The sequence below is a fragment of the Loxodonta africana genome, chromosome 21 (assembly GCF_030014295.1).
Source record: "Loxodonta africana isolate mLoxAfr1 chromosome 21, mLoxAfr1.hap2, whole genome shotgun sequence".
In the NCBI taxonomy this organism is placed as follows: domain Eukaryota; kingdom Metazoa; phylum Chordata; class Mammalia; order Proboscidea; family Elephantidae; genus Loxodonta; species Loxodonta africana.
In genome coordinates, this window is record NC_087362.1 from 76,493,322 (window position 1) to 76,637,500 (window position 144,179).

General features: G+C 44.8%; 1 protein-coding gene across 4 annotated transcripts; it reads right to left on the reverse strand.

Moving 5' to 3' along the window:
* Window positions 1–6,883: 6,883 nt before the first annotated feature.
* N4BP1 (NEDD4 binding protein 1) lies at window positions 6,884–76,198 on the reverse strand. 4 transcript variants are annotated; one of them, XM_064274140.1, is made up of 7 exons: window positions 75,986–76,198; window positions 25,007–26,676; window positions 16,956–17,086; window positions 15,108–15,204; window positions 12,456–12,563; window positions 9,723–9,830; window positions 6,885–7,948 (listed from the first exon to the last, which is right to left on the reverse strand). In XM_064274140.1, exons 1-7 carry the CDS (start codon window positions 76,181–76,183, stop codon window positions 7,600–7,602), a joined length of 2,661 nt encoding a protein of 886 aa, XP_064130210.1. In that variant the 5' UTR covers window positions 76,184–76,198; the 3' UTR covers window positions 6,885–7,599. The 4 variants fall into 4 exon arrangements, with proteins under 4 accessions (XP_064130211.1, XP_064130210.1, XP_064130212.1 ...); XM_064274142.1 differs by lacking the exon at window positions 75,986–76,198 and adding an exon at window positions 28,016–28,033 and having other exon boundaries at window positions 6,886–7,948; XM_064274143.1 differs by lacking the exon at window positions 6,885–7,948 and adding an exon at window positions 7,955–8,138.
* Window positions 76,199–144,179: the final 67,981 nt, after the last annotated feature.

Here is a 144,179-nt window from a genome sequence, read left to right on the forward strand (position 1 = left end):
GCCATGTGCAGCCAAAGGTGCTAGCAGGCCCTCAGGGTTCCAAGGCCACCCTCCTGAAGCCGGGACTTCAGCATGGGAGGACTCTCCCAGAGGCCAGCCCCTTTCTTTGGATTTAATCCTAGTTGCAACAAGCCCTTAGCAGGGCAGTGCTTCTCAAGCCTGAGGGTACCCTGGAATCACCTGGGAGGCCGGGGACCCTGACCTCACTGGTCTAGGCTGTGGCCAGGGCAGAAGTGTTTTAGAATCTCTCCCTCCAGGTGATGCTAACACACAGCCAGGGTGCAAAACCACTGGCTTTAAGGGTAGGACCATCACTCCATGGACAGACAAGGTCTGGAGAGCATCAAAGCAAGTCCAGGCTCTCCTTGCTAGGGCCGCTGGGTGAGAGGGCCATCTGGCCCTGTCCTCCCTCCCCCAGCACTGTCCCCACACACAGTAGCACTGTCCTGCACAATGTCCCCTGGAGAACTGCAGGCAGAGGGGACCCGGAATCACAGACTGGCTGGGAAAGGCCAACAAAGAGGAGGAGGGCGCTGGGGGCTCCAGTCCCACCTCCACTTACCAGCCGGGCCTCAGGCTCCTTAGCTGTAACACAGAGTCAGAAAAGGTGCCCTGTGCTCCTCAGAGGGGAGGTGTGAGGTGCTGTGGCCCCCTGAAAGGAGTGCTGGCATCAAGATGCTGGACTGGGGACGTCATGAACAGAGTCTGCAGCTCCTTGAGGCCCTCTCCTTCCTGTTGCCTTTTTTGGTGGCTGAAACCTTAGACTGATTCCAAGACCCAGACGGGGGGGTGGACTGTGCATCCTTCCCCAGGGGAAGGGGAGGTGGAGGGCCTGCCCCCAGGCTGAGTTTTGGGCTCTGGGGCCACGGCAGGGCTCCTGAGGGGTAAGGAAACCCCAAAGGTCTCTGAGTAAAGCCAACAGGTGGGAGCAGGTGGGAGGCAGCTGATTCCAGAAGCTCCAAGCTCCCCAGGCTTCCAGCTCCAGCACTGGCAGTGGGTACTCCTGCCCTGTTTCTGGGCAAATCCCAGCCCTGCCGAGCCTCAGTTTCCCCAATGCCTGCCACCAGTCCTGGCAACATGACTGTTCAGTGGATTGGAAGTTGAGCTGGGAAAAAGGCTGCTTTTTGTTTTCAGACATCAAGGGCCCCTCTGCAGATCTGCGTCCCCCTCAGTGGACGGCAGGCCTGACACTTGCTGACCAGCTCTCTCCGGAACTGAGTGCTCTTGACACCCTCCCAGGGCTGGACGTGGGCCCAACACCCCGGAAGTGGGAGGGAATGGAGGCAGCTTCGTCCACAGCATCCCCGCCCAGCAGGTAGACGACTTGGGCCCAGCTCTGTCCTGGGCCCTCAATTCCTTCTGCTGGGGGGACCCATCTTGGGCACCGTCCTGGCTGCTGAGTCACTTCTGGGCAGCTTTGCTTTTGGGGGTGGTGGAATGGCCCTGTGTAGCTCAAATCCTGAAGCCTGGACACATCTGCTTGGAGACCTGCATGTCTCTGTGCCTCAGTTTCCTCCTCTGTAAAACAGGGATCCTAGCAGTACTTACCTTGCAAGGTTGCTGCGTGGATGACATGAACCATGCCTGGCACGCACGTTAGCTGTCGGCATCAGGTTTCCCGGGCACCCTGCTGGCGGCAGCGTCTCTGCCAGCTTCCCTCTGGTTCCCTCTCTACAGATGACACCTGAGGGGCTCTCGGGTCACCAGCTTGTAAAAGAGCAACGCCCTCCCAGATAATGGAGGCTCTGCGGAAGGGGAAAGAACTCACTAAGCATCCCCCCACCCCCGCCATCCACTCTTTGGGTCAGTGGGAGGACAGAGGAGAGACTGCAGGATGAGACCTCTGAGCCACTGGTCAGTAGATGTGTGAGGTCCGTCAGGGAGGTGGCCAGTCCCTAAGTGTCCACAGGCTGCTGCTTAGAGCCACAGTCAGGAGTAGAGCACTGAATGGGCTCTGTGCCAGGGACTGTTCTGGGCACTTCATGGCGTTAATGCATTCCTTCCTCACAGCAAGCCCCAAGTAGGAACTACTGTTAGACCTTTATTGTTGTTATACCATATCATACCTACTCATACAGGTGAGGAAACGGGGATGAATGGAAAGGAAGGTCAAGCTCTAAATGAACAGAGCTGCTCTCTGCCCAGCTAGGAACTGAGCAAAGAATTTAAGCCCCAACCTTGAGAGGACGACGCTGAGAAGGAAAACCAGCAGCAGGAAACTGCGGATGGAGGGGGTGGGGTGGGCGGGCGTTCTGAGGGGAAGGGAAGGGGAAAGGCTCCAGTTACTCAGAAACTGTCTGGCTCTTACGCTATTTTCTGGCTGAGATGAACGCTTCTAAAGCTTTGTCCGCACGAGTCTTTGGGGCCTTTCTAAAGATTAGATGGATGGGACACATTCAATCTTCAAGTCCTTGCTAAGGACTGTGTGACGGTCAACTTGGCTGGGCTGTGTTTCTCAGGGTTTTGACAACTGTATAATGTGATCACCCTCATGATGTATCTGCTGTGAGCAGCCAATCAGTCAAAAGGGAGTTTCCTTGGGCGTGGGCCTGCACTGAATATAAACTGGACGTTCTGGCAAGGCTTGCGGGCTTTTTGCTCCTGGATCCTGCAGATGGCTCATATTCGCCTACCTCTGGTTCCTGGGACTTGGGCTAGCAGCTTACCTGTGATCTTGGGATTCACGGATGTTCGCAGCCTCTAAGCAAGAGCCCTGCTCTCTGACTTGCTGATCTTGGGTTCACCAGCCCCTGCAGTTATGTGAATCAGGAGAAGCCTCTTTCCTGACCCACAGACTTGGGACAGTCAAGCCTCTACAACCACGTAAGCCATTTCCTTGATATAAATCTTTCCATATTTATACACTTTATTAGTTTTTGCTTCTCTAAGAGAACCCAGCCTAAGACAGGTAGTAATACACTTCTACTCAAGACTTGATTTCAAGTGACGTAAACCCAAATGGAACTACACCCACTACTGTGCAGTCGATTCTGACTCATAGCGACCCAGAGTAGAACTGTCCATAGCGTTTCCAAGGCTGTAAATCTTTATGGAAGCAGGCGGCCACATCTTCCTCCCACAGAGCGCCTGGTGGGTTCAAACTACTGAGCTGTTGCTTAGCAGCTGAGTGCTGAATCCCTGCACCACCAGGGCTCCTCTCAGCTAGAACTAGCTGAAGCAAAAGGGGTGTGTTAGAACGCTGGGCATCTTGACATCTGAGGAAGGGCATGGGCGCCATGAGGTTCCACACTGGAACCTGGAACTCAAATGCACCAGAAATCCTTCTCTTAGGCTCCTGCTCCTCTCTTATCACAGACCAGCCTCCCCTCAAGGCAGGAAACAGCCCCCAACTCCCACCACCAGAGGGGAAAAAATCCCAAGGAATAACTCTGATTGGCCTCGCTTGGGCCCGGTGTCCACCCCTGACCAACTTGGGGCCAGGAAGTCCAAGTGCAATGGTTGGCTCCACCTGCAGCCGGGGCCCATCTCTGACCCGCCCGCCTAGACGGTGTGTGTTGAAGCCTTTCAGAGAAGGGAGAATGGAGAGCTAGCTGGACACCCCACCTGAGGTCTACCACCCCAGAGTTAAGGGCTACCTGGCTCGGAGGCAGAAAACCTGATTGCTGATGGTCTCACTGGGTGGAGCTGACGGATGCCGCAGTCAAGGAAGCACCATCCTCGAGTGTGACTAAACAGACATTTATTGAGCACCTACTAAGTGCAAGACATTGTGCTGGGTGCCACGGGAAATGCAAAGAGCAATCACAGACGGTCCCTGCCCATGAGGAGCTCACAGTCTAGAAGGCGAGTAAGACACAGCACAGTCAGCTGCAGTGTGCCAGCCTTGGCAGCCAGTGCTGAAAGCAGGACACAAAGCGGTGTGGGTCACGGAAAAGTGTGGACAGCTGCGAGTCAGAAGCCCTGGGCAAGGATGCAGAGGACTCAGGACTGGGCCTCCGCAGGGAAGGTGTTTCTAGCTGAGGTCAGGCAAAGAGATCTATGTGGCCGCAATGTAGCGGGGCGGGGGGGCGGGGGGGGGCGGGGTAGGGGGCTGTACGAGGTGGATGGCCATGGACATGGAACTCAGGGGAGCCTGAACGTGATGCGGTGGCTAACAGAGTCAGAGAGATGTTTCTGGAAGGTAGAGCTGGCAGCAGCCTGGAGTCTGGCATGGAGACAGAAGAGCTGGGGCCCAGGTGGGCTGATGGGTCAAGACTGGTGCTCAGAGGGGGGACAAAGGAGGCTTCACAGGGTGGGATGGGAGAGGAGAGGGAGGTGAGGCTGGGGTCTGGAGAGGGGGTCTGAGGATCCAGAGAGCCCCCAGGCTGAGCTGGAAATGCATTCCTGGAGGGCAGGGCTGGGCTTGGGCTCAGAAGTCACTGCAAAGGGGGACAGGGCAGTTAAGGAACAGAGAGAGAGGCAAAATGGGGCCCATGGACCACCCGTGTGGGAATCACCTACCCCCAGCCCCCAAGCTGCTGAAGCCGCAGATTCCCAGGTGGGCTGTGAATAAGTATCCCAGGGGAATCTGCATTTTCATCAGGACCTCTCCTCCCCCCGTCCTCCTGGTCTAGTTTGGGAGTCACCTGCTGAGAAGGGAAGGAGCCGAGGACTGGCCTGGAGGTAAGAGAAAAGAAATGAAGAATGTCTAGTACAAAACGAGACCAACGCTGCGGCTGCGGAGGTGGACACCGAGACGAGATGCCCCTGAACCTGGCACTGAGGACCTTCCTAGACTAATTCCACGGGGACACCAGGTTTGCAAACTGGGGCATGACAAGTGGGAAGAGGAGGGGGAAGTGTTAGCCACGAACAGAGGTGATTCTTAAAGGAAATCAGGTTTTCGAAAAATCCAAATGATCTGAAATATATGGAGCACAGTAATGGAGAGGTAGATAATGAAGTGGCAGGGGCCAGCCAGAGGCTATGGGCTGAACATATCATGGTCAGGAGCTGAGAGGACAGACGGGCTCACGGACACGGCAGGGAAGGACGGGGGAGGACAAGAAGTGCTGGGGGAAAGGCGGAGGCTAGGGTCCGAGGAGCGAGGGCACCCGGCCCATCTTCAGCGGGCCCAGTACCTGGAGCTACTTTCTGTAGTTGGTGTGGGGGCGGGGGTACAGTGGGGAGCCGTACTTCTGTGTGTGCATTGTGGCATCCTCCTTCATGGGCCACAAGTCCTATGTGGCAGGACCCTATCCCTCCTCTCCCTCCTATCAGCAGCAACAACAGGCCTGAGTACCTGATGGCACAGCTGAGCCTGCTCAGCAATGCTGACCCACCACCCTGTCCAACGAGTCTCTTTTCTCTCACAGGAGGCAGCCGGCGGCCTGGGAACAGCCCAGCTCCCCCAGCTACTTACGTGGACTGCCTGTCTGAGCATGGTGCCTCGTCCACTGGACGATGATGGCATCTCCGCCCTGCCACCTACTTCACAGGAAGGCCATGAAATCAGGACGCAGAGCGCCCGCGCCATCATTTACAGAACCAGGCAGCATCAGACACCTAGTTAGCATCAACACTGCAGAGGCTGAGGGCAGGTAACAACTTGTTTCTACACGTTTGATACGTGCGCTTTTAAATATTAAATCTGACTACATTTGATCATAGTTGATTATAAAGATGAATAATTCACGTTTTCTGTATTCCTCCCTCCCGGTCTCCTGCGTCCTGCCCTCCCACACCCGAGGATAAGGAAGGGCAGGCTGCTCTCTCAGAGACCATACTAAGAGCCCAAAGGCCACGTAACTTACAGGTCACTGGTCAAGTCACTTCTGGAGCCTACGAAACTCCTGAGCCCCTCAACCTTGCCAGCTAAACCTGGCATTAGTGGCAGCTCAGCTCGCTTCCAGAGACCCACGCCTCAGCCAAGGCGAGTCTCCTGCCCTTTCTCTAAAACAGGAGACATGCTGGACTGGTGGGGCTGCAGGACAAACCTTGAACTGGAAGGTCACAATCACCGCAAGACAGCCTTACACCTCCGCTGTGCTTTTTAAAACATCCGGCTCTGAAGCTGACACGACTGGGGGCCGTGATGGAAGTCACCTCCCTGGCTGCCTCACGTCTTCCACATCCACAGCCTGGAGCTAGGTGACGTGGGCAGCCTACCCCGAAGCGAAAGCTGACCACTAGCTCACACTAAGATGTACCTTCACGGCATCCCACAGAACGCACGACCGAAGCACAGGGTCCTGTGGGGAGCATCCTGGGCCCCCAACCCAGCTCTGCTGGTGGCCAACACAGTCCCTTCACGTGAAGAGCAACCAACACTGACGGCACTGGGTTCTCAGCCACTGTTTCTGGGGGCTGGGAGACATGATCCACGGGACAGATGTGAACCTGGCCGTGAGCATCCTGGGGACAGAATAAGTACAACATACAAAGCCCTTTGAAGGTCCAGGTAACAGTAAAAATGTCAAGAATCACCCAGGAAGAGAGCTTCACCGATGGGAATCTGGGCAATGCTGAAACACAGCCGACACTAAAGGTATGAACTTTGAGGAAACTCACAGAAAGGCTGCTTTGGAGGACACTGAAGAGACAGGTGGGGAAATAAATACGGGGCCTTGGGGTCCCCACGGAAGCTACCAGTGCAGCTTATTGGCTTGGGTCATCCTCGAGAATAAAAAAACAGTTTTTGGCAAAGCGGCACAAACTCAACACCAGGATGGCTTCCGTGGTTGTGGACACCCCATTACCACAACGGTGGGGTTCCTCACAGCACTTCCGTGCACCCATCCTGTCTTCAGAGGCAAAGTCAGGGCTTCTAGAGTCAGGTCAGGGGTGGGGCCTCAGCTGGTGGGTAGTCAGAGCACTGGGCGGGGTCCCCGCAGCTGTGCGCTGCCTCCCGCCCCCCCTCCCCCCCGCCCCACCGTGGGTGAGTCTGGTGAGCAGGCTAAGCTCAGCTCCCTCCTGTGGTGAGTGGAAGGAGAAAAAGGGCTGGCCTTCGTGAGCTCTGGTATTCTGTGAGCCTAACTCTGCCCTGGGCATTAACAACAAACAGGCACAAAGTGCCATCTAGTGGCGCCTCTGGTCCACTCTCACAAATGGGGCCCAAATGAAGGCTCCCCCAACTCCTGCCACCCCCAACTACAGGGCTGAGGGTCAGGGGGCTGGGGGCGAGCACACTGCATGTTAGTGGACGTGACAGACTCAGCTCAGAAAATATACTTTAAGAGGTCTTGCTTTCGTTAAGAAAGCAACTCTGTTTTTTTTTCTTTTTTATTTAGAAAGGCTAATCATATCCATTTGTCAATATCTTTAGCTTTAAGGAAAATAGTTTAAAAAACATAAAAATGTAAATACACTTGAGAGTAAATTGCTATTAAACAATTCTGAACAGGCAGAAAATGTGGACTTTCCTTTTACAGAAAATGGTAACTCTGTAACAGCAGCATAGTTTATATATAGAAAAACGCTGGTTCTGAAACCCCGGGTTTTTATACACAAAACATGGTTTGTTCTATGCGGTCCAACAGCGTGTACACTGGGAAACAGGCATCTTCACATTATGTTATTTCCCATCTGGTACAGACACTGGCTGGGGTTCTATCAGTCAGCCCTGAGCTCTGGCTTCCCGACGCCGCTGCAACACCCCCTTCAATCCAACACCATGGCAGACAGCGCGTTCAGATCTTTCATGTACGGGTGGGCCACCAAAATCTGGTCGATTTTCAGTCTCTGCTCGGAGTCAGGGAAGATCTTCAGGAGGGCTTCCCTCAGCTGGCTGGTTTCCACAGAAGACCTCTGGGCTGGCCCAGGCAGGTTCTGCTGGATGTTCGGAAGGAGGGTGAAGTGGGGCTGCTGAGGAAGCCAGTGGCTTGGAAGGGCTCCCTGAATCCGGGCTGGAGGCTGGTGGCTGGTGCTGGCTGCCTGGATGCCAGGGACTCTGAAGCTGGGGTCAAACACGCCCACACTTGGCAGGGCTTTGAGTAGGGGCTGCATATCTCTGCGAATGGAAGCGAGTGCTGGTGAACCCGGTTATAAGACAAACGAGAAAGCCATGGAAAACACGTGCTCAGCTTGTGGGCGCGGGGGCCTCTCTTGGCATCTGTGACCAGCTACAAGATCACGTAGAGTGGAGGTGGTGAGGTCGGCCGCCCGTGCAGGGGTCTGCGAGGGCTTCACCATCACCGTCTCTAGATGGGTTGTGAGAAGGAATGACAGCTCTTCATGAGCTGGCCCCACCCTGAGGTCTGCCTGGTGTTTTTCTAAATCAATTACCTGGGCAGCTTTCATAAAACATGGGCAACAGGTTCTCACTCTCCTGGAGATGCTGACTCTGTGCGTGGCTCTGGCTGACAGACATTAGAACAAGGGGCTCAATCTGGGCAGGGGGGCATGGACTCACAGGCTGCCCCCACCCCCCGCCAGCTCTGGGTCAGTGACCACAACCTTTCTGAACATGAGTGTGTAAACGTGTGTGCCTGGGCATGCACACTCTTCCAGAGACCCCTTGTTGAATCTGGCTGACAACTGAGCACATTTCCAACCTCAATAGTTTAATACTCTTAAGGTTGGGGGGTGGGGGGATGGGGAATGATGATATGTCACTAACTCCTCAGGCACTTAGTGAACACCTTCAAAAAGAGCCATCAGGTGAATAAAGGAAAGGCAGGTAGAACTGAGGCTGCTCAGGAGGCCACGGAGCCAGAGCTCTTTTCCATCAAGCTGAGCCCCTGGGCTGTGACCTTCCACAAAGGCTGCCAAGTTAAGATGTTTGGAAGAAAAACAAGATATACTGACATCCAGTTGTTGAAAAGGGGCTGTCACTCTCTTGGTGGATAGAGAAGCATGACCTTTGGGAATTAATTCCTGCCTGTGCAATACAACCCAAATGCTCGAAGGAGAAATGAGTCCCAAGACCAGGGAGCAGGACTCATGCTGGTCTCCTCTGTAGAAGACTCTTCTGGGAAGAACCCATCCCTGCCACCACCCACCACTGAATTCACACCCAGAACCCCAAGGGATCCTGTTACAGATAGAAGCCATCAGCTGTCTGGTCTCACCGCCTTAAAAGCTGCAAGCTGAGCATCTTCCTCTCAGTTTAAACCCCCAACATCCCCTGCAAATGTCTGCTGGGAAGTAAACACGGTGCAGCTTGATTTCATTTTAAAAGGGCCTGTCACTAGGTTATATGGTTTGCTAGCCAGGTTATCTAAGATAACCGTGCCCATTACCTGAGAATTCTGAAAACAGAAAAAACTAACAATGTGATTGTACAAAAACAAACAAAAAAACAAACCCTCTAAGCTAAAATAAAAGAAACAAAACCTAAACAATCAAATTCCAGATAAACACGGAATACTGGCTTCTCAACTCAGTGGCAACAGAAGGTAAATGATGGTTCTTGGTATTAATAAATTAATTAACACATTCAAATCAAATGACTCTGGAAAGTGCATATAAGAAGATATTCACATAATAACTAAGTGGCATTTGCCAATAAGTGAGCATCTAGCTTGGAAAGTCCCTCTTTTTAGACCCACAAAATGCTCCGCTCCTCATCCTCTCGTAGGACTGAAAGCACAGGGACCACAGCTGAAAATCTGGTCTTCTGGGGTGCCTGCTTGATTAGCTTCCACATACATCAGTTCTAATTTTAAGGGTTTTTTTCTTTTTTTAAAAACAAAACGCCATTTTTAGTCTTCAAAGACAGCACTTTCAACTAAAACACAAAGAACTGAAGTACACTTTTAAATATAATCAGAAAAAGGAAATACCTAAGGAAGACTTCCTTCCGAAGAAATTCTTCTAACCGAGGTCCAGTTCTTCCCAGGGGATCATCAGGAACCATAAATATGTCCCCGACAAAAGTATACTGAAGCAACCTATAACACAGAGAATGATCACAACACTAAGTCTTTACTGTTACACGAACTGAGAGTATCTCAAAGTACCATCCAATTCAAAAGCGAATGTCTGCCTATGAATTCTGAAATTGCTTAATTTCCTCATGGGTAAAAAACCACTCGTGTTAAACCATTTTAGTTTCTCTCTTTTAGATACAAACACAGTAGAGTAAGGAACTGGATCAGTTGGCCTTCACATTCCTTATACACCCACTCCTCACTTATTGACATGGGTAGGTTCCAAACGCCAGGTTGTTATGTGAAAATGGAGGATGACTATATCAGATCACAAAATGGAAGATGACTACATCATTACATAACTGCCAAATTTCATCATTACTAACTGCCAAACCACTGAGAACCATGCAGCCAAGTGGACACATAACCTTAACCATCACAGCCAGTGTTATCCTTGTCTCACACCTCAGCATTCGTTGCTGCCAGATGTATGTTATTAATGTGCAAAATAATCAGACTGTAGATTTTTCACTACTGTCATAAATGCCAAATGTTGGATAACAAGAGAGTCGATATATAAAGAGTAGGTGTAGTGAGCCTTTCCGATGTTTATCTGGACTTGGCAAACAGTTTCTTCTCATATATCTTTCAATATAATTTTGAAAAATGATTGTCAGCTTAGGACACAAAAGGTGCTCAAAAGGGTTCAATTTTTGGATGAAACGGGTAATTAATGTGTCTGTGAGCAAACTGAGGATGGTCTTTAAAAAAAAAAAAAAAACATGACAGATGAAGAAGGAAAATCTAGGATCAGTAGGGCATTCCATATCAAGTCTGGGGAAAATGCAAAAAAAGAAAAAAGTCCAAGAGGCTGTGTTGTTGCCTAGGCCCCAGATTCTGACTTGCTTTTGTGAACTCTGAACGCAGTGGGTTGGTTTGAGAACTGAGTCTTGACTGCATTTAAACCCTATGTGCATAAAGGTGAATGTTCAATAAATACTGACAACAAGCCCACAGCAAAAACCTGATGGAAACACGTACTGGAAGGTTGTTGCTGTTAGTTGGCGCTGAGGCAGTTCTGACTCACGGCAACCCTGTGTGCAGAGCACAACTACTCCACAGGGTTTTCAAGACTGTGACCTTCCAGAAGCAGATCGTCAGGCCTGTCTTCCAAGGCGCCTCTGGGTGGGCCCGAACCGCCAACCTTTCAGTTAGTCCCACACTTAACCATCTGTGCCACCTGGCTGCCTGGTCCGGGAAGATTAATGACTGGTTAAATGTGTCCAGAAGGTCAAATGCCAATTTTTGGTTCAGCTATCAACATCAGCTTTTTAATAGCATATGGGTCAAAATGTATACAGTAATTAAATCTCACCTGGGTATTTATAGCAGAGAATCATGTTCTAAAGATCTTCTAATGATTTAGCAAAATATAAATACCAGACAAAGAGCAACTGTGAGACCCCAACAGAGGTAAATAATTCGTTTGACTTATACTTGGCCTGAGGTCTATTTGTTTTATGTTTTAAGGTTTGTGGCATTGTATGACTTATACCTGGCACCACCGTAGACCACTGCCTTTTAAGTAACTGGTCAGGTGACGCTTGTTAACAAAAAGCCCTGGAAGCCAGTATTTACTGACCTTAAAACAGTTTTCAACAGCTGGACACATTTGTAGTATCACCACAAATAAAAACTTACAGTGAGAATGCTCAACTCTTTCCTTTGTTATTTCGGATGACATTCAAATGCATTTTCAATATAGATGACTAAACTATGACTACAAACAGCACAAGAAAAGCCAATGGATATTAAAAAGTAGAAATACCACCCCCGCACCCGCGTGAGAAGTGAAAACTCAATCGGCATATTGACTTTGGTCCTATCCTCTTGCTGGAACCTGTTAGTTATCATTAAAGCTAAGGCTCAGTGCAGCAAGGTATGGAGGCCTGACGGCTTGCCACGGTTGTCCGGGCATCAGGCAGGGCCAGGTGAGGAGGAGACTTCTGCTCCGTCACACGCTTTACAGAGTTAACTGGGTCACAACAATGTGCCTCCTGTTCCCAGAGGCTCCGCTGATCCCCTAGGAGATACCACGTGGGCATGACACCCTCACCACACCAGCGGCCGTCCAGTCCGCTCTGACTCATGGCAACCGCATGTGTGTCAGAGAATTGTGCTCCACAGTGCTTTCAAGGGCTGATTTTCCAGAAGTAGATTGCCAGGCCTTTCTTCCAACATGGCTCTGGGTGGACTTGAACCTGCAACCTATCTGTTAGCAGCAGAGTGTGTTAACTGTTTGCACCACCTAGGGACTACCCTATGTGTATAGCTTGGTAAGTTTATACAAACTGAACACAACCCTGTGACTAGCATCCGATTCAAAAAAAAAAAAACAGAACAGGGTCAGCACCCAAGAGTCCATGAATCACTCACTGGCTTTGCTGCTTTGTGCTGCTTTCTCCCACTCACCCAGAGGAGCCGAGTATCCTATGGACTGACTGAGGGCAAATTCTTAAGGCACCTTAAATTCTTATGGTCCCTCATACTGCCTTCTGCAGATCAAGGTGGACAAAATACACGCAAAACGAAAAGAAAAAAATAACAACAAAGCATTTTTGACCAAGACAAAGAAGAAAATATTACCTTTTCGTAATAATTTCTCTCCAAGAGACTGACTCGGTCACAAATTCTCTGAAGTTATCATTTGTTACAATTATGCCACCAGTTTTGTCTGCTAAGTGCAGAAGAAACCTATGGTAAGAGAAAAGAGGTTACGGTGGCTTAGACACACTAGTTCACAGGAAAACAGAAGGATTTCTTCTCCACGGGAAAATCGCCAAGAAACTTAACCAAGGTGGGAAGGCGGAAAAGTTAAGCGCCTGCCAACAGAGGATCCATCAAAAAGCTGAATGCCTCTGAGATGACTAGTGTGATCATCCAAGGGGGCCTGGTATCCCCAAATTCAATGAAGTCCTCATTTTATGATCTCAGCTGTAATTTATATGTTTTTCTAGGAATGTCATATTATTAATAAATAGAGGTAAGAAGACAATGCCTGAGGTCCAGAGCAAAGAATAGAAATACAGCTGACGGCCTATCCAGTTTTTGGTTGCCAGGCTGCAGTACTATGGTGCTAAGATTTGCTGCTGGTGAAGTTAGCCTTTCAGTTCTTTTTTGGCATTTTCTGCTCTGACTTAAGAACAGGTGTGTAGAACTGCCGTTTAGCCTAAGTTATAGGTCCATTTAAATGCACATTATGAAAGGACACACAGTGGTGAAAAAGGGTAAGAACGAAGCATTAAAGAGGAATTCTATTTTATTGCTGGAAATTATTCATATTCAAATCCTCTTAATGAACGAGAGATTTGCGAGGCTAGTGTGGGTTTTAATCCTTTAGGATGACCCCATTTGTCTAAGGCAATGTAGACAAAGATAATGAAACAATAAACTAAGAATCACTGAAATTCAAAGTGTAAACAACTGATTTTATTACTGGTAGCGAATACTTACAGGGGATTTAAAAAAGTACACCTCGTTAGTTTCGGAGACATTAGAAAACCTGGCAAAGTAGTAGGATTTAGCTCCTTGGGTTTACTACTGGGCATTCTACAAATAACTTCTAACTGCACAGGAATCCAGTTCTGCTGCTGTGAGAACAAAGCTGTGGCGGTAGAGGACCTGAAGGTTCCTCGTGAGCCCAGGGGTACCTGCTTTTCTACCTGAGCACTCCTGGGGCCTGTATCAGAGGCCTGGAGCAAGAGGTGCCCTTCCATCCCAGACTCCCAGAACTTTCTCACCCTGGTCCCTGTCCACGCACTGTTCTCCCTCAGCTTCTTCCTGCTGAGCTCTCCTGTCACCTCCCCAACTCTCCCTTATCAGACCTGGTCCCCGCTCTCCCTATCAGACCTGGTCCCCGCTCTCCCTATCAGACCTGGTCCCCGCTCTCCCTACGAGATCTGATCCCCACTCTCCCTATCAGATCTCACCCCCATCCTCCCTATTACATCTGGCCCCCACTCTCCCTATCACATCTGGTCCCGACTCTCCCTGTGAGATCTGGTCCCCACTCTCCCTATGAGATCTGGCCCCCACTCTCCCTATGAGATCTGGCCCCCACTCTCCCTATCACATCTGGTCCTGACTCTCCCTATGAGATCTGGTCCCCACTCTCCCTATTAGATCTGGTCTCATCCCAGCCTGGAGAAGTGCAGGGGCTATGAGGGAGAAGGCCCTGTGGACCTTTTGCTGCATAAATGTCTGCTGTCACCCCAAGTTCCCCTCCGCACCAAGCCCCTCTTCTCGTCTCTGACCTACCTATCATCCACTAGCTGGGCTTACAAGCAAAACTGACTTATCTTTGTGGAGGGAGCTGTGGTGGGGCACGGAGGCAGAAAGGCCAGGGGGGCTGCAAGTGCCACAGGCCAGAAAGCAAACAGAGTAAACGAGGAGAGGACAAGCAGCCACCATGTATGTTCCAGATGCTGGTAGACTGGCTACTAGTGACTTCACACAACTGGAGGAGGGTTAAAAAATGAGTCCTGATGCTTCTCTTCCTCAACCACAGCAATGCTCCCTCCATGACATATCTGTGTGTTTGCCTTCTCCCCCAGTGCACAATTCCTTAGGGAAGGAGGCATGTCTGCATTATCCATGTCCCTGAGACCTGGCTCTGCACCTTGGACTGGCTGGAGCTTGGCAGAGTGTCTAGAAAAACGTGAAGTGCAGACTACAGCTTATTTCTCAAAGGCACCTGCCTTCTAAGTGACATACCAATCTAAGGGATGCAGCTCGCTCCTGTCACACCAGGATTGGCTGAGACCATCCTACATGTAGAAAAAACACTGAGGGCCCAGGCATTAATATGACAGACTGAGTCCCTGGCCAAAAAGAGACCAGGAGATAAAGTTTAAGGCTACTGCATGGAGACAAGCTAGGCCAAAATACAAACATTACTTTACTTTTAGCATGCACCAAAAAAGACTACAAGGTTATGCATTTACTCACAGATTCTCGGCCATGTTTTATTAAAAAAACAAAAACTCAACAGCATTTTTTTTGTTCCTAAACCCATGCAGCAAAGATGGTTGAACATACAACCCTCATTTGTATAAATATTAAGATTCTCAATCCCTGAATCAAGTAAGTCCTTTAAAAGTGTGGGTCACAATAAATAAATAAATAGGTAAATAGATAAATAAGTAAAAAGAAAAGTGTAGGCCCAGACTGCCCACTGGAGCAGGTGGTTGGCTCCTTACCACCCCACACCCACCTTGAAAAGGGAACGGCCTTTCATACCTGTCATCATGAGAAGCAATTCTTTCTCCAAAGACCATCCGTGCAGGAGTTAAAGATAATATTCCAAGCTCCTGGAGCTGGGTTAAGAAGTGTTGTTCTGTTCATGGAATAAGTTGAACACACATTCAGAACAAGGCTATCTTCCCAGGCGTTTAAGTAAATGAAAGTACACCCAAATGTTTCACCTGGAGGGATGTGGAAAACCTTCACTCTATCAACTCAAGAAGACTCAATTTTACTAACTCACTGGGAAGAAAAAAAAAAAACAAGCAAGGCCCACACTAAAGCAAACACAATGTGTAACTGACTAGCTATTTTTTAAACATAAAAAGGTTCAATTCATTTGCTTAAGAAAAGAAAACCATAAACATGTATTTCCAGGCCATATTACAAGCAGTAGAGGACCAACAGAGCGATGGCAAGAGTTGCCAGGAGAGGGCGGGGCGGGAACAGGGAAGAGCATCCCTAGCAGAGGCGGTAGGTAGGGCAATCTGCTCAGCCCCAACCCAAGGCTGTAAAAATCTCCCTCCAGCTGACTGGCTACCCAAGCCCTCTTAGTCATCTGTACAAACATTTACTGATTCTCATGGGGGTGGGGAGTAACAGAGGAGAAAGGGGGGCCGAAGCCACATTTTTGAAAACCAGTAAGGGCCAAAACCAGCTAAAAGCTCAGGGCCGGCAAGTCCCACATTTGCATTCCCTGCTGTGGAACCACCACTGACCAGAGCTGAAATGCCCCGATACTGCGTTACCTGGTGCTAGAGCTACAAGAATACATGGAATGCAGGACTTTATCAGGGATCCAAGTGCAAAAATAGCCACAAAATGAGTGTATCTGTCTCACTTCCCAATTACCTTCTGTTGGGACAAACATGCTGTCTACAATGAGGGAAGCTGGGACTACTTTGGGAAATGTTTGGTCTACCATTTCCACCTCACTAGTGACTACGTGGAAACCCTGGTGGTGTAGCGGTTAAGTGCTATGGCTGCTAACCAAAGGGTCGGCAGTTCAAATCTGCCAGGTGCTCCTTGGAAACTACGGGGCAGTTCTCCTCTGTCCTATACAGCTGCTATGAGTTGGAATCGACTCGATGGCACTGGGTTGGTTGGTTGGTTGGTTGGTAGTGACTCAGTTTCACTTGCTGTTCACCATGCCAGGTGAGTCCTCTGCTCATCTGGCCCGTCTACCTTTACTCCTGGTAACTCTGATATGTTAGGTGCCTGTCACAGCCCTTCCACCTGTCTTCTTACCACCTGAGACGGAAACAATCTTGAGTTTCTCTGGAACGGATCATGATTCACAATAAGGTCAAACCTTTTGAGTGTGGCCTGCAACTCGGCTATTTACCACCAGTTAAAAGAAATGATTTACATTAAGCTGTTAAACAGACTGTTAAAGAGATATACTACCTGAGGAAAGCAAATTTTACCAAGGAACCATTTAAAAAAATACTATCTAAACAGTCAGAAGCCCAGCATAATGGAAAGAGATATTTACTTTTTAAAGCAGCCAAAAGAGAGATTTTTTATGACACACAGTGAACTCTATCTTTCTGTACTGACAACTGTGAGAACTTTCCAGCCTTCCCCCACACGTCTGACGCTCCAACAGTCTCTCTTCAACTGAGCTTTCTTATAATTCTCACAATATCAGTGAAAAATCGTGGAAGTTAAAGTACAGGGGAGATTTAACAAATAGCAATTACTGGCTACAACTGATTTATAATTTTTTTTTTTTTTAAAGCTGCTACCTTGGCACATGGTTCTATTCTCAGTAGTATGTGTTGCAATGATAAACCAACTCATTAAACATCTAACCAGGACTCTGGACAAACCCGTCGGCTTCACCTGTGATGTTCGGATCCCGCCTTGTTCTCCACTGAGGGACAAATACAGTGATGTTTCTGTTGCCAAGCTTCCAAAAGTACTCAACTGCAATGGCGATTCCACGACAAGAGAAAAACTTCTTCAAACCATGGCTGTAAGAAAACAAGAATTTCAGTTAAGCACGTTTAAAGCATATTGAGTTTCATCAAGAAAAAGTGAAAGTAAAACCCACACAGATACAACAAAAAATTAGAAGACAATCTCCTTTAAACTGTTTTTACATTTTCTGGCATTAAAGCACACGGTCTGCTGCTTTATAAAGCCGAGACAGAACCCACTGCAGGCGGTGATGCAGTTCTTAAGACCGTTGTACCGTTTCTCTTGGATTCTGATTAATTAACTGGGTGTGCTTTCGTGACAGAAGGCAGTTTGAGCCTTGTGCTAGGTAATGCTTGTCTATCGCACTTTGATTTTCTTAAATAAGGAGCCCATCTATTGGGGAAAAGGACTGTTTTCAAGTCCTGCCTAGTCACTGGCTTCCAACAATCCTTTGCGACTCTTCCTTAGAAACCTGTTGCTGAAGCAGAAACAATTTAGCAGCTGTGATCACGACTACTCCCTCTGCTTGCCTACGTGGAAGGCAAGAGACAAGATGTGACGTGACCACCACAACTTCCAAGTGGCCGCTGCTTCCTCCAGCTCCAGGAGGCCCTGTCCCCTCTCTGGGGACTGGGGAAACCTGCCCGCTTCACATCTCACAGAAAACAAGCTGAGGACAGGACTCCAATGAAACTAACTGGGGACCAGGGTGGGTGGTTTCGTTGAAGGAAGCAGAAAGCAGAGGGGAAAATCAATCAATCCATCAGCAAGCAGGGACTAGCAGAGAACAGGGCCAGGCACAGGCCACAGGTCTCTACGGCAGCCACTCACCCTTGCCTTGCAGGGTCAAGGCAGGCGCCAAAAACACATTGCTGTCAAGCTGACTCCGACTCATAGCAACCCTGTAGGACAGAGCAGAACTGCCCCACGGGGATTCCAAGCCGCGGCTGGTGGACTTGAACTGCCCATCTTTTGGTTAGCAGCTGAGCTCTTAACCACTGCGCCACCAGGGCTCCAAAAGCAAGCACAGACAGTTGTAAATAGGTGAGTGTGGCTGCGTTCTGTATTTATAAGAATGGGTGGTGGGCCACATCTGGCCCAGAGTTTGTAGCCCCTTGTCTAGAAGGTTAAAAAATGCTCCCTCTAGCGAAAGATCTGGTGACAATTTCAGAAGACACTAGGAAAGTATTTAAAATTTATTCTCCAGAAGTAAAAAAAAAAAAAAGTTTTAGAAACTCTGCAGGTGGTAATCCAACTGTCAGTGTTACTACCCACGGCTATTGGAATGAAAAAGAAAAGACCAAAATCCCAAACTGTGATGCTATAATTTATGAGATCAGCAAAGTCTATTTCACTGCTTCAGTGATCACCGATGTTCCCATGACGGTGTCTTCTCTCCACCTCTGGTCCACACCTCAAACTGCTTCCTGGTTATTTATTTCACATGAAAGTTCTACCAACTCAGGCACGACATGCCCCAAAGTCAAATCCAGGCTCTTCTGATTCCGAGCCACCCTGCAAACTCCAGCTAGAGGGTCTGTCATGGATTGAATCATGTCCCCCCAAAATATCTGTCAACCTGGCTAGGCCATGATTCCCAGTATTGTGTGGCTGTCTACCGTTTTGTCATCTGACGTGATTTCCCCATGTGTTGTAAATCCTATCGCTATGATGTAATAAGATGGATTAACCAGTCCCAGTGCCATCGAGTCGATTCCTACTTAGTGGCAGTTATATTGATGAGACCTACTAGATAGTGTCCTAAGTCAGTATCTTTTGATATGTAAAAGAGAGAAACAGAGAGGCATGGGGAACTCATACCACCAAGAAAGTAGCACCGGGAGCAGAGTGCATCCTTTGGACCTGAGGTTCCTGCGCTGAGATGCTCCCAGACCAAGGGAGGACTGATGTCAAGGACCTTCCTCCAGAGCTGACAGAGAGATAGCCTTCCCCTGGAGCTGGCGCCCTGAATTTGGACTTCTAGCCTACTGGACTGTGAGAGAATAAACTTCTCCTTGTTAAAGCCATCCACTTGTGGTATTTCTGCTACAGCAGCACTAGATGACCAAGACAGGGAATTTGATCAACAGTATTGTTCTTCTAGACAAGTCCTCCACCTGACTTCATAGCCCCTCCACATCTGACCACTCAGAAGGGATCTGGCCACGACCATGAGTCAACACCCTCTTGGTTTGGGCCAGGTAGTCTTGGCATGTCACTCCTGCTGGTCTTGGCCTTTTTCTCACACTGCCTTCAATTTGTGCTTGGTGGTCTTGTGCCTTCCCCTTGCTCTCTCTTCAAATCCCTTCAGGGCTCAATTCTAGCCCCGCTTCTTCTGTGAAGCTTTCTCCAGACACAGGTGCTCACGGTTACCTCCCTTCCTGTCCTCTGACTTCTTATCCTGTACTGTGCACCACAGTACCTCAAAGGCCAGTGGAGGAGGAATGGAACTGAGATTCCTGTTAGAGAACAAGAAGGAAGCACTGAGAGGCACAGCAACTGGCCCCAGGCTGCACAGCCGGTGAGTGGAGGATCAGACATGGGCTTCCTCGCTCCTCGGCCAGTGCCCTTCCCACTACCCACAATAGTCAGCCCAACTCATCTATGTCCCTTGAGAGCAAGAATGGACTGGACACCTGACTGACATCTAACACAATGACTCAGAACAGCTGCTTAGAGACACCTCCTTCTAGATGCTAAAGCCTGCTTTCTTTTCAGTGAACCACTAAGAGACTGCCAGGCAGCTGCTAGACCCAGAAAACACACACAATTACACAAACCCACTCTTTTTTTTTTTTTAATTGTGCTTTAGATGAAAGTTTATAGCTTGAGTTAATTTCTGATACAAATTGTACACACATATTGTTATGTGACACTAGCTGCAATCCCTGTAATGTGACGGCACACTTCCCCTTTCTACCCTGGATTTCTTGTGTCCATTCAACAAGTTTCTGTCCCGGCCTGCCTCTGGATAGGTCTCGTGTATCATCTGGTAGTTCTATACAAACCCACTCTTGATGAAGTCATTTGGTAGCAGATTTACTTATCTAAAAGCATTCAAATATGGCAAGCAGGGGCAGATTATCCAATAAGCAAGGTTTATGTGTGCTTACTTACTAATCTGTAGTGAACAACTTCACGTGGGTTTCACCACGTCACATCAAAGTGATCACTACAGAGTAGTAAGTAAGCACAAGGGAATGGGTGCTTACCTTGCTTATTGACTAACCTGCCCCTAAGGGCAAGAATGTAACTAGATGACATTTGTTACTGGAATAACGAGTGGGGGTAGTTTTTTTGGAGCGGGGACTTTTCTCTCCTTTGTAAGTTTTAAAAAGACCACATCATCCATCATTCTAATTGCTTACCAGCAAGGCCTGGCCTACCCAGAGCCAGTGTCCGCCAGAGCCCGAGGCAGGGCATCCAGTTCCATCCCACCAGGTCACTGTGGACAATGGAGGGAAATGCCGACGTGGTGACGTTCTGCCACCTCAGACAGCAAGCTGAGCGAGGAGGGAATGCGGTTTCTATCGCTAGAAGCACAAGCTCTAATTTTTGATACCAGTTTTGATACCCCGAGAAGCGTTATCTTCAGCAATAAGATACCAGTTTTGATGCCCTGAAAAGTCTCTAGAGCAGTGCTGGGGGTCAAACCAGCTGTTCGAAATTCTGGAGAACCCAGAGATTTTACCCAGAACATAAAACTACAGAAAAACATCAGTGGAGCCAAATCTTTGTCCTCAAAACAATGCAGCGGGTCCACCAAGGACTCCTCCTCCTTCAATCCCAACATCCTGGCTCTGCAGAATCTGCTTCATCATCACTGCTTCCCACCCCCTCTGCAATCAAACCAGAGCAGCTAGTTGACAGGTAAACCTACACCAACGGTTCTGCTTCAAAGTATACACACACACACGCACACACACACGCTCACATACCCCAACACTGCTCTACTCCTGGAAGGCTAAAGCTCCGGGCTCCCAGCCTCAAATGCGTGACAGCAGACTAATGGTAGTAGGCCTGGGAGGCCAGGTCTGCAGGCTCTCAGGAGATACACATTCCGTACAACAGGTAACAATTTGCATCACCTGCCTGTTTTCCATATCCTACCAGGCAGTCTAGTAGGCAGTAAAAGTGTTCACAGTACAGGAGATCCCTGATGAAAATCACAGCAGTCAGAAACAGACAGGGCAGTGAAAAAGTGAAAACCCTTTCTGAGCTACCCAGGAAAGAGGAATTTCCTTCTATAGCCTCCACTTAAAAATAGCCATGTAACCCTGATTTAGAAAAATAGTTCTGGCAAATAAGGGGCAAATCTCATTTACACGGAAAATTGTCAAGCCGAGAAGTCAGGTGTTCTTCCGCTGAAGTTTCGGACTGACAGCCCACGTGTTATCCGGCCAGCACCGTGCTGTCTAGCCATACACCACAAGCAGTTTCCATTCACTCATCATTTGACTCACCCACAGTGATGAGGGGAAAGCCGGGTAGATGTGTACACACTCAACAGCAGGCAGTAGGGTGTTTTGGAAGTTCTCACAGGTATGTGTGAGCCGCAGATCTCAAGCTGGGCAGACAAATAAACGAAGGCTTTGCGGAAAGCCAGGGATGGGTGGGCTTGGGTTGCTAGGGTGAGGTTCAAACCAGCAGATCCTACTGCTTAAAAGCTCTAGTTTCCTTCTGACTACTTCCTCAACCAGCTGGGTCAAATGCGTGAGGTCTGCTCAGCAGTGCTTAAGGAACCCAGTGTTGCCAAGGCCTGAAAATCTACCTCAGCTTCTGTGAGAGGAGGCGGGGTGTGTGGTGGCTTTGGTGTCAGACACTGTGTGCTCAAATCTCCTATCTGTGTGACCTTGGGTAAGGTGTTTAAGCCTTTCTGGTCCTCCATTTCAATTATGTATAATTTTTACCTCCCAAAATTGGGGTGCAGATTACACTTCTAAGAATAATAAAGTGCAGTGCCTGCTACATAATAGGTATTCCAGCTTGAAGATTCCAAGTATTTGCTAAATTAAACACATGGCCTCAATTAAAACTTAATCTAAATTGTTCACTGGAACAGCAACCATTAAGTTGCAAATGAGTGGTGAAAAGTCACATTAAAAAACACAGTCTTCTTTAAGTCTTCAGTTCACTCATTCGTTCAATACACCTTCACTGACGTCTAGCATGCGCCAGGCGCCATAGACGCTGGGGGCAGTTCAGTGAACACAGCAGATACGGATTACCCCCCTTCGTGGAATTCACAGTCTAGTCTAGTTCAGACTAATACTGAAGTAATTTATTCCGAATAAGGGTTAATAAACAAAGGATACTTTCCTCAAATGCTGTCTTCTTAGGGAAACCCACCTTTTGGCAGAAGTGCTGCTTTTACACCGAGACATCTTGGAATTTAAAGAAAATTCAAATCCCTCTAAAACAGACCCAAACCAAAAAACCAAACCCAGTGCCGTTGAGTCGATTCTGACTCATAGCGACTCTATAGAACAGAACAGAACTGCCCCATAGAGTTTCCAAGGAGCACCTGGCAGATTCGAACTGCCGACCTTTTACTTAGCAGCCATAGCACTTAACCACTATGCCACCAAATAGACAGTTTTCCAAAAAACTGAAGAACGTTCTATCACAGCTTGTGTTTTGCCTTAGTGCACTGATTCAGTGGTTTTCAAAAGAGATGGTGCAGTACCCTAGGGGCTGACAGGAGACAAGCACCTGGGTGTCGCTGTGACTGGGGTTGGGAGGGGACCGCTGGCAAAGTGGGACAGACTAGATATGCAAAACACCCGCCAAGGATGGACCATGCCACTCCAAATTCCACCTGTGACTTCTGAGAAACACTAGCTATCATCCAAAACAGTTTTCTAAAGTGTCATTATCACTGGTCATTCTATGCTAATTTGCTTTTCTTATCCTTTGAACAGGAATTTGGAAAATCTTTCCACATATAGGAAAGCAAAAAAGGAATACTATTACAATCATGACATAAATTTTATATCACCATTTGGCTCAAGAAATCCTAACGAGGAATAGGCACTGGGCTTGAAATGTGGCTGACTGAAATGGCATTTTGCGTTTTTACTTTAGTGCTACGCAGCTGTGGACCATTCGCTGGGTTTCCCCCAACAGCTGAGAAACCCTAAGCGAAATGACAATAAACAGTATCGTTTGGAAATGCAGACAAACGAGTGTATTACGTACTTTTTACCACCTGTCTTCAAACTTTAACATTTGAAATGCCAGTATTTTCTTAACAGCAAAACACAGAATCAGTAATTCATTCAAAACATAAAAAACGAGTCCTTATATTTTTAGAAATGTATACTACAGTATCTTGAATGAAATGATAAAACTGAGATTTCCCTCAGAATAACGCAGGGAAAGACAGTAGGCAGGGTGCAGATGGAACAAGAATGGCCATGAGCTGCTAACTTTAAGTTTGGTGATGAGCACGTGCGATTCATTGTACTGCTATGTCTTGTGTATTTGTAAAGTCTCACAATAAAAGACGAAAAAGACAATAAATAAAAAAACATATAATAAGCGCTTATATACAGTGAAACCTGTGAGAGCTGGAACGCAACAGGACTGCCTCATTTTTCCAGGTCTCACAAGTATTCCACCTTTGACAGGGTGCAGTCTTACCACTTTTCTATGTTTTAGTGGAAAGTGTTTGGGTGTTCCTTCTCTGACAGGTTTCCTCCTTACAGAGGTTCCAGCTTATGCAGGTCTTACTGTATTTCTGTAAGATTTACTTTTCAACCCCACCCAGTATTCCTAAAAACTTTGGCATTAACGAATCTTGTAAAAGTCCTCGGAGAGAGGCCACACAGAAACTCAGCAGTTCAGGTGAACTTTTCTAAGGTTTGGCAATGTCTTCCTTGCCCACGCCTAGTGCTCCTTTTCTTGATCTGTGGCTACTAGAGCTTGAAGGTGTCTTCCAAGTCAGCAGGCTTCACTCCGCAGCTGCTGCAATGTCATGACAAACCGTACTTGGAAACTAAAACTCACAAGGGTTAAGGTACCCGCTCAAGTTCCAACAGTGGGTCCACAGTGGGTTGAAGCTTCGGACATCACTCTCACACTCTCCCTAACCACTATATCAAACTGCCCCTAGAGAAGAAACCCAATACCACACCACAGGTGTAAAATCAGAATCGTAAGAGGGATCCCAAGAGAGGCTTCTTAGCACCTGTTTAACTCTTTTTATTAAAAACTAATATACACAACTTCAGTAAGAGTAGAAGCCCACAACAGAGCTCAAACAGACTGATTTCATTAGAATAGAAGCTGCTTTCACCTGCCAGCAGAAACGTTAGGGAAACACAGCTCACCTATCAGCACCACACACACTGCACACTCATGGCCAGAGACCGGGCCCATTCTGCCAGAAAAAAGGCTTTTTTACCTTGAGCTCCATGCTCATACTCAGAGCCTAGTGGTATTCACAGTTATCAGGAATCTAATGATTTGAAATCTCTATACTGCTTATCATTGGGCAATGCAGCGTGAAGAGCTGAATTTTCTATCATCTCTGGCTTAGAAGGGCAGCAGGGTGAAGCACTGTTCACAGCTCTGGAAGATGGTATGACAAAGCCTTCCCGACCAGCTGCCACCATCCAGGTAAGGCTGTAGACCAGCTGCCCCCAACCCACCCATCCAGGTAAGGCTGTAGATTAGTTCCCCCTCCCCCCCCTCCCATCCAGGTAAGGCTGTAGACCAGCTGCCCCCCCCCCCACCATCCAGATAAGGCTGTAGATCAGCTCCCCCCCATCCAGGTAAGGCCGTAGACCAGCTGCCCCCCACCCACCCATCCAGGTAAAGCTGTAGATTAGTTCCCCTACCCCCCCTCCCATCCAGGTAAGGCTGTAGATCAAGGACAGATGCAAAGGGTAGTTCCTATAAACACATGTCATTCTGAGACACTGGCTACAGCCCCATTTAAAATGATAAGGTAATGTGCAGAGTGGACTTACGTGATTGCGACGTTGCTCCCGTCTATAACGATGTGCTTCAAATCCACTCTCCCTGGCTCGTTTTTTAATTCCAGCTTGTAGGGGACTTTCAGAGTATCTCGAAACCTCTGAACCCCTGTAACTGAGGAATCAACGTGATCGGACAGTCCTGCCAGCCTCGCATCAGCAACCGAAGGTGGTGGCTGGGGCAGCCGCATGGGTGGAGAAAGGGCTGGACAGCTGGGCTTAGCCGGGGAGCTGCCACACCCTGAACGGCCGCCACAGGCAGATTTGGTGTTGTTTGGAAGGAAGGGCTCTGCCTGGGGCTGCAGAACTGGAATTCTGGGCTGATGACCTGAAGCTCCCCTTGAAACAAAACTGACCGCTTCTTTGGGGCTTGACGGGGTGACAGAGGGTGCAGGGCCATCAGTTTCAAGGTCTGCGTTACAAGTGTAGCTCTGGTTTGAACCCCAGGTTTGTTTCTGTTCTGTCGGCACTGTTCTGAAAGTATCAGTTTTGCAATTTGAGGTACATGGTTTTGATTCCACTTTGAACAGTAGCTGAGAAACTTTTTCTACTGTATTTTGCTGCGTCTGAGTCTGCGTCTTCTTTGGAGTGGAATCCACCGTAAGCTCACTTACGCTGCTGCAGACACCTTTGTTTTTGGTTTTGTTGGTCTCTGGGTGCAGAGCACCAGGTGAAACTTCTCTGTCTTCCTGGATCCTTTTGTTTTCTTTCTCAATCTCCTCTAAGAGCAGCAACGGTTCAGCAGATGGCCCAAATTCCCTAATGGCCTTTTCAACAATTTCCTGGGAATAGCCCATGGTTTTAAAAAAGTTTACGAGGATGTTGTATTCCATTTCCTCAGTAGTGTCTTTTCCATCTGGACTTAAATGTTCGGAATCAGGAGAACCAGACAGGTCAATGATTACACTGCTGGCTGATGTCTTACCGTCACGTAAAAGCTCCTCCTCTTGAACGTTTTCCAAAGAAAACTGCTTCTTGGTATGTCTTTCTTCAGAATCAGAAGATCTCCTTTTGTGACAAATTCTGTCTTTGGAAAGCGCCTCTTCATCTGGGGGGAGGCCGTTTACTGGAACAAAAAGTTCATCGGGCGAACTGGCAAAGACTGTGTCCATTTGTTTTGTAAGCTCAGAAACAGGAGTGCCAGCTTTATTTCTGGCATCTTCCTGCAAAACAATTTCATCTCTGGAAATATTCAGCCCCACTGCAGCATTCTGTGTAAACTCTGTCTGTTTAGAATCTCTCACTTCAGTAACACCATCATTTGCTGTTTCAAACAGATTCTCCTCACCCTGTGTGAGAGTCAAAAGTTCTTTTTTCAAGGAAGTGGGCAAAATCAACAAGTCCATGGTATAATTGTCTGCTCGGGCTTCAACGAATTGTTTAAATTCCCTTTTCACCTCTGATTCCTTGTGACTGCTGGGTAGGTTCTCATTATTCTCAAAGAGCTTTACAAACTGCTGAATGTGACTCCTCGCCATGACCACGGCCTCGGCACTCCCTCTGATGCCAACAAGACCAATGTCCAGAATGCAGAGGTCGGCACAGGTATCCTGAATCAAGCTCTTCAGAAACAGGCTCTGTGCCCCAACAAAAATGCAGTGCATGGCTTTGGGGTAACACTCTCTTTCTTCTAGTTCGGGTTCACAGATTCCTTTAATATATTCCTGTGAAGAGACAGTAAGAAATTAGACCAATTTACAGAAGCTCCTTACAGCACATCACGTTACTCACGTACTCACAAATGTCAAGCGGATTTTACAAAAATCAAAATCATGTTTGTAACTTTGGGAACAATGCCATGTTTTAAATAAAAGATTTAAAGTAAGCTGCTTAATTGTCTTCAGAGGAACTGAAACGTTTGTATCTAAATCTAACCACAGGTATTTGTAAATTCTCAATTCTGTACCTTGCCATGTGATCCTAAGGGTCTGCCCAGCTGCACAGTGGAGGATCACAAGACTAGGCTTACTTCTACGAAGGAGAAACACCTCTGCTGTGCCGTCCGTCCTTTATCCCTACTACGGCCCTAGGCTTACTTCTACGAAGGAGAAACACCTCTGCTGTGCCGTCCGTCCTTTATCGCTACTACGGCATCATTAAGAGACAAGCTATTAATCAAATCACCTACTTGAGAACGAGCCTTGGTTTTGCTTCGCTACTATTACCCTTGCTTTCCAAATAAAACAGATTGATTTCCCGAAGGCATTTACGAACAAGATTAACAATATACCCTAAATAAGTTATGTCTGTGTTTTCTAAGAAAGGCCAAACTGTGCTGATGGAGACCTAATATCAGCCAACGAAAACCCTGTATCACAACAGTTCAATCTAGTCGTGCATGGGGTTGCCACTGGGGCGCCAGCTCAAGGGCAGCGAACACCATCAAAGTATGAAGAACCACAAAACACTGGACAGCTCTGCCATCCTCAAAGCTAAGGTAGGGTTTCTGATGAAATCTGGTATTGAAGGAGGCCTGAATGAGGTAAGAAGGGGAACTGGGTTCTTATAAGCAACCAGGTTGCTACTGAGGGCAGAATGCAAAGCAAGCAAGCACTGGCACGCCCCCCCCGACCCCCACCCCATCCTCGCTGCCACCTCAAAACAAAACAACACAACAGTGAAACATATTTGTGGAGTCAGGGTGCCCTGGCCTGAAATTCCAGCCATACAGCTTGTGCAACTTTGCTCAACCTAACTAACCCCTCTAAGCCAGTTTCTTCTCTGTACCAGAGATAAGGCTAGTGCAATCTTGGGGCTGTTGAGCGAATTCAATGAGATAATCAATATAAAGTCCTGGCAAGAGTGCCTTGCACATACTATGTGCTTACTACATAGTAACAACACTGTTACCCCAATTATCAGGGAAAAATTTCTGGACAGACATTTGTGAGAAATGAGCTTGGTGATGCCTGATCTATATTTCAAACTAAAATCAGGCTGGCATGGCCAAAAAGGGTGCTATTTCGTCCAACTCAAAACAAGGCTTTGCAGGATGGCACCTACCATACACTATGTTGATGGCCACACTCTTCAGTTAGAATTTATATTCAAATATGCAAACACTTTCCTCATGCACCTAGATTTTGGAACAACAAAACGCCTACGAGCACATGGAACACCAAAAACATGAAAATGCCACAGAGGAAGAGCTGGGTCTACGCAGCATGATACTCAGTCACGACTTCTTTAGGGTCTTGTATTCATTGCGTGCGTTGGTAGTGTCTGTAGGATCTGTGGTGAAGAACAGATCATTGGCGCTGGGCTGACAAGCCTGGTTTTTTCTTACAGCAGTTTGCCATTTCTGTAACGTAGTAACTGATTAAACACCAAGTACAGTCAGCAATCATCCTTTCTGGACGTGCAAGTAGAGAGCTAAATATCTATGCCAGTATCCATCCCTGAAGATGGTGGTGCGGTAGTTAAGAGCTATGGCCACTAGTCAAAAACTCGGCAATTTGAATCTACCACTCACTCCTTGGAAATCCTATTAGGGCAGTTCTCCTCTGTCCTATAGGGCGCTGTGAGCTGGGATTGGCTTGACAGCAACGGGATTTATCCCGAAGATGTCAAAAGGCACAACATTTGGCTTTTGCTCCTGTCTGAATTTACGCTATATTTAGGTTGTCGCCTCAAGTTTTTTATTTTTAACATTTCCAGGGAGCTGGAAAGATGCTACAGAAAGTCCCGCATACTCTTCACCCTGTTTCTCCCATGGTTACATCTTACATAACAACATGATATCAAAACCAGGAAATTAACACTGACAGTGTGCGTGTATTTCTAACCCATTTTATCACATTGAGATTCCTCTAAGATACAGAACTAATCCATCGCCACAAAGACCTCCCTCCTGCTACCCCTTTTAGTCACAGCCACCCCACTTTCCCTACCCTCCCTAACCCCTGGGAATCACTAATCTGTTTTCATGTCTACAATTCTGTGATTTTAAGAATGTTCTATAAATGGGATCATACAGCTTGTGACTTTTGAGATTGCCTTTTTTAAATTCAGCATAATGCCCTTGGGATCTATCCAAACTGCTGCCACGTATCAATAGTTCAGTCCTTGCTATCGCAGAGTAGTATCCCATGGTATGGAAGTACCAGTTTTTTAACCATTCATCTACTGAGGGACAGTTTGGTTGTTTCTAGTTTGGGACTATTATAAATACAGCTGCGAAGAACTACCAGGGAAGGGTTTTTATGTGGACTTAGGTTTTCGTTTCTCTGGGATAAATACCCAGGATTGCAACTGCTGGCTGATGTGGTGGTTAATTTTTCTAAGGAACTGTCAAACTACTTTCCAGAATGACTGGACCATTTTACATTCCCATCAGCAACGTGTAAGAAATCCAGTTTCTCTATGTCCTTGTCAGCATTTGGTATTTTCACTATCTTTTATTTATTTTACAGTTGTTCTAACAGGAACATAGTGTGTATCTCATCGTTGTCTGTTTACACTTCCCTGATGGCCAGTGATGATGAACATTTACCGTGCGCGATTCGCCATCCACACGCCCTCCTCCATCCTGTTGCTCTATGTCCTTGTCAGCATTTGGTATTTTCACTATTATTTATTTATTTTATAGCTGTCCTAACAGAAATGTAGTGTGTGTCTCATCGTGGTCTCTGTTTCCATTTCCCTGATGGCCAGTGATGATAAACATTTACCGTGTGCTATCTACTGTCCATACACCCTCTTCCATGCAAGATCTGTTCATTTCTTTTGTTCATTTTCTAAGTGGTTTGCTTGTTTTTTACTGTTGAGTTTCAGAGTTCCTTATACATTCTAAATGGGTCCTTTATCAGATATGAGACTTACTAATATTTTCTCCCAGTCTGTAGCTTGTTCTTTCATTCTCTTAACAGGGTCTTTTGTAAGCAGAAGTTTTTAATTTTAAGCAAGACCGATTTATCTATTTTTTTTCTCTTAAGGTCAGTGCTTTTGGTGTCATGTCTAGGAATTCTTCACTAAGTTCTAGATCCTGAAGATTCTGTCCCAGATTATCTTCTGAAAGTTTTAGGGTTTTACATTTAAAATTATCCATATTGAATTAATTTTTATATAATGTGTAAGGTTGATGTTTTTGCTTATGGATATTCAACTACTCCAGTACTATTTCTTGAAAAGGCTATCATTTCTTCATTGACTTGCTTTTGCACCTTTGTCAAGAATCAGTGGGCTGTCCTGGTGTGGGGGTATTCCTGGGTTCACAGACAGTGCTGGAGATACTCATCTATGCCAATAAATTTGGAAAACAGCTACCTGGCCAACCAACTGAAAAAGATCCATATCTGTGCCCATTCCAAAGAAAGGTGATCCAAAAGAATGCGGAAATTATTAAATAATATCAATATCACACATAAGTAAAATTTTGCCAAAGATAATTCAAAAACACTTGCAGCAGTACATTGACAGGGAACAGCCAGAAATTCAAGCCAGATTCAGAAGAGGACATGGAATGAAACATCTCATTGCTGATATCAGATGGATCTTGGGTGAAAGCACAGAATACCAGAAAGATGTTTACCTGTATTTTACTGACTATGCAAAGGCAATCTAGTGTGTGGATCATAACAAATTTTTGATAACACTGCCAAGAATGGGAATTGCAGAACACTTCATTGTGCTCATGAAGAACCTGTACGTAGACCAAGAAGCAGTCGTTCAAACAGAATGTGATATTGCACGGTTTAAAGTCAGGAAAGGTGTGCATCAGAGTTGTATCCTTTCACCGCACATATTCAATCTGTATGCTGAGCAAATAATCCGAAAAGCTGGACTATATGAACAAGAACGGACAAAAGTGGCTTGGATTCCTCTACACCAACAAAGAGAACGTATATGATGAAATCAACAAATTAATACCATTTACAATATCCCCCAAGAAGATAAAATATTTAGGAATAAATCTAACCAGAGACATAAAAGACCTATACAAAGAAAACTACAAGACACTGCTGCAAGAAACCAAAAGAGACCTAGATAAGTGAAAAAATATACCTTGCTCCTGGATACAAAGACTGAACATTGTGAAAATGTCTATTCTACCCAAAGCAATCTACAGATACAATGCAATTGCAATCCAAACTCCAAAGGCATTTTTCAATGAGACGGACAAACAATTCACCAACTTCATACGGAAAGGGAAGAGGCCCCAGATAAATAAAACATTACTGAAAAAGAACAAAGTGGGAGGCCTCACACTACCTGATTTTAGAACTTACTATACCTCCACGGTAGTCAAAACAGCCTGGTACTGGTACAACAGATACACAGATCAATGGGACAGAATTAAGAATCCAGGCGTAAATTCATCCACGTATGAGCAGCTCATGTTGGCAAAGGCCCGAAGTCTGTTAACTGGGGAAAAGGCAGTCTCTTTAACGAATGGTGCTGGCGATACTAGATATCCATCTGAAAAAAATGGAACAGGAGCCACACCTCACATCGTGCAAAAAAACAAACTCCAAATGATCAAAGACCTAAATACAAAATCTAAAACGATAAAGATCGTGGAAAAAAAAATAGGGACAACACTAGGAGTCCTAATACATAGCATAAAAAGAATACAATCCATAACTAACAATGAATAAACACCAGATGAGGAACTAGATAACTGGGAGCCCCTAAAAAGCAAACACTTATGCTAATCAAAAGACTTCACCAAGAGAGTAAAAAAGACAACCTACAGACTGGGGAAACAAATTTGGGCTACAACATATCTGATCAGAGTCTAATCTCTAAAATCTACAAGACACTGCAAAACCTCAACAACAAAAGGACAACTCAATTAAAAAATGGGCAAAGGGTATGAACAGGCACTTCACCAAAGAAGACATTCAGGCAGCTAACAGAAACATGAGGAAATGCTCACGATCATTAGCAATTAGAGAAATGCAAATCAAAACTACAATGAGATACCATCTCACCCCAACAAGGCTAGCACTAATTCAAAAAGCACAAAATAATACATGTTGGAAAGGTTGTGGAGAGACTGGAACATTTATAAACTACTTGTTGGAATATAAAATGGTACAATCACTCTGGAAATCGATTTGGAGCTTCCTTAAAAAGCTAAAAATAGAAATACCATACAATCCAGCAAACCTGCTCCTTGGAATATATCATAGAGATATAAGAGCCTTTACACGAACAGATAATATGCACACACATGTTCACTGCAGCACTGTTTACTAGCAAAAAGATGGAAGCAACCAAGGTGCCCACCAACAGATGAACAGATAAGTTATGGTATATTCACACAAGGGAATACTACTGTTGTTGTTAGGTGCTGTTGAGTTGGTTCTGACTCATAGCGACCCCATGCACAACGGAATGAAACACTACCCAGTGCTGTGCCATCCTTACAATTGCTGTTATGCTTGAGATCATTGTTGCAGCCACTACGTCAATCCATTTCATTGAGGGTCTTCCTCTTTTCTGCTGACCCTGTACTTTGCCAAGCATGACATCCTTCTCCAGGGACTGATCCCTCCTGACAACACGTCCAAAGTATGTAAGATGCAGTCTCGCCATCCTTGCTTCTAAGGAGCATTCTGATTGTACTTCTTCCAAGACAGATTTGTTTCTGCTTTTGGCAGTCCATGGTATATTCAATATTCTTTGCCAACACCACTATTCAAAGGCGTCAATTCTTCTTCCGTCTTCCTTATTCATTGTCCACCTTTCACATGCATATGATGTAATTGAAAATACCATGGCTTGAATCAGGTGCACCTTAGTCTTCAAGGTGACAACTTTTACTTTTCAACACTTTAAAGAGGTCCTTTGCAGCAGATGTGCCCAATGCAATGTGTCTTTTGATTCCCTGACTGCTGCTTCCATGGGGGTTGATTGTGGATCCAAGTAAAACGAAATCCTTGACAACTTCAATCTTTTCTCCGTTTATCATGATGTGGCTTATTGGTCCAGTTGTGAGGATTTTTGTTTTCTTTATGCTGAGGTGTAATCCATACTGAAGATTGTGGTCCTTGATCTTCATCAGTAAGTGCTTCAAGTCCTCTTCACTTTCAGCAAGCAAGGTTGTGTCATCTGCATAACGCAGGTTGTTAAAGAGTCTTCCTCCAATCCTGATGCCTTGTTCTTCTTCATATAGCCCAGCTTCTTGGATTATTTGCTCAGCATACAGACTGAATGGGTATGGTGAAAAGATACAACCCTGATGCACACCTTTCCTGACTTTAAACCATGAGGTATCCCCCTGTTCTGTCGAAACAACTGCCTCTTGACCTATGTACAGGTTCCTCAGGAACACAAAGAAGTGTACTGGAATTCCCATTGTTACCCATATTGAAACGTTATCCATAATTTGTTATAATCCACACAGTCGAATGCCTTTTCATAGTCCAAAAAAAAAAAAAACACAGGTAAACATCCTTCTGGTATTCTCTGCTTTTAGCCAGGATCCATCTGACACCAGCAATGATATCCCTGGTTCCACGTCCTCTTCTGAATCCAGCCTGAATTTCTCACAGTTCCCTATTGATATACTGCTGCAACTGTTTTTTTAATTATCTTTGGCAGAATTTTACACATGTGTGATATTCTTGATACTGCTCAATAATTTCCACATTTCATTGGCTCACCTTTCTTTGGAACAGGCACAAATATGGATCTCTTCCAGTCAGTTGTCCTGGTAGCTGACTTCCAAATTTCCTGGCATAAATGATTGAGTGCTTCCAGTGCATTTGTAGACATGCTATAAAGGCTCATCAAATTATTCCCATGGACCTTTTCCCTTAGGAAACTACTTGAGGATGAAATTTGCCAAAAATATGGAAGATGGAGAGCCAAGATGGCGGAATAGACAGACGCTCCCAGCGAGCCCTCTTTACAACAAAGACCCGAAAAATTAAGTGAAATGAGTATGTTTGCGACAAGCTGGGAGCCCTGAGCATCAAAGGCAAGCTTAGACAACGAAATGAGGGGCAGGGGGAGGAAGAGACCGTTCAGAAGTGAAGAGGAGTTACTGGAACTGAATAGCGGGGAGCCCTCCGGCACTGTTCCCGGGGCGGCAGCGGGCTGATACTAGTGTTCGGCCGCAGTTTCCTCAGGGAGAAGCAGCCAGCCACACAGCCCACTCACACCTCTGGAACCTGAGGAGAACGGTGCTCTCGGCACAAGCTAAGTACTTGCGTGTATTTTACTGCACCCCCACCACCCCCAAGCCAGCTTCAGTGGCTGAATCCCTGGCCCTGAGATAGACCCTGGAGAGCACCTAGAGCCATCCCCCCAGCCTTGGGGAAGGACAAAAATTGCAACTGGGGGGAAAAGATAATTTGCTAGCTCCATTAACTGGGGGAGCTCAGGGCAGAAGCGGCTCCTGTACAGGCATAAACCATCTGTGGACCTTGAGCACCTTTCCCTTCTGCATGGACCTGTGTGGGCCTATTTTGGGAGAATAGGCCTTCGCTGGCAGACTCCAACCATTTCAGCTGTGTGGTGGACTGGTGGGTGTTTGACGTTTGACATTGCTTTGCCTATTAAATAAGGTGCTCACCTACACAAATCAGGGACCTAAGGACTGGTAGCTCCACTCAGGTCACCCAGACATCTGCGACAGTGGTCCAAAGATAACTGGTACTTCCCAGTCCTTACAACCAAAAACTTTCGGTGCCCATGGTCCCTCTGCAGAACCCACCCACCAGCACGCTCTAGGGAACAGAGACACGTTTTCCTCAGAGACACGTGGGGGTTGGTTCTCAGCCCCCTGCCTTGTTCAGAGCATGACCCCCTGCTGCAATCAGATACCAGTATATATGCCAATCACCCCTGCCCCTCTAAGACTGTAGGACAGAGCGTGTACCACACGCTTGATGATCAGCTACCTGGAAACCTGAACTGAATTCATACAAGAAAACTGAATGGACTCCTAGACTGATATACCTGATAACAGCTCTAGCCAGCTGGGGACAGGACACCAGAGCTCCAAAGGCAAAAATAATCAAGCTAGCTCACTCGAGCAACCCATAGGGGTATACCAAAATAAAACAAAGGAAGCAGCTACGACACAGTAAGCAAGCATAAACTAATACAATAACTTATAGATGGCTCAGAGACAACAGTCAATATCAAGTCACATAAAGAAACAGACCATGATCACCTCAACAGGCTCTCAAAACAAAAAACCCAGGAATCTTCTAGACGAAAGTGCATTCCTGGAATTACCAGATGCAGAATACAAAAGTTTAATATACAGAACCCTTCAAGACATCAGGAAGGAAATGAGGCAATACACAGAACAAGCCAAGGAACACACAGATAAAGCAACTGAAGAAATTAGAAAGATTATTCAGGAACATAATGAAAAGTTTAATAAGCTGGAAAAATCCACAGACAGCAATCAGAAACTCAGAAGATTAACAATAAAATGACAGAATTACACAACTCAATAGAATGTCAGAGGAGCAGAACTGAGCAAGTAGAAGCTAGAATGTCTGAACTCGAAAATAAATCACTTGGCACTAACATATTTGAAGAAAAATCAGATAAAAGAATTAAAAGAAATAAAGAAACCTTAAGAATCATGTGGGACTCTATCAAGAGAAATAACCTACGAGTGACTAGAGTACCAGAATAGGGAGGGGTAACAGAAAATACGGAGAGAATTGTTGAAGGTTTGTTGGCAGAAAACTTCCCTGATATTGTGAAAGATGAGAAGGTTATCTATCCAAGATGCTCATCGAACTCCACGTAAGGTAGATGTTAAAAGAAAGTCACCAAGACATATTATAATCAAACCTGCCAAAACCAAAGATAAAGAGACAATTATAACAGCAGCGAGGGATAAATGAAAACTCACTTACAAAGCACAGCCAATAAGAATAAGCTCGGACTACTTGGCAGAAACTGTGCAGGCAAGAAGGCAATGGAATGACATATTTAAAAAATTGAAGGAAAAAAATTGCCTGCCAAGAATCATATATCCAGTAAAACTGTCCCTTCAATACGAAGGTGAAATTAAGACATTTCCAGATAAACGCAAGTTGAAGGAATTCGTAAAAAATGAACCAAAACTGTAAGAAATACTAAAGGGAGTTTTTGGTTAGAAAATCAACCCAAGACTAGAACACTGGGCAGAGCAACCAGAAGTCAACCCAGACAGAGAAATCCAAAAAAACAAACCAAGACTATAAAAAAAAAACCCCAAAACAGGGTAACAGCGATGTTATTATATAAAAGAAGACAATATTAAAATAATAAAGGCGGACTATGAAATGTAATCATACACCTTCCATACGGAGAGGAAGATACGGTGATACAAAGAAATAAAAGATAGTTTTAAATTTAGAAAAATAGGGGTAAATAATAAGGTAACCATAAAGGAGATAAACTATCCTACTCAACAAAATGAAATACAAGGGAAAAATACAGACTCAGCAGAAACAAAATCAACAACAACAAATATGAGGAAAGGACAATATCCATAAAGACAATCTACTCAGCACACAAAATCAAGTGGGAAAAAGAAACTGTCAACACAAAAAAAGAGATCAAAATGATAGCAATGAATTCATACCTATTCATAATCACCCTGAATATAAATGGACTAAATGCACCAATAAAGAGACAAAGAGTGGCAGAATGGATTAAAAAACAAGATCTGTCTATATGCTGCCTACAAGAGACACACCTTAGACTTGGAAACACAAACAAACTAAAGCTCAAAGGATGGAAAAACTATATCAAGCAAACAATCAAAAAAGAGCAGGAGTGGCAATATTAATTTCTGACAAAATAGACTTTAAAGTAAAATCCATCAGAAAGGATAAGGAAGGACACTATACAATGATTAAAGGGACAATACACCAAGAAGATATAACCATATTAAATATTTATGCACCCAATAACAGGGCTGCAAGATAGATTAAACAAACTTCATCAGCATTGAAAAGTGAAATAGACAGCTCCACAATAACGGTAGGAGACTTCAACACACGACTTTCGGTGAAGGGCAGGACATCCAGAAAGAAGCTCAATAAAGACAGGGAAGATCTAAATGCCACAATCAACCAACTTGACCTCATAGACATATACAGAACACTCTACCCAACAGCAACCAACTATACTTTCTTTTCTAGTGCACATGGAACATTCTCTAGAAGAGACCATATATTAGGTCATAAAGCAAGCCTTAGCAGAATCCAAAACATTGAAATATTACAAAGCATCTTCTCTGACCATAGGGCCATAAAAGTGGGAATCAATAACAGGAAAAGCAGGGAAAAGAAATCAAACACTTGTAAACTGAACAATACCCTGCTCAAAAAAGACTGGATTATAGAAGACATTAAGGATGGAATAAAGACATTCAGAGAATCCAATGAGAATGAAAACACTTCCTATCAGAACCTTTGGGACACAGCAAAAGCTGTGCTGAGAGGCCAATTTACATCAATAAATGCACACATCCAAAAAGAAGAAAGGGTCCAAATCAAAGAATTATCCCTACAACTTGAACAAATAGAAAGAGAGCAACAAAAGAAACCCACAGGCACCAGAAGGAAACAAATAATAAAAATTAGAGCTGAACTAAATGAAATAGAAAACAGAAAAACAGTTGAAAGAATTATAAGACCAAAAGCTGGTTTTTTGAAAAAAATCAACAAAATCGATAAACCATTGGCCAAACTGACAAAAGAAAAACGGGAGAGGAGGCAAATAACCAAAATAAGAAATGAGATGGGCGATATTACAACAGACCCAACTGAAATTAAAAGAATCATATCAGATTACTATGAAAAACTGTACTCCAACAAATTTGAAAACCTAGAAGAAATAGATGAATTCCTAGAAACACACTACCCACCTAAACTAACACAGAGGTAGAACAACTAAATAGACCCATAACAAAAGAAGAGATTGCAAAGGTTATCAAAAAACTCCCTCCCCAAAAAAAGCCCTGGTCCGGACAGCTTCACTACAGAGTTCTACCAAACTTTCAGAGAAGAGTTAACACCGCTACTACTAAAGGTATTTCAGAGCATAGAAAAGGACGGAATACTACCAAACTCATTCTATGAAGCCACCATATCCTTGATACCAAAACCAGGTAAAGACACCACAAGAAAATTATGGACCTATGTCCCTCATGAATGTAGATGCAAAAATCCTCAACAAAATTCTAGCCAATAGAATTCAACAACATATCAAAAAAATAATTCACCATGACCAAGTGGGATTCACACCAGGTATGCAGGCATGGTTCAACATTAGAAAAACAATTAATGTAATCCACCACATAAATAAAACAGAAGAATGACATGATTTTATCAATTGACACAGACACTCATTCATGACAAAAACTCTCAGCAAAATAGGAATAGAAGGCAATTCCTCAACATAATAAAGGGCATTTATACAAAGCCAAGAGCCAACAGCATCGTAAATGGAGAGAGCCTGAAAACATTGCCATTGAGATCGGGAACCAGACAAGGATGCCCTTCATCACCACTCTTATTCAACATTGTGCTGGAAGTCCTAGCCAGAGCAATTAGGCTAGATAAAGAAATAATGGGCATCCAGATCGGCGAGGAAGAAGTAAAAGTATCTCTATTTGCAGATGACATGATCTTATACACAGAAAACCCTAAGGAATCCTCCAGAAAACTACTGAAACGAATAGAAGAGTTCAGCAGAGTATCGGGATACAAGACAAACATACAAAAATCAGTTGGATTTCTCTATACCAACAAAAGAACATCCAAGAGGAAATCACCAAATCAATGCCATTTACAGTAGCCCCCAAGAAGATAAAATACGTAGGAATAAATCTTACCAGAGATGTAAAAGACTTACACAAAGAAAACTACAGTACACCTCTGCAAGAAACCAAGAGACTTACGTAAGTGGAAGAACATACCTTCCTCATGGATAGAAAGACTTAAAATTATAAATATGTCTATTCTACCAAAAGCGATCTATACATTTAATGCAATTCTGATCCAAATCCCAACAACATTCTCTAATGAGATGGAGAAACAAATCACAATTTCATATGGAAGGGAAAGAGGCCCCGGAAAAATAAGGCATTACTGAAAAAGAAGAACAAAGTAGGAGGCCTTACTTTACCTGATTTCAGAACCTATTATACCCCCATAGTAGTCAAAAGAGCCTGGTACTGGTACAACAACAGATACATGGACCAATGGAACAGAATTGAGAATCCAGACATAAATCCATCCATATATGAGCAGTTGATATTTGACAAAGGCCCCAATACAGTTAAATGGGGAAAAGAGAGTCTTTATAACAAATGGTGCTGGCAAAACTGGATAATCATCTGTAAAAAAATGAAACAAGACCCATACCTCACTCTATGCACAAAAACGAGCTCAAAATGGATCAAAGACCTAAATATAAAATCTAAAACGATAAAGACTATAGAAGAAAAAATAGGGACAACGTTAGAAGCCCTAATACATGGCATAAACAGTATACAAAACTATATAAAGAATGTAGAAGAAAAACTAGGTAACTGGGAGCTCCTTAAAATCAAACACCCATGCTCATCCAAAGACTTCACCAAAACAGTAAAAAGATTACCTACAGACTGGGAAAAAGTTTTTAGCTATGATATTTCTGATCAGCACCTGATCTCTAGAATCTACATGATACTCCAAAAACTTACCTGCAAAAAGACAAATTGAACCCAATTAAAAAATGGAAAAAAGATATAATAGACACTTCACTAAAGAAGATATTCAGGTAGCTAACAGATAATGAGGAAATGGTCACGATCATTAGCCATTAGAGAAATGCAGATCAAAACTACAATGAGATTTCATCCCACTCCAACAAGGCTGGCATTAATCCAAAAAACAAAATAATAAACGTCAGAGAGGCTGTGGAGAGCCTGGAACACTTCTACACTGCTGGTGGGAATGTCAAATGGTACAACCACTTTGGAAATCAATTTGGCGCTTCCTTAAAAAGCTAGGAATAGAACTACCATAGGATCCAGCAATACCACTCCTTGGAATATATCCTAGAGAAATAAGAGCCTTTACACGAACAGATATATGCACACCCATGTTTACTGCAGTACTGTTTATAATAGCAAAAACATGGAAGCAACCAAGGTGCCCATCAACGGATGAATGGATAAATAAATTATGGTATATTCACACAATGGAATACTATGCATTGATAAAGAACAGTGAGGAATCTGTGAAACATTTCATAACGTGGAGGAACCTGGAAGGCATTATGCTGAGTGAAATTAGTCAGCTGCAAAAGGACAAATATTGTATAAGACCACTATTACGAGAACTTGAGAAACAGTTTAACCTGAGAAGAAAACATTCCTTTGTGGTTACAAGAGGGGGGAGGGAGGGAGGGTGGGAGGGGGTATTCACTAATTACATAGTAGATAAGAACAACTTTAGGTGAAGGGAAAGACAGCACACAATACAGGGGAAGTCAGCACAACTGGACAAAAACAAAAGCAAAGAAGTTTCCTGAATAAACTGATTGCTTTGAAGGTCAGCGTAGCAGGGGCAGGGGTCTGGGGACCATGGTTTCAGGGGACATCTAAGTCAATTGGCATAATAAAATCTATGAAGAAAATATTCTGCGTCCCACTTTGAAGAGTGGCATCTGGGGTCTTAAACGCTAGCAAGCAGCCATCTAAGATGCATCAATTGGTCTCAACCCACCTGGATCAAAGGAGAACGAAGAACACCAAGGACACAAGGTAATTATGAGCCCAAGAAGCAGAAAGGGCCACATGAACCAGCGACTACATCATCCTGAGACCAGAAGAACTGGATGGTGCCCAGCAATAAGGGATGACTGCCCTGACAGGGAACACAATAGAGAACCCCTGAGGGAGCAGGAGAGCTGTGGGATGCAGACCCCAAATTCTCATAAAAAGACCAGGCTTAATGGTCTGACTGAGACTAGAAGGACCCCAGTGGTCATGGCCCCCAGACCTTCTGTTGGCCCAGGACGGGAACCATTTCCGAAGTCAACTATTCAGACTGGACAATGGGTTGGAGAGGGATGTTGGTGAGGAGTACTTGAGACTATGTTGGCATTTCCTGCCCGGAGGGGGTTAGAAACTGGCAAAATGGACGCAGAGAGTGGAGGGAGGGAGCGGGCCGTCACATTAGGGGGAGAGCAATTGGGAGTGTGTAGCAAGGTGTATATAAGTTTTTGTGTGAGAGACTGACTTGAGTTGTAAACTTTCACTTAAAGCACAATAAAAATTATTTTTTAAAAAAAGCCAGACACAAAAGAAAAAAAAAAATTTGGTACCCCCAAATAAGTAATTATCCCCTGGGCTTTACAGACTCGATTTTTTTTTTTTCATTAATAATATACTCTCTAATGAACTACGGAGCACAATAAGTACTATACTCAAATTCAGGAGTGAACAATTAAATATACAGTGTTATTACATTTGGGGAGATGCTTGGCTGTCAGTTATATCGATATGGATTTTATAGGTCCAAATGCCTGTCATTTGCATTTGGCTTGTACATATAAACATTTTAAAGTTAGTCAAAAACCATCTACCATGTTCTGCAATGTTTTCATTCTGTTTTACTTAGAGTTTTAAGGAGAAGAAAAGGCGGGGGGGCGGTTATCCATATAAAATAACTCCTCTTTCACGTGGCAAAAGAAATTTCTATTACGGCAGTCCCCAGGTTATGAACGAGATCGTTCCCAAGTGTGTCTTTAAGTCGAATTTTTAGGTTAAGTTGGAAAAGGTGTGCAGTGTAATTAATTACTTTTGTGTGTGGCCTTTCTAGCCATGGTCTTGTAACTCCCACCCAGGTGACTGGACAGGACTGTGTGATAGGGTAATTGTTGCCTACCAAGGGGATTGGTCAGTTTTGCCTTAAAAGAGAGTCAATCCAGAGCACAGAGAAGAGCCCACCACCGCCAAGGAAGGCGAGACCCAGCAGCAGAGACCCAGCAGCAGGAGATGGTGCAGTGGGCTTCCCAGACCACCGAGAGAGAGAAAGCTGAGTGACTTTGGGCAGAGACTGAGGGCCAGAAAGAAGCGTGCCTGTGAGCACAGCTGGGAAGAGGCTGTCCTGATGGAAGAACTTGTTCCTGAGCCCAAATTGTAACTGTTACTTCCCTGATAAACCCCATAATTGTGAATAAGTTCTATGAGTTCTATTTCACCACTGTAAGGAATTATCCAATCCATCAGAGAAACAGAGTGCTGTGGGAGGGATGGCTAGTGTCAGAATTAGTAAAGGCAGCAGAGAGAGGAGGCTTCTCTGGCCTCCACCTCAAGGAGTCAGCCTTGTGCTGCTGATCTTGGTTCTCCTTCCCCCTTGTGGGGTTAGAGCAGATCAGACACTGTCCCCAAGCCATTTATACAGGTGCATAGGTTCGTATTTAGCCTTACTTTAGTCGGAATCGACTCAACAGCAACGGGTTTGGTTTTGTTTTTTGGTTTAGTCCAGGAAAGGCTTGAAGCCTTTGCAGTGATTTCAAAGCTGCCGGGCAGCAAGTGAGGGTGACTGTGATGAAGAACTTGCTGGGAGTTGGTTCAATATTTTCAAAGTGAGGGCAAATTTACATAACATTAAAAGGCAAGTATGAGTTGTCCATAACTCAGTTAACCTGGGGATTTACTGTATTACACAGTCTATAAACTCAGCTCTTAACACTAATAACATCTCATGGATTCAGAGATGCTCCTGTCAACCTCTGCCATCCAAAACATAACTAGAACTGGGAATGACCAAAGTGGCGACTCAAGAATCTACAGCTTTGACCTGGGGAAGGTTCTCGACACCACTGTTCACATCTACCATCTGTGTCACTGTGGGCACACACAAGGGGCTTTGCCGGCCTGTCTCCCAGATCACACACAGCTAGAAGCAGCTGGCAGCAGGTGCAGAAGGAACAGCAGACGGTGCAGCCTGCAGGAGCTGTGGTGATGCTGTGCCATCGCACCAATTCCAACTCACGGTGACCCTGTGCCATCGCACCAATTCCAACTCACGGTGACCCTGTGCCATCGCACCAATTCCAACTCATGACGATCCTATAGGACAGAGAAGAACTGCCCCATAGGGTTTCCTGGGCTGAAAACCTTATGGGGGCAGATTGCCAGGTCCCTCTTCCCACAGCGTGGCTGTTGTGTTCAAACCACCCACCTTTCTGTTAGCAGCCAAGCACCATGGGGGCTCCCCACCACACAAGAGCAAACAACAAGTATAGCACAGAAGCAAAAACAAATTTAAAACTGACACAACGGCTAAAAACCACAGCAACTTGAGACCAGCTACCATGGGCACAGATCTGACACACTTCGGCAGCTGCCAGGAGCAACACTGTGCTGCGGCACAATGCAACAGAAGATCTCAAAGAACAAAAGCCAAACCTGTTGCTGTCGAGTCGACTGTGACTCACAGCAACCCTATAGGACTGAGTAGAACCACCTCATAGAGTTTCCAAGGAGCATCTGGTGGATTCGAACTGCCGACCTTTTGGCTAGCAGCTGTAGCTCTTAAGCAGTACCAACACGTGAGTTTCCAAAGCTGAGCACAACTCATTGAAGAAGGAGAAACTAAGCAGGCAGGGAAGTGTAGCAATGTCTAAAGTGCTTCAGACCAGTCGTTCTCAAATCTGGCTAGACAATGCAGACTTTTAAAGGAGCTTTTGTGTATTTAGGAGACCCCTGCATACATAACCTGTATTACCTCTAAGAAAACAAAAATTCTCACAACTAGACTAATAAGTAACATCATGATAAATGGAGAAATGACTTAGGTTGCCAAGGACTTCATTTCACCTGGATCCATAATCAACCATGGAAGTGAAACAGGCTGCTCAGCCATACCTTGAACCGTACCTGAGCCATTTTTTTTTTCTCTTCTTTCTCCTTTCCCTCCCCCAGCCCATCCCTGCCTCAAGTCAGACCCTGATGTTAGCTCCCCAAATGGTTAAGTATTAACCAGTGTTTCCTCTAGGACCGTGGAAAACAAGTGATATTGATCTAAGCCTGTCAAATAAGACAAAGGATGACGCCAGCTATCCTCTGAGCTGATGGGACAATGGCAGGAAAAGATCAACATGTTTGAGATACAACCACCGAAACCAAACAGAAGAGAGTGCACATCCCACAAGTCCCTAAAACTTATGACCCCTTTTCCCTTAAAAACCCGAACCCATCAGTTGTCTGGTGGGATAGACGACTTTAGGGGGAGATCATTCCCCTCTGTCTCCATATGCCGGTGTATCTAATATAGCTCTTGCTACCCACCTCACCCCGTCTCAAGAATTGACCATTTGTGGTAGGCAGCTCTAACTCACGAAATTGCGGTAACAATTTGGTGGCCCGTACAGGGATTCCAGCCATTTGAGACGTGGTGGTCCCGCGGCAGGGCCCGGGCCTGATCGACAGCTCTACCAAGCGGCCACTGGGGACTCTGTTTGTCCCCGGAGGCTGTCCCCGGACGCGGGCTTCTCTGCAGCGTCACAGGTCCCCAACAGCGCCAAAGAAGTGGGTGAAGGCAAGACCTAACCAGGATACTGAGGTGAGTCCGCAACCCTCTCCCTGTTGCACTCAGGGTTGGAGCGAATAGGGCGGGCCAGCATGGCGTCCGGAACCGGACCCAGGCCCTTGGTTTCTAAGGTGAGTGGCGCCTTGGATGACTATCCCCATGAGTAGGATTGCAAGGAGGGGCTCTTGGTGACTCTAGAGCTGGGCAGGCGTACGAGTGTGTATTGGCCGTGGGTTTTTGTATTTGGATTGCTGTCTGTCTCTGGTTGGTGCACCCTGGTTTTGGGGAGTGAGTATAGACATCTCTATTGGTTTAGACTGGGAGATTGAAGTCCGTCTGCCATTGAGGATAGGAGGTAACTGGAGGATTGAAGTGGAGATTCAGACATTGCTGGCAATAGGTTAGACATCACTAAGATTATCCTTGTTCCCCCTTTCCTTTCTGGCTTTTCTGGTCTGAGTGGTTTTCTCTGTTTATCAAGTTCGTCTTATGTACAACCCGTCTTGCTGTCTGGGAGGTTGAGACTGCAAGGTTATCTCCATTGCTTTTGTCGGTCTGTTTGTCTTATGTATGATTACTTGTCCTCGTGAGGTTCTTTTTTTTCAGTGTGTCGTCCCGTAAATCCCTATTCATACAAAACCCCTCACCAGGTTCAAGAACAGTTTTAACCTAAGTTTCTTGAGATTGACAATTAGTTTCATCGGTCTGAGAAAGCCCATTATGTACAGCCTATTTTAGAAGACTGTCCTCAAAGAAGTTAGGGTCCTAAGATAGGAACCCAAGAAATCCTGAAAGAATTAAACCTAATTAGAGAAGAGACAGATTAAGCATTGTACTGAGAGGCTCATACTCTTCCCTTTGTCAAGTAAAGCTGATCCTGCCTGAGGCAAGAAAAGGAGAGTTCAAACAAAAGAGATATTAGCATGGGAGGAGGCCCATCTATTCCAGCCGAATCCCTGCTGGGCTGCGTTTTGGCCCATTGGAAAAGGTATAGTTATGAGCCCATGACCAAAAAGCGGGTGATTCGCCTATGTAACAACATATGGCCCAATACCAGGTGGGGGACCAAGAACAGTGGCCCCCAGAGGGGTCTCTACGTTATAATACTTCAATTGGATTTGTTCTGCAGAAGAACTAAAAAGTGGGATGAAGTCCCTTATGTACAAGCCTTCATGTCTCTCTACCAGACCTTGCACCCCCAATCAGGTTTTCTTCCAGGGAAAATCAAAGGCCAAAGTACTCCCTGAATCCTCATCAGAGAACCCTCTCCTAGAGGGATGGGCTCTGGCCACCGTTTTGGCTCCCCTGCCCCCATATAGGGGAAGTGCGCTAGAAGCCAAGGGGTCAGACTGTGAAACGACAGCAAGGTCTCCGAACAGAATGGTCGAGCCCGCTTCTAGCTTGGTCAGCACACCAAAGGCGGATGGAGGAGGAGGATCAGACAGTGAAGGTCCGACTACTTCAGGTATGGTCTTCCCTTCTTATACCCGTCAGAGTACCGTTTTCGGTGAGGGTGCCTCAGGAGCCCAGGCAGGACAATACCCACTGACAGAGGTTCTTGCCAGAGTGGTGATAAAGGGCAGCCACGGGGGACAATGCTGGTACATACTCCATTTCCCACCTCTGATCTATGTAACTGGAAGAGCCATAACCCCCAGTACCAGAATGACCCAAACAGAATCGCTGAACTATTTCTATTTTTTTTACTCACCGCCCCACCTGGGCAGATATACAGGCGCTCCTCATCACTCTGCTAACTTCTGAAAAACGCCGTATGGTGTTAGAGCAGGCTCGAAAACAGGCTGATAGGCTCCATAACTTAGACCCTAGTAATGGAGCCCGACCCCCTGGGACAGAAGCCATTCCTACTAGAGATCCGGGCTGGAATCACAATCGTGAAGAAGGGGCGAGTAGACTTCATTCTATCGGGACTGCCTAATCGTTGGGTTGAGAAACGGGGCCCTCAAACCCAAGAGTTTACAAAAGGTTAGAGAAATTATCCAGGGAGAAAAGGAACAGACGCGTTTCGTCAGTACACTGATATCAACCCCGAAGATCCCAACAACGCCCGGCTTATAAACCATTTCACAGAGTGCCCCTGATATTCGAAAAAAATTACAAAAATTAGAAGGAGGACTTGGGACGCCAATAGGGCAGCTGCTTGCAGTAGCTTTTAAGGTGTTCAATAATCGGGACCAGGTAGCAGAACAAAAAGATGAAACAAAAGGCAGCCTTACTAGCAGCGGCCTTAGCCCCCCTGAATAAAGAAGGGGGAAGAGAGATAAAAGCCGTAAGAAGGACCACCCCAGGGCAAGGAGGGAGACCCTTAGAATCTGACCAGTGCGCCTTCTGTAAAAGATGGAGCCACTGGAAGTGGGCATGCCCAGAGAAAAGGGAAAGGCGAGACAGACCAAAACCCGCCACTCTCCAGGCTTATCAGGAAGGGCCCACATGGTTAGATGATTCCAAATGACAGGGCCCAGGGGCTCCAACCTCGGTGGCTATCTCCCACCGTGAGCCCCGGGTAACTCTAAAGGTAGGAAGATGCCCTATTTACTTTATTCTGGACACGGGTGCCACCTTTTCGGTTTTGAATACTGCGGAATCTCCCCTTAGTCCATGTACTGCCCCAGTGGTGGGGTTTCAGGAAAACTTTCAACTCGGCCTTTCCTCCAACCGGTGAACTGTGAAATTGGAAAAGACTTGTTATACCATGAGTTCCTTTGCATGACGGAATGCCCCGCCCCCTCCTCCGGAGGGATATATTGTCAAAACTTGGGGCACAAGTCACCTTTGGACCGTCTCGAATTTTAGTGCAAATTCCGCCTGAACAGGCATGCGCTTTGCAAGCAGCCTTGTTGCTAAAAAAAAAACCAGCGGCCCCTAGCGACATCCCTGTCCACATACAACAAGAAGTGAACCTGGAAGTCTGGGCACCAGGGAGGCCGGGAAGGGCCAGGTTCGCTGAGCCAGTAAAAATTGCTCTAAAGCCTGGTGCGCCTGTTATAAATCAGAAACAATACCCATTCCGTAGAGAAGCTCTGGAAGGGATTACTCCACTGGTCCAACGATATATAGAGATTTGACTTTTAAGACCATGCCGGTCCCCATATAACACCCCCATTCTGCCAGTGTTAAAGTCCAGGACAGGAGAATATCGGTTTGTGCAAGACTTAAGAAAGATAAAGCAAATAGTAGAAGATGTTCACCTGGTTGTGCCCAACCCATATAGTAACCATACCCAGCAAATATACTTGGTTTTCAGTATTAGACCTGAAAAATGCTTTCTTTTGCATTCCCTTGCATCCTGAGTCTCAACTTTTGTTTGCATTTGAACAGACTGATTTAGAAACAGGGGCAAAAAGGCAACTCACATGGCAGTTGCTGGTCCAAGGGTTCAAAAACTCCCCCACAATTTTCAGAGAGACATTGGCTAAAGAGATGAGGACCTTGCAACTAGAAAAGGGGATGGTCTTACAGTATGTGGACGATATTTAAGTGGCAAGTGAAACTCAAAAAGACTCAGAAATACCATCCTAGTCTTTAACCATCTGGCTAGGTGTGGGTACCGAGTTTCCAAAAAGGCCCAAATATCACAATAACAAGATATCTGGGGTTCCAAATATCACAGGGGCAGCGGAGCCTTCTCCAGGACCGGCGAGAAGCTATTATGCAGGTAGCGCTCCCTACCTCTAAGCAACAACTTAGAGGTTTTCTTGGGATGGCAGGTTTTTGTCGAATCTAGATACCAGGGTTTGGACTCATGGCAAAACCCTTGTATGAAGCCCTGAAGGGAGAGGATAAAGAACCCCTTGTTTTGGACTGCTGAATGTCAACAAGCCTTTAAAAAAAATTAAATATAAATTAATGATGGCCCCAGCATTAGGGTTACCGGATCTCCAGAAACCATTCAAACTGTTTGTACATGAGAGACAGGGAGTTGCTCTGGAAGTGCTGACCCAGACTTTGGGACCAGCCAAGAGGCCAGCAGCCCATTTTTCCAAACAGCTAGACAACGTGGGTCGAAGATGGCCCCCTTGCCTCCGGGCTGTGGCTGTAACATGTGACTTACTGCAAGAAGCTGAAAAATTTACCCTAGGACAAAAAGTAATGGTTCACACCCCTCACACTGTCCCTCCCCTCTTAGAAAAGGGGGGTTTTGGCTTACAGCAGGATGCATGGGGAAATATCAAGCAATCCTATCAGACAACCCAAATGTAATCTTAAAGGCTGTCTCTGCTCTCAACCCTGCCACCCTACTACCCATCTTGGAAGAAGGGCCGATATATGACATTATAGAAGAGGTTTATTCCAGCAGGCCCGATCTGTCAGACACCCCTTTAACTGACTCCGAGCTAGAAATGTACACCGATGGTAGCAGCTTCATATATAAAGGACATCGAAGGGCAGGCTATAAAGTGGTGACTCGGACTGAAATTTTAGAGGCTTCTCCGCTTCCTGCTGGCACCTCAGCACAAAAAGCCGAGTTAACAGCCCTTGGATAGGCCCTATGGCTGGGAGGAGGAAGGTGTATAACAGTGTACACTGACAGCAGATATGCCCATCTTGTGCTTCACTCTCACGGGGCATTGTAGAAGGAGAGGGGCCTCCTTACGTCTGCTAGCAAGGAGATAAAGCATGTACCAGAGATTCTTGAACTCCTAAAAGCAGTCAAGGATCCTCTCCAGGTGGCAGTATTGTCCGGGCACCGCAAGGGAAAATCCCCTGAAGCTGTAGGGAACAGTAAGGCGGATGCAGAGGCCAAAAGGGCTGAAACACAAAGAGATGAGATAGAGGAAGATATGGCCCTAATCCCTCACCTGGACCCTGCTGACCTTCCTGCACCTACCTACACCGCTCAAGACTTAAAAAGGGCTGAAGAATAGGGTTTTTACCCAGCTCCCCATTCCAGCTGGTAGTGAGCCCCGAAGGGGAAGTACTGTTACCAGAAGCCAAAGTATATAGTGTAATATCGACTTTACGTGAAGGAACTCATTATGGGAGAGATGCCAGTCCTGAGTGGATCCAACAGGTGGTTGCAGAGACCAAGTCTCCTCAAGGCCATTCAAGAATTCACAAGAAGATGTCACCTTTGTGCAAAGAACAACCCAAAGACTGTGCCCCATCCAACAGAACCAGGAGTCCAACATCGAGGAACTAACACGGGAGAAGACTGGCAAATAAATTTTACAGTGATGCCCCAGGTACCTGGAAACTTCAGGTATCTGTTGGTCTTTGTGGATACCTACTCAGGGTGGGTAGAGGCTTTCCCTTGTCGAACTGAACAAGCTCGAGAAGTAACTAAAGTACTACTACTCAAAGAGATTATCCCTCAGTTCGGATTGCCAATTTCAATTCAAAGTGACAAAGGAAAAGCTTTTGTGGCACAAATAACCCAAGAAGTCAGCAAAGCCCTGGATATAAATTAAAGGCTACATTCTGCCTGGAGGCCACAGCCAACAGGAAAGACTGAGAAGATGAATCGCGCCCTAAAAAAGGCTCTGGCAAAAATATGTCAGGAGACTAACATAACATGGTTACAAGGCCTGCCTATTGCACTGCTTAAAATCCGAGTGGCCCCTCAAAGTGGGCTTAAGTTCAGCCCTTATGAATCAGTATATGGGAGACCATTCCTGAGAAAGTCTACATTCCCCACCTCGGTAATGACAGAGGTGGAAAAGAGAGACTGGATCCCGTTCCCTGAGAGCTGTTGTAAACATTATTAACCAATATGCCTCTTTCCATCTGTCTTTTCCCTCTGATACTCCTCTTCACAGATTCCAGCCAGGAGATCGGGTATTACTAAAGACTTAGAGACACCAGCACTCTGAAGACCAGCTGGCTCCCAAAAGGGAGGGGCCTTTTGAAGTCCTTCTGAATACTCACTCATTTTAAAAGGTGGTGGGAGTGACCACATGGGTGCATCATTCCAGAGTAAAAACAGCTCCGCTTGAAAAAGAAGGAACTGAAGAGTCACCTTATTCTTGCACACCGGTTCAAGGTTTAAAGTACAGGTTTAAAAAAATTACAAAATAATAGTTTTAGCCTTTGTTTTCCTTTTCTTCCAAGGCACACGCCACACCATGGCAACAAATCAGGCCCCTGTGATTCTGCAAACCAGAGGGACTCCGACCTTACAAGTAGGAGATGCCCTGACTCTTTCGTGTGTCGTATCGTCTCTGACTCCAGTTGGCCCCACTAAATAGATACTGGTAACCCCCGAGAAAGAACAGACAGTTGTCTGGGGCTTTAAAACTACTGGCTCCTCCCAAGTGACCCCCATGGCTGACACCACTTGGTCATATAATCGAGACTTTTTCATCATTATTTCAGATATAACCTTGTCTGATGTAGGGTTTTATTACTGTGTGAAGTTTAAAAAAGGGTCGCCAAAAGATATTAAAATCAGTAGGGGGGAAGGAATCCAGGTAGCTGTTGTAAAATATCAAGAGCCTGCCCACCTCCCAAACGAGTGGGACTGGTCATCAAATGGCCTAGTCACCATGTCCCAAGCAGTGGCCAGGGGGGAAATCTCAGCAATTGCTAGATATGCTATCATCTTCCTCGGTCAAGAGCACCTTTGAGCCCCATGGCAGCCCCAATTTTTGACTATCACAAAGATGTCCCTAACTGTACCTTGACTCACCACGCCCCCAAGGCCTCAATTCGAGCTGGGCTCATACAGCACCCATTTTCCATACCTTGTTTTCTCCTCGCTAATCTTTATAATCATACCTTGGGAACCAGATGGGAAACAAAATCACAAAGCCCCCGAGCTAAAGTCACACGGCAGGTTTTTCGAGACTTCCAGTTTCTTTCGTCCTGCAATAAATCTTTTTGACCACACCCCAGTTGATTCACATCAATTCTATTATTCCCAATGGCCCCATTAAGAATCTATCCTTGTGTGCTCCACCAGGATACACCTTCCTATGTGGAGGGAGACCCTACCCCACCAGTGAAGTCCCCGTCCCTAGGCCATCACCTTATACGTGGGCCATTCAATGCTTAACAAGAGTTCACTTTGTGGGACAGTGTATTCTGGGGTTCCTGACTTTCCCAACCTAAGTTCATCCACCGTCTGCCCAACACACCATGATGATCCCCTGAAAGAAAAGAGATGTGTTTTCAGTAGATCCTACATCCCTAGAAATGACAGGGATGGAAGGTAACCCTGTTCTAAAAGAAAACAGGTTTGGGTGGTGGTTCTTAAGAACAATTATTCCAGGTTTAAGAATGTACCACATGGAGGCAGCCATTTAGAAACTTGTCAGATGCTATCCACCTGCTAGCCCTAGGAACTGAAAAGGCGCTTAGAGCATGAGCCTCTTTAAACTCCTTAGCAGAGGTGGTCCTAGATAACAGAATATCCTTAGACTTCTTACTAGCCAAATCAGGAGGAGTGTGTACTGTGATTAATAAAACCTGTTGTACCTGGATAAACACTACCGGAGAAGTAGAAATAAGACTAGATGCTATCCACAAAGTAACCAAATGGACTTCCCCAACACCTAGGCAAGAGAGCGTGTGGGATTGGTTCACTAAACTTTTCCCCAACTTGGGGTCCTGGATGACCCCTTCAATAACTTAGGGAGTAATAGTCGCTTTGGTCTACATTTGCGCTCCCTGTCTATTAAAAGTGGTTACCAGGGGCGCCACCAACACCCTCAAGGCTGGAGAGGTCTTTGCCCTGGTAGACCGAACTACTCCTTTTCCAGACTCCGGGGATGCACATCACTTAATCCAACGAGATGTTGCCAAATTTCATCTTTCCAAACCGCAACCTGTATATGACCCCTAGTAGATGTCAGATTTCTCTCCCCATCTGACATCCCCATCCAGCAGGAAGTAGCTAGAGAGAGACACGGCACCCTGTTTCCCAAAACTGAGAAACCTACAACAAAAAGGGGGGATTGAAACAGGCTGCTCAGCCATACCTTGAACAGTACCTAAGCCATTTTTTTCTCTTCTTTCTTCTTTCTCTTCTTACCCTCCCCTAGCCCATCCCTGCCTCCAACTAAGACCCTGATGTTAGCTCCCCAAATGGTTAAGTGTTAACCAATGTTTCCTCTAGGACCGTGGAAAACAAGTAATATTGATCCAAGCCTGTCGAAAAAGACGAAGAATGACGCATAATGGCAAGAAAAGATCAACATGTTTGAGATACAACCACCGAAACCAAACAGAAGAAAGAGAGTGCACATTCCACAAGTCCCAAAAACGTATGGCCCCTTTTTCCCTTAAAAACCTGAGCCTGATGAGACAGATGACTTTAGGAGGAGATCATTTCCCTCTGTCTCCATATACCGGTATATCTAATAAAGCTCTTACTACCCACCTCACCCGTCTCAAGAACTGACTATTTGCGGCAGGCGGCTCTAACTGGTGAAATTGCAGTAACAGAAGCAGCGGTCAAGAAATCAAAAGATGCATTGCATTGGGGCAAATCTTCTGCAAAAGGCATCTTTAAAGTGTAAAAAAGCAAAGATGTCACTTTAAGGACCAAGGTACGCCTGACCCAAGCCGAGCTGTTTTCAATTGCTTCATATGCATGTGAAAGCTAGAAAATGAATAAGGAAGACCAAAGAAGAACTGATGCCTTTGAATTACGGTACTGGTAAAGAATATTGAATGTACCGTGGACTGTCAGAAGAAGGAACATGTCTGTCTTGGAAGAAGTACAGCCAGAATGTTCCTTAGAAGCAAGGACGACGAAACTTTTTCTCACATATTTTGGACATGTTATCAGGAGAGACCAGTCCCTGGAGAAGGACACCATGCTTGGTCAAGTAGACGGTCAGAAAAAAACAGAAGACTCTCAACAAACAAGATGGATTTACACAGTGGCTGCAATAGTGGGCTCAAGCATAACAACGTTTATGAGGACAGCGCAGGACCCGGCAGTGTTTCGTTCTGCTGTACACAGGGTCGCTATAAGTCAGAACCAACTCCACAGGCACCTAACATCTCTAAGAGAATGGAAAGTTGGGGGATTAATACGACTTTTAGACATTGACACGTGAGCCCTACAGAATAGGTATGAATTAGAAGCACCATATGTTATTGTTGGTCTAAGCCTCAGAAAAAAGCTAAACATTTAACGTTGTTAATCCACAATCTGTATGTAGCATGTTCATCTTAGGTCTCTTGGCGGCTAACGGAAAGGTTTGAGCCCACCCAGAGGCACCTGAGAAGAAAGGCCTGGCAATCTACTTCCAAAAAAGCAGCCATTGACAACCCTGTGGAGCAGAGTTCTACCATTACATACACACGGTTGCTACCAGTTGGAATCAATTCAATGGCAACTAGTTTGGTTTATATTTACTGGCCATCTATATTTAGTAGTTTTGTTATAAATTAGTAACAGCCATGTTAGCCATTTCTTCAACACCTTCGACCCCATGCTTTCTCTTCCTCTCCTCTCTTCAACCTCATCTCTAAAATGTCAACCAGTTCTTTCCTAGAAGGGTGCCTTAACTGCCTAGTCATTCAGTGTACTCTTGAAGACAGGCCTCGCAGCCACCACTGTCTACTGGACTTCAGCCCCACTACTGTAACGCTAAATCTCTGAAATTCTACAACTTCCAACATTTTCAGCTCTTCTGCTCAATTTACTCTTCACTCTTGCCCAAGTAACCTCAAGTCTCAACCTCACTCCTAGGGCCACTCTTCTGACACTCCGTAAAGATTTACTGTACCAGAGCCTAGATGCTGACATGTATGGCCCCCTTCTATTCCTTCCTTTTCATCCAAAAAGTCTACCTTTCATGAATTCTTTCTTTCCTTCCTGTTCCAGACAGTCTCAACTTATATCCTGCCTTTTCCTAGGCCTTGATTCACTGTTCCCTGTACCTTTTTGTCTCTGGGTTTTGAAAATAGCCTGAGCAATTAAGGTGCAACAGGCTTGGAATTTTTTGTTGTTTTGTCTTTTTAAAACAGGCCATACTTCTTGTGTGCGTCCGGATGATTCCAACTCAGTGACCCTATAAGACAGAACCGAACTGCCCGCAGAGTTTCCTAGGCTGTATCTTTATGGGAGCAGATCACCAGGTCTTTTCTCCTGTGGAACCACTGGTTGGCTCCAACCCACAAGCTTTTTGGTTAGCAGCCGAGTGCTTAACCACCTCACCACCAGAGACACTTAGGGCTGAACTTAAACCAGTATAAATAAGGGGGCTACACAGGCCTTACCCTGGCAACAGGCCTCAGGAAGGGAGGAGGCATAATGCAGCCACGTATATCCACTGATCGGATCAATCACAACTATGCACTAAGGGTCCAGTCATGCCCATTCTTAGAGGTTCCAACGACTAGGGAGCTCTGGACCTTGGAGCTCCATCTTGGGGTTTCCGGGATTGGTGAGAACATCCACGCAGGAGAGGGTGCAGCAGTCCCTGGGAACAATGGACACTTCATGCCAAGACCTCTCTCTGGCATTGCCGGGTGTGTCTCTTTGGTTGTATCCTTTCTGGTTATAGTACATGAGTAACGGTAAGTATGGGTAATAGTTTTTGTGAGTTCTGAGTCATTCCAGGAAATTATCGCACCCACCAGGGGCACTGAGAGCCAGCGGAGAGGCTGGTATTTGCCTATTTGGCAGGGGCTGGAGGGACAGAGTCCTGACTTGTAAAGACCCAACTCTGAACGGTCAGGGTCAGAGAGAGGTGCCACGTGGGTGGATGGTGTCAGAATGATGAAGTAGGAAAGCAGGGATGTGACTTACCTTCACATTTTGGAAATTAACCTTGTTGGCTATTACTCATGCACTCCCTTTCCAACTCCCCCTACCCTCTTACCTGTTCACACGCTAACACGTTCAGGGGTCCCTTATCTCACAGAAAACGTCCTTCAGCCCCACTGCCTACTCATGGGTCCACACCAGCTCCTTTTCTCATCACACTTTTTGAAAAAGTAATCTAAATTCCAATTCACTTCAACCCCCTGAAATCTGGGTTCTGCTCCCACTTAAACTGAAGCCACTTTCTTGAATGGCAACTACTGCCAAACCCAAGGCATCTCTGTAGCATGGTACTGTTGACCAACTACTCCTTGCCAAGTCCCTTCTTATTCACACTCCTGGGAATACCATTAGCTGTCTTTACTTCCTGGCTCTGATTACTCCTTGAAATCCTTTGCTGCTTTAAATATAGGTATTTCCCAAGATTCTGCCCTGGTCCTCTCCCTCAACTACACTTCTCATTGACTCTTCAAGCTCCAACCACAACTTTTACCTCTGATTAACTCCAAATCTCCTTTCTGGCTTTCACCACCGTTAGGCTGCAGATGAGACAAACTTAACCGGTTTGAATCAGAGGTCCAGGCGCTCCTCCTGTGTCCAAGTTCTCTTTCAATGACACACAGTCCCCTAGATTCAAAAGTTTCTCGCCAGGAGCAATCCTTCATCAAATCTTGTCTAATGTAAACAACGTAACCAAATCTGATCCTTGTTACCAGTCTTGTTACCCTCCGCTCTCCTTACAGCATCAAAGTCCTTTCTGAAAACACAACCCTATTTCACTTCCTTAACTCAGAAACTTTCTCAAGTTCCCCACTGCATAGGATTAATGTTCCAGATTCTGAGAACCATATTCAAAGTCCCCTGTGATCTGGCCTCTGACATGTTTTCTGACCCTGTGGCCTTTTCTTCCACCCTTATCCAAGGCATCTTCCAAGAATTCCAGGGTGGGCAGGGTTGTAGTAGTTAATCTGTTTTCTACACACACAAGATGATATTTTTATTATTTTTAAAAAACTATGGTACTTATCACAACCCTACTACTGTATATGTAAGCTTACTGAGTGTGGGGACTGGACTGGGTCATAATTATACTTTTGTCATCTAAGGCAGTGGTTCCCAAACAAGGTCAAGTTTGCCCTTCAAGGGACATTTGCAATGCTTCTGGCATCAAGAGGGTAGAGGCCAAGGACACTACTAAACATCCTACAATGTACAACACAGCAACCCACAACAAAGAATTATCTGGCCCAAATGTCACTACAGCCCCTGTTGAGAAATCCTGAACAAATCAATAAATATCTAACAAATACATGTAGAATAGGAATTAGAGGTTTGGGAGCACAGGCTGACATCTAGCCTAATATCAACAACGTGGGTAACACTGTTTAAGAGAGTGGCCAGCATGATTTAAAAAAGGTCGCTATGAGTCGGAACTGACTTGGCGACAACAGGTTTGGTTTTTTTTTTGGTTATGTATTCTTCATTATAACAAAAGCAGTACTAACAGTTAAGTGGCAGAAACAGCTGCCCTGGAACTCTGCAGAACCGCCAGCAGTGGTGCGTGTCACCTGCTACACAGGGAAGCAATGACTGGGCCCTGAGACTGAATGCGGGATCAGAATACCTTACAGAAGTTTGAGTCTCTTGAAAAGGTACCACTTCAGTGCGTTACTCCTCGCTACAAAGGCATGACTTGCTGTTCAGAAACTAGAAAAGCAGTCCTGAAAGATTGCAAAGAGTCAAAGCAGAGGAGGGAGCCAGTAACACCAGGAAACACCGAATGGCTTCAGGGAGAAACGGCCACTATGCACTGAATGAAGACTGTTGTTGTCAGGTGCCCTTGAGTCGGTTCCGACTCATAGAGACCCTATACGACAGAGCAGAACTGCCCCACAGGGCTTCCAGGGAGTAGCTGGTGGATTTGAACTGCCGACCTTTGGGTTAACTGCCAAGCTCTTAACCACTATGCCACCAGGGCTACGAAGTAAAAAAAAAAAAAACATTGCCATTGAGTCAATTCTGACTCAGCGACCCTATAGGACATAGGAGAACTGCCCCATAGAGTTTCCAAAGAGCAACTGGTGGATCCAAACTGCCGACCTTTTGGTCAGCAGCTGAGTTCTCAACCACTACACCACCAGGGCTCAGAATGAAGACTAGAATAGCTTATCCTTGCAATGAGTACATTCTCATGAGAACACAGTAGCTGGGAAACATAGTGAGGAGGCTTATCTCAGAAATAAGGCAAATCTGTCAAAAGTTTACAAAATTCATAGACCAGGAGACATCACCTAACACAATGCTCATTCTACACAATAATGTGGCTCCAACTCAGGGTTCCTGAGTTTCATGCATTTCAAAAGGCTTCAACCTTGAGGCTAAAAGCCTTAAATGCCTTCACAAAGAACTGCAAAGGCATGAAGAGTGGTTAGGACATCGTATCTCACCAAAGGTCTAAGCCCAGGCACAACTCACTGTGGCTCCCAACATGAATCTCAAAAGAAGCTGTTTCCTAGTTCTTTTTTCTTTTAATTTTGTGCTTTTCCACACTGGCCCAGGGGCCAGTTGATAAGGACCACTAAGCCAATCTCAATTGTACCTCTGTATACATGAATCTGGTCTCACGCAGGCTGATAATTTTCTATTTTCTGTTGGGTGAGAGACTTCATGAAAGTGTAGTTCAGTCTTTTTTGGTTGGTTTGTGCAAGAATGTTCTGCAGGATCACTGAGGAGAACAGCCTTTCTGAAATCTGGACAGAGTTCTATGTTTCTGGACTACTTTGCCTGTGGCTAGGACTGTGGAAACAAAGCTGAAAGTTCTCTGGGTGTCTTTGTGTCTACAATGAGGAAAACCTTTAATTCTCACTGTGTGGATGTGAAATATATTTCCACTTCCGGGAGTATTAATAAATTAGATGATAAAGTTTCTTAAAGAACTGTTCTAATTGGTGGATAGAGAATAAGAAGCACTTACATAAATCCATATTCCCAAAGGTCTCAGAAAATGAAGAAACTACACATCCAATATTTTAGATGTGTTAGCTTTTCAAGGGCAAAAAACAAACCAACAAAAAAACAAAAACCCCCAAACCAAAAAAAACCCACTGCCGTCCGTCGAATCAATCCCGACTCATAGCAACCCTATAGGTCAGAGTAGAACTGCCCCACAGAGTTTCCAAGGAGCACCTGGTGGATTTGAACTGCTGACCTATGGTTAGCAGCTGTAGCATTTAACCACTACACCACCAGGGTTTCCTAAAAAACCCCAGACACTATCATTTCAGAAACATTTTTTACACAGGAATCCAAATTCACGTGATCAAAAATAATCCTTAAAGACAAATCAGTTTGATGTGATCTTAATTTTAAAAAATCAGTAGTCAGTACACTGCATTGATGTATTTTTAAAATATAAGGTTTTTTCTCATGAAGAGACTAACTTGAACCTCCTAAACTTTACTGGTTTACTGATGAGATAATCTAGTATTAAATAATGTTTGGTTATGAAAAATAGAAAACTGTACTCAGTGACACCAAATTACAATGCTGACAGACTTCCTGACATCAGAAACTGTGTCCTGCTCTGTAGCTGTCAACTTAGGCAGAATCGTCAGATCCTCAGTTAACTTTAAGGCTTTGGCTGAACTGGTATTAAATCAGGCTTATTAATGGATACTCAGATATATGACTAATTTCCCAGTAAGACAGACACCAAGTACAGTTTTACACACACATACACACCTTTAAAAATACAATCACAATGGTATTACTGCACCCACAAAATGAATGGTAATTCCTTAACATCACCTAATACCAGTCTGCGTTTAATGTCTCTTTTCCAGTTTTGTTCTAATCAGGACCTAAATTAGGGCCACACATTGAATTAGATTGATACTGATGTCTCTTAAGCTTCTCTTTTTTCTCTTCAATATTTCATTTAAAAACTTCCCAAATACAGAAACATTTAAAGAACTGTGCAATGAACAATTATACACCCTCCTAGTACGTTCTACAATAAACATTTTTTTGGAGGGAGAAATAATTCATATACCATATAATTTGCTGTTTTAAAGCATACAGTTTAGTGATTTTTAGTATTACAATTAACATTTTACTCCACTGGCTCCCTCAATCCATCCATCGATTCATCTTTTTTTTTTTTTGGATGCACTTCAGAGTTGCACACTGCACCCCTAGGCACTTAAATATGCGTATCACTAACGAGAACTCAGTACTTGTTTATATACAGTGAAATGTGAGAATTTTTTTATTAAAAAAAAAAACTTATTGAGGTATAATTTACATATAATAATGGCATCTATTTAAAAGTATACACAGTTCCATGAGTTTTGATGAAAGTATACATCCATGTAACCACCAGATGGTGGGATATTTTTATATTTTCCTTCTGCCTTCATTTTCTAATTTTTCAATTCAATGGACAACTGTGACCTACGTATTTAGATAAAACATGTCACTAAAGAGACAGAGAAATCCAGGCAGGTAACAGACACATGAGAAAAAATGCAAATAAAAACTACAATGAGATACCATTTCACCCTGACAACACAGGCACTAAAAAAAAAAAAAAAACAGAAAATAAGAAATGTTGGAGAGGCTGCAGGGAGACTGGAACTCTTATGCACTGCTGGTGGGAATGTAAAATGGTACAACCATTAAGGAAAACAATATGGCGCTTCTTTAAAAAGCTAGAAATAGAAATACTGTATGATCCACTCCTAGGAACATATCCTAGAGAAAATAAGAGCTATCACACAAATAGACATATGCACACCCGTGTTTACTGCAGAACTGTTCACAAAAGCAAAAAGACGGAAACAACCTAAATGCCCATCAACAGATGAATGGATAAACAAATTATGGTACATACACACACTGGAATACTATCCAATGATAAAAAACATGATGAATCTGAAACATCTCACAACATCGATAAATGTGGACGGCATTATGCTGAGTGAAATAAGTCAGTCACAAAAGGAGAAATATTGTATGAGGCCATGAATTATAAAAACTCAACAAAAGGTTTACACACAAAAAGAAACAATCTTCGATAGTTACAAGGGAGGGGAGGGGTGAGGAGAGAAAATCACTAACTAGATAGTAGATAAGTGGTAACGCTGATGAAGGGAAAGACAGTACACATTACAGGTGAACCCAGCACAACATGACCAAGCAGAGTCATAGAAATTTCACAGACTCATCCAAACACCTTGAGGGACCGAGTTGCCGGGGCTGAGGGCTAAGGACCATGGTCTCGGGACACATCTATGTCAATTAGCATAATATAGTTCATTAAAAAAAATGTTCTACATCCTACTTTGATGAGTAGCATCTGGGGTCTAAAAAGCTTTCGAGTAGCCATGTGAGATACATCTCTGGTCCCATCCCATCCAGAACAAAAGAAAATGAAAAAAAACCCAAAGACACAAGTAAAATATTAGTCCAAATGACTAACGGACCACAAGTACCACAGCCTCCACCAGCCTGAGCCCGGAAGAACTAGATGGTGCCCAGCTACCACCACTGACTGCTCTGACAGGGATCACAGCAGAGGGTCCCAGACAGTGGGAGAAAAAGACAGAACACAATTCAAATTCACTAAAAAAGACGAAGCTTACTGGTCTGACAGAGAATGGAGAAAACCTGAGACTATGGCCCCCAAAACCAAAACCCACTGCTGTCAAGTCACAGCAACCCTATAGGACAGAGTAGAACTGCCCCATAGAGTTTCCAAGGAGCGCCTGGCGGACTTGAACTGCCGACCTGTTGGTTAGCAGCCATAACACTTAACCACTACGTCACCAGGGTTTCTACGGCCCCCAGGCACCCTTTAAATGCGAACTGAAGTCACTCCCCAAGTTTACCCTTCAGCCAAAGATTACACAGGTCCCTAAAACAATAACACATGTGAGGAACGTGCTTCTTAATTCAATCAAGTATATGAGACCAAGTGGGCAACATCTGCCCAAAAGCAAAGATGAGACTGCAGGGAAGGACAGGAAAATGCGACGAATGGAAACAGGGAATTAGGGTGGAGAAGGGGAGAGTGCTGACACTTGTGGGGATGGCAGCCAATGTAACGAAATAACTTGTGTACACACTGTTGAAAGAGCAACTCATTTGTGCTGTAACCTTCCAACTAAAGCACCATAAAAATAATAATAATAATAAAAAGAAAAAAGACACAGAAAAAAAATCACCTCTAATCCTCTGGCCTTGCAGTCAGTCTGGTCAAGGCTGGCCTCTCAGAGAGGGCAGGGCTGGCCGGGGCTTCCTACAGCCACTGTCTCATGTGGCTTCCCGAGGCCACTCTGAGGGCCTGGTAAAAGCACACATCTTAGTGGACCGCTGGATGAGTTTTGACAAATGCAGAGACTCACCTAGATGCCAAACATTAGCGTCGCTCCAGAAAGTTCCCTCGTGGTCTCCTCAATCCCTACTCCTTCACCCTGTCCCACCCACCCCAGTTACTACTTCTGATTTTTCCACCATAATTAGTTTTATATGCCTGAAACTTCACATAAATGGAATCATACAGTATGTTTTATTTTGTATAAGGTTTTTTTTCACTCAGAACATTTCCGAGATTCATCCATGTTATTGTGCACATCGCTAATTTATCTTTCTCCACTGTTGAGGAGTATACCACTGTGTATCTTTTACACCTAAACTATCTATGGGGTTTCCCAGGGGCTCCTCCAAGATTACAAAGATTTGTTCTTTCAGCATCCATAATGTTAAAACTAATTAATTTCTTTAGGGTGCTCTGTATTTCTTAAATAGCTTAACACTCAAAAGGGAAGCCTAGTCTTCTCTAGGTGACTTAGTACAGGTAAAATTTTAGAGACTGTAGACTTTACAAGACGGGCTAGAAGGCCCTGGAGATTCGTCAGTGCCCTCCCTCGCTGTTTATATCCTTACCTTTTGGGTAAACACTGATCAAATCTTTGGAATTGGTTATGCATTGTACACCAATAGATGTTTACTCTAATCCATTCTGATATTGTTGGTTACTATATAAAGTGACCACTGTCATTCGGTCTCATTGTTAACAGCTGCTTTCTGCTTTCCTCTCTTCCTTACCATATAGGTCTGCTGTAAGTTACAGACTAGAAACTGGGTCTGCAGCAAAGGATGATGGTTCCAGAGCTTTCTGGAAAGGGCTGTACCAGACACTCTTTACTACTGATACTTCAAAAAACTGTCTCATGGATACAAACTATGGAGTTTAGTTGGGATTTCCTGGAGCTGTACCAATCTACGTCTGCTGACCTAAGATTCAGTAGGACAAGAATAAGACAGAGCAAACTCATGAGAGAAATCTCATTGTAGTTATCTAGAATATTGCTAATTTATAAAATGTTCTATTTTCTGATAGGTGTATGAGGAAGCCCCTTATTCTTTTTGATTTGTACTCTCCAATTCAGGAGGCTATGCTTTCACAAACTGCAATAACACGCTCCTTCAATGGTATCTTGTTCCCCTGACCCCTTAGAACAATAAAAGTAAAATACTTTTACCGCATCTTTTCACTCTTCATGGCAATGCAGTTATTTGAATAAGTTCAATAAGAAACCGTCTTTCTTTTTATAGGATCCAATTAGACAAAATGGTTGTACAACTCAGGCTATAGCTGGAGTGTCATATTTAAAAATAAATTTCATGTAATCAGGTATGATGGCCCACCACTGAAGAACAAGGACTGTACTTCACATGTGGAGCCAATGCTCACAAAGCCCTTCTGGGAACTGGTCTGGTATCTAGGGCTTATGGGGACCCACAATTACGCGCCATAAAGAGAATCGCTTCCTGGCAAGCCAGGAATTTTAGCAGATTTTGGAAACCTTGAGGAAGGAGGAATTCCTCCAGATGTACAGACACTAAAGGTAAAATGTGTGGAGATGGCTCTCCTGATTTTTGGGGGGAGGGTGCTGACTTTCCTAGCTTTGGAGTAAAACCCACTGCCGTCGAGTCGATTCTGGCTCATAGCGACCCTATAGGACAGAGTACAACTGCCCCATTGAGTTTCCAAGGAGCGCCTGGCGGATATGAACTGCCGACCTTTTGGTTCGCAGCCATAGCACTTAACCACTATGCCACCAGCGTTGGAATAGAAGAGTCAAAAAAGGTGACTAAAAACCATTAAAAAAAAAAAAAAATCTGGCTACTGAAAATGTAATCTAAGATTCCTTGTGAAATTCCAGAGAGATTACATTTGTAGCCTTACTAGTTGCTAATATCCTTTGCTGTTCCCCAAATACAACTGGGCTGGCGTGTGTGTGTGTGTGTACACGCGCGTGTGCGCATGTGTGCGTATGATCAATAACATTTGGAGATTATTTATGATCACGGGAGGCACCGTTGACAAAGATTACAAAAGCCCTAAAACCTGTTGCTGTCGAGTCGATTCTTACTCTTAACGGCCCTACAGGACAGAGTAGAACTGCCCCATAGAGTTGCCAAGGAGGGCCTGGTGGATTCAAAACACTGACTTTTTGGTTAGCAGCCATAGCACTTAACCACTATACCACCGGGGTTTCCCAAAAACCCTAGGAATAAAGTAAAAGAATGGCTGCATGTCATTTCAATGTCATACTAGAACACTGTCTAAGAGACCCACCCCAAGGATATGCTGGCTAACAGAACCACCTACAAGGACAGAAACGTTCTGCGTCTGCACTGTCCGAATCTGTAATCACTGGCTACACATGGCCACTGAGCACTTGAAATACAATTGAGGAATGCAACATTTAACACAATCTTAACTTAAATTTAATAGTCATATATGGTAGTGGCTACCATATTAGACAGGGCAACCGAGCCCCTGAACTATTTTTGTACGGACTTTGAGCTAAGAATTGTTTTCACATTTTTAAAACATTATAAATTATGCTAAGTAAAGTAAGCCAATCACAAAAAGACAAATATTATGAGACCACTATCATAAAAACTCAAGAAAAGGTTTACGCACAGAAAAAAACAAACTGAGGGTTGTGAGGGAGAGGAGGGATGGTGAGGGGAAACCACAAACTAGATAACAGACAAGTGTCAACAACACGCAATATAGGGGAAGTCAGCACTACTTCACAAGACAAAGTCACAGACGCTTCCTAGATGCATCCAAACACTTTGAGGGACACAGCTGCTGGGGCTGAAGGCTGGGGACCATGGTCTCAGGAGATATCTAGGGCAACTGGCATAACATAGTTCATAAAGAAAATGTTCTACATTCTACTTTGATGAGTAGTGTCTGGGGTCTTAAAAGTTTGCAAGTGGCCATCTAAGATACATCTGTTGGTCCGATCCTGTCCAGGGCAAAAGAGAATGAAAAAACCAAAGACACAAGGAAAATATTAGCCCAAAGGACTACATGAACCACAACTTCCACGAGTCTGAGCCCAGAAGAACTAGATGGTGCCTGGCTACCACTAACAACTGCTCTGACAGGGATCACAGTAGAGGGCCGCGGACAGAGTGGGAGAAAAATGCAGAACAAAAATGAAATTCACAAACAAAGACCAGACTTACTGGTCTGACAGAGACTAGAGGAATCCCTGAGACTATGGCCCCCAAACATCCTGCTAACTCAGAACTGAAGCCATTCCTGAAGTCCACCTTTCTGCCAAAGATTACAAAGGTCTATAAAACAAACAACACACGTGAGGAACGTGCTTCTTAGTTCAGCCAAGTATCCGAGATCAAATGGGCAGCTCCTGCCCAAAAGCAAAGTGAGAAGGCAGGAAGGGACAGGAACTAGATGCACAGGCACAGGGAACCCGGGGTGGAAAGGGGGGAGTGCCAACACATTGCGGGATTGCAACCAATGTCACAAAACGATTTGTGTGTAAATTTCTGAAATGAGAAACTAATTTGGGCTGTAAATTTTTACCTAAAGCACAATAAAATAATAAAAAACAAAAAAAGAAGAATACAAGACAGAGACCCTGTGTGGCTGCTGCAAAGCCTAAAATATTTACTATCTGGCCCTTACAGACAAAGTTTGCTGATCTATACTTTTCGTTTGATGTACAATTTGTATTGTTCAAAGCTTCTATCTGGTTTCATTACCCTGCAGGACATTAATCAGTTCTCTCAGTCCAAGGTTCTTTGTTCAGTGCCTCTAAGTACTTATTTCCTCCAATGTTCCTTGACCCGGTTTTCTGATCCCACTGTTACCTCATAAATGAGTTAAATGTTTGGCTTTGCTTACTTTATCTATGATGTGGCTGCACTGCCTGTCTTCCACCAGTATCTATTTTCTGCTTCTTTAATAATAGAACCCCGATTTTGGTCAGGGCAACAACATGCCTAGTTAAAATTGATCATTTCCTAGCTCCCATTGCTACTAAAAAAAAGAACAAAAAAACAAACCAGTTGCCATCGAGTCGATTCTGATTTACAGCGACCCTACAGGACAGAGTAGAACCGCCCCACAGGGTTTCCAAGGCTGTAATCTTTACAGAAGCAGGCTGCCACATCTCTCTCCACGGAGGGGCTGGTGGGTTCAAACCGCCGTCCTTCTGGTTAGCAGCCGAATGCTTACCCACTGCACCCCTGCTACGAGTAGAGTTGCAGTCAACGTGGTGTAAGCAGAAGTTTGATGGGGTTTTCCGGAAAAGTGCTGCCTCCTCTTTTCTTCTTTCCTTCTTGAAGTGTAGACCCGATGGCTGAAGCTATAGCAACTGTCTTGTAATCATGAGGGAATTGCAAACACCTTCATCCAGACAGCTCCGAACCACTACTCAGACTTGGATTGCTGCTTATCTTTAAACTTTTTGTTAAATAAAAGAAAACTAAACTGTACTTTGTATAAGTTTCTATCACTGCAGCTAAATCCATTATCTAACTGATAGAGATATATAACCTACATTAACCTGTTATATAATTAAAAGGAGCCCTGGTGGCAAAATGGTTAAGAACTCGGCTACTAACTGAAAGGTCGGAGAGTCAAACCCACCAGCAGCTCCATGGGAGAAAGTTGTGCCAGTCTTCTTCCACAAAGATTTACAGCCTTGGAAACGCTGTGGGGCAGTTCTACTCTGCCCTAAAGGATAGCTGTGAGTCAGAATCGACTCGAGGGCAATGGGATGTTATGTAATTATTGTATATATTCTAACTTAAAAAATACCAGGGTTAACAGTAAAACACATTGTAAAGAGGTTACAGGTACTGATACTACTTAGGGCCATGGTTTCTAGAACAATCCAGTCACTTGGCATTTTTACTGTTCTTCATTTCTATTCTATCCACTAATTTGGTGAACAGTGCCTGGGGAGTGGCCACTCAAGAAACAACTGATATCTATTCTATCTATTCGCTGGAAGCAACGGAAGCCAAGGAATCAGAGAAAGCGATGGACTACAAGACTAACTGCATCTGTGAACTACAGTCTCCTCTGTCACGAGACCTATTTTGATTACAGCCACGACAGATGGCTCCTGATCAAAAAGGAGAAAAATATGGACCAGAACTTCAAATACTTTTTTTTTTTTTTTTTGGTATACAGTTCTGAGGTTTTTTTGTGTGTGTGCTTTAAGTGAAAGTTTACAGTTCACAAGTATCATTTTACGTCTTACAGTCCAGTCTAATCTTTGTCTGAAGAGTTGGTTTCAGGAATGGTTTCGTTCTGGGCTAACAGAGGGTCTGGAGGCCACGTCTTCTGGGATCCCTCCAATCTGACTCAGACCATTAAGTCTGGTCTTTTTACGTGAATGTGAGATCTGCACCCCACTTTTCTCCTGCCCCATAAGGGACTCTCTGTTGTATTTCCTGTTAAGGTGGTCACTGGTGGTAGCCTGGTACCATCTAGTTCTTCTGGTCTCAGGCTAATGGAGTCTCTGGTTTATGTGGCCCTTATCTGTCTCTTGGGCTAATGTTTTCCTCATGTCTTTGGTGTTCGTCATCCTTCTTTGCTCCAGGTGGGCTGGGAACAATTGATGTATCTTAGATGGCCACTCGCTAGCTTTTAAGGCCCCAGATGCCACTCACCAAAGTGGGATGCAGAACATTTTCCTAATAAACTTTGTTATGCCAACTGAAGAACTTCAAATTCTTAAAAGATTCCAGACTTATCGGACCCGCTGAGACTGGAGCAACCCATGAGACTAATGTCCTGAGATATATTTAATCCTTGAACCAAAGCTATCCCCTGAAGTCATCTTTAGTAACAGCAGTTTAGCTCAATTAGTATAGAAAATACACCTTGAATACTGCGCTCTCTTAAAAGATTATATATATATGGGACCAAATTGATGACAATAAATCTACACTATAGAGTAGAAGACTAGGGGAGCAGTAAGTACAAATTAAAGGCGGTAAAACACTATGAGTAGAAATAGTAAGACTGCTGACACAAAGCGAAGAATGTAACCAATACCACTGCACTGCAGAAACTGAACGGATGCAGTGTATTTTTGCCAAAAATAAAACAAATATTAAAAAGAAAACCACACTACATGAGCTGGTTCAAGATTGGAGAAAGACCTTAGGTGACAGGTAGATAGGGAGTTCCAATCAAAAGATGCCATAATCACTACCGACTTGCACACAGAAAATTAAGATGTGAAATTATTAACACAGCTCTTATTCATCAGCTAATGTAAATTACTAAGTCTGACAATACTAAGACCGAGCAAAATCTTCTCTAGGTTGAAAGGAACATCTTAAAAGAGTAAAAAAAAAAAAGAGTAAGAATGGAAGAAATAATTCAGCTTCTTTAAGCAAAAATAATTTTCCTTATGTTGTTTCTATATGATCTGACTTTTAAAAAAAGTTCTTTAATTAATTACTACACGGATCCTCCCCATAATTTTGTTTTGAAATTTAAGACCTTATACAACGTATCTATTTAGTAAAAAGCCAACACAGACCAAGATGCAGTCCTTAATTTAAGTAAAACCCTACAATACTGGCTGGGAAACAGACAGGGAAGAGGAAACTACAGTCATGAGCAATCACTTTCGGCCCTGGCATAAATAATCGAGTATCCTTTATTTCAACATTCTGGTATAACCCCAAAATATTAATCATAAAGAGATTGAACAAACCACTGTTTCTTAAGAAGATGATTTTCACAACCAAAGTGAGTAAAAAAATAACATTCTAGGAAGTGCAGAAAGGCCACCAGCCTCCTTCTGGTAAAACAAAACAAAAACTCTATGCTGCTAACTCAGTATTACATCTACAAATCATTTCCTCCACGAACAATCCACTGTTCAAGAATCCATTCATGAAACCAGGCACTGAGCTCTTCTAAAGAAAGGAAATGAGACAACACAGGTCACTCTAACCCTCCCAGGTCAGCCTGGTGGCAGGCCACTTGTAATTCAATTGCGGTTTATTTTTAATTTCTCCTCCTGTACTCTACAAATAAAGCTGGGAAAAGGACAACTACCAGCTCTTCATAAGACCTTCTCTTCCCATCTTCTTCTTTTCTTCGTAAATTAAAAACTGACTGGACACTCATCTACCTTAGCGTGACTTCTTAGGTGTACTGTAATTTCAATGATTTAAGATTGATTAGTCTTCAAAACATTCTCTTTATGGTAAATCCTCCAGGCTGGTATCCATGGTAGATCACTGGCTGTGTCTCATGGCAGCTACTCATTGACATGAGATGACTGCCCACGATGCTGCCTGAACCAAACATCAAATGATGGGCAGCTGTGGACAGCAAATTCAACCGGGCACTGTAAAGATTCATGGGGAGACTATACAAGAAGCCAGGACTATTCCCCCCACCCTGCCCTCCAATCTTCTCTCTTGTTTGTTAACCTCCAAGACAGGCTCCTGTCTCCCCTACTGACTTTAACGTCCAATTCCTGGTACAGATCTCCGTGACCTCAATGTTGCTCATCTCCAGATGTCTCATGTCACCTGCCTTCTCTCCAACCTGAATCCCTCCAGCCCATAAATTCACTGAAAGTAAAAGGTCAGTCTTGTATATTTTTGGATAGTCCCAGGTAACCATTCAGAAATATTTCCTGGGTCCCATTTTACCTTACACAATTGCACTTTAGATCCCTTTCCCAGCATCACCAACCCCTAGAGGGGGAATCAGTACCCACCTGGGGATTTCTGCGTCAACAGGCACTGTAAATTCATTCTGTCTAACCTTCCCAGGACCTTGCTTCAGTTCCAGGCCTTTTTTGCTCTTTTCTTCCTAATGCGCTTCTAGCAGTCCCAGCACCTACCCTAACATACCGCACCGTCTTCGAGTTCCCAGCCTCCGCTACAGGGATGAGTTAGCGTCTTTACTGAGACAGTAAATGAGCTCAAGCCTATCAACGATTGTAAGGATGGCTCAGGACTGGGCAGTGTTTCATTCTGTTGTGCACAGGGTCACTACAAGTCGGAACCGACTCCACGGCACCTAACAACAACTGAGACAGTGCTGTAGGCCATTAAAGGCTTCAACTGCCCTCTTTTTCAAATTAAAAAAGAATATGTATCTTTACTCATCCTTCTTTCAGTATCTGAAACAGAGGTCCCAAAAAGGCAGTTGAAAAGTTGAATTTAGCCCATTGAATTTTTTTTTTAAATAAATGGACTTTAAAAAAAAAAAAAAAACCACTTAAACCTTTAAAAAGAATATTAATGCAAATTTTTGATTGAGATACAATTCACAGCATGCATGGTTTTTAAAAGCATGCCACCTTAAGAAACAAAGCCCAACAGATTCCACACTATAAAATCCATACTCCTGCCTTCTCTTGGATACTGACACAGACATCACTGGGCCCACATCGGGTAACTGGCGAGTACTGAGTGTGGGGGTTTGTCCTCTGCAACAGGGCACAGGGGCCTGAGTTCACCACAGGCTCTCCTTACCAATCAGCCACTTCCCTACAGTTATCCTATCTGCTCCCAGTCAGCATTCGCAATTGTGGCTCTCTGATGTGAAGAAGCGATAATTCTTCTCACAATTGAGCGCTGAGGTCTCCTCAACCTCGCCCCTTTCCACCATCACTTGACTCCTCAATCCCACCCCTGCTTTGCATCTCTGATCACTTTGTTAATGAGCACCATCTACTCAGTACCTCCACTTCCTTTCTGAAATTTGGTGTTTTTCTTATTCCTCAACCTCTTTTGCTTCCCTAACTTCTGCCACCACTGACTTCAGCCCCAGAGTGTGGGCTCTTACAGCCTTCTTCCTGAGTGTCGGAATCCCCCAAAGTCCTGTCTCTGGTTGGTGCTCTGCTCTCCAGGCTCTCCCTTGGCCAGCTTCTCTCTTCCCACAATTTCAATCACCACTTCTAAGGAGACAACTCCCCAAATGATTCTTGTAGCCTTCTAAACTCTCCAATCCAAGTGAACCTCCAAAACAATTACTCCCCCTTCCCTCTCCTTCAACCCTGCATTTTCCTCTCAAATTCACCCTTAGGCAGTACTTCTCAAATTATTTGGAATTCATATTGTGGTAGTAGTCTCTAAGACAGGCCTCAATGATCTAGGCCCCCTGGTATTCTTGCCCTGTGTAATCCCTCCCACTCCCCACGAGTGCTGGCCAGACCTAGTGACTCACTTCTACGGGACAGAATATGGCAGAAGCGATGGGTGCCACTTCCAAGATGAAGGAATAAAGACTGTGGTCTCTGTCTCGGCACTTCCTTTCTCTCTTCCCCTCCCTCTGTTGGATCACCTGCCTCGGGGGAAGCAGCTGCCACTTTAAGTGGAGAGGTCCCTGTGTCAGGGAATGAGCCCTCCCAACGACCACGTGACGGGCATGGAAGTGCACCTCTGCACCCTCCTCCCCAAGCTGAGCCTTCAGATGAGATCACTGCCCCAGCATGACTGAGGCCTCAGGACAGACTATGAGCCAAAAGCTCCTGGCTGGGCCACACCGCATTCTTGACCCACAGAAATGGTGTGATGATGTGTGTCTTAAGCTGCTAAGTTCTGGGGTTGACAGGCAGCATAGATAATACGCATGGCCTTTCCCTCCAATGTATCGCAGAATGACTTTTGTAAGTCACCAAAAAAAGTCACGGTAATGTCAAATTGCTATAAAAGTGGCTGAACACTTAACTTAGTTTCTGTACTTATATCATGACAAGCCAGCACTGTCCATGTACTCAGAGACGTAGACACCAACCATGGAGCCATTGTTTAGAAACGTAAATCAGACAGCATCACTCGTGTTCTCACAGCCTTCCAGGACTCTCCACCGCCGGCCTGCGGGGCCCAGCCCAGGTCCCCCAGCAGGCCCCGACCAGGACTCTCCACCGCCAGCCTGCGGGGCCCAGCCCACGTCCCTCGGCAGGCCCCAAGCCCTTTGTAACTAGGCCCCTTTCCATCTCCGGCCACAGTCCTTGAAGAATCAGTGATAAAGCTGCACTACTTCACATGCTGTGTTTTTGCACATGTCTTTCCCTCTGCCAGGATCTCACTGTCTGTGGAAATCCTTCATTCATCCTTCAGAACCCAGTTCAGCAGAACAACCCTTCCTTTTCTGTGTTACTGTAACATTTTGTGAGAACAGTGGTGGTTCTGTGGCAGAATCCTCTCACCTTCCATGCAGGAGACCAATGCACCTCACGCAGAGCCACCACCTGTCTGTCACAGGGGCTTATGTACTGCTGTGATGCTGAGCAGATTTCAGCAGAGCTTCCAGACTAAGGCAGACTAGGAAGAAAGGCCTGGCAGTTGACTTCCAAAAATCATCCAGTGAAACCCCACAGATTACAATGGTTTGATTCACAACCAGTCATGGGGATGGCACACGACCTGGGAGCATTTCATTCAGGGGCTGACTCGACAGTAGCTAACAACAACATTAATACCTTGCACGCAATGGTAGTCCCAACTTACGACGTATTCAACTTACAACAAACCGCACTTACAACCATCAGTTTTTTGGGTACATCTTTTCGTTAGTAACATATGTGTACCACGTACAACGTTGCACTGTGTAATTTGCTCACGTTATCATTCTTGGGGGTTCAGGATTTATAAAAATACCGATAAAAGGCAACAGTAACGAAAACTAAAAAAAAAAAAAAGGTCTCCCACCTAAGTCAGAACCATGTGGGAACCCCACTGTGAATCCCACCCCACCATGAATCCAGGTTGTTACATGCATCGCACTACGCCACGTTGCCATGTTTGTCTCCTCTACCACCAGGCCGTTGGTTCCATGGGGCTAATGAAAGTCAAGGCACACAGAAGCTTTCCTTAAACATCAGCTGCACTAATTACCTCTAGTTGGTGATCCCACTAACCAACATGTTAAACAACATATCCACCTGCCCCACGCCGGCCACCAGGGCTTAAAGCCTTCCCCTGGATTCCCTGGGTTCACTCAGCGGCCAAGTCTGGGTGCCGCTGTAGCTCCCCCACACCCAGCTCTAACTTGGAACGGTGTAATTCTACCCCTTCCACTGTCAGTGCTTCCTGCCTCCAAGCCATCCTTTACAGAGTTCCAGGCAAATCCATCTCCTCAAAACCATCAACGGCTCCCCAGTAAGGCCCAACACCCCAGCCTAGCATTCGGGTCCCTCAAGGTTTCATCACTCACAGGGGCACCTTGACACTTCCTACGGTGTAACTCCCCATGTCTTCTCCACGTCTTCTCGCTCCTAGGGTTTTGTTCACAACCACCTCCACCTGAAGGCCAAGCACCTGGGAATCTTCTTGGCTCTTCAACTTTCTCCAACAAATTTTCCTTTGGACAATGGACTGACCTTTTTTTAACCTCCCTAGGGGTCACCATGAGTTGAATCGACTTGATGGCAACTAACAACAACAAGGCATTATCAGGGTCCCTGGGTGGTGCAAACAGTTTGCACTCAATTACTAAGCTAAAGGTTGGCAGTTCAAACCCATCCAGAGGTGCCGAGGAAGAAGGACCTGGCAATCTGCTTATGTACAGATTACAACTAAGACTACCCTATGAAGCAGCTCTACTCTAACACATGAAGTCACTCAGTGCACAACAGGTTAGGTGTTATCACTGTCTATCAGTACCCCCCCATCTCTCTTCCCACCAGCAGGAGGCCTAACTAACTAAAGCTTGTAGTTCTGTCTTCTCGTATTTGCAAATGAAGTGAATTAGCATTTTAAAAGCAGGAAAACAAATTAAATCACAGGGTGGGACCCAGAACAGCTGATCCTGTTATAGTTTTAAACTCTTCTTTGCTCTAAATCTTCCCTTCCTCAAACCTCCCCCACAGATTAACTTAAAGTAGTGTAAATGTTGAATTAAGTTTGCTTTCCTGTTCTTAATTTTTAAAATCAAGTTAATGGTTTTCTCTTCCTCAAAAAAATGTAAAACAAATCCAAAACTAACAACAACAAAAGGCTCTGAGTGAGGCTTCAACTCTCACCGACAGTGTCAGTGGGAAAAAAATAAAGTTGGAGGGTTGGGTTATGAGTAGCACACATTACAAAGATAAAGGGGCAGGTGACAACCACTTCCAAGCTTCTTCAATTAGCTTATGCTAAAGCGTGTGGCCCCAAAACAAGAGAACTTGAGCTGGGAAGTCTGGCAGGAGGGGCTGGGTTTTTCTCTAGAGCAAAGGAAATGGTTTCCATGCTTTGGGGAGAGTCTTGAGTAAAAGCAAGAGCTGTGAGACTAGTTTGACTACAGCCAAGACCTGCTAAAACAGAAAACTGGGAGAATATGATGATGCTGGATTATTAAGAGTTTTGTAAGTCAGGGGAGGAGTTTAGACTGGATGAGACAGCAGCAGGAAGCTCTGCTAGGTCCCACGGCAGGAGAGGACTTTGCAGGAAGATTAGTCTCTGGCAGGTTGTACCAGGAGGGAGGCAGGAATGGTGTAAGGACAAGGAATCCAGGGAGGGGCACATGCCAAGAATGAGGCTCCTAACTGCAGCTACGGCAATGGACAGCAGAGAAATGAACACATAGACGCTTTCAGGAGAAATACAAGGATTTAGTCATGTCAAACCTTTTAGACCTGGGTTAGACCTGGGGAGTGGAGCGAATTGGGTAGCTGGTGAGAAAAGAAGGACGGGAGTGGGAATGAGCACAATTGTCTGAAGCCAGACAACTGACTTGAAGAGTTAAGAGAAGGGAAGCAAACCTGACTCAGCATCTTCATATTTGAAGTTTAGCTGTGGAGAAGATACATACAGCTAAGTGTCCTATCTTTCCCAAGAAAGTTAAAAGAAAAGCAAGCATTCAGGCTTTTTAAATTAGTAGAGTCAGGAGATACAGCTAATCAGATTCTTCAATGGCACTGTGAAACTTAAGTAGGATGTAAACAAAACCAAAACCAAAACCCACTGCCGTCCAGTCGATTCCGACTCGTAGCAACCCTACAGGACTGAGTAGAACTGCCCCGTAGAGTTTCCAAGGAGCGCCTGGCAGATTTAAACTGCCGACCTTTTGGTTAGCAGGTCTGCAGCCTCAGCACTTAACCACCACGCCACGAGGGTTTCCAAACAAAAACAAAGATTCCTCAATTTGCCCCCCACCCCCCAGGGCTCATGACTTGGGAGGCAGTTATCCAACAGGGGCTGTGGAGTCACACTCCCTGGATCTGAATCCTGCCTCCTCCATGCGCTAACTTGGAAAACCTGAAGGAACATGGGTACCTGAGAGGAGGGGCCAGTCGTTTGGCTGGGGGTGGGGGTGGAGGGTGAGAGGGCCGAAGCTGTGGAGTGTGCCTAAGTCTGCAGCGCTGACTTAAGGAGGTGAGTCACCTCTCAGTTTCAGTTTCCTCAGCTGTTAAAAAAAAAAAAAAAAAAAAAGGAGAGGACCGTAAAATACGCCTCATCGGGGTTTTTAAGGGCTGCATTAGATAATCCTTGTGAAGTATTTAGCGCAACGTCTGACGTACAATAAGCACTCTGTAAACCTTGGTTGTACAGAACACAGACAGAACAAATGGCATGACTGTAAACTCCACTGCTAAAGACCAACATCTCATCCAGACATTCCGCGTATTTTACTATTTACTACTATTTTGATTACCTTACATTACAAAGGAGACTGAGTTCCCCAAAAGGTTCAGAACCCCTGAAGGGGAGTCCTGGGGGGAGAAAAGAGGCCGAGGCGGTGGAAAAGGAGGCTGACGGCCCTGCATCAGGCCCTGAGCACCATCCTGGGATCGGCCGGGGAGTGGGGGGCAGGCGAGAACGGTGACATTCGCAGGCACCGTGCTCAGCGCTTTCAACAGACCACCTACCCTGGTCTCGAGCAGCCCTCTGAAGCGGGTGCTTCCGTCGTCGCCACTTTACACCTGGGGAAACTGAGGTCCCCGGCTGCGGCGCCAGCTCCACCTCACACAAGGCTCTGGGGCCTGCGCCCTCCCCGTGGGACCCCAACCGCGTGCACTCCCCGAGCCCCACGGGGGGGAGCCCAGGACCCCGACGGCGTGTACTCCCCATGCCCACCTGGGGGGGGCCCAAGACTCCGACAGCGTGCACTCCCCGAGCCCCACGGGGGGAGGGGACTCAGGACCCGAACCGCGTATACTCCCCATGTCCACGGGGGGCCCCAGGACCCCAAGGGCGTGCACTCCCCGAGCCCCACGGGGCAGGGGGGACCACGACCCGACGATGGCCGCACTGTGCGCCCCGCAGGAGACGCCCGGGACCCCACGGCGGCGCACGACCCACACCCCCCAGGAGGCACCCGGGACCCTATGGCGGCGCACGCCCCGCACCCCGCAGGAGGCGCCCGGGACCCCACGGCGGCGCACGCCCCGCACCACCCAGGAGGCACCCGGGACCCTATGGCGGCGCACTTACCTTGGCGCTGTGCACCGCCTCCTGCGCGCCGCGGAGCTGCAGCCAGATGCGCGCAGGCAGCGGCTCCTCGGCACCCAGCGCCCCCAGCACCGCCAGGCTCACGCCGAACAGGCCCTCGATGCGGCCGCGACTCCGCTCCAGCAGCGCCCCCTTCTCGGCCGGCGCCGTGAACTCGTCCAGCACCGCCCGGGCCGCCATGGCGGCTGCGGCCTCTCGCGGCAGCGCCGGGGGCGAGCGACGGCGACGCCCCCTCAGCGTGCGGCCACTGCCCCGAGACGTCGGGCGGCGTGGGCCTCCCGGCCGCCTCGCCCCGCCCGCGCCTCGCCGCTCGCCGCAGGCCGACTACACCATCGCTCCGCGGCCGCCGCAGCCGGGCAAGTGCGGGCAGCTAGGCCCTCCGCCCCTCTGCCGCGGGCCGGGCCGCCGCCGCGCATGCGTTCCGCCCGCCGTCGTCATCGAGCCTCGCCGCCCCTACGGGGAGGGGCGGGGCGGGGGAGACGAGAAGTTGTCACGCGCCGCCGCCATGTCGGTTGAGGGCAAACCGACGGCTCGGTTGAGGGCCTGAGCGGCCTTGTTTGATGAGGGCACTGTGCTTCCGGGTGATTTCAAGTTTTATAGATGCGGGGGAGTTGAGATTCAGAGCCAGAAGGCCAGATTGACCCAAAGTCACACGAGAGAATTGACTTGACCTCGGCCTGAAAAACCAAAACCTAACCTGTTGTCGTAGAGTCGATTCGGACTCAAAGCGACCGTATAGGACAGTAGAACTGCCCCATAGGGTCTCTTAGGAGTGGCTGGTGGATTCGAACTGCCGACCGTTTGGTTAGAGCTGAGCTCTTAACCACTGCGCCACCAGGGCTCCATCGTTTGAGTTATCCATCTCCTCAATAATTAATAGGCAGATGGGACTTTTCTTCCTCTCTCCGTTCTTTCCTTCCCTCCGTCCCTGAAAAAATGGTCGCGTGAAAAGAAGAAACGGGAATAATCATGGAGAACTGAAAAGCCAGGAAACGATTAAGATATTTAGGAGAGCAATTTCTTCTGGAGGTGCCTTATGGGAGAGGAACAAAAAGCTGCGGATTAGGGGCTCACCCACTATGTTACTGTGGGATCCTGGCAAATAAACCCTAATCCCTCTTCAGACTTCAGCTTTCTTGTCTGTAATACCGAGAGCTGGACTTCGTTACCTCTAAACCTTTTCCAGGTGTTACATTCTCAAAGTCCATGAAAACAGATGGTAGAAGATAGGAAGTGGATTTCCCTCCTCTGGGCTAAATGTTGTGGGTATAGTAGAAAGTTAGAGACTATGGAACTTCTCTATGTCTTAATTTCCTCATCTGTAAAGTGCTGGTTAACAATAGTACTTACTTCCTATTGTGAGGATTAATGTAGCACCTGGATACAGTGAGTGCTCACTAAATGTTAGCTACATTTATTGCTAAATTAGTGATATCCTTAAGGCTCCATTTTCATGAAAAAGCTTTGTGTGGTTTATGCAACTATATGGCTGAACTTGTGGGCCTGGGAGCTAGCTCCATCTCTGCATGTTCTCCCTTGAGGAGAAAAAAGGGGGTCTAGTGGTGGTTTTTTTTTTTTTTAGTCGTGTGGTGGCACCCTGGTGGCACAGTGGTTAAGAGCTCAGCTGCTACCCAAAAGGTTAGTAGTTTGACTCTACCAGCTGCTCCTTGGAAACCTTACAGGGGAGTTCTACACTGTCCTATAGGGTTGCTATGAGTTGGAATCAACGAGATGGTTTGTTTTTTTTTTTAGTGGCACAGTGGTTAAGCATTCAGCTGCAAACCGAAAGATTGTCAGTTCGAATCCACAGCCCTTCCTCGGAAACTCTCTGGGGCATTTCTACTCTGACCCTTAGGGACTGGACGGTAACAGGTTTGGTTTTGGGTTAAAGATGTTGCAGTTGGAAATACCAAGGGGGAATGGTCTGGGTAAGAGGGATTTCTCAAGGTAAAACCTGTCAGGGATCACGACTGCTGGGTTTTTCCATATGCCTCAGAAACTCAGACTGGTGTGGCCCCCCCGCCCAGGAGTCCTGGAGGGATGACTCAGCAAAGGGAGGGTATCTACTGGGCCCACAGACTAACTTCCTGCTCCCCTGGACTTTTCCCTTGGTGTCCTCACAGCTGCAGCAGGCTTGCTCCATCAGGTAGATAAGCTGGAACTAGCTGAATGAAGCAAGTCAGGTGGTGAGCCTGACCTTGCCTATATAGATTGCACTCAGAGCTGTAGTCAACATATGCTGTTATTTCCTGTTTTACTGCACGCACCTTAAATGGAGATGCTATTGTCCAGTAATCGGACAGGGCTTTCCCTGGGGCTGGTTCCTGTTTGCTCCCAGTGACTTCCCCACGTGCAATTCTTAATTGCTTAATTGCAGGTGAAGAGGGAAGTTGCCTTGAAAAGTGACAGCACACAGCAGTCCCTTCCACCCCACTCTACCTAAAACAAGTGTAGTGCATACACAGCTGACTTAGGAGTTAAAATTGGAACCATTGTTCCCCGTCCTTGAGTATAAAGAATGTGACCCAGCTGGAGTGACAAGGACTCACAAGGACACAGCAAGGGAGCCCTGAGGTCTAAAAACAATAGCTGGGACAATCTTGGAAAACATCTTTTAGGACACCTTTCAGATAAACATTTAGAGCACAAAAGACCCACATGTTTTCCACCCTTACCTTTTTCTATTCCATGCACTGCATACTTGTTGCCAGCCAGTCAATTCTATAGGACAGAGCACAACTGCGACTGGTGGATTCGAACTGCTGGCCCATTGATTAGCAGCGAAGCTCTTAACCACCACACTACCAGGGCTTCATCTATTGGTATTTGGTAAGTAGTCAGATTTGTTGGACCAGTGAAGACCCTCCTGACTGTCGTTACTGAAACTTGTACCAATGATAATTAAGAAAGACAATTCAAAACATACAATCACAGTGATTCAGCAATTTTTGGCCAATCTGTGAAAAGGTAAAGCTTTTAATGATTTTACCATTTGTAAAGTCAATACGTCCTGATGATTCTGCAACATTCCTTGGTCTAGGCAGACATGGCTCTGGCAGCATGCTTGTCCGTTTCTCACTTTTGCCTCTTGGAACATATGCCGAATAAAGTCTCTCTTGCTTTGCTGTAACATTGTGGTGGGTTCACCCTAGGACACAGCCATAAAAGCCAGCCATTATACCATGTGCAGAAGTCAACAGGTGGTTGTATAACTGGTCTGCTCGGCATGGCCATTGAGACATGAAACAGGTGAAAGTGAAATAAGAGTTATTTGGTTGGCCAAGCAAAGGAGCACACTGGGACTTGCGTTGCCAAGATGGCTACCAGAACGATAGCCCAAGGGGTTTATGTGGGTAAAGTAAATCGGGTCTGGGGTCTACAGGAATACCTCGAGATGGGCCCAGCTTGCTGATTGATCTGGTTCAAAAAGGTGTTCCCAGAGCAGTCCAGCTTTTCTATATTTGCTTAGTCCAAAAAGGGGTGGGGGGGGTCTCTCAAACTGGATCTTAGCTTGGACCCCTCACTTCTGAAAGCCTTCCCTCAATCTTGAGCCACTAAAGTTTGGTTCCATCCCATGGGAGAAAAGTTCCGGGGTCACCCAGAAGATGGGGTCAATGGTTCTGTGCATGTCAGGCAGGCTAGATCTGGTCTTAACTGGCCCTGTGGTCTGCAGACCCCAGCCTCTTGTTTTTCTTATCTTGGTCAGAAACGGGAAGCATACCTAAATAAGGAGATAGCTTAAAGACAGGGGGTTAGTTCCTACATCACAGAAAATGGTGGGCCCAGCCCTTTGCCTATTCAAGATGGCACACAGACTGCCGGTCTCAGTTGTATCACCAAAGACAGAGTCTTTTGGGTCCTTTAGAAGTCTTGCCAGTTCATTCAGTCTGGTCAGCATTTCCCTTTAAGGGACTCTCAAGGTTTCCTGAGTGAAGGGAACAAAGGGAAAGAGAAATCCCCCTTCAAGAAACTCCCCTGCTTTGGGCAGTTTCTGAACCACAACTTCCCTCAGTTGACCAGCCTTGCCTGGCTGGCTGGCCTCACCAGCCCAGAACAATTAATGCAAGGGATGAGGCATTCAGGCTCTTTACCTATGTATTTATTCAGTCTCCACAAGAACCCCATGAGAGAGGCATTAGGAAGAATCACTTCTTTCCATGGGTGGAGTGGGGTGGGGCCAAATGTGGAGGAGCATATCTGGCTTCCATGCCTCTTGGCCCCTCTTCCCCAGAGCAGGAGGGGGACTTCTCTGACCACTGCCTTTCCGAGAAGGCTCACTGTTGAGTTGGACCACCCTGCTCCTAGCGAGGGTGCTTAGGGTCTGCTGCCTTTGGTAGCCCACTGTGTCAGTGACTGGGCGCAGTATTTTTACCTGGGCCATACCCTCCAGTCAGTCATAAGGATGACATTTTGACCTTTACCTACCTGACACTTGTGTTTCTTTCTCAGTTCTGAACTCAGGTGGGGCAGAAGGAGTGTTTATTGACCTCCTGAGACCCTGTGGCATAATGCTTAAGAGCTATGGCTGCTAACCAAAACGTCGGCAGTTCGAATCTACCAGCCACTCCTTGGAAACGCTACGAGCGGTTCTACTCTGTCTTATAGGGTCACTATGAGTCAGAATCGACTTGATGGCAACGGGTTTGGTTTTTTGGTTTTAAACTCCACACTGGTTGCTGTTATTATCATTTGTATTTTAAAGATGAGGAAGCAGAAGCAAAGAGATGTTCTGGAATTTGGCCAAGGCTACACAGCAGGTAAATGAAGTAGTAGGAATCAGCATTTGAATTCCAGCTGTCTGACCCTATCCTAACCGAAAAAAACACAAACCCATTGCCTTTGAGTCTATTCCAACTCATACTGACCCTGTAGGACAGAGTAGAACTTGCACCATGGGGTTTCCAAGGCCGTAATCTTTACAGAAGCCGACTGCGATATTTTTCTTCCATGGAGTGGCTGGCAGGTTCAAACTGCCGAGCTTTGTTTTTGGCAGTGGAGCACTTAACCACTGTGCCACCAGGGCTCCTTGACTTTATCCTAGGCATTGTTTTTTTCTTTTTCTTTTTCTATTGTGCTTTAAGTGAAAGTTTACAATTCAAGTCAGTTTCTCATACAAAAATTTACACATTGTTATGTGACCCTAGTTGCTCTTTCTATAATGTGACAGCACACTCCTCTTCTCCACCCTGTATTTCCTGTGTCCGTTCAATCACCTCCTGTCCCTGTCTGCCTTCTCATCTCACCTCCGGACAGGAGCTACCCACATAGTCTCATGTGTCTACTTGAGCTAAGAAACACATTCCTCACTAGTATCATTTTACGTCTTATAGTCTAGTCTAATCTTTATCTGAAGAGTTGGCTTCAGGAATGGTTTTAGTTTTGGGCTAACAGAGAGTCTGGGGTCCATGACTTCTGGGGTCCCTCCAGTCTCAGTCAGAACATTAAGTCTGGTCTTTTTACTAGAATTTGAGGTCTGCATCCCACTTTTCTCCTGCTCCATCAGGGACTGTCTTTTGTGTTCCCTGTCAGGGCAGTCATTGGTGGTATCCAGGCACCATCTAGTTCTTCTGGCCTCAGGCCGATGGAGTCTCTGGTTTATGTGGCCCTTTCTGTCTCTTGGGATCATATTTTCCTTGTGTCTTTGGTGTTATTCATTCTTCTTTGCTCCAGGTGGCTTGAGACCAACTGATGCATCTTACGTGGCCGCTTGCTAGCGTTTAAGACAACAGACTACTCACCAAAGTGGGATGCAGAAAGTTTTCTTAATACACTTTGTTATGCCAGTTGACCAAGATGTCTCCAGAAACCATGGTCCCCACACTCCTTCCCCTGCTACTCTGTTCCTCAAAGTGTTTGGTTGTGTTCAGGAAACTTCTTAGCTTTTGGTTTGGTCCAGTTGTACTGAAGTCTCCTGTATTGTGTGTTGTCCTTTCCTTCACCCAAAATAATTCTTCTCTGCTATCTAGTTAGTGAATACCCCTCTCCCTCCCTCCCCATCCTCGTAACCATCAAAGAATGTTTTCTTCTGTTTCTTGAGTTCTTATAATAGTGGTCTCATACAATATTTGTCCTTTTGTGACTGATTTCATTCAGCATTATGGCTTCCAGATTCCTCCATGTTATGTTTCACAGATTCATCTTTGTTCTTTATTGTTGGGTAGTATTCTGTTGTGTGAATATACCATAATTTGCTTATCCATTCATCCGTTGATGGGCACCTTGGTTGTTTCTATCGTTTTGCTATTGTAAACAGTGCTGCAAAAAAATGCACATGGGTGTGCATATATCTGTGTGTGAGAGCTCTTGTTTCTCTATATCCTGGGCACTCCTAATGGCAATGAGAGCCTTTATATGCAGCCAGCTCCCTTTCTGCCCTTGTGGAGTAAACAAGAGGAGATGATGTGTACTGTGACAGCCCCTGAAGGCTTGGCCCTGCTTACCTTGGGATGCTTTCTAACAGACAGACCTACACATGTGACATAGCCCAGCATCTCCAACCAGGGGGGCCTCTACTCTGGCCAGGGTGACAAACAGACTCAAGATGCTCCCCGTCTGCAGTCTGGAGTGTTGTAGGGTGAAAAACATCACAAAGTTTAGCAAAGCAAAAAGAAAGTTTTATTCGGCATATATTCAAAAAGGCAAAAGTTGAAAACCGACAACCGTGCTGCCAGAGCCATGTCTGCCCGAGTCCAAGGAAATACTACAGAACAGACAAAAGTGGAAAAATGGATAAGCCCGCTGCCACAGCCACATCTGCCCAAGTCCAAGGGAACTACAGAATAAGCAAGAATGGGAAAACGGACAAGCATGCGACAAGAGCCATGTCTGCCCAAGTACAAGGAACGTTACATAGTCATCAGTATACGTTAACACTACAAAATGGGCAAAATCATTGAAACTTTCACCTTTTCATAGATTGGTGAGAAACTGTGATCCTACATTTTGAATTGTCATTCTTCACAATCATTGGTACAGGTTTCAGTAACGACAGTCAGGAGTGTCTTCGCTGGTCCAACAATTTTCTGTTCACTAAATGCTGATGGAAAATAAGAGTGGAGAGTCTTTTGTGTTCTGTTTGGATGGTTGATGTGAAAGGTTCCCTAAGAGATATTTTCCAAGATCATCTTAGCTGTTGTCTTTATACCTCAGGGCCCAGTTGATGTGTCCTTGTGAGTCTAGCTCCAGCTGGATCACGTCCTCTATGCTCAAGGACAGGGAATGATGATTCCAATATTATTTTCTAAATCATGATGTCAGTGTGTCCTTCTGGGTGCTATGTTCTTGGTGTAATCATTTCCAGGGCTTTAGAATAAGAAGAAGGAATTCGTTGCAAAGGACATATACAGAATCACGCTTCAACTACAATTTTTAATAAACTTGCAAATTGTTCAACTTTTCTCTTACCACATCACCAGTTCAAGCCACCACCCTTGGACAACCGTAAACCAGTTGCTGTCGAGTTGGCTCTGATTTATGGTGACCCCATGTGGTGAAAGTAGAACCTGGGCTTTCACTGGCTCCGTTTTCAAAGGAATCGCCAGGTCTTTCCTCCAAGGTGCCTCTGAGTGGACTCAAACTTCCAACCTTTCAGTTAGCAGCCAAGTGCGTTAACCACTTGTACCACCAAGGGACAGCAGTAGCAATGTCCTAAGGGGTCTCCTCACACATTCTTCCTGGTCTCACTCTCTAAATTTCAAGAGCTACAACCACTACTAGGTTGGGAGGAATTATTTATAAATATTGGTTATGCAGACAAAGTGGTCTTATCAGATTGCAAATCTGATCAGTCTCTTGCTTAAGACCCTCCAAAAGCTTCTCCTCCTTGCTCAGAATAAAATCCAAACTCCTCACCTTGGGCTGCCAAAAACAAACAAACAAACAAACAAACGGTTGCCATAGAGTTGATTCTAACTCATAGCAACCTACACCACCAGGGTTTCCACCTTGGGCTGCAGCCCTCACAAAGTCTGTCTCCTGCCTCCTCCACCTCAATTCTCCTACCTGGCCCAGTGTGGGAACCCTGGTGATGCAGTGGTTAAGAGCTACAACTTCTAACCAAAAAGTTGGCAGTTCGAATCCCCCAGCTGCTCCTTGGAAGCCCTATGGGGCAGTTGTACTCTATCCTGTAGGGTCGCTGTGAGTCGGAATCAACTTGATGGCAATGGGTTTGTCTTTTTTGGCCTGGCTTTCGTCTGCCTGAGGACATTTGCACATTTGCTTTCCTGTTCACTTAGTTAACTCCTCCTCATCCTTCAGCTCTCAAACCAAGAGTGGCTTGGTCAAGAATTCATCCACTGCTGAGTCATGGGATCCCAGGGCACTGCGACCCTGCTGTTCCTAGCTCTGTGTTTCTTGTGTTGGGTGATTGACTCATCCCCAACATCAGAACATCAGCTCCACCCGGCAGTGGCCTGAGGCTGGACTGAGCTTGAAGTATTCCAGCAACAGAAGAAAGCAGGCCAGCGTGCCGGCCTTCAAGCCTGGAGTGGACTGTGGCAGGGCAGCATCCAAGGCAGGATGAGGCCGGACCCGGTGGGCCAGTTACTGGTTTTGTATTTTAAGTTCGGTGGGAAGACTTCCCTGGTTTTCCAGCACTGACTTAGCCACAGAATTTGTGCTATAAGGTCCCCTTCCCTTTCCTGGGGGAGAAGACATGGAGGGGGACCAAAGTAGACACGAGATGAGCCCTTACGGGGTGCTAGTCTGGGTAAGAGATGGTGGCGGCTTGGACCAGGGAGGTTGGCCTGGAGATAGAGAGGAGGAATTTGAGAGGTATTTTGGTGGCAGTTATCTCTACCTTGGAGTTGGAATCGACTTGACAGCAATGGGTTTATCTCTACCTTAAAGTGCAAAGGGCTTCTTTCTCCTTCGCTGCAGGAAAACCGGGATGCTTCCACTGCTTCCTCTTCTATTTCTCTCCCTTTTCAATTCTTTGCATTTTTATTATCCGTGCTGTTGAGACTCCTCTCACATTAACTCAAACCGCCATAGCTGCTGCACTGTCGAAGGAGCTGTTTCTAAAACTCAGTCGTGGTAGGTGGGAACACAGCTTCTGGGTCAAGTGCTACTACAAAGGCTGTCTGCCGCCTGCCAGCTCCCAGATCCCCCAGTCCACCGCGTCTTCCCGTCACGCTCGATGGCAGGGTTTCTCAACAATGGCACAATTGGCATTTGGGCTGGATAACGCTTTGTTGTGGGGGACTGTCTCGTGAATTGCAAGATGTTTAGCAGCATCCCTGGCTTCATTAGATACCAGTAGCACTGCCCGCAGTTGTGATAATAAAAAATGCTTCCAGAAACGGCCAAATATACCCTGGGTGCAAAGTCCCTCCCAGGTAAGAGCCAGTGGTCAACAGAGCAAGGTCAGAGAAAGCCCTGCCCTTGGGGCTGAGCTATTGGGAATTCAGTCTCCTCCTTCCGACTGTGTGTCTCTGAGGGACACACACGCATATACACACACACCCCAAAGCTAATGAAAGCTTTCTGAGCTCTCTCTGATGTGTCCTATTAGTGGTGAGTGTGGAACAGTAGAGCTTGAAGAGGGTCCTGGTCAGTTGTGTGCCCACCAAACTAGGGCAACCCACCCATTATCCACCACTGCTTTTCATCAGCTTATCTGTAGAACATATTCTTGCCAGGCCTACCCAAAACATATTGCCATCGAGTCAATTCTGACCCACAGCGACCCTATAAAACCCATTGCCATCGAGTTCATGGGGCCTGCCTTTAAAGCCCAGCCTTAAATCCCACTTCTTTCGTGAAACTTTCTTGGCCACGGCCTGCTCAACTTCCTGAGGCTGGTTGGCATGATTGATTGGTTGACTGATTGACTCATTCATTCCTTCAACAAATATTCACTGAGCACCTACTATGTGCCGGAAACCCTGGTGGTGTAGCTGTTAAGTGCTACGGCTGCTAACCAAAAGGTCGGCAGTTTGAATTCACCAGGCACTCCTTGGGAACTCTCTGGGGCAGTTCTACTCTGTCCTGTAGGGTCACTATAAGTTGAAGTTGACTCAATGCCAATGGGTACTATGTGCTGGACATTGTTTTAGGTGCTGGTAATATAGCAGTGAACAAAGCAAAGTGCGCTCATGAACTTACAGAAGACAGGAAGTGAATGAATGAATGGTATAATATCAGGGAGTGACTGTTGGAATTTAGGGGATCTAGTCCCCTTCTGGAAGCCCTGGTGGTACAGTGGTTAAGAGCTCAGCTACTAATCAAAAAGTTGGTAGTTCGAATACACCAGCTGCTCAGTGGAAGAAGCCCTGGTGGTACAGTGGTTAAGAGCTCAGCTACTAATCAAAAAGTTGGTAGTTCGAATACACCAGCTGCTCAGTGGAAGCCCTATGGGGCAGTTCTGCCCTGTCCTATAGTGTCGCTATGGGTCAGAATCGACTAGCTGGCAACGGGTTAGTCCCCTTCTGTGGGAGGTGGTTTCTGAAGATGGCCCTCAGCAATTCCTTCCCTCCTTGTATGTGTATGCCACTCTGCAACAAGAGGTAGAGCTCATTTCCCCTCCCCTTGACTCTGGGCTGGCCCTGTGGCTGCATTGACCAACAGAACTCAGTGAAGTGATGTTCCAGGACTTCCAAGACCAAGTCTTGAGAAGATTGGTGGCTTTGATGTCCTTCCTCTTGGAATGTTTGCTTGTGGAACAGTCTTCCTTGGAACCCAGCTACCATGACAAGAGGCAGCCCAAGTAGCCATGTGGAGGAAAAACAATTCCACCCCCACCCCAGCCAACAGCCTCCGCTGAGTTCCCAGTAAGTGGTCAGTACCAGCTGCCAGCTATGTGAATGAGACCACGCTGGACTTTCCAGTTTGTCCAGGATCACAGTTGACCCTATGTGGAGCTAAAGAACCTGCTAGTCAACCCACAGACTCATGTTATTGTTGTTGTCAGGTGCCTTCAAGTTGGTTCCGACTCATACAGACCCTATGCACAATAGAACAAAACACTGCCTGGCACTGTGCCATCCTCACAATCCTTATTATGCTTGAGCCTATCATTGCAGCCACTGTGTCAATTCATCTCCTTGAGGGTCTTCCTCTTTTTGCTGACCCTCTACTTTACCAAGCATGATGTCCTCCTCCAGGGACTGATCCCTCCTGACAACATGTCCAAAGTATGTGAGATGTAGCCTCGCTATCCTTGCTTCCAAGGAGCATTCTGGTTGTACTTCCTCCAAGATGGATTTGTCCGTTCTTCTGGCAGTCCATCGTATATTCAATATTCTTCATGAACACCACAATTCAAAGGTGTCAATTCTTCTTCTTTGGTCTTCCTTATTGTTGTCCAGCATGCATATGAGGCATTTGAAAACACCATGGCTTGGGTCAGGTGCACCTTAGACCCCAAGGTGACGTTTTTGCTTTTCAGCACTTTGATGAGATCTCTTGCAGCAGATTTGCCCAATGCAATGTGCCTTTTGATTTCTTGACTGCTGCTTCCATGGGTGCTGATTGTGGACCCAAGTAAAATGAAATCCCTGACAACTTCAATCTTTTCTCCGTTTATCATGATGTGGCTTATTGGTCCAGCTGTCATGATTCTTGTTTTTCTTACGTTAAGGTGTAATTCGTACTGAAGGCTGTGGTCTTTGAGAGTCATCAGTGAAGTCCTCTTCACTTCCAGCAAGAAAGGTTGTGTCATCTGCGTAATGCAGATTGTTAGTGAGTCTTCCTCCAATCCTGACGCCCCGTTCTTCTTCATATAGTCCAGCTTCTTGGATTATTTGCTCAGCGTACAGATGGACTAGGTATGGTGAAAGGATACAACCCTGATGCACACCTTTCCTGACTTAAAACCATGCAGTATCCCCTTGTTCTGTTCGAACAACTGCCTCTTGATCCATGTACAGATTCCTCATGAGTACAATTAAGTGTTCCAGAATTCCCATTCTCTGCAATGTTATCCATAATTTGTTACAATTCACCCAGTCGAGTGCCTTAGCGTAGTCAATAAAACACAGGTAGACATTTTTCTGGTATTCTTTCCTTTCAGCCAGGATCCATCTGACATCAGCAATGGTACCCTGGTGCCATGTCCTCTTCTAAATCTGGCTTGAATTTCTGGCAGTTCCCTGTCGATACATAGTTGTAGCCACTTTTGAATGACCTTCAGCAAAATTTTGCTTGCATGTGATATTAATGATATTGTTTGATAATTTCTGCATTTGGTTGGATCACCTTTTTTTGGGAATAGGCATCAGTATGAATCTCTTCCAGTTGGTTGGCCAGGTAGCTGTCTTCCAAATTTCTTGGCATAGACGAGTGAGTACTTCCAGCACTGCATTAGTTTGTTGAAACATCTCAGTTGATATTCGGTCAATTCCTGAAGCCTTGTTCTTCACCAATGCCTTCAGTGCAGCTTGGACCTCTTCCTTCAGCACCATTGGTTTTTGATCATATGTTACCTCCTGAAATGGTTGAACGTTGACCAATTCTTTTTGGTATAGTGACTCTGTGTATTCCTTCCATCTTCTTTTGATGTTTCCTGAGTCGTTTAATATTTTGCCCATAGAAATTGCAACTCGAGGCCTGAATTTTTTCTTCAGTTCTTTCAGCTTGAGAAATGCTGAGTGTGTCCTTCCTTTTGGTTTTCCATCTCCAGCTCTTTGCACATGTCATCATAATACTTTACTTTGTCTTCTCAAGCCACCCTTTGATATCTTCTGTTCAGCTCTTTTACTTCATCAATTTTTCCTTTTGCTTTAGCTACTCGACAATCAAAGGCAAGCTTCAGAGTCTCTTCTGACATCCATTTACGTCTTTTTTTCTTTCCTGTCTTTTTAATGACCTCTTGCTTTCCTCATTTATGATATCCTTGATGTCATTCAACAGCTCGTCTGGTCCATGGTCATTAGCGTTCAATGGGTCAACTCTATTTTTGAGGTGGTCTTTAAATTCAGGTGGGATATACTCAAGGTCATACTTTGGCTCTCATGGACTTGTTCTACTTTTCTTCAGTTTCAACTTGAACTTGCATACGAGTAATTGATGTTCTTATCTGCGGTCTGCCTCTGGCCTTGTTCTGACTGATGATATTGAGCTTTTCCATCATCTCTTTCCACGTACGTAGTTGATTTGATTCCTGTGTATTCCATCTGGCAAGATTCACATGTATAGTTACTGTTTATGTTGGCCAAAAAAGGTATTTGAAATGAAAAAGTCATTGGTCTTGTAAAATTCAATCATGCAACCTACGGCATCGCTTCTATCACCAAGGCCATTTTTTCCAACTACCAATCCTTCTTTGTTTCCAGCTTTCACATCCCAATCACCAGTAATTATCAATGCATCCAGATTGCATGTTTGATCAATTTCATACTGCAAAGGTTGGTAAAAATCTTCAATTTCTTCATCTTTGGCCTTAGTAGTCAGTGTGTAAATTTGAATAATAGTAGTGTTAACTGGTCTTCCTTGTAGGCGTATGGATATTATCCTATCACTGGCAGCATCATACTTCAGGACAGATCTTGAAATGTTCCTTTTGACAATGAATGCAATGCCATTCCTCTTTAAGTTGTCATTCCCAGCATAGTAGGCCGTATGACTGATTCAAAACAACCAATACCAGCCCATTTCAGCTCACTAATGCCTAGGATATCAATGTTTACGTGTTCATTTCACTTTTGAAGATTTCCAATTTCCCTAGATTCATACTTCATACATTTCACATCTCAGTTATTAATGGATGTTTGCAACTGTTTCTTCCCATTTTGAGTCTTGCCACACCAGCAAATGAAGGTCCCGAAAACTTAACTCCATCCACGTCATTAAGGTCGACTCCACTTTGAGGAGGCAGCTCTTCCCCAGTCGTCTTCTGAGTGTCTTCCAACCTGATGGACTCGTCTTCCGGCACTATATCAGACAATGTTCCACTGCTATTCATAGGGTTTTCACTGGCTAGTTCTTTTCAGAAGTAGACTGCTGGGTCCTTTTTCCTAATCTGTGTTAGTCTAGAAGCTCAACTAAAACCTGTCCACTATGGGTGACTCTGCTGGTATTTGAATACTGATGGCATAGCTTCCTATATTGTAGCAACACACAAGCCCCCACAGTAGGACAAACTGACAGACATGTTGGGGCACAGATTTATAAGAAACAATAAATTGATAATTTAAGCTACTGAGTTTTGGGGTGATTTGTTATGCAGCAATAGATGAAAATTTCCATCTCAAATTATAACCAACTCAGACTGACATTAAGAGCCAGACATATATTTAAACTTCAAACTGATAAAGTTGATTAAAGGATGTGGGTAGTTAATACATTACTGCAGCTAGTGACTGGCACATCTGGATGCCCTCAGGCTTACTCCTCTTCCCCTCCCTTCTGGGTAGGTGGGGAGGCCCCTTTCTGAGGGACAGAGCAGATGAGAATAGGTGTGCTGTAGACAGGCTAGCTCCCAAAGAGAAGGGAGCTGAGCATGCTCAGCGTCTTCTCCCAGACTCATCATTAGACAACGCAATCCCCCATGGACAAGAGGGGGTGACAGGTACAGAGTGAGGCTAAGGGATGGTCTTACTGGTCTCCCTTCACATGGAAATCTGAGGAATGGGGAAAAGCGTTGTCACAAACAGTGATGAGTGTTCTGAAACGGAGAAGGTGTGTTTGTGCTACTTTAGACAGGTGGATGGGGAGAGCCTCTCTGAGGAGGTAACCTGGATGGAGTGCGGGAACCAGACAGGTATCTGGAGGGGAGCTTCTAAGCTGGGGGAACAGTTGGTACAAAGGCTCTGGTGTGCTTGAAGAGAATAGCAAGGAGGCCCACGTGCCCGAGAGATGGAAAGAGGAGAAGGGGTAGAGGTGAGAGGCGGGCAGGGGCCAGAGCATGAGGCCTCGTAGGGCATAGTGAGGATGCTGGGCTTTAGTTTACATGTGACAGGTAGTCATTAGAAGGTAGTCAGTGCTCCTTGATAAATTCTCCAAGTCACTGAGCTGCAAGGGCCTCAGAGTCCTGGCGGTTAAGCTTTTCGTTTGGGTAAAGCATTTCTGAGCCAGGGGTGGAGAGGAAGGTTGATGTAAGCGGGTGAAGCTGCCAGGCTGGGTACGAGACTCCAGGTCCTTGGCTGCATGCACTGCGGTCAGGTCACAGATCTTTTTAGAACAAGATGTGTCTGCTTGGTGGGACCTCCGGTCTGAGCCCCTGGTCAGTGGCATTTCAGACAGCCAATGTCACGAGTACCAGTAATGTGCGAGGTGTTCTGTAGACACTGGAGGGCACTTAGGGGCCATGATGACTCAGGTGGTCTCTGAGCAGCTGACCTTCCTGAAAGAAGGAGAGAGAGAAGGTGATGTCTCCAGCAATACCATGAGGGAAAATAATCAGGTGCTGAGGGGAGCCCAGAGGGTGGGCTGGGTTGAAATGCTGTGGCGTGGAAGACAGGCCATGTGAACACACACATATACTTGTTGCTTTTCCCAGTGCTCTTTGCATGCTTAACCCTGTGCCAGGGACGGTAGGTGTTCAGCAAATACTGGTTGGGCCACCCTACATGAATGATCTCCTTTAGCCACACAAACAACTCTGTGAAGTACTTACTATGCCCATTTACAGGTGAAAGAACTGAGGCCTAAGAAGGTTAAGTAACTTTTTTTTTGAGGTCCCACCACTAGGAAGGAATGAGCCAGAACTGGAGCCCTGGTCTGCCCAACTCCAAAACACCTGCTATTGAAGGGTTCCCTGCAGAACCAGAGGGGCAAGTTCCCCGTGCCTCAGCTCCCTTGATCTTCCCAGACCTGGACTAGGTCTGTGACCAATAACTGGGTCTTTTTGACTTAAAGATCTCTGTGTCAGGAGGGTACAAATGACCTCCCCCAGCAGCACATTCCAGGATTGCAGGACACACTTGACCTCAGTCTCTGGTTGTTCTCTGATGAACCCCAGGGCACATGTCTTTCCTGCTTTTCTGGCCCTGCCCCACCGCCAGGCTGCCTCCACAACGGGCAGTGAGCAGGGGCGGTGACAAGAAGACCACTCAGCACAGACGTGGGAGAGGGAGTCGGGCACCAGATGGGGGTGGGGGGGGTCCTGGGTGACCTCTGAGGGCCTCCATGAGATGATGTCATACTTGGCATAGGGCCCCAGGGTGGGCCAGGCTCACAGGAAGCTGGGTCTCCGCCCTTCCCCTCCAGCTTCCCAGAGGAAAAAAATAGCTTGCCGCAGCCTCCGGAAGTGTGCAGTGCTGCCGGAAGGATATGGAATTAGCTGCCTGGTGCAGAATGTCAGTCAGGGTTCCCATTGTTCTGTGGTGGCTCCCCTCTCCCTGCGCTCCATCACCACCCCTGGCCTCACCTCCCTCAGAACTGCTGGGCAGGAGAGGGTGTACTGGAAAGCACAACACTGGTGCTGTGTGAGATGATTTTCAGGGGTAAGCAGCCAGACTTCAAGAAATTGTGATTGTTACACACTTATTTTTGCAGTTCCCTCCTGCTTACAGCAAGAAATGCTGGGCTCCCAGTTATTGCAGCAATAAAATGCTTTCCTATGGTCCCTGGGTTGTGCATATGGTTTGCATTCGGCTACTAACTGAAAGGTTAGTAGTTCGAATCCACTCAGTGGAGCCACAGAAGAAAGGTTTGGTGATCAACTTCCATAAGATTAAAAACAAAACCAAAGCCATTGCTGCTGGGTCAATTCTGACTCATGGTGACCCCAAACGCAGGCCCACGTGTTACCGAGTAGACCTGCTCCATGACTCATGGTGACCCCAAACGCAGGCCCACGTGTTACCGAGTAGACCTGCTCCATGACTCATGGTGACCCCAAACGCAGGCCCACGTGTTACCGAGTAGACCTGCTCCATCGAGTTCTCTTGGTGACCCCAAACGCAGGCCCACGTGTTACCGAGTAGACCTGCTCCATGACTCATGGTGACCCCAAACGCAGGCCCACGTGTTACCGAGTAGACCTGCTCCATCGAGTTTTCTTGATGGCCCCAAACGTAGGCCCACGTGTTACCGAGTAGACCTGCTCCATCGAGTTTTCTTGGCTGTAATCTTTACGGAAGCAGGTCACCAGGCCTTTCTTCCACAGCGCCAGTGGGTGGTTCAAACCGCCAGTCTTCAGGTTAGCAGTGAGGCAGAAACTGTGTCATCCAGGGAATGCCACAAAGTCACAGCCATTGGGAACCCTGCGAGCTGAAGTGCATGTCATCTGATCCTTGCCGACACTGGGTGTTCTTGTATTTTCTAATTAGATACATAAAAATATTATCTCACTTTAATTTTTATCATTTTGAGCATCTGGTAACATAGGTTTTTTGAGTATGTATTAAACATTTTACTTTTTAAATAAATTCCATGTTCATATCTTTTGCCCACTAATGCATTGGAGTTATATCCATTTATGTAACTACTTGAAATATTAAAGTTATTAATCATTGGGGTGGAAATAAAAAAATGCCTAAGGAGCAATTCTACTCTGGAACGTGTGGGGTCACCAGGAATCAAGATCAGCTTGACAGCAAAGGATTTGTTTTTTGGTATAATTTTATATAACTTTAAAAAGTGAGTTAATTTAAAGAAAAACATTCACTGGATAATAACACATGTGATGTGTAGATATGGCCAAACCCATGAAAAAAGGGCACGTAAATGACTCAAGTTTGGGAAATAACTCATCTTAACTGGAGCTTCAGAGCCAACTACAAAGCCACTTATGTGGGGCTGGGCTAACGACGGTGAATGTTGTGGGGAAGCCATGTCTGTCGGTCCGAGGGCTGGCCCCAAGGTACCCAAGAGCTGGCACAATGGAGAACTGGCTGGGCCCCTTCTCTCTGGGTGACTGGGGCGGGGGTCAGCTCTCTGGACCTGACTTCCCCGTTTGTGGAATGCGGAGCTTGGCTCTCCCATTTTCCCAGCCTTCACACTCCCTGTCAGCTTTGGTGCTTAGGCCAAGTTTCACACACACTCGCTCACTTATTAAGCATTTATGGAGCCCCTCTGTGCACTAGACGCCTCGCCTACAAGGGTCCTTTCTGGGAAAGCCTTCCTCGTTCCTCGGGGCCCCCTTTCTCAGTCACTGAGGTTCGTGGCGTCACCTGCTGTTCGTATGGAGCAATTGCCGCCCCCCGAGAGCTGGATTTCTTCCAAGGCTCTTTCCTTCACCGAAGAGTGAAGAACACCGGGTAAATGCGGGGGACATGACCTTTTGGGAGCAGGTGGCAAGGGCGGATCAGAATGCAAAGTAAATGGACCTGTGCGATTGGCAGAAAAAAGCTTTCACGGATGGAAGAGGCCTTAGAGGGAACGGAAAGAAAGTTGACAAGCCACAACAGATAGTAAGCCCTGCTTTTCTGCTCTGATGATAAAAGCTAGCCCCTCCAGGCAGCCAAGAAGGACTGGGTGTGCTCCTACCGGCGCTGCTTTCCCAGCAGTGGACAGAGCTGTGGAGGTGGCGGCTGATGTCTGGTAGGTGCTCCATAGATGGCTGATGAATTAATTTAATTGGGACACCGCTCTGTTGCTTTAAGTGGAGAAGAAGGTGACTCAGCTGCCAGAGCCAGGAGGGAGGGCAGCCCCTACTCTACCCAGGTCACATCTGATGACAATCCTCCCCAAAGCTCTTTTTCGTTGGTCTCCGATCACTAGGCCTGAACTCATCTGAGTCTAGAATGACAATGTCTGTGTGTCAGTTGGCCTGGGGCCTGCCATTCTTCGCCTCCCCCTGCCCAACCCTTCCACCCGCCTGGTGGAATAGCAAGCATAGAGCTCAAAGCCGACTTAGATTCTGCAGCCGGAGGCCAGGAGGTGAGGTCCAGGAGCACAGAGCCTTTCCACCTAGCTTTGTGAGCCTGAATTAAAAGGGACCGTGTGTTAAAACATGGGTGCTCAGGCCCCACTGTAGTAGATTCTGATTCAGTGGGTCTGAGTGGGGCCCTGAGCATGTATGTTTTTAAAAAGCACCCCAGGTGATTCCAGTCCTCCAAAGTTGAGGACCACTGCCCTAGCTCAAAAGGCATCCCCTTTGTTTAGCCTTCTTCCAGGTGCAATGAAAAAAACAGTAGTCATTCCAAACTGAGGGCCTACTCTGTATTAGGTTTTGGACCCATGGCTTTGCAAGAATTTCCATTTAATGCTCACCACAACCTTCTAGGCAGCACTGCTTTTATGTGCATTTTAAAGACAGGGAGGTGGGGGACCAATGCTTAGAGAAGTTTCCTGACTTGCTCAAGGCCAGTAATGGCAGCAGCAGAATTTGTATTCAGTTTGGTTTGATTTCAAAGCACATGCTTTTTTTCTACCCTTTCCCAATACAGAGGAGCCCTGGTGGTACAGTGGTTAAGGCACTTGGGTGCTATCTGAAAGGCCAGTGGTTCAAACTCACCAGCTGCTCCTCAGGAGAACCATGTGGCAGTCAGCTCCCGTAAAGACTGCAGCCTTGGGAGCCCGAAGGGGGAGTTCTGCTCTGTCCTACAGGGTCACTATGGGTTGGAATCGACTTGACAGAGGTGGGTTGGGTTTTAGGTTGGTTCCCAAAATAATGATTCTCTTTACTTATCTGAGATAGAAGTCAATGATGTATTATTTGGGCATATTGATTTTAAAATTAATTTTTAAAATAGGCAATACAGTTTTGTCGTCCAAAATTGAGAAAACAAGAAGTAAAAGGGACCAAAAAACAAGCACTAAAGAAGTAGTAAAGACATTCAATGACAGGGACCTGTCTTGACTCTGTCCCTCATCTGCCTCACTCCCAGCCCCCCAGGCCCCACTTGGGTAACCATCACTATTAGCTGGTTGTTGATTTCTGATGGCTTAAAACAGCAGAAGCCTATTCTCTCACATTTCTGCAGGCTAGAAGTCTGAAATCAGCATCCCTGGAGGACATCAAGGTGTCGGCAGCTCCCTCTGGGGGTCTAGGAGAGAATCCATTCCTGCTTCTTCCAGCTGCTGGTGGCTGTCAGCATTCCTTAACTTGTGGCCACATCGTTTTAGTCTCTGATTCCACAGTCACATTGTTGTTGTTAGGTGCCGTTGAGCCGATTTTTGACTCATAGCAACCTCATATGACAGAGTAGAACTGCCCCATAGGTTTTTTTAGACTGTAATCTAAACCTGCAGATTGCCAGGTCTTTCTCCCCCAGAACTGCTGGGTGGGCTTTGAACCGTTTAACCATTGTGCCACCAGGGCTCCTTTATTGTCATGTTACTGCCTCCTTTTCTGTGTGTGTCACATCTCTGTCTCTGTCTGGCACTTGTAGGGACATCTGTCACTGGATTTAGGGCCCACCCAGCTAATCTTGGATAACTTAATCACATCTAAAAAGACTCTGTTTCCAAAATAAGGTAACATTTAGAGGCTCTAGGGCTTAGGACTCAGTATCTTTGGGACCACCATCCATCCTACTCAGGTACGAACAATTGAAATTGCCTGACGTGAAAACCATGATTTCACAGGACAGGAAACTCCCCTGCTGTCACTGCAGGTATTCTCATGGAGGGTTAGTTATAGTCCATCAGAGATGGGGTGGAAATGATTAGTGTGCTAGGTAGGAGGGTGCTTAGTCAACTAGTGCTGCTATAACAGAAATACCACAAGGGGATGACTTTAGCAAAGAGAATTTATTTTCTCACAGTCTAGTAGGTTACAAGTGCAAATTCAGGGCATCAGCTCCAGAGGAAGGCTTTCTCTCTCTGTTGGCTCTGGAGGAAGGTCCTTGTCATCAATCTTACCCTGGACTAGGAGCTTCTCTGCACAGGAACCCTGGGTCCAAAGGACGTGTTCTGCTCCCGGTGCTTCTTTCTTGGTGGTATGAGGCCCCCCCACACTCGGTGGCTGTCTCTCCTCTATCATTTCACAGTTCCAAAACGGCTCTCATATTTTGGGTATCTGTTAGAGCAGCACCCCACTTCTGGTCCCAAACTCTGCCTTAGTTATCTAGTGTTGCTGTAACAGAAATACCACAAGTAGATGAATTTAACAAAAAGAAATTTATTCCCTCACAGTCTAGGATGCTAGAAGTCCAAATTCAGGCCACCAGCTCCAGGGGAAGGCTTTCTCTCTCTGGAGGAAGGTCCTTCTCATCAATCTTCCCTTGGTCTGGGAGCAACTCAGCACAGGCACCTCAGGTCCAAAGAATGTGCTCTGTTCCCAGCACTACGTTCTTGGTGGTATGAGATTCCCCACTCTCTGCTTGCTTCCCTTTCCTTTTATCTCTTGAGAGATAAAAGGTGGTGTAGGCCACACCCCAGGGAAACTCCCTTTACATTGGGTCAGGGATGTGACCTAGTAAGGGCGTTACAATCCCACCCTAATCCTCTCTAACATAAAATTAGAATCACAAAATGGAGGACAACCACAGAATACTGGGATTCATGGCCTAGCCAAGTTGATACACACATTTTTGGGGGGGACATAAATCAATCCATGATGGAGGGTGAAATAGGCAGTGTCTAAAATACTTTCTGGAGTCTCTGGGTGGTGAAACAGTTAACACTCTTGGCTGCTAACCAAAAGGTTGGAGGTTCATACTCACCCAAAGGTGCCTCAGAAGAAAGGCTTGGCAACCTACTTTGGAAAAATCAGCCCCCCGAAAACCCTATGGAGCGCAGTTCTACTCAGATACACATGGATTGCCATGAGTCAAAGTCAGAGTTAACTCGATGGCAACTGGTTTTTAAGATGTTTCCAAGTCCAAGAAGTACATAATCAAAGGACTCTTTTAGAAGACAAGAAGTGTGAAATACTAATCAATGCGGTCGGACCAGAGATTTAATTTTACAGTAAAACTTTTTGTTTGGAAATAACACTTAGTTTTTTATATATCCATTCACACGTTTTTAAAATTAATATTTATATATTTTATTGTACTTTAGATGAAGGTTTACAGAACAAACTAGCTTCTCATTAAACAGTTAGTACACATATTGTTTTATGACATTGGTTAACAACCCCACAACATGTCAACACTTTGCCTTCTCAACCTTGGGTTCCCTATTACCAGCTTTCCTGTCCCTTCCTGCCTTCTAGTCCTTGCCCTGGGCTGGTGTGCCCTTTTACAGTTCACACATTTTTTAAAGCACATACAGGTAAATACAAATATATTCCTCCTGCTTTGGCACAAAGTTAGCAAACACCCCGTATCAACCTGCACCTTGCTATTTTCATAAACTCATTGCTGTCAGGTCTATTCTGACTCATAGTGACCCTAGAGGGCAGAGTAGAACTGCTCCATAGGGTTTCCAAGGCTGTAATTTTTACGGAAGCAGACCGCCACCTATTTCTCCTGAGGAGCGGCTGGTGGGTTTGAACTGCCAACCTTTTTGTTAGCAGTTGAGGGCTTAACCACTGAGTCACCAGGGCTCCATATATCTTGTAGATTTTTCTGTATTAGAATACTGAGAGCTCCTCCTTCTTTTATTCAGCAGTTACAGTAGCTCACTGGACCCACGTTCCATAATTCATTTTACCACTCCCCTGTGGTGAGTATTAGATTGTTTCCAGTCTCTTGATGATAGATTGTTATCCATGACCCCACAGAATGGGCTCCAAATTACCCAGGCATTCGGTTTTCAACTGCAGCCACAAGGGTAAAAAGTGTTAGTTAGGCAGGCCCTTGAAAAATGAATGTGCCTGCATTCCAGTAAATCTAATGCCGTTTTCCTCCAGCATCGGAATGGCTGGCTGTTGAGTGCCATCTGAAGTGGCAGGTGTGCAGTTAGGGGGCTGTGGCACAAAGATCACGTCTGTCCGTCTGTGTTGTAGTAACCCACGTTGTAGTCAGCTTATGCCAAGAGGATTTTGGAACAAAAGGCCCAGCAGATTCACAGGAGCTGTCTCACGCATTCTCTGGGCTCATGGTGTGGGGTGCTGGGTAGAGCCGCTCGTGATATTAAACTTTTTTTTTTTTTGAGGAGTGGGGGTGCTAGACACATAATGTTTCCTGGTGGCATAAATGGTTTGCTTTTGGCTACTTAACCTAAAGTTTGGCGGTTCAAATCCACGTAGCAGCACTGTGGAAAAGTCCTCGTGACCAGCTTCTGTAAAAACTGTAGCCAAGGAAACCCCACAGAGCAGTTCTACTGTGTAACACACGGGTTTCCTATGAGTTGGGGCCCAACTCGCGGAAGATAGGCTTGGTTTTTGCTAGCTGCACACAGATGAATTCATGTAAGTTGCATGCAGGGGTGCTGGGGGGCTGCCTCTTGCTGTGCTGCATGGTGGTGACCTCCCTCCATGGGTGCTCTGATGGTCCTTCCTTCCATGAGCACCTTCCCGTCTCCCTCGTTAGACTGTGAGGTCCTTAAAGCCCAAGGTGGGGACACATTTGTCCCTGCAGTCTTCACAGCCCTGGATGCATAACCTGGGCTCAGCCGATACCTGAGCCCACTCCACGTGCCAGGTACCCTGCTAAGCATCTTCTTCTCTTGCCTACTTAGTCCTTGTGACAAATTCCTGAAGCAGGCGTGATTGTTATTCCCAGTTCTGAAATGAAGGAATGAGGTCATACAGCTCCTAAGCGTCAGGGCTGTGGCTGCGAATCCAGGCGATCTATGGTCAGAACCTGCCCTCTGCTCCACTCCACTCCACTCCCTCAGTGGCATCTCCTCTTCCTCTTGGCCATTTCAGGGTGTTGGTGGTGGGGGAGGTAGGTATGTTTACTTTAATTCAACATAAAGTAACAATATTCCATTTAGTGGAAGTGTACTGCCTTTGACAAATCGCAACTTCATTGAGTGCCCAAAAGTGTTGGAAATTAACTATGTTTCCATTTACAATGTTGCCTTAGTTCACCCCTCACTCAAGACAATATCAGTGTCCAGCTAAAGGCCCTAGAGCTGTAGTCGAAGTTGACTGAAAGGTGTACACCAGTGTTCATTACAGGGCTATTCACAATAGCTACAAGTGGAAACAACCTAAACATCCATCAATACACAGATGGATAAGCAAAATTTAGCCCATACATCCAGCAGGACATTTAATACTCAGCCACAAAGAGAAATGAAGTCCTGATACAATGTTACAACATGGATGAACCTTGAAAACAGAATGCTGAGTGAAATAAGTCAGTCGTAAAAGAACAAATATTGTAGGATCCACTTATGTGAAATATATAGAACAGGCAAATATATAAAGACCAAAGTTTATTAGTGGTTACCAGGCCTGGGAGGGAGGAGGAAGGGGGAGTCTTTGCTTAGGGGGTACCTAACTTCTGTTAATGACGATGGAATAACTTGGGAAAGGGCAGAAGAGATAGTTATACAACATTATGAACACAATCAGTGTCACTGACTCGTTCATGTAAAAAGTGTTGAATTGGCAAATGTTTTGCTATATATATTTTTACCACACACAAAGTTGACTGAGAAGGAAAAAAAAGTGTATTCTGCTTGGGAGTCCTGCCTCTGCTAGTAATTAGCTGTTACAAATTTGGGACAGTTACTGGATGTTTTTGCTTCTCATCCATAAAATGGAAACAATCATACTGATTTCCTGGGGGCTAAAAAAAAAAAAATTTTTTTTTTTTTATTGTGAGGACTAAGGAGCCCTGGTGGCATAGTGGTTAAAGCGCTCAGCTGCTAATCGAAAGGCCGGTGGTTTGAACCCACCAGGCTCTTTGCAGGAGAAAGATGTGGCAGTCTGTGGGTGTGAAGATCCCAGCCTTGGAAACCCTTTGGGGCAGTTCTACTCTGCCCTATAGGGTTGCTAGGAGTCAGAATCAACTCGGTGGTAAGCGGTTTGGTTTGGGTTTTCACTGTGAGGGCTAAGTGGATCAGAACATGTAAGGAGAGTCCATGCTGCTTGCACTTACCAGGCAGTGGTACTGTGTGACCCTGGACCAGCAGCATCAGCATCCCTGGGAGAGAGTGAGAAATGCAGAATCCCAGGCCCAGCCCCAGACCAGCTGAATCAGAATCTGCGTTTTAAGAAGATCCCCAGGTGATTTGTATGCCCGTTACAGCCTGAGAGGCCCTGCTCTCCAGCAGTGGTTTCCAGTCCTGTTTCTCCCTCAGACTTCCAGGACCAGCTCCTGCCCCACCACCTGGTGTGTGTGGGAGTAGGGCCAGACAGCTCCATCAAACAGCCCCATTACCCAGCCCCTTTAGCTGCTTCTCATGCATAGCTAGACTTGGGAACCTGGCTATAACAGGCCCCAAAACCCAGTGCAGCAGAGATAAATGAACAAAGCAGTTTCCGTACTTTGATGTGACAAGGAGGACACATTTTTGGCTGGAGCACCCAGACCTTGTCATCTTCTTCGGAGTCCGCCTTCTATTCTTCCTCAACTTGGCATTTTGAGAAAGGAAGTTTTAAGTGACTCAGGAAGAAAGAGCGCCAGAGACAACAGTGCCACCTTGTGGTAAGAGGCCACCATTACCGTCCTAGAAAGCAGTCAGTAAGGATAAGGACTAAGAGTGACTTTTATCTGCCATATGACCCAGCCAAAACCCACTGCTGTCCAGTCAATTCAGACTCACAGAGCCTATAGGACAGAGTAAAACTGCCCCATAGGGTTTCCAAAGCTGTAAATCTTTACAAAAGCTGACTGCCGCATCTTTCTCCTGCAGGGAGGCTGGTGGGTTCGAATTGCTGAACTTTCACGACCAAGTGCATAACTACTGGGCCACCAGGGCTCCTTTGCTAACGTGACAGCAATAGCTAAATCTTACTATTTGTTATTACGTGCCAGATGCCATGCCAAGCCCTCTTTATGGATTAGTTATTACAGGACTATGAGGCGGGTGCTGTTGTTACCCCATATTACAGGGCTGGGTGAACAGAGGTGACAGATTAAGCAATTTGCTCATGGCCACTGGGCAGTGAAGGCCGAAGCTGGTATGCAACTCAGGGAGGGCGTCTTGGCCCCAGAGCCCACAATTAAACCATTTTGATAAATTTCCTCTGCAGCAAGGGCAGGAGCCCTTTCTGGCCTACCCAGTACCCAGTGCCATTGAGTCGATTCTGACTCATAGCGACCATATAGGACAGGGTAGAACTGCCCCACAGAGTTTCCAAGGCCTCTTCTTAGGCCTAGAGCCCTGAATTGTAGACTATTTTTAGAACTGTACTATTCTGTTTACTGGCGCCAGGGCGTGAGCACTGGGTAAGGAGTTAGGAACTCTGAGTGCTGCTATCAGCTTCCTCCTCCCCTAGCCTGGAGCCTCAGACAAGGCATTAATGTAATTTTTCTGTGTTTGTGAGGTGACGGGATAACAACATTTGACCTATTTACCTCATTATAGCATCTTCACAAGAATCAGAGGAAGCCCTTGGAAAACATTAAATTGGATTTAAAATTACAAGGGAGTGGGAAAGGCTAGGTGGTGTCTGATATTCTCAGGGAATAAAAGCTTAAAAGAATGTGATTTTTTTCCAGATACCTCAAACCAACTGCACCAGTCAGAATAAACCTGGCTGTGCTGGGTTAAAAGTAAACCCTGAAATCTCAGCATGTTGAAAGAACAGAGTGAGTTTCTCACTCACACTCCATGTCGCCTGCTGGTCATCCAGGGGCTCTGCTCCTTGCCGTCACTCATGGCCTCAGTTGACAGAGGCTCCATCTCAACACATGCTTCTGCGATCCTGCCGCAGTGAAACGAGAGCATGGAGGCCATACCCCAGCCCTTAAGCTTCTGCCCAGAAGTGGCCCATGTCCCTGTCACTCGCATTTCGTTGGTCAGAGCAGGTCACCTGGTCGTGCCTGAGTTCAAGTGGGCAGAGAGGTGCTACCTCACCATGTGCCCAGAGAGAGCTGAGCGTTTGTGGCCTAACGGTTTCCTTCCTTCTTTCTTTTCTTCTCTCCTCCCTCCCTTTCCCCATGCCTTCCACCCCTTCTCACTTACTGAGTGCCTATTGTGTGTAGGGAGCCCTGGTGGTGCAGTGGTTAAGAACTCGGCTACTTACGAAAAGGTCAGCAGTTCGAATCCACTGCCATTCCTTGGAAACCCTTTGGGGCAGTTCTACACTGTTCTATAGGGTTGCTATGAGTCAGAATTGACTCAATGGCAATGGGTTTGGTTTCTTTTTTTACTGTGTGTAGGAAGTTCCTGGGCATGCCAATATTTAACGTGCTTGGCTGCTAACTAAAAATTTGGTGGTTTGAGTCTGCCCAGAGGCACCTCAGAAGGAAGGCCTGGTGATCTACTTCCAAAAAATCGGCCAGCAAAACCCCGTGGAGCACAGTTCTACTCTGACAATAATGGGGTCACCATGAGTTGTAATTGACTCCATGGCTACTGGTTAAGCTGGATGGAGTGACTGGAATGAAGGGAATGAGTGTGTGAGTGTGCGTGTGTGTGAGTGTGTGTGTGCATGTGTGAATGTGTGTGTGCAAGTGTGCGTGCGTGTGTGAGTGTGTGCATGTGCATCTATGTGTGTGTGTATGTGTGTGTATGTGCAGGGCTGAAGAGACGGCAGTAAAGAGGTCACAGAGATCAAACTCAAATGCTTTCAGAGCTCAGGCAGGTGACGTAACTGAGCGATGCCAGCTGCGGTGAAGGCAATGGGAATGAAGGCGGCTGTGGCATTCTGAGTGCTGCTCCCCATCCGAAGAGGCAGTTCGGGTTTCACGCCATGCCATACGGGAACGCAGGACCAGGGGGGCTAGAAATTCTCATTTCTTCTGAGCAGTCAGAAAATCCAGATTTGTATGTGAAACCTTCCAATTTTAACTAATTAAAAACTTTAAGCACTGCTAAATGAACATGTCTGTGGGTTGGATATGGCCCACAGGCAGCTGGTTTGGGTGGTGTGATACAGAATGTGGACTTCATCCCACAGTTAGCTGCTGTAACCCTGCCAAATAAGATGCTTCAAATAGCAACAGCTGCAAGTTGAAGGGTGGTGAAGCAGGAGGACTAGTTAGCCATGCAGCCTGGTTGCTTTGTCTCAGAGCTTGATTCTGAGTTTTGTTGACTCAGAAATTCTACTTTTCTTTTCCATGCAGTTCGGAGTCCCTGGGTGGTGATGCAAACAGTTAAAGCGTTTGGCTGCTAACTGAAAGGTTGGAGGTTCAAGCCTCAGGAGAAAGGCCTGGGGATCAGCTTCTGAAAAATCAGCCACTGAAAATCCTGTGGAGCACAGTTCTCCTCTGATACATGTGGGGTCCCCATAAGCTGGTGTCAACTTCGACAGCAGCTGGTAGAGGTGAGCAGAGGCAGCAGGACTGGCTTGGACTGATTGTATCAGTCAGGACGGGCCTGGGTTCTGCTTCAGTAACAAACAATCTACTAATCTCAGCGACTCTATACAACTGAAGTGTATTTCTCACTTATGCTGCACGTCCTCTGGGGTTCAGCACACGAGCTCTGCTCATCATTGTTCTGTAGGAGTCTAGGCTGAGAGAGCCTCCATCTTGGCAATTACAGAGGCAGAGAAAGGACCAAGGCAAACCCCTCACTGCCTCTTAAAGCTTCACCTGGAGGCGACTTACTCTTCATTGGCCAAAGCAAGTCACATGACCACACTTACTTTCAAAGGGGTTGTTGTTGTTAGGTGCTGTTGCGTTGGTTCCAACTCAAAGCAACTCTATGTACAACGGAATGAAACACTGCCCAGTCCTGTGTCATCCTCATGATTGTTGTTATGCTCGAGTCCATCACTGCAGCCACCATGTCAATCCATCTCGCTGAGGATCTTCCTCTACTTTACCAAGCATGATGTCCTTCTCCAGGGACCGATCCCCCTGATAAATTGTCCCTAGGTGCAGTATGTGAACCCCAGTAGTACGTGGACTGGTGTGAAGGGGTATGTGACTGAACTTTACGTTGTTGTTGTTGTGAGGTGCCGTCGAGTAGATTCTGACTCACAGCGACCCTGTGCACAACAGAACGAAACACTGCCCGGTCCTGAGCCACCCCTACAGCTGTTGTTATGCTTGAGCTCATTGTTGTAGCTACTGTGTCAATCCACCTCGTTGAGGGTTTTCCTCTTTTCTGCTGACCCTGTACTCTGCCAAGCATGATGTCCTTCTCCAGGGACTGATCCCTCCTGACAACATGTCCAAAGTATGTAAGATGCAGTCTCGCCATCCTTGCTTCTAAGGAGTGTTCTGGTTGTACTTTTTCCTAGACAGATGTGTTCATTCTTTTGGCAGTCCATGGTATATTCAATATTCTTTGCCAACACCACAATTCAAAGGCATCAGTTCTTCTTCAGTCTTCCTTATTCATTGTCCAGCTTTCACATGCATATGATGGGATTGAAAATACCATGGCTTGGGTCAGGCACACCTTAGTCTTTAAGGTGACATCTTTGCTCTTCAACACTTTAAAGAGGCCCTTTGCAGCAGATTTACCCAATGCAACGCGCCTTTTGACATCTTGACTGCTACTTCCATGGGTGTTGATTGTGGATCCAAGTAAAATGAAATCCTTGTCAACTTCAATCTTTTCTCTGTTTATCATGATGTTGCTTATTGGTCCAATTGTGAGGATTTTTCTTTTCTTTATGTTGAGGTGCAATCCATACTGAAGGCTGTGGTCTTTAATCTTCATTAGTAAGTGCTTCAAGTCCTCTTCACTTTCAGCAAGGCAGGTTGTGTCATCTGCATAACACAGGTTGTTAATGGGTCTTCCTCCAATCCTGATGCCCCGTTCTTCTTCATATAGTCCAGCTTCTCGGATTATTTGCTCAGCATACAGGTTAAGTAGGTATGGTGAAAGAATACAACCCTGACGCACACCTTTCCTGACTTTAAACCAATCAGTATCCCCTTGTTCTGTCTGAACGACTGCCTCTTGATCTATGTAAAGGTTCCTCATGAGCACAAGTAAGTGTTCTGGAATTCCCATTCTTTGCAATGTTATCCATAATTTGTTATGATCCACACAGTCGAATACCTTTGCATAGTCAATAAAATATAGTTAAACATCCTTCTGGTATTCTCTGCTTTCAGCCAGGATCCATCTGACATCAGCAATGATATCCCTGGCTCCACATCCTCTTCTGAATCTGGCCTGAGTTTCTGCAGTTCCCTGTCAATATACTGCTGCAGACATTTTTGAATGATCTTCAGCAAAATTTTGCTTGGGTGTGATATTAATGATATTGTTCCACAATTTCCACATTTGGTTGGATCACCTTTCTTGGGAATAGGCATAAATATGGATCTCTTTCAGTCAGTTGGCCAGGAAGCTGTCTTCCATATTTCTTGGCATAGACGAGTGAGCACCTCCAGTGCTGCATCTGTTTGTTGAAACATCTCAATTGATATTCCATCAATTCCTGGAGCCTTCTTTCTCGCCAGTGCCTTCAGAGCAGCTTGGACTTCTTCCTTCAGTACCATCGGTTCCTGATCATGTGCCACCTCTTGAAGTGGTTGAACAAAGACTAATTCTTTTTGATATAATGACTCTGTGTATTCCTTCCATCTTCTTTTGATGCCTTCTGCATCATTTAGTATTTTCCCCAGAGGATCCTTCACTATTGCAACTTGAGGCTTCAATTTTTTCTTCAGTTCTTTCATCTTGAGAAATGCCGAGAGTGTTCTTCCCTTTTGGTTTTCCATCTCCAGCTCTTTGCACATGTCATTATACTACATTAGGTAGTATATGGACAATATATTGCAAATATGTATAGATACACATACATATACATGTATATATTTGTTGTTGTTAGTTGCTGTCAAGTCATGGCAACCCCATGTACAACAGAACAAAATGTTCTTGACTCTGCGCTGTCTTCACGATTGCTGGTATGTTTGAGTCCCCTGTTGTAGCCATTGTCTCAGTCCATTTCATTGAGGGGTCCCTTGCCTTTGTTAACCCTCTGCTTCACCAAACATGGTGTCCTTCTCCAGTAATCGGCTGTCCTGATGGTGCGTCCAAAGTAAGAGGGCTGAAGTCTCAGATAGTATTCTGTGATCCATGGTGTTGTCACGAGCTAACTTTCAGAAGTAAATCACCAGGCCTTTCTTCCTAGTCTGTCTTAGTCTGGAGGCTCTACGGAAACCTGTCCACCATGGGTGACCTTGCTGGTATTTGAAATACTGGTGGCATAGCTTCCAGCATCTCAGCAACATGCAAGCCACCACAGTTGACAAACTAGCATATAGGTGGTGAATACATACATACATACATATATAAACCCACTGCCGTCGAGTCGATTCCGACTCATAGCGGCCCTATAGAACAAAGTAGAGCTGCACCACAGAGTTTCCAAGGAGCGCCTGGCGGATTTGAACTGCCGACCTCTTGGGTAGTAGCCGTAGCACTTAACCACTATGGCACCGGGGTTTCCACATACATATATATATATACGAAAAATAATATTATTAACACATTAAACCCATGGTTTTATAGTTTTTATAATTTAGAATGAACTACAATTTAAAAAAGAATGATCCAATCTAAAGTTAACTTAAAGAAAATTATCATAGGTGATACATGAATATGGCAAGATGTTGTAGCAAAAACAATGATTGTGTTCAAATGACTGACACTTGGAAGCTGCTGAGCCAGGGGCTGGTTTTTCCCCTAGGAAGTTGTCGGTACTGTATGTCCCAACAGGTCCCTGCCTTGTGTCCTTCCCCCAAAAGCACTGCACTTCTGCTAGGGGGTCTGAGTGCACTTTAATTTTAAAATGATTTGTTACGATGTGACTGTAGCTGCTCGGAACTGCTATTTCCAACAGGGATTGCACTCCCAGGTTTTGACACGGCTTTGTGCCTTGGTTGTGTGTAGGCATGCACATCGTGGGAGACGGCTGTCCTGCCAGGGTCAGCTGGAGAAGTGCAGGAGAGAGACAAATGCCAGTCCTTATCCCTGCTCAGCCCTCAGTGACTGGCAAAAGGCCACATGCCTGCTATCCTCATTAAACTGAACTATGCCCTGTAGTTAAGAGCTCCAGTCAAGAAATACCTGAAACATGAGGGAATTTCTCCTTCAGAAACCCCCTTCAAAATCCCCTCTGTCCTGGTTCCTGTCCTCATCACTCCCCCAACTGCCCTCTCAAAGGTCACTAGGGCTCTGGGTTATCACCCCAGTTTGCAGATTAGGAGACCAAGAATTGTCAAAGCGAAGTCACTTCTTTAATTGAGGCTGCTGAGCTGATCGGGGGCAGAGCCGAAGGATTTTTGACTGCTCAGTCTTCTATATTTCAAGGACTATCATACAGAGGGAGCCCTGGTGGCACAGTGGTTAAAGCACTTGGCTGCTAACCAAAAGGTCGGCAGTTTGAACCCAGCAGCTGCTCTGCAGGAGGAATATATGGCAGCCTGCTTCTGTTAATGATTTACGGCCTTGGAAACCCTATGAGGCAGTCCTACTCTGTCCTGTAGGGTCACTATGGTGTTACACAGAAGTGAGGTTATTCTGGGTAGCGTGAGAATACAAGTCTGACCTAGATGCTAGTAAAAGGGAGGCAAACAGAAGAAGGTAGGGCAGTAAACAACACTGTATAAACTAACTTTTCTCACCAAGTGGAAAATCGTCTGACTTCCTTATTTCAGTGGTGTCATGCTTTAAGTCACTGGGCCTGGTTTGTTTTTTTTTTTTAACAACTTTATTAACATATACTATGCATACATTAAAATGCACCCACTTTTAAGTGTGCAGGTCCATGGCTGATGACTAATGAGCACCCAAGGGTGTGCACTGCCACCACATTGAGGATACAGGGTACTACCACTAACTCCAGAAATGTTCCCTCATACCCTACTGATGCACTTTCTGCCACTAAAGACTAGATTTGCCATTTCTAGCATTTCATATAAATAGAGTCATGCAGTATGTATTTTGTGTCTGGCTTATTTCTCTCAATGTTTTTTGAGATTCAGCCAGGTTGTATCAATTGTGGTTTTTTTTTCCCTCATCAGTTCCCAATATATCACAACTTGGTTATTCATCTATTGGTGGACATTTGGGTTGTTTCCAGTTTTTGCTACTGTGGGGAAAGCTGCCATGACATTCCCTGTTCAAGACTTTATGTGGACGTATGGTTTCATTTCTGTTCGGTAAATAGCTAAGAGTAAAATTGCTGGGTTGTCTGCTAACCAAAGGGTCAGCAGTTCAAATCCACCAGGCACTTCTTGGAAACTCTATGGGGCAGTTATACTCTGTCCTATAGGGTCGCTATGAGTCAGAACTGACTTGACGGCCCTGGGTTTGGTTTTTTTTTTTTTATTGTGATGAGTAAGTTTTTGAGAAAATACCAGATGGTTTTCCAAAGTGATTTTACCAGTTTACATTCCCACCAGCAATACATGGGCATTCTAGTTGCTCCACATCCTTGCCAATGCTTGATGTTGTCAGTCTTTTAAGAGTAGCCATTCGATCGGGTATGTGGTGGCATCTCCTCATTGTGATTGTCATTTGCATTTTCTTGAATAATGATGTTCAGGATCTTTTCATGTACTTATTGGCCATTTATACAGATCTTTGTGAAGTGTCTGTTCACATTTTTCTGCTCATTTTTTAAAAATGGGCATTGCTTTCTTATTATTAAGTTGTTATACAGACACACACACATAGATAGATAGACATAGAAGGAGACCTGGTGGTACAATGGTTAAGAGTTCAGCCACTGACCAGAAGGTCAGCAGTTCAAATCCACCAGCCGCTTCATGGAAACCCTATGGGGCAATTCTACTCTCTCCTATAAGGTCATCACTATGAGTCAGAATCGACTCCACAGCAGTGGGTTTGGTTTTGGTATAGGTATGGATATAAATATAGGTAATAGAAGATAGAGAGATCTTGTTGTTGTCAAACTGATTCCGACTCATAGTGACCCTACAAAGCAGAGTAGAAGTGCCCCATAGGGTATCCAAGGCTGTAAATCTTTAAGGAAGCAGACTACCACATCTGTCTCCTGTGAAGTGGCTGGTAGTTTTGAACCACCAAACTTTCGGTTAGCAGCCGAGTGCTTAACCAGCGTGCCACCAGGGCTTCTGTGATATATATATATAGAGAGAGAGAGAGAGGGAGAGAGAGAGTACCATAATGGCATCATGGAACAGAATACAAAGTCCAGAAATAAATATACACACACACACATTGTTGTTAGTTGCTGTTCAGTTGATCCTGACTCATGACAACGCCATGTGTGCAGAGTAGAACTGTTTCATAGAGTTTTCAAGGCTGTGACCTTTTGAAAACAGATCACCAGGTCTGTCTTCCAAGGCATCTCTGGGTGGGTTTGCATTTCAGCTAGTAGCTGAGGGCTTAGCTGTTTGCACCACCCGGGGGCTCTCTCTCTCTTTTTTTGGGGGGAGGGGTGTGGATAGAAGCCCTTGTCAAATACATGCACTGTTGATATTTTCTCCCTTCTGATTCGTTCTTCCATTTTCTTACGGACAGCTTAGAAGAGCAGAAGTTTTTAAGTTTGATGAAGTCCAATATATCCATTTCCTTCTTTTATGGTTCATGATTTCTGTGTCCTATCTGCAATATCTCTGCATATTCCAAAGTCTATGTTGTTTTCTTTTAGAGGTTTTTTAGTGTTAACTTAAAAAAATAATAATATTGTGTTTTCAGTGAAATTTAGACAGCAAATTAGGTTTCTGTTTAACAATTGCTACACAAATCGTGCGGTGACGTTGGTTACATTTTTGCAATGAGTCCGCATTCTCTTTAATTCCTTTCTGGATGTTTCATTTCCAGTAATTTAGTTTCCCTGCCCCCGTGCCTTCTCAGCTTTGCTTCAGAGTAATTGTTGAACATTTGGTCTCATGTAGATGATTTTGTAAAGGCACGCAGTACTCAAGGGAAGTATTCCTTATTTTGTGAGCCAATCTGTTATTCAGCTGAAAGGTGACCTCAGGGGGCGGTTTCCATTCAAGATTTAAGGAGCATCTCAGGGTAATAGTCTCAGGAGTCTTCTAGTTTCAAATGGGCTTTTTAAGAATTTGAGTTCTGTTCCACATTTTTCTCCTATTCTATCAGGATCCACCTATTGTGACCCTGACCAGCACGGCCATTAGTGGTAGCTGGGCACCATCTAGTTTTTCTGGTCCCAGTAGATAAGGCCTTGGTTTATGTAGACTGTTAGCCTTGTAGCTTCTTCTCTGAGCTTTTGATTTCCTTCTTTCTCTTTTGCTTTGGACAAGAAGAGACTGATAGTTGTATTTTAGATGGCTGCTCGAGAGCTTTTAAGATCCCAGACTCTACTCACCAAACTAGGACGTAGAACATGAACTTTATGAGCTGTATTAGGCCAACTGACTGAGTTGTTCCACAAGACTATGGTTCTAAGCCTTGAAACCTGTAAAACCAATCTTGAGAGGTGTTTAGTTATGTCTAACAAGTACCTGTGACTGGTTCCCCTATGTGGTTTATTATATATATGAGTATACATGTGTGTACAGATACACATGTAAATACACATGCGTATATTGTTGTTGTTGTTAGGTGTTGTTGAGTTGGTTCTGACTCCTAGAGACCCCATGTACAACAGTACAAAACACTGCCTGGTTCTCACTGTCTTCATAATTTTGAGCCCATCGTTGCAGTCACTGTGTCAGTCCATCCCATGGAAGGTGTTTGTCTTTTTTGTTGACACTCTACTTTAAAGCATGATGTTCTTCTTCAGGGACTGGTCCCTCCTGATAACATGTCCAAAGTATGTGAGATAAAGTCTTGCCATCTTCGCTTCTAAGGGGCATTCTGGTGGTACTTCTTCCAAGATAGATTTGTTTGTTCTTCTGGCAGTCCATGGTATATTCAATAATCTTCTCCAACAACATAATTCAAAGGCATCAATTCTTTTTCAGCCTTCCTTACTCATTGTCCAGCTTATGAGGCAATTGAAAATACCATGGCTTGGGTCAGGTGCACCTTAGTCCTCAAGGTGACATCTTTGCTTTTCAACACTTTGAGGAGGTCTTTTGGAGAGGATTTGCCCGATGTAATATACTGTTTGATTTCTTGACTGCTGATCCCATGAGTGTTGGTTGTGAATCCAAGTAAAATGAAATCCTTGACAAATACGCTTATATACGTAACTGCACACATATTTTGGTTATAGTGTTAACTTTTACATTTAGGTCTATGATCTATTTCAAGTTATTTTTTTGTGAATGATGCAAGGTAAGGGTCAAGGTTCACCCCTCCCCTCCCATATGATATGCAATCGTTTCTTTGCCACTTGCTGGAACTGTATTTCCCTGTTGGATGACCTTGGCACCTTTGTTAAAACTCAGTTGACCACATATGTATGAGTATATTTCTGGACTTTCTATTCTATTCCATGATCTAGATGTCTATCCTTATGCCCTTGGAAACTGTAACTGTATAGTAAATCTTGAGTTTGGTTAGTAAAATCTCCCAATTTTGTTCTTTTAAAGATGATTTTGCTTACTTATTATTATTTTTTTTTAAATAAATTCTTGAATCAGCCAATCAATTTTGAAAAATAGTCTGGGGTTTTGATTGTGACATTCTTGATCCTATAGATCAATTTTGGGACAATCGGTATTTTAACTATGTTGAAGCTTCTAATTCTTTCCTTTCCTTCCTTCTTCCCTCCCTCCTTTTCTTTATTCATTTAAAAGTAAGTGTACAATTTAGTGGCATTGAAGAGTAGCCCTCATCACTACTTGTTTCTAAAACTTTTTCATCACCCTAAACAGAAACTCTTGTACCCGTTAAGCATTAACTCACCATCCCACTGCTCCCCACAGCCCGTGGTAACTACTAATCAACTTTATTTCTGTGTGCATTTGCCTATTTTAGTTATTTTATGTAAGTAGGATCATAAAATATCCGACCTTTTGTGTATAGCTTATTTCACTTAGCATAATGTTTTGAGATTCACTTATGTCATAGCATGTATCAAACTTCATTCGTTTTTATGGCTGAATAATTCCCACGGTATGTGTCTTAGTCATCTAGTGCTGCTGTAACAGAAATACCACAAGTGGATGGTTTTAACAAAGAGAAATTTATTTCCTCACAGTAAAGTAGGCTAGAAGCCCAAATTCAGGGTGTTAGCTCCAGGGGAAGCCTTTCTCTCTCCGTTGGCTCTGGAGGAAGGTCCTTCTCATCAACCTTCCCCTAGACTAGGAGCTTCTCCGTGCAGGAACCGGGGGTCCAAAGGGTGTGCTTTGCTCCCAGTACCACTTTCTTGGTGGTACAAGGTCCCCTTGTCTCTCTGCTCGCTTCTCTTTTATACCTCAAAAGAGATTGCCTCAAGACACAATCCAATCTTGTAGATTGAGCCCTGCCTCACTAACACAACTGCCACCTATCCCACCTCGTTAACATCATAGTGGTAGGGTTTACAATACTTAGGAAAATCACATCAGGTGACAAAATGGTAAACAATCACATAACACTGGGAATCATGGCCTAGCCAAATCGGTACACATATTTTGGAGGGACACAATTCAATTCATGGCAGTATGTACACACTATGTTTTGTTTATCCATTCATCTGTTGAACATTTAGTTCATCTTTTGGTTATTGTGAATAATGCTGCCAGGAAACATTGATATACCAATATACGCAGTATCTGTTTGAGTCCCTGCTTTTAATTCTTTTGGGTATATACCCAGAAGTGGAGTTGTTGGGTCATATGGCAATTCTATTTAACTTTTTGAGAAACCACCAAATTGTTTTCCTCAGCGACTGCATCATTTTAATATGGAAATGGATGAGGTCTCCAATTTCTGTGCATCTTCACCAACCTTGTTATTTTCTGTTTTATTTTTATTTTTAATAATACCATCACAGTGGGTGTGAAGTAGTGTCTCCTTGTGGTTTTGATTGCATTTCTCTAAAGACTAATGGTGTTGAGCATCACCTACTTTTTCATCTTTTGTATATTTTCTTGGGAGAAAAGTCTATTTGATTCCTTTGCCTGTTTTTTAACTGGGTCATTTGTCTTTTTGTTTTTGAGTTGTAGGGATTCTTTATATATCCTGGCTGTTAAACTCTTATCTGACACGTGGTTCCCAAATGTATTCTCCCATTCTCTAGGTTGTCTTTTCACTTTATTGATAATGTCCTTTGATGAACGAAAGTTTTTAATTTTGGTAAAGTCCAATTTATCTATCTTTTGTTGCTTGTGCTTTAAGTGTCACACATAAGAAACTATTGTCAAAAACTAGATCTCAAAGCATCACCCCTATGTTTTATTCTAAGAGTTTTATGGTTTTAGTTGTTATATTTAGGTCCTTGATCCATTTTGAGTTAATTTTCATATATAGTGTGAGGTATGAGTTCTACTTCCTTATTTTTTTATAATTTATTTTATTGTTGTTGAAAATATACACAGCAAAACATACACCAATTCAACCATTTCCACATGTACAATTCAGTGGCACTGATTACATTCTTCGAGATGTGTACCCATTCTCACCCTCCTTTTCTGAGTTGTTCATCCCCCATTAACATAAACTCACTGCCTCTGAGGTTTCTATCTAAACTTTCAAATTGCTGTTGTCAATATGAACCATATAGGTAGTTCTTAAAAGAATATAATACTCAAGGCAGACATTCTTTACTAGTTAAGGTAAAATATTGTTTGGCTTTTAGAAGACTTCAGGGGATATTTTTGGCTTAAGATTTAAAGATTATCTCAGGGCAGTAATTTCAGGGGTTCATCCAGCTTTCATGGCTCCAGAAAATCTGGATTCCATGAGAATTCGAAATTCTGTTCTGCATTTCCTGCTTCATTGTTTTGCATGTGGAAATCCAGTTGTCCCAGTACCAGTTGTTGAAGGCACTATTTTTTCCCCATTGAATGATTTTGGCATCCTTTTCCAAAAACGATTGACTATAATGTATGGTTTTATTTCTCAATTCTATTCCAAAAGTCTGCATGTCTATCGTCATACCAGTACCAGACAGTTTGATTACTGTAGCTTATTAATATGTTCTGAGATCAGGAAATGTGAGTCCTCCTACTTCGTTCTTCTTTTTTCAAGATTGATTCTGCCATTTGGGACCTCTTACAGGGCCATGCAAATTTGAGAGCTGGCTTTTCCATTTCTGCAAAAAAGGCTGTTGGAATTTTGATGGGGACTTTTTTTTTTATGTTGAATCTGTAGGCTATAAAAGCTCTTTTATGCCCTATTTAATCCACTACACAAGTGGAGAAGATCTGTTAGATATCATCAGATTCAAAGACATTTATTTCATTGGTCAGAGACATGGGTGGTAGATCTTTCAGTCTGCTGGGCAAAGACTTTGGAAGTTGGAGTCTGAGTGGGGAAGGTGGTTTCTCTCTCTCTCTCTCTCTCTTTTTTTTTAATAACAAAGCAAGAAGAAAGGTTTAATTCAGCATATGCTCCAGGAGGCAAAAGTGGGAAACGGACAATCATGCTGCCAGAGCCATGTCTACCCGAGTCCGAGGAATGTTATAGAATCATCTATATATATTAACATTATGAATGGGCAAAATTATTAATAGTTTCATCCCTTCACAGATTGGCTAAAAGCTGGTGAATCACAGTGATTCCACATTTTGATTTTTCTTTCTTAATAATCATTGGTACAGATTTCAGTAAAGAGAGTCAGGAGGGCTTTCACTGGTCCAACAAATCTCACTATTTACTAAATGCTAATAGAAAATGATAAGTGTGGAAAATATGTGGGTCTTTTGTGCTCTAAGTATTTGTTTATGTGGAAGGTCCCCAAAGATGTTTTACAGGATTTCCTAGCTATTGTTTTTATAGCTTAGGGCTCAAGGTGGTTTCTTCTCTTGGGGATACATTTCCATCCGCAAGATGAGAGCAATGAAGCGGGCTGCACCACTAAAGCAAAACTTGCCTGCCTACCGCTTTCTCAGATCTCCATGTCTACCTAGCTGATGAGGTAGGCTGGCGGATGGGGCCTTCTCCCTCTTGGGAAGATATTCTCTCCTGTCCTCTCTCCTTGGAAAGGCAAGGTGTGCCCAGAGTAGGGCTGAGTGCCCTGGAGCTAGCGTGTCATATAGGGCTTTGGGGCAAAGCCCTGGCTAGTAATGCCATACTTTGCCTGGCTTTGTTCTCTGGCATGATTTCCTTTAAGAATCACTTGGGGTGAGATGGTTGCATCAGGCCAGCACGGGTGACTAATCAGGGCCAACCCCCATCCAACTCACCTTCCTTCTGAGGTTTCGACCAATGAAGAGTAATTAATGTAACAAATACACATTTTTGCAGACCACACACTGAGGTGCACAAGCAAATGTACTTGATAGTTTTAACAAAAACTTTCTATCTTCAAAATCCATTCTGCCTAGCAGTAGGAAACTTAGTTCAGTAAAGTCCATGAAAATTTACTTGTTTCCTCTCTTCTTTGTCTCCGCTGGAATGAGGAAATTTGAGGGAGAGAGAAGTAATCTTTTTGTCAACCACTTTGGTCAGCTGGGAAACCCTGGTGGTGTAGTGGTTAAGTGCTACAGCTGCTAACCAGGAGATCAGCAGTTCGAATCCACCAGGTGCTCCTTGGCAACGCTATGGGGCAGTTCTACTCTGTCCTATAGGGTCGCTATGAGTCTGAATTGGCTCAACAGCAGTGGGTTTGGTTAGTTTGGTTTTTGGCCAACCGCTTCCCCACTTTAGGATGGGCTGAGATGCTCTTGGCCTCGGTGATCCTCAGGCACGGCCAGCCCTGCCCTGTGGTCCTCCTTTGATGATTTGGGCCCCATTTGATGATGGAGCCCTCTTATCCAGGTCATGGGCCTCTGCAGTCATATCTGGGCCACTCTTGGCCATGTGGAGGAAAATCATTTCCTGAGCTGAGGAGTCAAAGAGGGGCTTTCTAAGGCTGCCTTAGGCCCTTCTGCCTCTGCAGCTCTTGCTCTCTGCAATTTTCTCTCCTGCCTTCGTACCAGGAGAAACTTTATAAGCACTTGCCATGTACCTGGGACATGAACAAGTTACACAAATCTTCTTTTTTGAAGAAAAACATATAAGCCATATGATGAACTCAGTCTTTCCACTGAGCTTCACTCCTCATCCCTCTAAAATATTCCCACATAAACTACCCTTAACTTAGGAAAATAATAGATCAGAAACATGACTCTCCAGCCCACCAATTTTAGTTGCTAGTTGCCATCAACTAGGCTTTGACTCATGGTGGCCTTATATATAACTGGACAAAACACTGCCCAATCCTGTGTCCTCTTCATGATCCCATTGGTACGTTTGAGTCCATTGTAGTGGCTATGTGTCAGTCCATCTCACTGAGGGTTTTCCTTGTTTTCGCTGACCCTTTGCTTTACCAAACATGATGTCCTTTTCTAGCAACTGGGATGCTTCCCTCTTTATCACGAGTCTTAAGCAATTTTGTCCAGATGTGCCTTTGTGTAGCTTTATTCATGTTTCTTATATGCAGAATTTGTTGAACTTCTTAGATTTATTCATTTACAATTTTCAACAAGTTTGGAAAAAACTTAGCCATTATTTCTTCGTATGTTTTTTTTCTGTTCTTCTCCCCAGTACCCACCCACCCTTTTCTGATACTCTAATTATACATATATTAGGCTGTTTGATGCTATCGTACTGCTTGCTCACTGATGTTTTGTTAAATTTTTCCAGTCTTTTTGCTCTCTGTTTCATTTTGGATAGTTTCTATTGCTATATAGTCACATTCGCTAATCATTTCCTCTGCAAATACTACTATCCAGTGAATGTTTCATTTTCATCTCTAAATGTTCAATCTGGGTCTCTCTAAAATCTCTATCTTGTCTCTCCTTAACATGCTCATGCTTGCCTCTACCTCCTTGAACATAGTTATATACACGTAACATAGCTACATACATGTGACATAGTTACATATATGTGACAAAGTTACATTCACGTGACATAGTTACATACATGTAACACAATTACATACATGTGGCATAGTTACATACAAGTTATACATATAAAACATAGTTATACATATGTCACACAGTTATTTACATGTAAAATAGTTATGACAGCTGTTTTAATGTTCTTGTGTGCTAATTTTACCATTTGTGTCATTTCTGAGCCTCTTGTTATTAATTGATATTTCTCCTCATTATAGGTGATATTTTCCTGCCTTTTTGCATGCCTGGTAACTTTTGATTGGATGCCCGTCCTTGTGAAATTTACCTCGTTGGCTGCTGGATTGTTTGGTATTCCTTTAAATGTTTTTGAACTTTGTTCTGGGCCATAGTTAGGTTACTAGGCAACATTGCCACCCTATTGTGGCTCGCCTTAAGCTTTGTTAGGCGGGAAGAGTAGCCTTTAGCCTGGGACTAGTTTGGCCCCACTACTGAGTGTTCTTCCACCTGGCTGTTGGGAATGTGAAGTATTCCCAACCCTGTGTGAGTGGGCCCCAAGAATCATTACATCTCTTCCAGCGTTTCTTTCTCTGAAGTTTCCACACATCCGTGGACCAGTACTCAGCTGAAAACTCAAGGAGAACCCCTGCAGACCCCCGGAGCTCTCTCTGCAGCATTTTGCCCCAGGAACTCCAGTGGCTTTTGCCTCCTTGAACTCTGATCTCATCTCCCCAGCCCAGAGCTGTGACCTGGAACCTCTTCCAGGTAGAAAGCTGGGGGCAATCCTTAGGCTCACCTTGTTTGCTTCTCCTCTCTCAGAGATCATTGTCCTGTACTGCTTGTTGTCCAATGTCCAAAACTGTGGTTTCATATGTTTTTTCCAGATTTCAGATTAAAGGTGAGTACTAGTACTCCATCTTGGCTGGAAGTCAAGGTCACTGATGCCCCCTTCCTTTTAAAAAATACTTTCAATGTACTCACTGCAAGGCTTATATCTGAGGGTAAGAACAATTAAGCATTGTCTCTGTCATATAAAATGCTGATTCTCTGTACTTATTTAGAGTTTTTCTTTGATTTTTTTTTTAAGATTTTAATGCGTAAAGTATATATAACAAAACCTTTGGCATTTTAACCATTTTTAAGTGTATAATTCAGTGATGTTAATTGCATTCACTATGTTGTGCAACCATCGCCATGATTTATTTCCAAAGGCAAGTCATCCCCAAACAGAAACTCAGTATTCCTTAAGAATAACTCCCCATTTCCCTTCTCCCCAGACCCTGGTAACCACTAATACATTTTTGTCTCTGTGCATCTCGCTATTCTAGATATTTCAGATAAGTGGGATCACACAATATTTGTCTTTTTGTGTCTGACTTATTTCATAACATGTATGAGAACTTCATCTGTCTTTTTGGCTGAATACTGCTCTGTTGTGTGTGTTGCTGTTATTGTTAGGTGCTGTCAAGTTGGTTCCGACTCATAGTGACCCTAGGCACAACAGAACGAAACAGTGCCCAGCCCTGAGCCATCCTTACAATTGTTGTTACGCTTGAGCTCATTGTTGCAGCCACTGTGTCAATCCACCTCTTTGAGGGTCTTTCTCTTTTCCACTGATCCTGTACTTTGCCAAGCATGATGTCCTTCTCCAGGGACTGATCCCTCCTGACAACCTGTCCAAAGTATGTACGATGCAGTCTCGCCATCCTTGCTTCTAAGGAGCATTCTGGTTTTACTACTAAGACAGATTTGTTCATTCTTTTATCAGTCCATGGTATATTCAATATTCTTCGCCAACACCACTATTCAAAGGCGTCAATTCTTCTTCGGTCTTCCCTATTCATTGTCCAGCTTTCACAAGCACATGATGCGATTGAAAATACCATGGCTTGGGTCAGGCACACCTTAGTCTTCAAGGTGACATCTTTGCTTTTCAACACTTTAAAGAGGTCCTTTGCAGCAGGTACGTATGTTGTATGTATGTACTACAATTTGTTTATCCATTCTTCTGTTGACGGACACTTAGGTTGTTACCACATTTTGGCTATTGTGAATAGAGCTGCAATGAACACTGGAGTAAAAGTATTTGTTTGAGTCCCTGTTTTCAATTGTTTTGGGCGTGTATCTGGGAGTGAAATTGCTGGATACGTAGTAATTCTTTAACATTTTTAGGGACCACCAAACAGTTTTCCACAGTGGCTGCACCATTTTACGTTCCTACCAGTAATGGATGAGAGTTCCATCCATTGTCCTCCTCTTCAGCATTTCTCTCCAACTCTCCTTCCTCTTTTCAGCTGTGGGATCCTCATCTGGTCTGTGGAAGGGGACAAACTACCTGTTTTTTCAATGCTTAAACTCCTGTCTTGCAAAAACAAAACTCAAGCCCTTGAAAGTTTCAAAAAATTTTTTCTTCATACTATTCTCTGTCTGGAGTTTAAAACTCTGTTTGAAAGTCAAGCATGAGCATTGCTTCGTTCATTTCTCTCTGAGGGCAGGAGGTCTGGACGTTCCGGTTCTTCAGGCTTGGAGAGGGCTGTAGCTGCCTGAAAAGGCAGGGCCAGGCAGTCCTTCAAATCATTGTCCTGCTTCGCTTAGAGGCTCACCAGCCAAGCAGAAAACAATGTTCAGGTTTTATTCATCCAGCATGTGTCCTGTAGTACCCCATGTTCAGGGTTTCTGGAAAACTTGTGGGAACATGGTCAGGTCTGAGGCTACAGTAGGGGCAGCTGAGAGTCTTAGTTGCCTCCCCACACTCCTGCTTTGTCCTTACTAATGAAACCTCTAAATTTTCTATTTTGAGAGGGGCAGTAGGCAGTGATGTGCCCAGCTAAGAGGTTAAATTTGCACCTTACCTTTTGGCTAGGTGTGGCCATGGGACTAAGTTCTGACCAATGAGATGCTAGTGGAAGTTGTTGCGGGGAGGAGTTTATGAAGACTTCTTAAAAGGGAGAATGAAAAGTATTGAAAAGGCTCAACTTCTCATTTTCTTTACCTTTTTTTTCCTTCCTTCCTTCCTCCTTTCCTCCCTCTCTCCTCACTTCCTATGTCTCATACATGGATGTGATAGCTAAAATTACAGCAGCAATTTGGACTAGGAACTAACTTTTAGAATGGAAACCATACGTTAGGATGGTGAAGCAAAAAGGTAGGTGGGTGGGTCTTTTCCACTGGGGAACCAGCTCTTGTCTCCTTACCCCTCCAACCCCATGTATACCCATGTTCTAATACAGAGTGTCTCCAACCTTCAGCCAGTCAGTGTCTACAAATCACAAGCCCCATGGAAATTTCTCTTGCCTGGGGAAGTGAGAAAGAGAATGGGGAAAGGAAAGGAAAAGAGTCCTGAAGTTTTTCCCCTCAAGGCACTATATTAATTAATTAATTAAAATTAACATTAACTAATTAATTCAGTGGAAACCCTGGTGGCATAGTGGTTAAGAGCTACAGCTGCTAACCAAAAGGCTGGCAGTTTGAATCCACCAGGTGCTCCTTGGAAACTCTATAGGTCAGTCCTGCTCTGTCCTGTAGTTACAGTCAAGGCTTCAGGTGATTTAGCCCAATCCAACTTCTCAGCTGCAACCTCATGAGACCCTGAGGTGGAACTGCCCAACTAAGCTGCTCCTGAATTCCTGACTCATGGAAGCTGTGAGAGATAATAAAAGTTTATTGTTGCTTTAGACCATCAAGATTTGTGGTAATTTGTTATGCAGCAATAGATAACTAGAACCCTGGTGGCACAGTGGTTAAGAGCTCGGCTGCTAACCAAAAGGTCAGCAGTTTGAGTCCACCAGTTGCTCCTTGGAAACCCTATGGGGCAGTTCTACTCTGTCTTATAGGGTCACTATGAGTTGGAATTGACTCAATTACAATGGGTTTTTTGGTTTTTAATAGATAACTAATACTGGGTGGGCCTCAAGGAATATAAGAATATTCTCCCAAGACTCCACACAAAGTTATTATAAGATCTTCAAGCCAGGGAAAATTAGTCTTTTAGATATAGGAGGAGGCAGTGCTTCTTACTAGGAAAAAGAGGCTCAGGAAGGTCCAGGGGTTTAGTATTCTCCACTTCCTCAGAGTGTACCCAGATATCCCTATTTTAAGTTTAGGGTCCCACTTCTTCCTAAACAATGCCTTAACATAGGATACTTGATGAGTCTGAGAATTCAACTTACATTGTAATTATGCAACCCATACAATTAAATTTTAGGTTTAATTTAATTTATCTCTTGTGTAAATAAGAGATTCTTTTAGGGTTATCATAAAACCTCTCTGGCTCACTGACCATGACTTAAGCTGGGCATTTAAAGCCTTGAGTTTTTCATTTCCTTTCATAGGCTCTTCAGTGCAGTTAGAAGCAACCATGGTCGTTGGAGTCGTCGTTATTTCTCTAATGGTAAAGTGCAGTAGCCACTTGGTCCCCAAGGCTATTGCTTCCATAGGACTCCATCACAATCAATTACAGGTGATAATTTGATTAATCATGATGTCTTTGCCCCCTATGGGTTACTGTTACCGACAACCCATTTCTCAGGGGTTTCAGCTTTGCACTCAAGGTGAAGGACATGACCAAAGCAGTCCCAGAGTCCCATCTTTGAGGGTCTTTTTCTTGCGATAAAAAAATATTGGGTCTATCAGAGTCAAATCAGGGAAAAAACTCACACTTATTTTCCCTATGTTAAATTATCTCCTTTAAAGGGACTTAAGAGGCAAAAAGGGAATGCCGAGTTATTCAAAAGATAGTACATTTAGAAGCATCTATCATTTTTAGGCTTTTGAGAAACAAAGTTAAGAAGATGGAATTACTGGAACTTATTGCTTGGAGGAGAGCACCCATGGAACTGGGATCCGTGCTCTGAGGAGGTTATGCTGCTGGCTGGTGCTGGTATACCTGGGTGGGGGGAGGGGTGCAGTGAGGTTATTTCTGGGTGTGCTGGGAGAAGCTGGAAATTAGGACCAACTTGCTTTTGAAGGGCCGTTGCTGAGGTGATGCCAGCAGGAAAGAGCATGTTCTTTCTCCCTCCTCCAGCTTTTCAGTCTCCCGCCAGTGACCTCTGGAGCCCTGGTGGCCCAGTGGTTAAGAGCTCAGCTGCCAATCAAAAGGTGGGCAGTTTGAATCCTCCAGCCACTCCTTGGAAACCTTATGGGGCAGTTCTACTCTGTCCTGTAAGGTTGCTATGAGTTGGAATTGACTCTATGGCAACGGGTTTGGTTTTTTGGGGGATAGTATGTTCCATTGTTTTTGTTGTTGTTAGATACCATTGAGTCAGTTTAGACTCGTAGAGACCCCACATGACAGAGCAGAACTGCCCCATAGGGTTTTCTTGGCTGTAATCTTTACAGGAGCAGATAGCTAGGTCTTTCTCCTGCAGAGCTGCTGAGTGGGTTTGAACTGCCAGTTTTTGGTTAGCAGCCAAGTACTTAATTGTATATCTGTATATCCATCCAACCATCCCCCACCATCCTACACATCCATCCCTCCATCCCTCCATCCATTCATGCACCCACCCTCCCACCCATCCACCCATCCACCCATCCCTCCACTCACCTACCCATCCCTCCACTCACCTACTCACCCATCCACTCACCTACCCACCCATCCACTCACGTATCTATCTGTCTATCATCTGTCTATCATCTATCTGTCTATGTATCATCTATCTATCTGTCTGTCTGTCTCTCATCTCTCTCACCTCTCATCTCTCTCTCACCTCTCATCTCTCTCTCTCACCTCTCATCTCTCTCTCTCACCTCTCACCTCTCTCACCTCTCACCTCTCTCTCTCACCTCTCACCTCTCTCTCTCACCTCTCATTCTCTCTCTCACCTCTCATTCTCTCTCTCATCTCTCATTCTCTCTCTCATCTCTCATTCTCTCTCTCATCTCTCATTCTCTCCCCTCTCCCCTCTCTCTCCCCTCTCTCCCCTCTCTCTCCCCTCTCTTCCATCTCTCCCCTCTCTCTCTCCTCTCTCCCCTCTCTCTCCCCTCTCTTCCATCTCTCCCCTCTCTCTCTCCTCTCTCCCCTCTCCCCTCTCTCTCCTCTCTCACCTCTCTCTCTCCTCTCTTTCCTCTCTTACCTCTCTCTCCTCTCTCTTTCCTCTCTCACCTCTCTCACCTCTCACCTCTCTCTCTCACCTCTCACCTCTCTCTCTCACCTCTCATTCTCTCTCTCACCTCTCATTCTCTCTCTCATCTCTCATTCTCTCTCTCATCTCTCATTCTCTCTCTCATCTCTCATTCTCTCCCCTCTCCCCTCTCTCTCCCCTCTCTCCCCTCTCTCTCCCCTCTCTTCCATCTCTCCCCTCTCTCTCTCCTCTCTCCCCTCTCTCTCCCCTCTCTTCCATCTCTCCCCTCTCTCTCTCCTCTCTCCCCTCTCCCCTCTCTCTCCTCTCTCACCTCTCTCTCTCCTCTCTTTCCTCTCTTACCTCTCTCTCCTCTCTCTTTCCTCTCTCACCTCTCTCTCCTCTCTCTCACCTCTCTCTCCCTCCCCCCCCTCCCCCGTCTCTCTCCCTCCCCCTCCCCATCTCTCTCCCTCCCCCTCCCCATCTCCCTCCCCCTCCCCCGTCTCTCTCCCTCCCCCCATCTCTCTCCCTCCCCCTCCCCCCTCTCTCTCCCCCTCCCCCGTCTCCCCCTCCCAGTCTCTCTCCCTCCCCCTCCCCGTCTCTCCCCTCCCCCTCCCCGTCTCTCCCCTCCCCCTTCTCTCTCCCTTCCCCGTCTCTCTCCCTCATCTGTCTCTCTCCCTCATCTGTCTCTCTCCCTCATCTCTCTCACCTCATCTCATCTCTCTCACCTCATCTCATCTCTCTCACCTCATCTCTCTCATTTCATCTCATCTCTCTCATCTCATCTCATCTCATCTCATCTCATCTCATCTCATCTCATCTCACCTCACCTCACCTCACCTCACCTCTCTCATCTCATCTCATCTCATCTCATCTCATCTCATCTCATCTCTCTCATCTCATCTCTCTCATCTCATCTCATCTCTCTCATCTCATCTCCTCTCTCTCATCTCATCTCCTCTCTCATCTCTTCTCTCTCCTCTCTCTCATATCGTCTCTCTCTCCTTCTCATCGTCTCTCTCTCTCTCTCACTCATCGTCTCTCTCTCTCTCTCATCGTCTCGCTATCATTTCTTTCTCCCTCCCTCTCTCCCTCCCTCCCTCTCCCTGCCTGCCTGCCTGCCCGCCTGCCCGCCCGCCTGCCCGCCTGCCTGCCTATCTATCAATCACTTGTTCTGTTTTTTTCAGAGAACCCTGAGACATTGGCCCCTGGAGGCAATGGGGCGTGTAATCCCTGACTGGGAGACTAGGGTAACCCATGATAAAAGAATTATACTTACAATTAATATTCTAGGATTCTCCCAAAACTTTGCCTGGAGCCCAATGACAGTAGCCTAGGAGAGATGCTAGGCCATCTTGTTTCCCTACTTCCGCCTCCAGTGGCTTTCCCCACCCACCCTCTGCAGACAGAGAGAGTTCAGCTAATGAGACCACTTGGTGTTGGCTGCCTGTGCATATACCTTGTGCAACGCTTGGACAGGTGCACACCCAGGCAGAGCCCTGAAGAGCACGCTGCTCAGGAATGTGCATTTAAGTAGCATTAGCAGGCTGCTTTTTTTTTTTTTTTTTAGCTGGTGAACTTCCTTTTCTCATTAGCACAGACTTCTGGAGAGAGAGGAAGGGGCAGAGCAGAGGAGCTAATTAGCTAACCTGGGTGACTTTGCTGCATGCCTGCAACCTTTCCCAAACATCTGCCCCGCCTGCTAGAGGAAGCCAGGGCCTGCTGCTTGCAGACTTTCTCTTTTGAGAAACTATCAAAAAACATTTGCGAATAACTGTGATTGCCTTAAAATGGAGGAAAAAGCACATTTTCCAATTATAGCCTGGGTGATTGCTCCAGCTTGTTTAATTAATAGCGCATGCATCTGTTTGCTGAGGCCTTTTCGAATGTGCTTTCTGGAGTTTCTTAATTAGTTACAAAAAGCTGCAGGTGTACTGGCAGGGGAGCCCAGTAGAGCTGGGATGTCTTCCAGAAGAATCTTTTTTAATGTAAATATTTAGCCATACGATGATGTGGCTCGTTTTAAAGTTCTGTTTCCTATTTGGTCTGCATGCAGTGGTGTTGTAAGATATATTCAGGCTCCATTCAGATTGTTGACAAAATAAATTGAAATGGAAGAGACCAATTTTCATTATGACAGACACATGCAGTTAGGCCATTGTCCCTGTGAGGCTGCCGTCTGGCTTTTCAGGCAAAAATGCTTGTGAGGGGAGAGGAGATGTCACAGACTAATCCTGTGGTTTGAAGTGCAAAGGTGTACATGTTTGTAACGGACCCACGACGGGAGTGAGATGGGCTTTTACCCTTCTGGTAAGTGAAAACTTTCAGCAATGTGGACCTGTCAGAAAGGTTCACCCTCCTGTAAATATGGCTCTCTCCTGCTATTGTTGATGAAAAATCAGGGGGGTTGCCTCTTTCAGTGATACTTACCACCTCCGCATCTGAGAGATGATGTTAGTATTTGCAAGATATTCAAGACTGAGTTCATAGAGCCTGGTGAGAAGCGTGTGGGTGTTGGAGGGTAGAAAGAAACAGGACAATTTGATCAACTCTAGCAGGGATCAGAAACTATGGCCCATGGGCCAAATTCAACCCGCCACATGTTTAAACATATTTAAAATAAAGTTTTATTGGAACACATCCACTTCCATTTGTTTACACACTGTCTTTGGTAGCTTTTGCTGCAATGGCAGAGTTCAGTAGTCACCGCCATATGGCTCACCAGCCCAAGGTATTTACCATCTGTCTCTTTATAGAAAAAGTTTGCTGATCCCTCAACTCTAGGGCCACTGTGGTCTACCAGGCAAAGCTTGGGGAGAGTTGTGACTTCTATGGTCTTCTCTGCAGCTCTCCGTTTCCAGGTCTGTAAACTGAGCCCCAGGTGCCCTATCCTTGTACCTTAGAGTGCTGTGTAAGACATATCATTTAAAGGTTTTCAATGAATTTTGTTTTTCAACTGAGAAACACATACCCAGTAATCAAGCAGTTAGAAGACAGGTTTTGATTCTTTTTTTGATGCTCTCTGTCCTATGAACCAAGATCAAGACAAGTGAGTCACTGAAACAAACCATTACTTGGTTTAGACGTTTCTGCTTTCCATTACTGCTCCGCACCCCCATTTATAGGACAAAGACCCTTCTATTCTGGAAGAAAAGATGTCCATATGTGAGTGTCCCAATGACAGTTCATTGCTGCCTGGCCCTCTCAAGCACCTCTCAGTTCTACCTTCAGGGTCCTCATTGTTTTCTCAGAGAAGGCATCTCCATCCTGTAAATCTTTTTTCTTTTTTGAAATAATTTTTATTGTGCTTTAAGTGAAAGTTTACAAATCAAGTCAGTCTCTCACACAAAAACCCATATACACCTTGCTACGTGCTCCCAATTACTCTCCCCCTAATGAGACAGCCTGCTCTCTCCCTCCACTCTCTTTTTTTGTGTCCTTTTCACCAGCTTCTAACCCCCTCCACTCTCTCATCTCCCCTCCAGGCAGGAGATGCCAACATAGTCTCAAGTGTCCACCTGATCCAAGAGCCTCACTCCTCAGCAGCATCCCTCTCCAACCCATTGTCCAGTCCAATCCATGTCTGAAGAGTTGGCTTTGGGAATGGTTCCTGTCCTGGGCCAACAGAAGGTCTGGGGGCCATGATCACCGGGGCCCTTCTAGTCTCAGTCAGACCATTAAGTCTGGTCTTATGAGAATTTGGGGTCTGCATCCCACTGCTCTCCTGCTCCCTCAGGAGTTCTCTATTGTGTTCCCTGTCAGGGCAATCATCGGTTGTAGCCAGGCAGCATCTAGTTCTTCTGGTCTCAGGATGATGTAGTTGCTGGTTTATGTGGCCCTTTCTGTCTCTTGGGCTCATAATAGCCTTGTGTCCTTGGTATTCTTCATTATCCTTTGATCCAGGTAGGTTGAGACCAATTGATGCATCTTAGATGGCTGCTTGCTAGCATTTAAGACCCCAGACGCCACTCTTCAAAGTGGGATGCAGACTGTTTTCTTAATAGATTTCATTATGCCAATTGACTTAGATGTCCCTTGAAACCATGGTCCCCAGACCCCTGCCCCTGCTATGCTGGCTTTCGGAGCATTCAGTTTATTCAGGAAACTTCTTTGCTTTTGGTTTAGTCCAATTGTGCTGACCTCCCCTGTATTGTGTGATGTCTTTCCCTTCACCTAAAGTCGTTCTTATCTACTATCTAATTAGTGAATACCCCTCTCTCACCCTCCCTCTTGTAACCACAAAAGAATGTTTTCTTCTCAGTTTAAACTATTTCTCAAGTTCTTATAATAGTGGTCTTATACGATATTTGTCCTTTTGCAACTGACTAATTTCACTCAGCATAATGCCTTCCAGGTTCCTCCATGTTATGAAATATTTCACAGATTCCTCACTGTTCTTTATCGATGCATAGTATTCCATTGTGTGAATATACCATAATTTATTTATCCATCCATCCGTTGATGGGCACCTTGGTTGCTTCCATCTTTTTGCTATTGTAAACAGTGCTGCAATAAACATAGGTGTGCATGTATCTGTTCATGTAAAGGCTCTTATTTCTCTAGGATATATTCCAAGGAGTGGGATTGCTGGATCGTATGGTAGTTCTATTTCTAACTTTTTAAGGAAGCACCAAATCGATTTCCAAAGTGGTTGTACCATTTGACATTCCCACCAGCAGTGTAGAAGTGTTCCAATCTCTCCACAGCCTCTCCAACATTTATTATTTTGTGTTTTTTGGATTAATGCCAGCCTTGTTGGAGTGGGATGAAATCTCATTGTAGTTTTGATCTGCATTTCTCTAATGGCTAATGATTGTGAACATTTCCTCATATATCTGTTAGCTACCCAAATATCTTCTTTAGTGAAGTGTCTATTCATATCTTTTGCCCATTTTTTAATTGGGTTCAATTTGTCTTTTTACAGGTGAGTTTTTGGAGTATCATGTAGATTTTAGAGATCAGGCGCTGATCAGAAATGTCATAGCTAAAAACTTTTTCCCAGTCCGTAGGTAGTCTTTTTACTCTTTGATGAAGTCTTTGGATGAGCATAAGTGTTTGATTTTTAGGAGCTTCCAGTTATCTAGTTTTTCTTCTACGTTCTTTACAATGTTTTCTATACTGTTTATGCCGTGTATTAGGGCTCCTAACGTTGTCCCTATTTTTTCTCCCATGATCTTTATCGTTTTAGATTTTATATTTAGGTCTTTGATCCATTTTGAGTTAGTTTTTGTGCATGGAGTGAGGTATGGGTCTTGTTTCATTTTTTTTTTGCTGATGGATATCCAGTTCTGCCAGCACCATTTGTTATAAAGTCTCTCTTTTCCCCATTTAACCTTTTTGGGGCCTTTGTCAAATATCAGCTGCTCATATGTGGATGGATTTATGTCTGGATTCTCAATTCTGTTCCATTGGTCTATGTATCTGTTGTTGTACCAGTACCAGGCTGTTTTGACTACTGTGGTGGTATAACAGGTTCTAAAATCAAGTAAAGTAAGGCCTCCCACTTTGTTCTTCTTTTTCAGTAATGCCTTATTTATCCGGGACTCTTTCCCTTCCATATGAAATTGGTGATTTGTTTCTCTATCTCATTAAAGAATGTCGTTGGGATTTGGATCAGAATTGCATTAAATGTATAGTTCGCTTTTGGTAGAATAGACATTTTTATAATGTTAAGTCTTCCTATCCATGAGCAAGGTATGTTCTTCCACTTATGTAAGTCTCTTTTGGTTTCTTGCAGAAGTGTACTGTAGTTTTCTTTGTATAAGTCTTTTACATCTCTGGTAAGATTTATTCCTAAGTATTTTATCTTCTTGGGGGCTACTGTAAATGGCATTGATTTGGCGATTTCCTCTTTAATGTTCTTTTTGTTGGTGTAGAGGAATCCAACTTATTTTTGTATGTTTATCTTGTATCCCGATACTCTGCTGAACTCTTCTATTAGTTTCAGTAGTTTTCTGGAGGATTCCTTAGGGTTTTCTGTGTATAAGATCATGTCATCTGCAAATAGAGATACTTTTACTTCTTCCTCGCCGATCTGGGTGCCCTTTATTTCTTTATCTAGCCTAATTGCTCTGGCTAGGACTTCCAGCACAATGTTGAATAAGAGTGGTGATGAAGGGCATCCTTGTCTGGTTCCCGATCTCAGTGGAAGTGTTTTCAGGCTCTCTCCATTTAGGGCGATGTTGGCTGCTGGCTTTGTATAAATGCCCTTTAATATGTTGAGAAATTTTCCTTCTATTCCTATTTTGCTGAGAGTTTTTGTCATGAATGAGTTTTGAACTTTGTCATATGCCTTTTCTGTATCAATTGATAAAATCATGTGATTCTCGTCTTTTGTTTTATTTATGTGGTGGATTACATTAATTGTTTTTCTAATGTTGAACCATGCCAGCATACCTGGTATGAATCCCACTTGGTCATGGTGGATTATTTTTTTGATATGTTGTTGAATTCTATTGGCTAGATCCATCCTGTAAATCTTAATTAATTTTTTTATGTTCAAAATGTCTCACAACACTGTTCTTAAGATTTCATAAACCAAGGCTTTGCTTCTGGTATAGGACTAAAGTTTGATTTTAACAAAGCATCCTCTGTGTGTTTAGGCACAGCTTGGTAAGCTGAATTCATGCATCTCTTTTATTCAGCTCCAGCCGCATCATGGAATCCACATAACTAATGCAATTAAGAAGCTGAGACAGAAGGGTTCATGGAAGCTGGTGTTGACTGGCAAGTGGACCTCGAACAGCTCCTGTGTCTGCTCTGGGTTCATCTATCAAATGAAGGGTTTGGATAGATGGTCTCTAACAGCCCTGTTTGTTTAAAAAATTCAGTATGTGGAAGCCAATTTCTATTATCTGGGTAGCAGAGTAATAGTCTCATCCAACATCTTCTTTGCCTTCTAATTCCACACACCCCATTAAGCCTGGCCTTTGTCAGGAGCTGTTAGGTGTCAGAGCAAGGTGAGATAAGATGACAAGAAGAGTGTGCAGTTACGGCTCTGGTGAGCAGACCACAGATGTGCAGACAACAGAACCGAACTCCTACAAACTTAAGCAGAAAAGTGATGCATTTGAAGGATAACAGGGAACTCAAAGAATTGACAAAAGGCTTGAGAACAGGGACCAAGAAAGGCCACGTAGCTGCGGATGCAGTCAGTTATGCCCCTAGAACAAGCTGCTCCAGTCCTAATCGTCTGAGAGAATTTGGAAAAGGTGTCCTCTTTCCCACCATGCTCAAAATAAGAGCTTGGTTAGCAGTGTGGCTGGTTCAGCCTTGCCCCAGTTCTTTCTCTGGGTATTCTAGAGAAGTGGTGAGTGGAAGCCCTGTCCCACCCCACCACTAGTGGGCTTTTGACTCCACTGCTGTCCTCTTTGATAATCTCCAGTGTTCCCATATTTTTGTATTAAACCCTTCAGATTTAGATTTCTGAGCAAGAGCACTGGTATGACTTACTTTGGCTGAGCGTGGGTGGCGTGAATGGCTTGCACTCAGCTACTAACTGGAAGGTTGTGGGTTCAAATCCATTCAGGTGTGCTGTGGAAGAAAGGCCTGGCAATCTATTTCTATAAAATCACTGCCATGGAAAACCCTAGGGAGTGCAGTTCTACTCTGACACACTTGGGGTCTCCATGAGTCAGAATCAATTTACTGGCAATGAGTTTTGGCTACCATAATTGGAATTTGGATCCTACCTCCCTGTGGTTTGGGTTCTCCTCAAACCGAAGGGGTATTTCAATGCTGAGTAGCCAAACCGAAGACAACAGTGCAACTATAAACCGCCAAGGACAGATGAGCAGGGTGTTCACTGCAGGACCCTAGGGGGAACCATTTGCCTTGGGATTTTAATGAACATGCCCTTTGGAGTTTAGCAGTGCACAGCAGCTCGGACTGTACCACCATCAAAACCCATTCACGCACTTACCTTTACTTTTTCAGCATTCTGTGAATGCTGACCCAGCAGCTCCTAGTTCTCTTTGTCTTCAGGGAACATCACATCAAATTCAGAATTAAACGAACGTTCTGAATACATTGAACGTAGCAAAGATTTAATTGCTGGGTCTTGGATGTGACTTGGGTTGAAAGGATGCCAATTTTCATTCAAATGTTTTCACAAATACAAAATGACAAATCGATCACTGGCCTGTTTTCAGAGAATTTGCTTCACTTTGGTGATCTTTTCTTTCAAACCTTTACAAAATTCAGTTTCCTCTGTTCAAAGGAATTTGCTTTGGAAACAACACGCGGATATTATGAAAGAAGTTAATATTTAAACTTGCGGTAGGTCTGTTTACATTTAATGTTCAGTTTTGAATGCCAAAGGAGGGGGCTAGATTCCTAGTGATTCCTCTCAGCATAGGTGCCTTCAAAAGTTGTTAAGCATTTGAAAATAGAGTTTAAAAGATTATTTTTATTCCAACTGTCCTACAAAAATCCTGTACTTTGCTCTCCTTGGTTGAGCTGCTTATGTTCATTTTCCTGAGTTTAATAACAGAAAACCCTCTTTCCATTATTTTATCTAGAAGCCTGCATTTTGACATAAAACCAAGAAGCATTTCAGCGTCCTACGTTTTAGTTTCTTCACTTCTGAAAGCAAAAGTAGTTCAATTAAATATCATTTGAGGGCCCCTCCGAGGAGAGACCTTTGGAAATTGCTCTAACCCTTTAACATTTAGAAAAACACATTTATAGAAGCAGAATGTCTCTGCAGTATGTGCTCACTCTTCAGAGAGGGAGAAACTCCTGGCACTCCGCTCTGAAGGGTGAAGTAAGTCCATTTCAAGGCTGGCCATTAGATGTAATGGAGGGGCTGCCCAGACAGAGCCTCGAGCGCCACAGGCCCATCAGACCCAACTGATGTTTAGGTTTTAAACTAACTGCAAGGAGAGGGCCCCCTTCTGCTTCTGCTGTATTAGGGGAGGATCAGGGTGGAGTGGGAGATTTGGGGGGGATTTGAAATCACAAGAAAACCTGTCCTCCATGCTAAATGGGATACTGCATCCCTTCTCTCTTTCACCTAACTATCCGTCTGTTGATATGTCCATCCATCCAATCATCCTAGCATTCATCCAATTAATATTTATTGAAAACTTACTTTTTTTTTTTTTTACTGTGTGCCAGATGCCGTATGGGAATGGTACAGAGAATACAGAAATGTAGAATGCCGGAGAAACAGATTCAGGAACAGAAAGGGACAAAGGGGAATGGAGTGAGGCCAGAACAGCAGAGTGGGCAGCAAGAGGAAGTAGGCCCAATGTGTTTTCATGTTAGTATCTTAAGCTTTTTCAAATTTGCCCTCCAGTTACTTGTATGTGGATTCTCTACCGAGTAGAGTTTCCACGGCCAAGTGTACTTTCACAGAGCGAATTCATTCGCTCATTCGAGAAATATATCTTGACACCAGGGACTGTGTAGAAGACAAAAAAGACATGCAGTCTGGCTTTGTGGACTTCACACAGTTCACAAAGGTCTTCTTGTGATTTCAAATCCTCCCCTAAATCTTCCACTCCACCCTGATCCTCCCCTAATCCAGTGGAAACAGAAGAGGACCCTCTCCTTGTAGTTTATTTAAAACCACAGTCTGGTGGGGAACAAATGCACAAAATAGATACCTATTTACAATTGCCCTGTGTGCCACAAAGGAAATGTAAAGGCACAGTGATGATGATGGTGATGGCTAGCATGTATCGAGCAATTATTATAAGCCAGGGACTATTCCAGGAGCTTTTATGTGTTATATCTCATATGCTTATCAAAACAAGTGTGTATTGATTCCCATTTTTACAGATGAGGAACTGTGACACAACATACTAAGTATAGGGAGACCTCACTTCACTTAGGGGGTCAGAGGAGGCATTTTGAGCAACTGTTGCATAAGCTGTGGTTTGTTGTTAGGTGATAAGCTGTGGTTTGTTGTTAGGTGAAGCAAACGCAAAAGCTGTATGATGAACTCAGTCCTTTGCCCTGAGCTCCACACCTCATCCCTCTATAATATTCCCACATAAACTCCCCTTAACTCAGGGAAAATGTAGACCAGAAACATAAGTCTCCAGCCCACCAATTGTCGTTAATTACTGCTGGGTTGACTCGGACTCACGGCTAACTTATGCATAACAGAACAAAACTTTGTCCAGTCCTGTGCCATTTTCATGGTCATTGGCATGTTTACATCTATTGTTGTGGCTATTGAGTCAATCCGTCTCATCGGAGGTCTTCCCCTTTTTGTTGGTCATCTACTTTAACAAGCATGATGTCCTTTTCTAGTGATTGTTCTCTCCTGATGAGTAGTGTCTAGCAGGGTGAAAACTGAGAGGAAGAATGTGCCAGGCATAGGTAATGAACAGCTTGTGTGATGGATTAACCAGTAAGCATGGTTTGTACCACCTTAAGTAAGCAAGGTATGCATGGGTGAAATTGTGCACTACAAATTAGTAAGTAAGCACAAGCAAGCCAGTGCATACCCTGCTTTTTGGGTAATCGGTCCCTGTGTGAAGGTCTAGGGGCAGGAAGGGGCTTGGTGCTGTAGAGTTGGCCAATGTGGGTGCGGCATGGGGAGAAATGGCAGATGATGTTGGGGCAGGGCCTGACTGTGCAGGGCCTTGGAGGCTGGGCAGAAAAGAGCTTGACTTTTACCATAAGAAAATGAGATGGCATTGAGGAGTGTGAACAGGGAAGTTATCTAAGCTCCATGTACTGCTGTGGGGACAGCTGCAGGTGGCAGCTCTGAGTTAGAAATGTCACAGGTATTAGATATTTCTGTCCTTTATGGCTGACAAGCTCTTCCAGTGGTGTCTAGACAAGCTGCAGGGTGACTACCCTTACAATTCACGTGTGTTTTGCAAATCAGAGTTTTATCATTATTTTGAAAAGCTTGATATGGAAAAGTTAGATTAAATTAGAAAGCCATTTGCATTATTACAAGGAATTTCAGCATTATATTTGCCAGTGAAGAAAAAGAACCATTATATTCTTTAAGTACAATTACAACAATTTTGGAATTGTAAAGAAAATTAAAAAATTTTCATCACTACTTTTGCATACAAGTTTTCCCATGTATGATGACTATCACAAATTTGAAGAGATAATCATTAACAAGTCTTTATCAGAAATGTGTGTGGCCAATTCAAGCATAAAATATAACTAAAAAAAAAAGTTATGTTCCCCCAAGCATGCCCAAGTTACTAAATTCAAAAAGATTTTATATGGAGAGTTTATCAAATTTAATAAATAATACATTTCCTAAAACTTTGTATTCTATTTTGCATGTTGTAATGACATAATCTACCACATATCTGCTGGTTTTCCATCTGTGGTGGCTTGTGTGTTGCTATGTTACTGGAAGCTATGCCAGCAGCGTCACTTTTGGTGAACAGGTTTCAGCGGAGCTTCCAGACTAAGACAGACAGGGAAGAAGGACCTGGCGGTCTACTTCTGAAAAAACTGGCCAGTGAAAACTTTGTAAATAGCTGTAGAACACTGTCTGCTATAGTGCCGGAAGATGAGCCACTCAGGTTGGAAGGCACTCAAAATATGACTGCAGAAGTGCTGCCTCCTCAAAGTACCCAAAAAAGTACAGTTGACCTTAACAATGTGTCAAGCTTTTGGGACCTTCATCTGCTCACATAGCATGGCTCAAAATGAGAAGAAACAGCTGCAAACAAAACTTTAATAATTGGAATGTGGTATGAATCTAGGAAAATTGCAGTTGTCAAAAGTGGAATGGAACACATAAAGATTGATAACCTAGGCATTAATGAGCTGAAACAGACTGGTATGGGCCATTTGGAATTAGACAATCATATGATCTAGTACGCCAGGAATGACAAATTGAAAAGATGTGGTGTCATACTCATTGTCAAGAAGAACATTTCAAGATCTATCCTGTTGTACAATGCTGTCAGTGATAGGATAATATCCATATGCCTACAGGATGGACGGATAATTACTTGTGATTGGAATGCAAAAGTTGGAAACAAAGAAGAAGGATCAGTAGTTGGAAAATATGGCCTTGGTGATAGAAACAATGCTGGAGATTGAATGATAGAATTTTGCAAGACCAATGACTTCTTCATTGAAAATATATTTTTTCATCGACATAAATGGTGACTATATACATGGACCTCACTGGATGGAATGCAACGGAATCAAATCGACTACATCTGTGGAAAGAGATGATGGAAAAGCTCAATATCATCGGTCAGAACAAGGCCAGGGGCCAACTGTGGAACAGACCATCAACTTCTCATGTGCAAGTTAGGTTGAAACTGAAGAAAATCAGAGCAAGTCCATGAAGCAAAAATACAACCTTGAGTATATCCCACCTGAATTTAGAGACTATCTCATGAATAGATTTGACACATTGAGCACTAATGACTGAAGACCAGATGAGTTGTGGAATGACATCAAGGACATCATCCATGAAGAAAGCAAGAGGTCATTGAAAAGACAGGAAAGAAAGAAAAGACCAAGATGGATGTCAGCGGAGACTCTGAAACTTGCTCTTGAATGTCGAGCAGCTAAAGCAAAAGGAAGAAATGATGAAGTAGGACAACTGAACAGAAGATTTCAAAGGGCAGCTCAAGAAGACAAAGTAAAGTATTATAATGACATGTGCAAGGAGCTGGAAATAGAAAGTCAAAAGGGAAGAACATGCTCGGCGTTTCCCAAGTTGAAAGAACTGAAGAAAAAATTCAAGCCTTGAGTTGCAATACTGAAGGATTCTATGGGGGAAAATATTAAATGACGTAGAAAGCATTGAAAGAAGATGGAAGGAATACACAGAGTCGGAAGATGGAAGGAATACACAGAGTCATTACACCAAAAAGAATTAGCCAATGTTCAATCATTTCAAGAGGTGGCATAAGATCAGGAACCGATGGTACTGAAGGAAGAAGTCCAAGCTGCACTGAAGGCATTTGCGAAGAACAAGTGTCCAGGAATTGACGGAATATCAATTGAGATGTGTCAACAAATGGATGTAGTGCTGGAAATGCTCAGTCATCTATGCCAAGAAATTTGGAAGACAGCTACCTGGCCAAATGACTGGAAGAGAGTCATATGTATGCCTATTCCCAAGAAAGGTGATCCAACCAAATATGGAAATTATTGAACAATATCATTGATATCACTTGCAAGTAAAATTTTGCTGAAGATCATTCAAAAGCGGCTGCAGCAGTATATCTACAGGGAATTGCCAAAAACTCAGGCTGGATTCAGAAGAGGAAGTGTAACCAGGGATATCATTGCTGATGTCAAATGGATCCTGGCTGAAAGGAGAGAATACTAGAAGGATGTTTACCTGTGTTTTATTGACTATGCAAAGACATTTGACTATGCAAAGTCATTATGGATAATATTGTGGAGAACGGGAATTCCAGAACACTTAATTGTGCTCATGAGGAACCTGTGCACAGATTAAGAGACAGTTGTTCGGACAAAACAAGGGGATACTGAGCGGTTTAAAGTCAGGAAAGGTGTGCATTAGGGTTGTATCCTTTCACCATACCTATTCAGTCTGTATGCTGAGCAAATAATCTAAGAAGCTGGACTATATGAAGAAGAACGGGGCATCAAGGATTGGAGGAAGACTCTTTAACAACCTGCATTATGCAGATGACACAACCTTGCTTGCTGAAAGTAAAAAGGACTTGAAGCACTTACGAATGAAGATCAAAGACCACAGCCTTCAGTGTGGATTATACCTCAATATAAAGCAAGGAAAAATCCTCACAACTGGACAATAAGCCACATCATGATAAACGGAGAAAAGATTAAAGTTGTCAAGGATTTTATTTTATTTGGATCCACAATCAACACCCATGAAAACAGCAGTCAAGAAATCAAAAGATGAATTGCATTGGGCAAATGTGCTGCAAAGGACCTCTTTAAAGTGTTAAAAAGCAAAGACGTCACCATGAAGACTAAGGTACACCTGACCCAAGCCATGGTATTTTTAATTGCATCAAATGCATGTGAAAGCTGGACAATGAACAAGGAACACCAAAGAAGAATCGATGACTTTGAATTGTAGTTTTGGTGAAGAATTTTGAATATGCCACAGACTGCCAAAATAAAGAACAAATCTGTCTTGGAAGAAGTACAACCAGAATGCTCCTTAGAAGCAAAGATGGCAAGGACATCATGCTTAGTCAAGTACAGGGTAAGCGGAAAAGAGGAAGATCCTCAACGAGATGGATTGACACAGTGTCTGCAACAATGGGCTGAAGTATAACAAGAATTGGAAGGATGGCGCAGGACCGGGCAGTGTTTCATTCTGTGATACATAGGGTCTCTGTGAGTTGGAACCAACTCAATAGCACCTAACAACAATAACAAGGAAGCTCAGTTAATACGACTGTTATTCAAATTTATGCACCAACTACTAAGACCAAAGATGAGGAAATTGAAGATTTTCCAACTTCTGCAGTTTGAAATTGATCAAACATGCAATCGAGATGCATTGGTAATTACTGGCAATTGGAATGCAAAAGTTGGAAACAAAGAAGAAGGATTAGTAGTTGAAAAATATGGTCTTGGTGATAGAAACGATGCTGGCCATGGCATGATAGAATTTTGCAAGACCAACTACTTCTTCAGTGCATATAGATTTTTTTCAACAACATAAGTGGTGACTATACATGTGGACCTCACCAGATGGAATACATAGGAATCAAATCAACTGCATCTGTGGAAAGAGACAATGGAAAAGCTCAATATCATTAGTCAGAATAAGGCCGGGGGCCAAACTCCAGAACACACCGTCAATTGCTTATATGCAAGTTCGAGTTGAAGAAATATAGAACACATCCATGAGAGCCAAAGTATGCCCTTGAGTATATCCCACCTGAATTTAGAGGCCATCTCAAGAATAGGTTTGATGCATTGAACCTTAATGACCGAAGACCAGATGAGTTGTGAAATGACATCAAGGACATCATACATGAAGAAAGAAAGAAGTCATTAAAAACACAGGAAAGAAAGAAAAGACCAAAATGGATGTCAGAAGAGACTCTGAAATTTGCTTTTGAACGTAGAGCCTCTAAAGGAAGAAATGATGAAGTAAAAGAAATGAACAGAAACTTTCAACGAGTGGCTGGAGAAGACAAAACAAAGTAAAATATTATAATGAAATGTGAAAAGGCCTGGAGATAGAAAACCAAAATGGAAGAACATGCTTGGCATTTCTCAAGCTGAAAGAACTGAAGAAAAAATTCAAGCCTTGAGTTGCAGTATTGAAGGATTCTACAGGGTAAATACTAAATGACACAGGAAGCATCAAAAGAAGATAGAAGGAATAAACAGTCACTGTACCAAAAAGACTTGGTGGACATTCAACCATTTCAGGAGGTAGCATACAATCAGGAATTGATGATACTCAAGGAAGCAGTCCAAGCTGCACTGAAGGCATTGGTGAAAAACAAGGTTCCAGGAATTGACTGAATACTAGCTGATATGTTTCAACAAATGGATGCATCACTGGAAGTGCTCACTCAACTATGCCACGAAATTTGGAAGATAGCTACCTGGCCAACCAACTGGAAGAGATCCATATTTGTGCTGATTCCAAAGAAAAGTGACCCAACAGAATGCGGAAATTATTGAACAATATCACTAATATCACACACAAGTAAAGTTTCGCTGAAGAGGATTCAAAAGCGGTTGCATCAATACATCAACAGGGAGCTGCCTGAAATTCAAGCTGGGTTCAGAAGAGGACATGGAATCAGGGATATCATTGCTGATATCAGATGGATCTTGGCTGAGAGCAGAGAATACCAGAAAGATGTTTACATGTATTTTATTGACCATGCACAGGCATTTTGTGGATCATAACAAATTATGGATAACATTGCAAAAAATGAGAATCCCAGAACACTTCATTGTACTCATGGGGAACCTGTACATAGATCAAGAGGCCGTTGTTCGAACAGAACAAGGGGATACTGTGTGGTTTAAAATCAGGAAAGGTGTACATTAGGGGTGTGTCCTTCCACCATACTTTTTCAATCTGTATGCTGGGCATATTCTCTGAGAAGCTGGACTATATGAGAAAGAATGTGGCATCAAGATTGGAAGAATTTAGTGCTATCATTTCGATGTCTTTTTTTGTGTGTTGTTGACAATTTCTTTTTTCCACTTAATTTTATATGCTGAGTAAACCAAAACCAAACCAAACCCAGTGCCATCAAGTCGATTCCGACTCATAGCAACCCTATAAGACAGAGTAGAACTGCCCCATAGAGTTTCCAAGGAGCACCTGGCAGATTCGAACTACCAACCCTTTGGTTAGCAGCCATGGCACTTAACCACTACTCCACCAGGGTTTCCCGTGCTCATTAGATTATCTTTATATATTGTCCTTTCCTCATATTCATCGTTGTTGATTTTGTTTCTGCTGAGTCTATTTTTTTCTTGTATTTTATTTTGATGTGTAGGATAGTTTGTCTCCTTTGTGGTTACCTTATTATTTCCCCCTTTTTTTCTAAATTTAAACCTAACTTTTATTTCTTTGTATCACCTTATCTTCCTCTCCGTATAGAAGATCTATGACTACATTTCTTAGTCCCTCTTTATTGTTTTAATGTTGTCTTCTTTTATAAAATAACATCGCCGTTACCCTGTTTTGAGCATTTTTTAAAATCTTGCTTTGTTTTTTTGGTTTCCCTGTCTGGACTGACTTCTGGTTGCTCTGCCCAGTGTTCAAGTCTTGGGTTGATACCTGATATTATTGATTTTCTAACCAAAGAACTCCCTTTAGTATTTCTTGTAGTTTTGGTTTGGTTTTTACAAATTCCCTAAACTTCCATTTATCTGGAAATGTCCTAATTTCACCTACATATCTGAGAAACAGTTTTGCTGGATATATGATTCTTGTCTGGCAACTTTTTTCCTTCAGTTTTTTATATAAGTCATCCCATTGCCTTCTTGCCTGCATGGTTTCTGCTGAGTAATCCACTTATTCTTATTGACTCTCCTTTGTAGGTGACTTTTTGTTCATCCCTCGCTGCTCTTAAAATTCTCTCTTTATCTTTGGTTTTGGCAAGTCTGATTATAATATGTCTTGGTGACTTTCTTTTAACATCTACCTTACGTGGAGTTTGATGAGCATCTTGGATAGATATCTTCTCATCTCTCACTATATCAGGGAAGTTTTCTGCCAACAAACCTTCAACAATTCTCTCTGTATTTTCTGTTATTCCTCCCTGTTCTGGTACTCCAATCACTCGTAGGTTATTTCTCTTGATAGAGTCCCACATGATTCTTAAGGTTTCTTCATTTTTTTAAATTCTTTTATCTGATTTTTCTTCAGATATATTAGTGCCAAGTGATTTATCTTCAAGTTCAGAAATTCTGCCTTCCGCTTGCTCAAATCTGCTCCTCTGACTTTCTATTGAGTTGTCTAATTCTGTAATTTTATTGTTAATCTTCTGAATTTCTGATTGCTGTCTGTCTACGGATTTTTCCAGCTTATTAGATTTTTCATTATGTTCCTGAATAACCTTTTTAATTTCTTCAGCTGCTTTATCTGTGTGTTCCTTGGCTTGTTCTGTTTGTTGTCTGATTTCCTTCCTGATGTCTGGAAGGGTTCTGTATATTAATCTTTCGTATTCTGCCTTCAGTAATTCCAGAAAGACACTTTCATCTAGAAGATCCCTGGATTCTTTGTTTTGAGAGCTTGTTGAGGTGATCATGGTCTGTTTCTTTATGTGACTCAATATTGACTGCTGTCTCTAAGCCATCTATAAGTTACTGTATTAGTTTAATTTTATGTTTGCTTACTGTGTCGTAGTTTCTTGCTTTGTTTTGTTCTGATATGCCTAAATGGGTTCTTGAGTGAGCTCGCTTGATTATTTTTGCCTTTGGAGTTCTGATGTCCTGTCCCCAGATGGCTAGAGCTGTTATCAGGTATATCAGTCTAGGAGTCCATTCATTTTTCTTGTATGAATTCAGCTCAGGTGTCCAGGTAGCTGATCATCAAGTGTGTGGTACAGGCTCTGCCCTACAGTCTTAGAGGGGCAGGGGTGATTGGTGTAGGTACTGGTATCTGGTTGCAGTAGGGGGTCACACTCTGAACAAGGCAGGGGGCTGAGAATCGTCCCCCACATGTCTCTGAGGAAAGCAAGTCCCTGATCCCTAGAGCGTACAGGTGGGTGGGTTCTGCAGACAGACCATAGGTACCCAATGTTTTTGCTTGTAAGGACTGCTAGATACCAGTTATCCTTGGACCACTGTTGAGGGTGGCTGGGTGACCTGAGTGGAGCTACCAGTCCTTAGGCCTCTGATGTGGGTAGGTGAGGACCCTGTTTAATAGGCAAAGCAATGTCACGCATCAAGCACCCACCTCTCCACCGCATAGCTGAAATGGTTGGAGTCTGTCAACAAAGGCCTATTTTCCTGAAATAGGCCCACACAGGTCCACGCACGGGGAAAGGTACGCAAAGTCCACGTACCGTTTATGCCTGGACAAGAGCTGCTTCTATCCTGAGCTCCCCCAGTTAGTGGAGCTGGCAAATTATCTTTTCTCCCAAATGCAAATTTTTTCCTCCTCCAAGGCCGGGAGGATGGGTCTAGGCACTCAGCAGTGCCTATCTCAGGCCCAGGGAATTCAGCCACTGAAGCCAGCTTGGGGTTGGGGCAGCACAGTAAAATATACGCAAGTACTTCGTTTTTGCCGACAACGCTGTTCTTCTCAGGTTCCAGAGGTGTGAGTAGGCTGTGTGGCTGGCTGCTTCTCCCTGAGGAAACTGCGGCCGAAGGCTAGTACTAGCCTACCACCGCTGCAGCTCTGGGAATGGTGCCTGAGGGCTCCCCACGATTCAGGTCCGGCAACTCCTCTCTACTTCTGAATGGTCTCTTCCTCCCCCTGCCCCTGAGTTCCTTTTGTAAGCTTGCCTTTGATGCTCAGGGGTCCTAGCTTCTCATAAATATACTCATTTCACTTTTTTTTTCTGGTCTTTGTTGTAAACAGGGCTCGCTGGAAGTGTCTGTCTATTCCACTATCTTGGCTCCACCTCCAATCGTCCTCCCCCCTTTTTTTTAAATAATATATTTTTTGCGTCTTCAATGAAGGTTTACATAGCAGTTTAGGTTCCTATTCAACAATTTCTATACAAGTTGTTCAGTGACATTGGTTACATTCTTCACAATGTGTCTTCTCGCATACTTTGGACATGTTACTAGGAGGGACCAGTCCTTGGAGAAGGACATAATGCTTGGTAAAGTAGGGGGACAGTGAAAAAGAGGAAGACCCTCAATAGAATGGATTGATACAGCGGCTACAACAATGGGCTCAAGGATAACAACGATTGTGAGGATGGTGCAGGGCCAGGCAGTGTTTCATTCCATCGTACACAGGGTTGCCATGAGTCGGAACCGGTTCGACGGCACCTAACAACAACAAGAATTATGTAATGTTAAGAAAATAAAATGAAATTGTCACCAAATCCTATATGAGCCAGTTTCTGTGTAGTTGATTTTGACTCATGGTGCCCTCATGTGTATTAGAGTAGACCCGTGCTCCATAGGGTTTTCCATGGCTGATTTTTCAGAAGTAAGTTGCCAGGCCTTTCTTCTGAGGCATCTCTGGGTAGATTTGAATAGACAACCTTTCTGTTAGCAGCGGAGCACGTTAATTATTTGTATGACCCAGGGACTCCCAATTCCCCTTTGGTTTACCACAAGGTGTGGTGCACATATTAACATTTTCTACGTGTGCCACAACATGAAAAAGGCAGTGATGTAGTCTCCTGGACCAACACTAGCATCTAGCAGAGTTTTTCTCAATTCAAGAAGCAACTAAGCCCTGGCTTACCTGATACAGCCTCCCAAATTGTCTCTGGATTTCAACATTCATCTGAGCGCAAGGTTATCCACACTGCGACCTTGGGTGAGTCCATCAAGATGGGCTAGATTATGCTGCATAACAATCAACTCCCAAACCTCAAGTTTTATTTTTCTCCTCTGTTACACGTTCCTTGTGGGTTGTGGAGGGTGGGAGTCGGGGCTCTGCCCATCGTGGTCTCTTGGAAGGAAAGAGAATCTGGGAGGTCTCGCACCAGTGATTAAACGTCTGGCTTCTCACGTGGACTCACCCAACCACAAGGGGGCCACCAAGTGTAATCCCAGTGTATGTCCAGAAGGTAGGGAGCACAACTATTTGTCAAGCAGAGCTATTGACTACAGGAGCCCTGGTGGTGCAGTGGATAAGCGCTCGACTGCTAACCAGAAGGTCAGTGATTCAAACCCACCAGCTACCCTGTCGGAGAAAGATGTGACAGTCTGCTTCCGTAAAGATTGCAGCCTTGGAAGCCCCGTGGGACAGTTGTACTGTGTCCTATAGTTTCACCAGGAGTTGGAATTGACTCGATGGCAATGGGTCCGGTTCTTATTTGGACTGTTGACTACCACAGGTAGCTTCTCTGAGTGGCCCTGGTGGTGGCTACTGTCAGCTCTGTCCACTCTGTTCCGGATGCCCCTTTCCCACGTTTGTCC

What these genes read in the sequence shown, in the direction of transcription:
- N4BP1 (XM_064274140.1), bottom strand. Translation starts at nt 76,183, where the DNA reads ATGGCGGCCCGGGCGGTGCTGGACGAGTTCACGGCGCCGGCCGAGAAG. An exon ending in GCGGGATCCGAACATCACAG is followed by an intron (nt 15,205 to 16,955) that starts GTGAAGCCGACG and finishes TTCCATGAACAG; the next exon opens with AACAACACTTCTTAACCCAG. An exon ending in CGGAAGGAAGTCTTCCTTAG is followed by an intron (nt 7,949 to 9,722) that starts GTATTTCCTTTT and finishes TTCCATTCGCAG; the next exon opens with AGATATGCAGCCCCTACTCA.